The sequence below is a fragment of the Galleria mellonella genome, unplaced genomic scaffold (assembly GCF_026898425.1).
Source record: "Galleria mellonella isolate WM207_F2 unplaced genomic scaffold, CSIRO_AGI_GalMel_v1 utg36, whole genome shotgun sequence".
NCBI classification, from domain to species: Eukaryota; Metazoa; Arthropoda; class Insecta; order Lepidoptera; family Pyralidae; genus Galleria; species Galleria mellonella.
The window spans coordinates 6,207,633-6,325,661 of record NW_026442086.1 but is presented as its reverse complement, the minus strand read 5'-3'; the positions used below and the strand labels follow the sequence as shown (position 1 = coordinate 6,325,661).

The following is a 118,029-nucleotide window of genomic DNA, read 5'->3' as shown; positions in this document are numbered from 1 at the left end:
ATTGATTTATAAAAAATAGTAGGAAAAAATTGCGAATCTCTACGAAAGCAACAGGTGTTAGGAAAATTATATTCAACATCAGGAATTTATGAATTATTTACATCAAACGGTGCGTGTCGACGCACACCTGAGTCCATTTTATAATGTAGTACAAAGAAATATACATTGAAAATAATTAAAGTTCATATTTTATACGTTAATAAGCATGAAATATAAAACGACTTTGTTACTTTGACAATTCTAAGAACTGTACGCGTATTCACTAGGTGCGGTCAGCTGCCGATGTATTTAATGTAATACCTACCGGTTTAAATTACATGTAATTACAAGTAGATTGAAAAAACTCGACTAGTTTCGGAATCAAATCGTGGTTCTTAGACATGAGCAACTGTGACGCGAGCACGAGCCTGACTCCATGCCTCGGCTCGCTGACCGCGGGTTGTAGGCGCTTACGGCATCGTCACAGATAAGAAAGACGGGGTTCGGGACTCTTCGGGTATGAACTCTGTCGAGCTTTTTTGATCTAATAACACGTAAGTTAAATCGGTAGTTATTTTATTAAAATATAACGTGTGCTTACGAAATTTTTAACAATATATGTTTGAATGTTTATCATCCAATGCATGAAAAAAGCTAAAGCTTATTTTTTTTCTCATTCTTCACTGCTAAGAATGTTACATTCCAAATTGAGTGGTACAATTGTAAAAAATAACTATTCAAAAAGCTTATAATTAAGAATTTACTTCAATAAATATTGTCATTATTTTCCAATCCGTTTTTCGCACAAATTCCGTAATGCAATGCACTCTTAGGCGCATTTAATCGCCGGTCGTTCCTTATAAATCGTGCAATGTGTTTCCTTTTTCAGAGATGTAAAATCACTGAACATGTTCAGGAGGTTATCAGTATACAAAGAAATAAATTCAGTTTTGTTATTATACATAATGAAGAGTATGAAATCGGTTACATTGGGATTGTGGCGGTAAGTGAAATAAACATAATCATTACAAATAATTGTTAATTGTTAACCAATTTGAAAGGTTCAGGAAGTTCTCATGCTTAAACGCCACTTAATTTTTTTTTTTAATGGGTGATAATGGAATGGTAACCCCGCCCGCGCTAACGGTATACACCGGCGGGGCACCAGTGAAGGATGATAGGTGAGGATGAAGCAGGTCAGTTAGCCCATTGTGATGAATTCAACAAGAATTGTTCACGATTGTTTCCAGGGGGAACCACGTGGAGGTCGACCTGATAGTGTATTGCTAGCAATGGGTTCATTAGACCCCATTACTAATAATCCCTTTCCCCCATTTAATTAATATTATAATGATATGTGATTGGAGGGACGACATCTGGCAGACGGCCGGTTGTAAAATAAAAAACCAAAACCTTGGGTAATATGGATAAAAATATGTTACGCCGACCCCAAAATTTATATCACCGGAGTAAGAGGAGAATGATGATGATGATGATGATGATACATGATTGTTTAATCATAATAAAAGCATTACATAATATAAATATCCTCAGGCATAAATATTTGTAATTTATACTGGTATAATAAAGTCAAAGAGTTTGTTTAGATGTTTGAACGCAATAATCTTGGGGGGAAAGGCGATTATTAATAATGCTGGCAATACAGGGTGTATTCATATCAGGTCGACCTCCACGCGGTTCCCCCTGGAAACCAACGTGGTTGATTCTAGTGGAATTTGTCACGAAGGGCTAATTGACCTGAGTTCATCCTCACCTATCACCCCTCACTGGTGCCCCGTCAGCGAATACCGATAGCGCAGGCGGGGTTACCATTTCATTATCGCCCATTAAAAAAAAACGCAATAATCTCTGGAACTACTAGTTCAATAAAAAAAAAATGCGTTTGATAGCTCAGGATTTGATAGATAGGGAAGGAAGGGATCTACTCAATATTATGATACTAGCTAGTGTTGGAAAAGGGAGCATAACAAAAGTTTTATACTTATCATGTTAACTTTATTATAATTGTAAAATTTACTCGTATTGTCTGAGATAACGACCACTGAAATGAAGCTGTGTATTCTGAAACTTGATAGAATAACATAAAATGTGTATTCCAGCCAAATTTCGTCTTATTACGAACTACTTAAGACCATGGAAGGTCTCTCCTTGACTATCATGACGGCTGTTCATCTCACCAATGTGGAACCGGATCAATATTCCCTGGCCACCTTCCAGAACTACCACATGTCGATGCTGGAGCATTTACAGACTACACTACAGTACCTTCAATTGGAGAAAATGGTTGAAGATATTCATATTTTGGAACAAATTCTAAATACGTAAGTGACTACACATATCTGTCACGCCTATCTTCTATTGAGGTAGCAAAAAACAATAGATTGCTAACTGATTCTAATTGGGGGGAAAGGGATTGTTAGTAATAGAGACTGAGAATCCCATTGCTAGCAATATACCCAACCAGGTCGACCTCCTCGCGGTTCCTCCTGAAAACTATCATGGTTAATTCCTGATGAATTCATCATGATGGGCTAACTGGCCTGTTTTTATTCTCATCTATTACCCTTCACTGGTGCCCTGCCAGCGTATCCCGTTAGCGCAGGCGGGGTTACCATACCATACCATACCATTTTCACCCATAAAAAAAACTGATTCTAACTGATTGTAATTGTGATTATCTAAATGTATGTTATGAATTTTATATATTCATTCATTCTTAAGTGTATATATATATATATGTTAAAATAGAGCTAAAATTATTCTAGATTTTTTTATACTAATTATAATGGCTAACTAGTTGATGGCCCACCTGATGGAAAGTAGTAACCGTCGCCTATAGACATGAGCAGTACCATGGACATAACAGAGTATACTGTTTCGCCCATGATACCTTATGATATAAATAAATCTTAATATATAATAATTTCGTGTTGTAATCTTTCTTCACGCTTATCTCCGAAACAGCTCAACTGATTTTAGTGACATGAAAATTTGTATTATTTGCTCCGACTTGAAAGACAGAATACTTTTTATCTATGTAGATATGAACAAAATGAAAGCTTTAATTTTTACTATCATTATAAGCAGAGGGAGCTTTGTACAAGTCATTTGCGTGGGCTCTTCTCTTCCGTGTATTTGTTGCAAAGCAGCTGTGTTTTAATAGTTGCATTTCGGTTTGAAGAATGGAATATAGTAGTGCAATTACAGGGTACGGAGACAACATCTTAGCTGTCGCGGATAGTGGCACGTGAGAGGTAATACGAGCATTACAGTTTGTTCAGTGAAGTCCATAGTTACTCAGTTTTCATTGGGCGAACGGTCAGCTTGTTTACCATTTTAAGTTGCATAAAAAATATGGGGCAAATGTCTCATAAATGGAGGATATTAACCTAGTAGGACATTTAACTACCTTACCATTATCAAAGTGTAAACAAGAGTTTTAGGTTATGGCCAAGTGACTTGCTATATATAACTTTATTTCGTGTTTTTCTTATATTTACTAATGTATAGTACGTAATATTATTCCATTCTCCCGTCTCTAGGATATAGGATAGGATAGGGGCGATTCTGAAGTACTATTTCCTAAGCTTAGCTCTAAAATCATAATATTAATTTGATAGTTTAGCAAAACTATAATGGTATGAACCATCAAGTAAGAAAATGATATGAAATGAAATGAATTTATTTCGCTAGAAAGGAGGTAATTTTAGATAATAGAGGCTGAAATTTCTCGTATACAGTCTGCCTCTATGTCGGCGTGCAAATTTACATCAAACAATATATGGAATTTACATATACGTGACATTATATTTTCTATTATTAGTGAATATGTATAATACATACATAAATTTATTACAGCAAACAGAAAATAGTATTAAATGTAAAGCAGTTATGATGCAATTCTACAAATAAATAGTTTATACTGGTCCATAGAATAACGTATTTCCAAAATAAATTTTTGGAAATACGTTAAGTCTAAAAAAGGATGTGTTGTTGATGTAAATTTTTTAGGGTTAACTACCCTAAAAAATTTACTCTTAATAATCACCATTACTCGGATGGGCAGAATATTTGTAAAGCGTTTAATAGTTTCTTTGAGAGCGTTTTCATACCACCAACTGGAACAAGTAGCTCTACATGCTCTGAAGATTTTCAATTATGTCAGGATACATTATCTCACATTAATATAACAGAAGAATCTGTATTAAAGTTACTTCATACGCTTAACAAAAACAAAGGAGCTGGTTCAGATGTTGTTCCTCCAGTTTTTTTAGCTTCGTGTGCTAACAGTCTTTCCCGCCCAATAACTATTTCTATTTATTATTAATAACTATTTCTATTTCTATTTCAAAGATCTCTTAATGAATGTAGTTATCCAACTATTTGGAAACAGGCACAAATAGTTCCTATTCACAAGAAGGGCTCTAAACAATTGATCAACAACTATCGTCCTGTGTCAATCCTTATCGCTGTCAGTAAGTTATTTGAGCAATTAATATATAAACACATGTACCCTCTTATAGCTAGGGGTTTATCACGAAACCAACATGGATTTCTCCAGGGTCGTTCCACTATTTCTAATCTAGCCATCTTTTCTAATTTTGTTCTTTGCGAAATGGAGAATGGTGGGCAAGTAGATGTGATTTACACTGATATAGAAAAGGCCTTCGATCGCGTGGATCATAATATACTTCTTCGTAAGTTAGAATGCTTAGGCATTCATGGCGATCTGTTACGATGGGTTCGGTCTTATCTAACAAATCGTTTGCAGGCGGTTACTAATCTGACTTCATCTCTATTCCTTCTGGAGTACGTACCTCAGGGATCGCACCTTGGTCCTCTCTTTTATAATGCGTATGTATACGATATAGATCAGGTTTTTCTAAATGCAAAATATCTACTATATGCTGATGACAAAAAATCTATATGCGGATACAATCCATCACTGATTGTGAGTTTTTACAAAACGATCTTAATAGGCTATTTGATTATTTTACTGGAAATCGAATTACGGTCAATATTTCAAAATGGCATCATATAAGTTTTACAAGAAAAAAGCACCCATAGATTTTCCTTATAATTTTAATGGTCTACCTATTGTAAAAAATTATACGATACGTAATCTGGTCGTCCCTACACATATTGATATATTTATTAGCAAAGCTTATCGTAACCTTGGCTTTGTACTGAGAACTTGTCAACCTTTCTCTAATCCCAAAAAGTTTGCTAATTGTGTACTGAGTATATGTGCGTAGCTTGCTGGAGTATGCGTTTCAAATATGGTCTCCGTGTTACGCTATTTATATAAATCGCATTGAAGGCATTAAAAAAAAAATTATACATCATCTCAATTATAAATGTAAAAAATCTGATCAAGGGGCCTAATACGATGCGACATGTCGAGCTTAAGGCCTCCTAACACTGGAAGAGCGGCGTAAAGTGCTGGATATGAGTCTTCTATATGACGTGATTCGTGGTCGATTGGACTGCGCAGAATTGGTTGAACTTTTGTCTCTGGTTGCTCCCATGCGTCGTACTGGACATACACCATTATTGCATGTGCCACGCCATATTAACAATTATAGAAAGAATTCTTTATTTGTTAGATTACCGAGTACTTATAACAATATGTTCTCCGATATTGTTCCCTTTATAGGATCGAAATAAAGTTTAAGAATGAGATAAAACGGCATACGGCGGTAATAGGTAATTAACTTTTTTAATTTGTTGTCAAAGATTTCTTTTTTATATAATTTTTCTTTAATATACAGTCAGAAGTCTTAATTTTTCCTATTTTTTTTTATTCTAAATTATTATCAATTTTTTTAATGGTTATACAGGTATTATTCTCAAATAACATGTTGTTCTGGAAAAATGTTTTATTAACTTCTAAGCGTTATTATTGACAATGTTGCTGTAGTTTTCAATAGTATTTGTTTGTTGATTTTTGTTTATATTTGTTTAATTTAGTATTGTCTTATTTTGTGTGTCGTTTACTTGTATTTTATTTTGTGCAAATTCTATTGGCTACCAAATTACTATTTAAGTATATAATTATGTATTATTTGAGCTAGTTTGTTTGCCTTAAATAAATAAATAAATAACAAATAAACATTATTTTTAAAGATAGAGATAGAGAATGGTGCTTCGGAATCGACACCAATGTGTTTATACTTTATCATTATGGGAAAAGCATATTTAATTGTAAATATATATTATTTTTTTAGCTATCAAATATCAAATATCCCCTCGTTGATGGAAAATGGGATGCCGTTTACAAAGGATGAACTGATTCTATATACAAAGAAGTTACACCAGCACATGCATTCACTGAAAAATGTGCAGTTGCGTCTTTGGGCTGCTGTCAAGTAAGATTTACTATACTACTTTCTTATCTTCTTGCTACTTTCTTATATCTATTACGGGAAAGCATTAGAGATTAAATAGAAAGATAGGTTGAGGTTTTAGGAGTACGAAAATTTTCAAATTGTTCTTAATTAACTTTGGTATCATCTCGCCGGATTATAATTATTGATCCGTGTATATTAAATATTTTGCAACATCTGTTCAGTCACGTGTACCCTTCTCTTAATTACTTTTCATAATAAAAAGCAGTTAATTGACGATTTAATTAATGGAATAATATTCCCAGAATTCTTTTTGCTTTTTTGTTTAAATTGTTTTGGTCCTCAAGCTAGAATATTCTGTGTTATTAGAAATACGGCAATGATCATCAGCGTTTGAGCCAGAACATTTAAACTTATCGTGTGGTCCTGGCATAGAATGGGCTACCCCTTCCTTTCCCGTGGTTGTCGTAAGAGGTGGCTAAGAGAAATTAATATTCGAGGGATGGGCAGCAGCGACATCTTTGAACATACCCAAAGTCTAACTGGGGTTGCCAACCTGTCTGCTAAGCGTGGCAATAGCTGGCAAAATTCCTTATTGCAAAGGCAGTCTATGGGGGAGGACTATGTTCACTAGTGGGCAGTTAATACCTGATATGGTATGACCCAAACTTAAGCTAATTCAGAAAAGTTCAATGAACCCGATCAGAAATCGAGCCCGAGACCTAGTTTATACTAAGTACTCGTAATGTGCCTGTTTTACGCTGCAACAGTACTCCAGCAGCGTCCCTCTTAAAACATCACCAAAATCTAACTGCGGTTGTCAATCCACCTGCCTAACGTGGCAACTACTAGCAGAGCTCCCCAAAGGGGAGGCCTATGTTCAACAGTGGACATGATGGTAATGAATGTGCCCACTACGATGTGTTGTTTTAATTGAATGTAATATCTCTTTTTAGAGCTACAGCAAGGCAAGATGTATGGAGTGCGAGACAAACGCTCGCCGTCGGGATCGTCATATTCATCATAGTACTGCTAGCTTCTCCCGTCTTGGTTCTGCTTTTGCGTCATATAGTACAGACTATAGAGGTGAGATTTGTACCATTCCATTAATACTATAAATGCAGGTAGATTATAAGGATGAATGGATGTTTGTTACTTTTTCACACAAAAACTATTGAATGGACTTGAATGAAATTTGGTACACAGATAAATTATATTCAAATTTAGCACATAGAATACTTTATGTACTGATTTACATGGGCAAATTCGCGGGATACAGCTAGTTTAATATAAGGTACTAGAGATTCGTCCGTGCTTTGATAACTCATGTTTTTTGCCACTGTGTGGTCCTGGCATACAATATGCTACCGTTCCTTCTCTGTGGAAAGCGGATAAGGGAGGGCGAGGGATGGGCAGCAGTGTTCTCCTTAAAACATTTCTAAAGCCAAAGACAAAACCTCCAAAGGAGAGACTTATGTTCAGTGGTGGATGGTTGAAGGCTGATATGATGATGATGATGAACTCATGTTTTTTTATAACCAAATATTGCTTTTATTACTCGCTGATAATATAGCTTTCTGTAGAAAAAAAGATTTTTTCAAACGGATTAAATTATTTAACTCTATACATTACAAACAAACAAATTATCTTTCTTCATTATAATATTAGTTTAGATGATTTTAGAGGAAAATAACACATAATTATTTCCAACTCTCTGTTACTAGACCATTACACTGTTGTATAACGATATGGCAGTTAGCTTTTATTTCACTCATGTAATATAAAGCGTGTAAAGCCTAAATATGAATATCATTTACTGTTAATACGCAATTTTTCTCATCTAGAATGTAATATTCTGCGAAATTTATTTGCAATATGGATATAATAATAACAAGTGCCACACATTCACACCAGTTGTGTGGTTTTTAATCCAGGATACCCTGTGCTGTAGAGAGCGAGGTAATGAACGTCTGGGGACATAACCCAGAACATCAGACCCGGGCCAATTAAGAAATATTTGATAAAACAACATTTTTACAATAAAACGGTTTAAAGGATGGGATATGGCGTGAATTTACTGGGTACAGAGGAATAACACCTGAGTCTTCAGGAATGGCAACGCATGGAGGGTATCATGGGCGAAACAGTATACTCTGTTATGTCCATGGTACTGTTCATGTCTATAGGCGACGGTTACCACTTTCCATCAGGTGGACTGTCAGCTTGTTTGCCATTCTAAGTTGTATAAAAAAAAATCATGGCGGTCGTCATACCCTTACTTTTGTATCCTATATAATTTACGAAAATAAATAAAATAAAGATGGTGAACACTGTTGTTAATATGGAAAATGTACTAACCAGTAATCTTCGAAAAGTTCATTACTAAGATTGGTAAAGTCTAAACTAAGAACATTATTTTAAATTCACAAAACGTTCTTCTTCAAACTCTCGCTCGCTCGTGTCCTTAAAATTTACAAAACGTTCCTTTTCAGACTTTCGCTCGCTCGATCGACACAAGCACACAGAAGCTTATGGCAGAGAAACAAAAGAGCGACCTTCTTCTGTCGCGGATGCTACCACTGCCAGTACTTCGGCGACTGCGAGCTCAGAGAACGGTCCCAGCGGAGGCCTTCGACGCGGTCACCATATTCTTCAGCGATATCGTGGGTTTCACAAATATTTCCGCCACCAGCACGCCCATGGAAGTTATCAATATGCTCAACATGTTATATAAGTATGATTGTTTCTATTAAAAATTTGTTTTTTCTCGTGGCGTCAAATACTTGCATTTTGGAATTAAAAATAGACTACTACCAAATGATGTATCAAGACAAAAAGAGTTAAACCTTCAAAAATACAACTGTAGTTTTTGTGTGATACAGGAACAAATTTACAGATGGACAGACAAAAACTATAAAAAAGATTGTTTCTGCTTTTATTGCTATCATGTTGCTGTAACCAGACAATATTATAGAAGCTTTAATAACTTAGAGTTCCTGGTTTAACTACATTGACACAAATTGTCAAAAATTAGGTCTTGAATATTTGAATGGAAAATTAAATTGAATTTATTGTATTACAGGTTATTTGACGAGAAAATAATGCAATACAACGTGTATAAAGTAGAGACGATTGGAGACGCATACATGGTGGTCTCTGGACTGCCACAGAGAAATGGTAAGTGCAAAAAGAAAGCAATTTGTCAAGTTAGAAATTATATCAAATAGGCCTACAGCTTACCTATTACGTAGTGATTTATAGTTATGTTTTATGGGTTTAATTTGGATACTTATATTTTATTGTGAGATATTGAAAATTATTTTTATATATTTTTGGATATTTGTATACACACTCTATTGTCTTTTCTTAGGTTATTATTAATAATATATATTACTCGATTATCCTTTCAATTCCTATTTAGTAATTTGAAACTAGCACTTTTCAGGCAACCGCCATGCTTCTGAAATAGCTGACATGTCATTGTCGCTGATGAGGAGTTTAGAGGGCGCTAAAGTGCCACACAGGCCGCAAGAACTTTTAAGGGTCCGTGCTGGAGTGAACACGGGACCATGCGTGGCTGGAGTCGTTGGGACTACAATGCCCAGATATTGCCTGTTTGGAGATACTATAAATACTGCTAGCAGGATGGAAAGTACTGGAGAACGTACGTGTTTTTTTAATTATTATTTCAGCCGTTAACTGTCCACTGCTGGACATAACCCTTACGCATAAGGGGAGTTTTAGGCGGGTTGGCAACAGCAGTTAGGCCTGTGACGATGTTTTAAGAGGGACTGCTGTTGCTGCCTGACCCTCGCCCTTCCTTAGTCGCCTCTTACGATACCCACGGGAAAGGAAGGGGTGCCCTATTCTATCCCGAGGCACACACAGTGATTTTTATTTAAACTTGAAACAATATAGTAAAATGTGTTTCTTGACTTTCATTTATTAATTATTTTTAATTACTTTGTTTTGAATATAAGGCTTTTTTATAGACTGCTACAAGAAACGATCAATTTGACGCTACCTCATAGTATTACAAGTTCTTTTTATATATTCTATCAAGGCAAGGAATCCTTTCTTACGCCTTAGAACCAGAACGTCCACGTACAGTGCCGTTTTAGAGGAGCTTCTTTCCACAAACACAAAGGTTGTGGAATGATCTTCTTGCCGGTTTTTTAAAAAGGGCATATTAACGTTTCTTAAGGGTCGGCAACGCGCGTGTGATATACTTTGTATTACAGAAGTTCATAGGTTACGGTAATCCCGTTTATCATCATCACTATCTCAGAACTAGCATAGACACGGTCCTTCTGAAATCTTAACTTCCCTTTATAACTGGTCATGGTGTATCAGAGCAAGATTATACAAAAGTCGTCTGCAATGGTACTTCTGTCAAGTATTTATGCTGTAAATCAGCTGCGCTTGTATGGCTGAGTGATTTAAAGGGTAGGATATTACAGTGAAATTACAGGGTACGGAGGTGTAAAATCTTAGTCCCGGGAATGGTAACGCCTGAGTGGTACCATGAGGGATCCGTTCGGGTGACCCAGATGGATTTTGTAACAACCGTATTCTATATCTAATAGTTTAAAAATAGAATGTTTTTTCAACTTTACAGCAATGAAAATTCACATATCGTATACGACGAAGAAGGCATTGGACGAAATTGGCAACTACGAGATTGAACCACGGGGCAAGCTAGACGTGGCTGTAAGTATTTTTTTTTAATGGGTGAAAATGGAACGGGGCACCAGTGAGAGACGATAGGTGAGGATGAAAGCAGGTCAGTTAGCCCATCGTGACAAATTCCACTAGAATTAACAACGATGGTTTTCAGGGGGAACCGCGTGGAGGTCAACCTGAGAGGGTCTATTGCCAGCATTACTAATAATTCCTTTCCCTCCCGGCTGTAAGTATTGTCATGATCGTGTTATATTAGGGTTTTTAAAATTCCTATCGCTGATCGTAATTAGTAGCGAATTTAAAAAAAAAGGGCGAGCATAAAAGATCACAGGTTTCTTATTTGCCTAAAAAAGTCCGTCTCGCAATAATAATAAAATACACTGGGGTTCCCTTAAGTATAAAACAAGTATTTCAGGTATTTACTATTGTACTAAATTTCATTTAAATAATTATAACTGTTAATAAACACTAGTTAAAATTGAATAGAAACATGCAATTATTAATGTCATAAAGTCTGTAATAAAGTCAACTTTTGGCAAATGAGAAATGTGATTATATTTCTGTTTTACCAAATGTTGACTGGGAGAGAATTCTTTTTGTAGTAAACAGTTTTTGTAATTTGGTCAATAAAGAATATATGAATAAAAAGTATCAAACTCAATCACATATCATAAATATAAGATATCTTTTACTATTTTGTGATTTATTCTATATGAAATCAAAATTTTCTGGAGTGTGTATATATATATATATATATATATATATATATATATGCACATGCGTGATAAGTAATGAAAATAGATGATATAAAAGAGTGTGTAACTTCAAAGATCTTTAGCATTTTATATTAGCATTAAGTTTTTTTTATCTGTATTTTATGATCTGGGAAAACGTGTTTCTGAAAAAAAATATGCCTAGGTAAAAAGTAATTTAAAATTATTTTCATGTAAAGAACGTATACATATTTATAAATCGACTTCAAAAAGAAAAATGTTCTCGATTCGGTTGTATTTTTTTTTGTTTGTTTTTTCTTTCATAACTCCATTAATTGTAAATCGAATTTGGAAAATTCTTTATTTATCTGAAAGAATATACTTACAGAATAATCCTATAGAATGAATAAATGAATTAATGAGTATACTTTATTTGCATTTTACAATATAATAGGTAATAAGCAAGACAACATATAACGATATAATTGTATAAGTACAGTAAGGCGGTCTTAATGCTGAGAGCAATGTTTTCAAGACAATAGAATTCTTCAGGTCGGTGCCACTTATATTCTCACTTATATTCTTACTTACATTATTATTACTTACATTCTAAGTTGTATACTTCGGTATACAACTTAGAATGGCAAACAATCTAACGGCCCACCTGATGGAAAGTGATAACCGTCGCCTATAGATATGAGCAGATAGTACTATGGACATAATACCCCCCCATGCGTTGCCATTCCTGAGGATTCAGGTGTTATTCCTCTGTACCCAGTAAATTTACGCCATATCCCATCCTTCAAACCGAAACATAGCCATGCAAACACAACTGTTTTACGGAAGAAACACAAATGGGACAGAGGTACCCAAGCAATCGACTTTTGTACAAAGTCTCCCTCTGGTAAAGTCTCCCACCGACATACGGTGCAGTAGTTTAGTTTTAAAAACAAAATAACTGGTTTTGTCAAAATTTAAGTTGGTTTTTTTTATGGAACACAATCATTATATTTTATATTATTTTAAATTCCAGGGCAAAGGCAGTATGGAGACGTTTTGGTTGGTGGGCAAAGTGGGCGGCATGCAGGACGAGAGCCCGCGTTGTTTGCGTCTACACGACTACGACCAGAACCTTCTTGAGTTAATAATAAAGTCGTGAATCGTTTGACCAAAGTTTTTAGAAATGATACAAGAATTATTGTAATTCCCTCAATTTGTCGTACCTTTGTGTCACGTATCACGGAGGCAACTGATCGAGCAAATTAAGCAGTGATTAGATGTTCAGAACACGATCTCCGACACGATTGTAATGTAAATAACTACATATAAGCGGCATAGTGGAAAAATGCAAATCGGCACAAGAATGAAGTGTTTTGTATTGATTCTGTAACCAAATTTGTAAAAAAATTGTTTAGATTTCGTATAACTCCGGAATTTAACAATATAGGCTTAAGAAAGAGGATTAAGTGTCGCTTATTTTTTTTTACGACTTTAAACCCTTCTTTACATGATTTGTTTAAAAAGTATATAATTACTCCTATACACTTGGTAATAAACATAATTTATTTAATTACAGATAAGTAATTAAAAAATAAAAAAAAATATATATTTAAAGATAAAAAATTTCTTTGAGGTCACTGCCAGCTGGTAGGGTGCCTAGGATACTTGCTGCATTTCCACGCTAAATAGCAATGGAAATGCGTTGACCAAAGTATAGGCCAGTCTTCTGGTCACCAGAGGTTTCCACCAGCTGGCGTGAAATCTCTTTGAAAAGATTCATGGCCTCGGGACCCCACGGACGCAGAGTTTCAACTCCAAACGCCGCAAATATATATCCATTTCCATCTTTGATTTGTTTTATTGGTGAAATAAATCAAGGTTTCAAAATTAAAGGAAAAATGGTCAAAAAAATAAATTTGACAGCTATGTTTTTTTTTTCATTAAAAAGGTATCCAGACACGATCAACTTAAAGTGAACTTGTTCTTTTATATAATTTTTGGGCATTCAATGTTATGATGGAAATTTCCAACATTATGCAAAGAAGGGTTAAAAGATGTGTGAAAGATCAAATTGTTTACGTAGAACGTATACTTATGGGCCCTTGTTGTGAATTAATTAGTGAGGTGTATGATTTATAGAATTAAATGTTTTAAGATTTTAATAGATGTATAAATATCGGGATCAAAGTCAAGGTCTAGTTTAGGTGCATGTAAAATGTAAGCGAATGTGTATTCTACATATATTTTTGATGCAAAATGTCTATTCTATTAATACGTATCTCTATTTGTCGATATCATTATTCTAAACATAAGTACAGATTTATCTATAAATCATGTGAGTTTCACAATAAAAAAATATTTCCAATCAACTATTTATTACATCAGATATATGTATATTAATGCATCTATTGTATAACATTATATATATCGTAACTGGCTTTTAACTACAACAGAATATCAATGTTTTGCTTTGAAGCAATAAACTGTTTTTGACCATTTTGCGTTACTGTGACACATACACACACACTCACACACGAGAGCAAAAATTATGTCACTTATTTTATGTATTTTCCATTTTTTGCGTATATTGTTATTTGTGTGCTGTAAGTAATGCAAATAAATTATCTATTTATGAAGATTTATTAAAACAGTTATTGCCAGTGCAATAACTGTTTTAATAAATAACGATTCAGTAATCGTGTTAGACTAAACAAAAAGGAATCGTTGAATTTGTTGCTAAGTGCCAATCTCGGGAAGAGCAACAATAAAATAAAAAATGCTTTTATTTCTTTTTAAATACTCATTGAAATCCGAGGACGGTACTTATGAATAGAAGAACTGATAAATTATTGGCCGGAAAAAAATTACATTTTTCTTTTTACACTATAGACTGTCAACGGGTCGAGTCAGCTAGTTTTTATAATAGTTATTATACATTGTAGTACTCGCATGATATCTCTAATTCCAAAATATATCTATTTTTATATTATCCTCATAAGGATTTCTATGTTACATTATTCACTTGAGCTGTATCCAGGAATTCAACGAAATAAAACTCTGTATTTTACTATACTTTACTATTGTTATGTATGAGATGTATGGAAACTTGTTAAATAGTTATAAATGTTAGTAGGTACATTAAGTTCATATCACGTTTCTTTTTCTGCAATGCTCAGATGTGTAAATTAATTTAACACGTCTCTACGGATTGTGGATTGTCAATTAAATAATTTTATTGATGTTCTTGATTTATGTTGTTTCATTAATATAGTACCATTTGGTTGCAGCTTCGTCTGCATGGATTTTGGAAGTAGGTAAACACTTGGAATGCGTGTATTTGTTTTTTGGATTTCAATATTTGACCTTCAGAAATACGCTGTGAAAATAACAAACATAGAAATAGACTGACGGACACAAAGTAATAGGAATGTTAGTTCCTATTGTCAGTAATATAACTTGTCAGGTCGACCTCCACGTGGGCCCCCTGGAGGGGGGTATTGTTAGTAATGCACACCACCAGTCTCATTGCTAGCAAATTACCCTGTCAGGTCTCTCTTCAAATGGTCCTCCCTGAAAACCATCGTGTTGAATTCTAGTTGTATTTGTCACGATGGGCTAACTGACTTGCCTTTTCATTTTCACCGGTCATCCCTTACTGGTTCACCGCCTGTGTATACCGTTAGCGCGGGCGAGATTGCCATTCCATTATTATCCATTAAAAAAAAAGCTAAACCCTCAATACTGATAATCTCCTTTTCATTTGGGTTTCAACTGAGAAAAAATATGGGTTTAACAGGATTTTTTTTATACCACTGAGGTGGCAAACAAGCATACGGCCCACCTGATAGTAAGCGGTTACCGTAGCCTATGAACGCCTGCAATATCAGAGGTATTACGCGCGCGTTGCCGACCCTGAAGAAACCTCTTTACCCCCCTTTTGAAGAACGCCATGCTGTAGTCTCTTGGGAAAACCTCGGCAGGGAGCTCATTCCATAACCTGAGTGTTCGTGTCAGTTTTGATAAAATTTATAAATTAACACATATACTGGTGGGACACAAGTTCGAGATACCATTCTATACCCAATTATTAATAATTAAAGAATATGTCCCACAAAAAAAAAAAAAAAAACTACTAAAACGAGTATTTTTATCTAAAAACTAAATAACTGAACCGATTATGGTAACATTTCAATGGCATCAGTCTGTAAGTATATCTTTGCAGATAAAAAAAAATCCCAAATCGGTTTAAACTGACGGAGTTGTAAGGTAACATACATAAAACAAAAAAAAATACAACCGATTTTAGAACCTCTTTTTTTTAAGTCTGTCGAAGAAATAACGGATCACTTATGATTTCTCAGCAGTTGCATTATTTTCGGATTCAAATTGGGATAAAAAAAAATGTAAAACACAACACAACATTCACAAATTTATTTCTAAATCTTTAATTTAATGAACAATTTTATTATAATTAACATTTATTAAATTATTAAAAAAGTCGTCGATCCTTCCACATAATATTCAGTGAAAGTGATCCTTGCACCGGTTTCCATTAATTTTACATCTATTTATGATTATACCTACATATAATTACGTCTACTTCATTAAGAAATCGGGAGTTATAAACGCCGCTATATGCAAATCTTAATACGACTTATTTCGTACTAGTTTTTATTGGCGACTTCGTATGCGTGTCTAGGATTGAAAGTAGGCTATATCCTTCTCCATCCCATATAGTACCTGTAACTTCATAGTGATTTATTAGGCCGTTAAGATTCTAAAAGGTAAACAAAAACAACAAAACTCTAAAAGGTACTTTTACATTTATAATATTTGTACAGATAACCTAGGATCTAAAATAGCCACTTATGTAATTCCCATTAGGATTTATTTCGTATTAATCGTCCGATGGAACTGTATTAGTGTGTTAATACGTAAATACGTCTTCATGGCAACGCGCCTATTTATTTTGGTAGGGTTATACGAAAGAAATTCTAGGAGGATTTGTATATTTTACTACGAGTATTTTAGATCTCCTGCCGAGATTAATAGGCAGACATATTAGCTATATCTCGTGGTTTTGCTTACGTGAATCAGAACATATTCTATGATCTTATTTACGACATAACCAAACATATAAATTCATTCATTGGTTTTTGAATGGGTAACAAACATCCATGCAGGGGGGAAGGAATTATTAATAATAAGAATGTTAGACCCTGGTAGCAATACGCCTTGTCATGTCGACCTCCACACGGTCACCTTCTTGAAACAATTGTAGTTAGTTTGTAGTTAATTTGCTAAGATAGGGTAACTCATCATTTTATTACTCTACTGGTGCTCTGTCATTATATACCGTTAGCAAAGATGGATGTAATATTTCATCTTCATTCATAACAAATATTAATGCATCCATCCTTATAAATATTAATTCTATTAATACATCCCTGGGTAGATAATATAACGAGTTGTGAAAGTGGATGGAGCGATTTACGAAATAACTTGTATTATGATTTGTTTAAAGCGCGTTTCACCCCATAGGCTAGTGCTTGAGGAGAAAGGAAAAGGGGGTGAATAGGATTATTGACTATAAGTCAAGACTATAAGGCAATTAAACATGGCCTTTACTACGTTAAATGTGTGTTTAAAGCAAATCTTTATTTCATTACATTTTTATCATATATAATCTTTGGAATTAATATAGAGAATAGAGTTTGCTCTGTATAACCCGATTTTAATAGGGGTGAAAGGGATTGTTAGTAATGGAGACTGAGAATCCCATTGCTAGCAATATACCCAACCAGGTCGACCTTCTCGCGGTTCTCCCTGGAAACTATCATGGTTAATTCCTGATGAATTCATCATGATGGGCTAACTGGCCTGTTTTCATTCTCATCTATTAACCTTCACTGGTGCTCCGTCAGCGTATTTAGTTAACGCAGGAGGGGTTACCATTCCATTTTCACCCATCAAGAAAAAACCCGATTTTGATAAGCTAGTGATGTTTTTAGTATATAAGGGGCCATTAGACAAAATATACTGAAGCCCATTGGTACTCCTCATTAAATGAAATGAAATGAAATGAAATGAAATGAAATATTTATTTGCTTTAAAAAAAAACAATTTGACATCACATTAAATATGGGTAATATCGTTATCGTTCCAATATCTATATATTGAGCTCCTCTGGATATTGATAGCGGAAAAAAAGGTCATCATTTTCATCACATACTTTTTGATATCGCTCATACCGATCGAATACCTATATATTCATTTCAATCGGGTTCTTTATTCCGATATTATATATTGAATAACAGATATTTGACATATCCATAACAGATATTTGACATATCCATAACAGATATTTGACATATCCATAACAGATATTTGATATTTGCCAGAGGGAGACTTTGTACAAAAGTCGATTGCTTGGGTACCTCTGTCCCATTCGTGTTTCAACCATAAAGCAGTTGTGTTTGCATGGCTGTGTTTCGGTTTGAAGGATGGGATTTGGCGTGAATTTACTGGGTACAGAGGAACAATACCTGAGTCCTCAGGAATGGCAACGCATGGGGGGGGGGGTATCATGGGCGAAACAGTATACTCTGTTATATGTTATATATGTTTATAGTAGTGCTCATGTCTATAGGCGACGGGTACCACTTTCCATCAGGTGGGCCGTCAGCTTGTTTGCCATTCTAAGTTGTATAAAAAAAAAATATCCGTTGAGGCGATATTGAATGAGATATTGGGCTCGAATCTGAGACGCTATTTTCATAAACTTATTTCTTTATAACTTTAGAATAGGCCACCCCATCCTTTTCCGCAAGTGTTGTAAGAGGCGACTAAGGGAGGGCGAGGGATGGGTAGCAACGTTCCGCTTAAAACATCTCCAAAGCCTGACTGCAGTGCAAACTGTCTCAATTGTGGCAACTACTAGCAAAACCTGTTCAAGGGGGAAGCTTATGTTCAGCAGTGGACAGTTAAAGGCTGATATGATAATGACGATGACTGTTTTCTGGACAATCATAAAGTATATTTGTAATAATTTTTAATTTAAATCTATTAGAAATGTAGTTCAATTTGGGTCTAAAAGCATAAATGTTTTGCTGTGATGTCAAATTGTTTTTTTTTTATTTTACAGGTAGTTTTAGAGAAATATCGCTCCAGAATCGATCCCAATGTAACTTAAATATATAGATATTGCTATATATTATATTACCTATATTCTTAATGCGTTCTCATTCCTAAGGACAATACTACAATGTACTATAGTACTATAGTACAATGTTCTTAATGTCCTTACATTAATTTTGTAAAAATATCACATGACTGAAAATGGATTTAAAATATATCGGTGTTTCCATAACAACTATTTTCTATTTTAATTCCGGATGGTGTTGAAGCGTAACTTTTGTGCAGGAATCTTGGCTTTTTTGTATATCAATGGATGAATCCCTTAATGTAAAGGTGCTCGGTTTGTGAGTGTACATTTAACTACATCTATATATATAAAAAATGTCAACGACATATTCTCTTCCATTAGTCTTCTGTGTCTTTGGTTGATTTGATGGTATTCGATTATGATCGAAGCGTTAAGTGGACAAAGGTATTAACTGATAAATGGTTTAATAGTAGTAATGATTTTAACACGTTTTAATACGTATTTGTAATCTGTAAAATTAATTATGGTACTAACAGTATGTGTCAATAGAACTTAATGGACATGTAAACAAATGCATAGTCTGTTGATATCAAATAACAGTATAAATGAATTATTTAAGATAGCGTTCCATAAAAAACCGACTTCAATACTAGCAAAACCAGTTATTTTAATTTAAAAACTAAACTACTAAACCGATTTTGATAAAACGGGGCCAGTCTGTAAATATATTTTATCAGTAAAAAAAAAAGAATTTCCCAAAACGGTTTATACCAGATAGAGTTGAGGTAATAAACATAATAAAACAAAGCACAGTTGAGAACCTTGGTTTTGAAGTCAGTTGAAGATCAATTAAATCATCGAATTTATTGATGTGTTAATAATATTTTCTCAAACATGCTTGGAAATGTAAGCATTATTTTAACAATCTTCTTCGAGATAAATCAAAATTGCCGTACTGGCCAGATACATGCGGGCAGTGGTCGGCAAAAGTTGTATGAAAATCCATATCTGTCGTGTTTTGCGGCCAGATAAATTACTATGTAAACTCATATCTGTCCTGTAATTTAAAAATGGAATGACCTTTTACTTCGAAACATGGCTACCAAGGAGGTAACTAATAAAAGGTTTTATTTAAATTTCGAACTGGTTTGCAAATAGAAAGCTGTTTATTGATAAAAAACAAAGGAACATTATGGCGCGTGGTTTATTGTTCGTTATTCGTCATTGAACTTAAAAAGTAAAATTGTGTTTTCGATTTCCGCGCATTGTTTGAGAAAAATACTATACAAGCCTTGGCCACAACTAGGCATTGATGGACTCACGTATGTGTGCCTCGGCTACGTCTCGGCCCACATTTGCACAATCGTCCATCAATGCCTCAGTTGCTGGCCGCTGCAGTAATGTACTATTAGAGAGCATCATATCAGTATATAGATTTTGTAACTAAAATATATAATATAGATATTGATATATGTATATTACCTAGCTTATACTTTATCGCTTCTTAGGCAATGAATAAATTACAGTTTTCAATATCCTGAGATGATTTATTATTTGCCAAACCATTTGTTTATGCAGCAGGTTTATTTTTTCTAATTTTGCCAGATATAACCTTTGTCCACTTATCCTGACTAGTGATGCTAAACCGAGTCAGGTTAACTCGAATACTGTCTCGAATAAATAATTTGTACTTAGGTACTCGAGTATTCGAATACTTGCGATACTCGAATGCCATTCGCGTATTTATTATATGTTTTAATTCTTTTGTATAATTGAATCATAAATTTTTCATTAATTACCAAAGGAAAAATTATAAAATGATTGAATATTTATTAAAAGTAAGCTTCAGAAATTAATTGAAAAATTACTCGAGTTTGTTGCAGTACTGGAATACTCGGACAAGTACTAAAGTACTGCGAATTACACTGAGATTGTTGAGTCTCTGGCTTTGTCTTTGTAAGTCAATGTATGTATTATTCTATATGTTAAGTTAGGATATAACTTCCCCGTATACCATATTTTCTTTAAATTCGTTTATCCGTTGAAGCGTGACTGTGTAATAAAAATCCATACATCTAAACATCCATCTATATAATACGAATATTCGAGTACTTGTCTGAGTTTTCGGACTCGAGTCAAGATTCGATTATTTTTTTAACGAGTATCAAATTACTCGAATACCATATAAATTCGACTCGGCACATCACTAATCCTGATGCAATGATTAAACGAGTCAGTGAAAGTCTCTCTTGGAATCAGGCTGGTATCTGGGCGAAGCTGATCTTCCTTGTGAGTGTATCCTGGCGAGGAAGCTGGGTGTGTATGAGAGGGTGGACGCTGTTGGTCTAACTGGGGAGGGACCAGTCCTGCCCTCTAGCCAATGTGTTGTCATTTCGCCTTTGCCCTGTAAAATATATCCGGACAGTTTATATGTATATAGTTTTATGGTAGATAACTATAACTATTATATGAATACATGTCTTTATTTTGGCAACTGTGCCCATTTAGTCGATTTTAAACTTTTTAACGCGTGTAAATAGTACCTCATGTAGGTATATTTTGCCGCTTTTGCATCGTTTTGCATAATGTTTTTTTTATGCAAATGAGAATGACAAACAAGCTGATGATCCACCTGATGGAAAGTGGTAACCGTCGCCAATAGACATAAGCAGTACCATGGACCTAACAGAGTATACTGTTTCGAAAACCCAGTTGCCAAATCTGAGGATTCAGGTGTTATTCCTCTGTACCCTGTAAATATGTGATCTTGTTCTTATGTTTTACGACAACTTCTATGGCAGGGAGGGAAGGGATTGTTAGTAATGCGGACTATTAGTCCCATTGCTAGCAATATACCCCATCAGATTGATCTCCACGTGGCCTTACTGGAAACCATCGTGTTGAATTCCAGGTGCACATAGGCCTGCCCCATAGACTGCCATGAGAAATGGTCCTGAGCGACCTGCATCTACTGACTCCCTGTCATTTGAGGTCATCAGTTCATCTTCGTCTTCAAATTCCATAGTTCTAAATTTAAGGATTTCTGAGATATTTATTACCTTAACGTCAACTAATCCTCTTGGAGTCGTCAGGAACTGCCCAGTTTTGTCTAGTGCTTTCTTTACGTCTTCTGAAATCTGGATTTTCATTGCTGCAAATAAATAGTTTTTAATATCAATGGAGAGGTTTATTCATGATATTTGAAGATTCATTTATTTGAAGATTAGAATTAGATTAGAATAAAAACGATAAACAATATAAAAGTTAAAATTTCTCCTAGTAACTTGACAGTTGGACGCTTAAAATTTTTTTGGAACAAAATAAAAATGCGGATACTGAGAAGGTCACTAAATTTAAAATAACATTACAATAAAAAATTAAAAATCCGAAAGTGAGAAAGTATCTCATATGATTTTATTTTCAAATCTAAAAATCTTATTTAGTGCAGATATTGTTCTTGTTTCTTTCTTTCTTAATCTATTTATTCTTTTTTCTTTCTTTTTTATTTACAGTCAAAATAGTTTTCTGCACCACGCTTTAATGCGTTGGCTAAAGGGATTTTTTTTAATTTTTATTTCAGAACAGATTTTAAAGGTAACTTTTGTATAGAAAAATAAATTTTAAGGTTATTTTGTATATTTTTATGGCAACTGGACGATATACTAACGTTCGCCGGTGCTTTCCATCCTGCTGGCGGTATTGATGGTGTCTCCGAACAGACAGTAGCGCGGCATCTTGGTGCCGACGATGCCGGCCACACACGGCCCTGTGTGGATGCCGCTCCTCATACATAACGTCTGGAGAAAGGTCACTTGGAATTATAATAATAACTGCCACATAATCGTCATGGAACGGTTCATGGGAAAGGAAGGAGTGGGCCATTATATGCCGGGGCACACACGGCAATAATCACACCAATTGCAGTGTGTGCCGCGGCCTAGAATGGGCCATCCTTCCTTTCTCGTAGGTGTCGTAAGAGGTGATTAAGGAAGGGAGAGGGATGTGCAACAGCATCCCTTTTAAAACATCTTTAAAAGCCTAACTGTGGTTTCCAACCCGCCTGCAAAGTGTGGCAACTACTGGCAAAACTTCTCTTATGGGAAAGGCTTATGTCCAGAAGTCTTGTATCTTTGAATGGATTATTTGTACTAATTTTTATAAGCCACATCGATTTTGTACAGAAAATAGTGCATATGCATTTATTTTACAACACATTAGCATGTAGATAATGATACAGTTTCTTAGTTGGAAATAATCTGTATGCAATTAGTATAGGCCTTTTTCAGTTTCATTTCTTTTTCATTTTCTTTCATTATACGTTTAATATGTACGACACAAGTTTATAACAACACTAGTTGTATCTCGAAGATTTGCTAAGATGAATTAGTGTAAAAAGTATCCTACTTTATGTATCAATTTAGGGTAGGGTTACATCTGTATATCAAATTCCATTTAAATTCGTTTTAAATATGATTGAATAAACCTAAACATCAAAATCTCTTTACAAATTTTCACATTTATTATTATCATTTGGATTATAAGGGTGTTTCAGAGAAAATGTAGTTTAAAAAACTACGCAGATGATGGGCTATATTTATAATAATCTATAGTTTTCCAATTTTTTTGGGGATACTGCACTATGAATGGGTTCGAAATAAATAATCTTCTTTGTCTATAGACTAAATGCCCTTCATCTGCGCTGGTATAAGGATGGCAGAGAGTGTTACAAATGTGCTAAGCATCATGCGAAGCAGGTAACTGTACAAACTATAACACAGAGACTGTATTACCTAAGTAGGTACCTGATCGGGCCGGTGTGGGAGGCGACACATCGACGTCGCTTCAAGCAGTTCCAAAGCCATATTCGCTATTTCAGTCGCATGTTTGTTGCCTGCGAAATTTTTATTATTGCATTATTGTATTATATGCTAATGCATTATAATAAACTAGCAGATACTTGACATATAAGACAAAGAAAGACAAAGAGTAAAGAAGTACAGCAAGGTGGCTTTAAGTCTATAAACTATTCTTATGTGACAATCAAAAGATTCTTCAATTTCGATATTTTATTGAAACCACATTTATCCATCTTTAACGACCAAAGAATTAATATAATATAGGAATAGGATCAAGAATAGGCCCTTGAGGTACACTCATTCGTTCAAGAGACCAATTAGATGTAATGCAGTTTAGTTAAATCTTATGAACTTTATCTGACAAATAAAATTGAATTAAAAAATAATATTTAATATCATAAAAGCTTCAAATGCATTTAACAACCAAAGACACAGTATCAATATGGGATGCTTAAAATTTTTGTTGTTTGGCTACTATGTTTCTTTGGGATAACGTTTTGTTTCACGGATAGAATGTTTCATTAAAATAATCTTAATGATTTTGATTTTACCTTGCACAAGGTAAGTGAACATTAAAAATAAATTTTTAGCTTCTGAGAGGTTAAATATACAAGTTATATTGAATTAGCTGTATCTCACGACTTCACCCGCGTAAATCAGTATATACTCGTAAAGTAAGTTATGTGTTAAAGTTAGGATATAATCTAGTGATGTAATAAGGGCTCAAGACTAGTAAAACATGAATAAGAAGTATACTCACCATTTCTGACGGGTAGGCCTGAAGCAACCATGTACGAATCACCAATAGTTTCTATCTTGTATACGTCATAGCATTCGATGCGTTCGTCGAACAATTTGTACACTGAGTTGAGGAAACTTATCACCTGAAACAAACAAATGTAGAGTGCATTAATTAAATACGTACATACATACATATCTGTCACGCCTGTCTCCTATTAGGGTAGGCAGAAACAATGGAACGCCAAATGCTTCGATTCAAACAAACCTCTTTCGCTTCTATATAGTATTCGACATAGTATACTCTGTTATATCTATGGTACTGTTCATATCTATAGGCGATGGTTACTATATTCCATCAGTAAGGCGTACAGTATGAAGTGAAAACCAACCTGATAAGGCGTTGATACGGCGGCTATTGCTGTGAACCCAACTATATCGCTGAAGTAAACGGTCACTGATGCGAAGAACTCAGCCGGCACCTGGGCAATAAGTAACATGTATAGTATATTTTTACTAACTTTCATACGTAATGAAAGCGGCCTAGAAACTCTTGACGTCTAAGGACGCTACTCTCTCACGAGTCGTAGTAAAATTTTCTATATTATATATTCATAAGCACTGACTTGATACTTTGTAATTTAACAAATGGACGTGTCTGTAAAAATTCGTTTGTAAAATTTTTCGTAAATCTGGCAGCATAGTTTATAGAAACCACAATTATCAGTCCGGCAAAAGAGTATCATGTTGTAGAAATTGGTTATTAGTAATGGGAACTAGCGTGTTTATTGTCAACAGGCCGACCTCTACGCGATCCTCTCTGAGAACTGGATTAATTTCTGTAATTTTTGGTGAACTAATTGCCAGTTGATCAACCTTCGTCTATTATCTCTGACTGGTAACAAGCCAGCGTAAATCAACAGCGTAAACCAGATTACTATGTCATTTTCATCTATTAAAAAATATGGACTACTTTCTGATAGAAACTAGTTATGTAGAAAATAGCCCTATTATTTGGAGAGATGGTTGTTTTTTGTACAACTAACTACATTATGCACACCTGTTGTGTTTGCTTCAATTGCTTCGCAACGCTTGCAGGAAGCATTTGATAGAGTAGTGAGTCGCTCAACTCTTTCTCATACTCCAGTTCCCGAGCTTTTTCCGATAGATTTCTTGCATAAACCTGAAATAGGAGTGTATTTTATAGTATTTTATGTGTGTCATATATATATATATATATATATATATATATATATATATATATATATATATATATATATATATATATATATATATATATATATATATATAATTGTGCTTACACAGATATTTATTATTGTTATATTATTCTTATTTATTTTTTAATGCGCCAACTACCTATTTATTCATTAATTCTTTTTACCCAAAGGTTGTCTCGAAGATATAGCTTAGCAATAAGACCGCCTTTTGTACTACACTATACTTATCGAAAATTCTTCGACAAATCCTGTAATGTTGGTGTAATAAAGTGTTAAATAAACAAAATAAATATATATTTACTGCATATTTTTTTTTATGAGTTACACTACATGCGCTAAATAGCTACCGTCTTTTTTTCTTTCTCATCTACCCAAGGGTTGTCTGGAAGAGATTACTTTAGCGATAAAACCGCCTTTTGTACTTCATAAGTGTAATATATATTTATCTTTGTATTTATCATTGTATTTTTCATTGAGTGGTGTAATAAAGAGTAAAGGGGGGAAAGGGACTGTTAGTAATGGAGATTGAGAATCCCATTGCTAGCAATACACCCAACCAGGTCGACCTCCTCGCGGTTCCCCCTGGAAACTATCATGGTTAATTCCTGATGAATTCATCATGATGGGCTAACTGACCTGTTTTCATTCTCATCTATCACCCTTTACTGGTGCTCCGCCAGAGTATCCCGTTAGCGCAGGCGGGGTTACCATACCATTTTCACCCATTAAAAAAAATAAAGAGTAAATAAATAAATGATAAATCTAACCTGTATAGTGTTTACAGCGTTGGTGACTAATGCTATAATAATGGGTGACACCACACACACAAGCACGAGTATGGCCGCGCACACCGCTTCACTACGTCTCGCCTCCTGAAGGCTTTTCGTCACACCCTCTCTGCAAATAAATAAATTAATCTAATTACAATTACTTAGATACGCAAGTAGGTAGTTAACGCTTTCAATTTAATGGAGCTATTGATTACGTTCAACAAGTTTTTATCTATTAATCTCTGCATAGTATTAAACAAAGTCGTTTCTCGTCGTCTGTACGCTTAGATCTTATAAATTACGCAACGGATTTTGATGCGGTTTTCATCAATAGATAAAGTGATTTAAGAGGAAAGTTTCTACATGTAGTATATAACCAGAGGGAGACTTTGTACAAAAGTCGATCACTTGGGTACCTCTGTCCCATTCGTGTTTCAACCGTGAAGCAGTTGTGTCTGCATGGCTGTGTTTCGGATTGAAGGGTGGGATATGGCGTGAATTTACTGAGTACAGAGGAATAACATCTGAGTCCTCAGGAATTGCAACGCATGAGGGGTATCATTGGCGAAACAGTATACTCTGTTATGTCCATGGTACTGCTCATGTCTATAGGCGACGGTTACCACTTTCCATCAGATGGGCCGTCAGCTTGTTTGCTATTCTAAGTTGTATAAAAAAAAGATAGGTAAGGATTTAGTCAGGTTATTTGGTCAATTGTGAAGAATTTGCCAGGAGGATGGAGTAGGGACGGGCTGTAGTGTTCCTTTTAAAATATCACCAAACTGCGGTTGCCAACTTGCCTACCAAGCGCAGTAACGAGTTGCAAAACTCCTCAAGGGAAGGTCTACACAGCAGAGGATAGTTAACGCCTGATATGATGATGACTATATGGAGGCCTTTCTGATACAATCTTGTCGATTGCTAGCAATGTGGTTAATAAGTTCCATCATTAATAATTCTATGTCTCTCAAGATGATATGGATAGAAAGGAGTGAATGCTGAAATTACAGCAAATAGAGATGAATAAAAGAGGAAAATAAATTACATCAATTTCAAATAAAGTTACAGTAGAAAATATCTGTACGTAGAAGATATTTAAGAAAAAAAAAACTTTTGGTAAGATTTTTGTCAACCAGACAGATACAGTTTTATATAATAAATAATATTATTGAAATTATTTCTGCTACTTAAAGGCTGTTTTGAAGTTAAACATACCTGCTCAAATTTAATATTTAGTCATTCGTTTCGAACAATTCCGTTTAAGATGAATCGTTGAATCCTAACAGTGTCGAGAAATAATTTTGTCTTATTTCAGAAACATTTCATGGATTGTTTGCTGTAGTAAGTAGGTATCTGTAGGTATCTAACGTAATTTGGATTATAGTAGATACCTACAAGGATAATAATAATAAAATTCACAATTATTTATGCACGGTGCTTTAGACCAAAAATCGACAACTATAAATAACTCATAGAGATTTATTTTAAAATCCTATAAGTATCTATTTACATCTCTTCAATATAAAATTTATTTTATTCATAAAAATACTTCATTTCCCGCCAAAAAATATTACATATAGTTATTACAGAGTAATAATAATTAGTGATTAGGTATAGATTAAGGACCTGTGATTAAAAGTCTACACTGCCTTTATTCTGACGAAATTGAAAAATGAATCTATGCAACCATCCAATCCAAGATGTGGTTATACATAATGGTAACATATGTTGCATATAACATTTTTTTTCTCTAAGTGGCGCGGATACATAGAGGTAAGAAGAAGACATATAGCAAGATTCTAATATATAAATACTTATTAAAAAAAAATGTGACCTTAGATATTATCTTTAATCTACGACGAAAATCGGCATGTTCTTAATTTATAAATAAAGCTTTTTACTCGTTTGGATAGAAGTCTTTACTATATTATAATAAAGACTTCTATCCTTAATTATAGAGTTGCTATAATTACATGTAATTTAATGATTTTTACCTGATATATTCCCTCAGCTGTTTTTGAACTGCTCTCAATTTGTCCAACAGTGTAGCTGTTTGATCGAAATATTCAATAGCATCAGCTACACTTCCATTCTCATGTTTATTATCCACTATTTGTTGATTTCTGTAAATAAAATAATTAAAAATCTTAGATTAATTTAAATTGTGAACACGTAAATTTCAAAGTATAAGAATCTATATAATATAGTTCCTCCTACAATTAAAAAAAAATACAACAATTCTCAACATTCAAACAAATTGACCTATAAAAATATTGAGCACTGATTACAGTGTTTAGGGATGCGTTACGAACGAAGAAAACATTCCTTTTGACCTTGTCCTTGTTGTGTTATTGATCATGAGGTAACAAGAACAGTTTTACGAGGAGTTCGGAATTGGCAGCGGACTTAATGTTGGCTGCATGAAAACAAACACATACTCGTATACTGCACGCACTATAGATGGAAATAAAAATCCTGTATCGATTTTGGAATATATTTACAAGTTTATTTTGGTTCACAGAAAAAGTAGCTACTTGTACAATTGAGAAACACACAATTGTGTTTGTATGATTGTTTTTACATGTGTGCGTTTCTGTGTGTGCGTGAGTATATGCGAGTGAGTGTGTGTACGAGCAAGTGTACGTGTATGTGTGCAAGCGCCTACACTTACACATACAAACATATACACATCGTAGATTAATGTGTTATTTCACAGAAACTTCACATAATTTTTTTTTTTTAATTTAAATAAAATCGGAATAGTCTGTGAATTTTATTTCACAACAAACGTTTCCATTTAAACCTTATTTTTTGTTTTTTTTTTCTACTTTATTACCAATTAATTGTATCTTTTAAGATATAAATTTTTACAAGCTGTTCTTGCAACACATTCCTTGACTTTGTAAAGTAATTTATTTAGGGAGAGGATTATTATATAAATAATAGGAAGTAGTAGCTTCATTATTAGATTACGCTGTTAGGTCAACATCCACGCGCGGTTCCGTGGTCGCTTTGGGAAACATTCTGGTTAATTTCTCATAAATTTTCTGTGAACTGACCCGACTTCACGTTCATTTATCATCCATCAATAACGCAAGCGAGATTACTGTTTTAATATTTGAAATTGTGTACCCGCCTGTTGCCTAACTCTTGTCAGTTGAAGTTTCAAGATTTTTAACTTAGAAATGAACTATCTGTCTTACTAAATCCTATACATTTTTTTGTCTTTTTTTTACTTTAAAATTTTACATATTAATAATAGTGAAAAACAAATGTATAAAGGCGACCTTAATTCTACAAGAGTTTTCTTACAGCAAATCCAAACTGGAAAAAAGCATTAATAACATTAATTTATAAATAATATCCCCATAAATAATATTACCTATCCTAATAATGAAGTACTGCGTTTATGATTCACTGTTCATCCCAAAGGTTGAATGTTAGAGAATGCTACTAGCATTAAGTCCACCTTTTGTACCATATTTTCATTTGGTCCATAAAGTTATTTAAATATATAAATAAATGTCAACGGGTAGTACGGTTCACAATATGTCGATATTTATAACTAAAAAAACTAGATAAAATTAACACTATATCTTTACTTATTTAATCAATAAATTAGATTTGCATACCTACAATATTAAGGCAATTATACAGGTGCCAAAAAGTTTTGTCACAAGGCCCTTATAATGTCAAATGTCTGTTTAAAGCAAATCAATATTTCATTTCATTTCAAATCAGGAATCAGAGAATTTATTTCTAAAATATTTTGTTGTGATAGTTAATTTTAAACTTCCACATTATTTACTCATATTTAAAGGGGTTTTCATTGCGTTAAGTTCTGATTGTGTATTTAAAATATTATGTTTTGAATTCAGTATTTTTTAATCACAGTTAAACTTGATAACATAGTACCTTTAATCACTTATACGTTAAATTTTTTTTTAACTATTAACCTTTTATTAATATTTAGTATTTTGCCATTAGCGTGGGTGGACATTATATTACACAATGTGATTGTTTTTCAGAATATTACAAGAGAACCGCTCGGCTTTGCCAGCATATTTAGAGCGCTGTTACATGTTACGTCTCAATTTCTTGGAACCCAAAAACCTTAATTAATAGATTGTTTACAGCAATTCTGTGTCAATTTTGAAGTGTGTAGATTATTATGTCGATCTATTCAAGAGTATATGGAGAGACATCATAGATTATTTGCTACTGACGTAACTACGTACAGTTTATTTATTAAACTTTAATACATTATAGAAAGTGTAAATTGCGTACTTAACACCCAATGGTGTTATCTGCCAATCGCCGTACAGATAGGAATAACAGAAAATATAATTGATGGTGCAAGGTAATGAACAATATTAAATTAAAACAGTAATTAAAAAATAACATATATATATATATATATATATATATATATATATATATATATATATATATATATATATATATATATATATATATATATATATATATATATATATATATATATAATACTCATATTATATAATATTTTTGATATCTTATATAATTCAATTATTATAAAATTGTACAATCATTTAATTTTAACTTTATAAAATTATGAACTTTGAAATTAATGTATAATAATATTATAAAATAAGAAAGGTTTGACTGTTTCTTATAATGGATGAGCTCGAAAGTTAGTCAACCGATTTATAGAAAGCTACATTATCAGGAAGTAACATTGGTTATATATTATTTTAGAAGATTGTATCTACCCATCCGAAGCTGGGCCAGTTTGCTAGTATATATATATATATATATATAATTTGTGGCAATTTGTGGTTAAATTCAAGATATTCTATATCGTATATAGTATCGTTCTATATCGTAAATTTAAATCTCAAATTACTTTTAAACTTTCAATCTGAAACTTTGTAATTACCGTTCGTGGTTGCCTCCCTGTTTTCATCCTCACCTGTTATTTCTCACTGGTGCGTGACTAGCGAATACTGATGGCCCAGACATAAATGGAATAGTAACCCTTACTATTTCATTTTTACCAGAGGGAGAGTTTGTACAAAAGTTGTTTGCTTGGGAACCTCTGTCCCATTCGTGTTTCAACCGTGAAGCAGTTGTGTTTGCATGACAGTGTTTCGGTTTGAATGGTGGGATATGGCGTGAATTTACTGGGTACAGAGGAATAACACCTGAGTCCTTAACTGCAGTTGCCAACTCGCCTGCAAATGTGGCAACTAATAGCAAAACTCCCCTTCTGGGGAAGGCTTATGTTCAGCAGTGGACAGTTAACGGTCGATATGATGATGGTAAAACATGTAATGTAATGTATTGTTTGTTTGTTTTGTTGCATTAGGTAGCTCGTTAGGAGGTGGATATTCAATATTACGAAACGACTATGGATGAAGTCACGGTATATAGCTAGTATATATTGAATGGTTAAAACCGTGAAGTAGGGCGTTAACGTGGCGGTTGCGAGATATCGGCGGTTATATAATTTTGCTTGCATTAATAATCACGGGTACATTTATAAATTTTATCTGAACATAATATTATAAAGAGAAAAGATTTAATGTTTTATATGTATATTTGTTTCAAATGGATTAGATTATACTTACATTACAATGGTTTTTAAGTTACCTTACTAAAAAAGTTAAATCAACTACTACAAATTTTCGTTCCCTATCATCATCTCCTGTTACGAAAGGTATACCATAGGGATCTATTTTAGGGCCAATATTGTTTATCCTCTTTACAGCTGATATTATTAACTGTATCAAAAATTGCAAATTTCACTTATTTGCTGATGACCTCCAAATGTACCTACCAGTAACCCCTAATAATCCTTTCGCAGAATTAGCAGCAGTAAACGAGGACTTAAATAATAAAGCAGAATGGTCTATTTTTAATGGACTTTCTTTAAATCCAAATAATTTAAAGGTCTTGGTATTCAGAACTAAAAACAAATTTAAACAGATTATGACTTATAAACCTACAGTGACAATAAAGGGAAAACCTTTTATTATTGTTGACCAGGTTTGTAATTTTGGTCTTATTATGGATGGGTACATTTTGAAAATCACGTACACGATATAATACGTAATTGTTATATAATACGTAATAGGCTTGAAGTGCTCTATAAGGTACGCGAGTTTCTGAGTAAGGATTTACGTGTCACGCTATGTGACTTCTTGATTCTATCTAAACTCGATTATGCAGACACTGTTTATGGAGGAGGTCTACTGTCCCGTACTGAAAAAATAATAAAGCGAGTGCAGAAAGCATGTACACGATTTTGTTTTGCCGTACCTTTGCGTGCTCATGTTACTCCATTTATGAATCAATGTAATTGGTTAATAAACGTTTGCTTTATTTTGTGTTGTTGCTTTTTGGAGTAATAAAAAATCATCTTATTTATTCGAAAAATTTTCATGTTCAGTGTATAACCGTAGAGTCTCACATCCCTACTTGATTTGCGTCACATACAAAACTGTAGCACTTCGTTTATACAATTTACCTTCTCAGTAAGGTCAGTTCCATTTTAGTTACGTCTTTTAAATATTGTTTAAAAATATATTTGATACAAGTACAAAGAGTGTCAATTTGTCAGATAAATTATAACTGATGGATTATAATTAAAATACACAATTATTTAGATAACATGTATATCAACATCATTATTCTATTTATCTTCATTACACCTTGTTGTATTGTACATGTTATACAATAAATAATATATTATTATATTTATATATAATACTGATATCATCTAAAAAGCCAAATTAATAGTAGATTATAGATTTAATTTTGTTTCTCGAGTACTACCCGTTACTATTTATTACTTTCTCGAGAGAATGGTGACCCCACTGAAAATCAGCGCTGCAGCAATACGCTGCAGCTTAAGCTGAGCGGGGATTATTTCAGCTGCTAACAGAGAATTATTATTTTAATGTATAAAGTTATCAATAATATTGTTATATTTTATAGTTAAATAAAGGATTTTATTAGTATTATAATGTATAAATTTAGAAACTACTCAGAAAATTTTAAAATTCTTTCATCTTTAGAAAGCTAATGTAGCTTCAACGACAATCAACGAGAAACATTATGCTGTTTTTTATTTACACAAAATTGTGCATAACCGGAGTGAGTCGCTAGTAAATAATCTAAATTAAATACACTTGATTAATTCATTTTTATTCTAATTACTTACTTCTTCTCCAAAACCTGATACTCCGGGCTGTCTTCCTTGATATCCTTGTGCAGTGGTATGAGTGACGGGACCAGGTTCAGTGTGTTGTCCAAGAGGTCCCTACCAAGAACCATGTGAGCTATATACCTTGAAAAACACAGAAAAAATTGTGAAACACATAAATGATAAAATTAAAATCATCACAAAGGTTATCATTAATAATGAATGATGAATAAATTAAGAGTTATGAAAAAAATTGTGTGTGTGATTCCTTACACTGTGTTATGTATATATTCGTATTATGTATTCATGTAAGGATATGTGTGCGTATGTAGTATGGGTGCACGTGCGTGCGTGGGCACGTGCGCGTGCATGCATGTGTGAATTTTGTAACGTTTACTCAATCATTTCCGCCCAACACAATTTTATATAATAATTATGTAGAAAAATAAACTGTTAGTACTAAATTAATATAAGGGAAACAAAATTTAATATATTTTGAAATTTATTTAATATTCTTTATTCCCTAGCCAGTTCATTAACGTAATATACCTATTGATATTTATTAAAAATATGTAAGTTGCTTAGATATAATAAAGAACAAATTTTAATTATTATGAAACTAGCTTTTGCCTGCAATTTTGTACGTTTGGGTTCACTTCTAAATGATGTACCCAGAAAAAAAATAGTATAATATAGCATAACATAACTGCTAACACTGCATTCAGTTTGATACAGTAGTTTTTGCGTGATCCTGGTATAAACATACAGACAGACATAAAATATAATATAGATCGTCTTGATTTCTATTACTCTTATTATTTTTTCTTAAATTACTCCCATACAAAGACATCGTCTAGTTATATTTTTATTATATTAGTAAGATAAGATTACTATTGAATATTAACATATCGAATATCATGTTTAAATAAGTTAACATTTTCTTTGGACTAAAATATTTCTGTTTCATTAGGGAACTATTTATTTGTGAAATAAAAATGATGATTAAATTGGCAGATTCATTTATTAGTTTAAGCATGACAATGCAAAAACGAAGTCAATACAAGATGGCGGATATTCGACCAAAAACAACAGAATTAATAAATTGATAACCAAAACATTAAACGCCCGAGAGGCTCGTAAACTATCATGTGTCACCGATTCGAAGCGTAGACAATTTCAATTCCATCAATAAACAAATGTGGATAAGAATTGTTTACGATTGTATAAAATCCTATTTTCTTTCTTTTAACCTTTATATATTTCAAGTTGACGAGTGGGTGTGGGATCATAATTGGCGGGCTAAAAGACTTCGATTTTGTAACTTGAGATGTTGCCTCTTTGTACTCACTTCACCTTAGATTTTTTATGCAATTTAGAATGGCAAACAACTTGGCGGGCCACTTAACGGAAAGTAGTAATTGTTGCCTATAAACATGAACAGTGCCATTGACATAACAGTGTATGCTGTTTCACCCATGATACCTCCTAATGAACTAACTGATCGGATATTCGTTGTCTTTTTTAAATACATATTAATAATTATTCTTTCTCATAAATTAATTGAACTATTAAGTATATTGCAAAAAATAAAAACAATTCAAGTGAATAGTTTTTTTATAGTAATCCATTCAGTTGTTTAAGCAATGTTATTGTTTCCTCGTTTTATAATTCAGTAATTGAACATAAATAGTCACGTACAGTGCGGTTTCAAAGGAATTTTCTCCCGCGTATGATCAGGCTGTGAAATAGCTCCCTGTCGAGATTTTCCCTAGAGACTATAGTATGAGGTTTTTTAAAAAAATAATATTAATGTTTTTTCAGGGTTGGCAACGCGCATGTGGCACTCGTAGTTTTGATTACAATAATTGTTTACCATTTAGTATTTTTTTTTATTTATACAACTTAGAATGGCAAACAAGCTGACGACCCACCTGATGGAAAATGGTAACCGTCGCCTATAGACACGAGCAGTACCATGGACATAACAGAGTATACTGTTTCGCCCATGATACCCCCCCATGCGTTGCCATTCCTGAGGACACAGGTGTTATTCCCTACTCCTTACCTCCTCCTCTGTACCCTATAAATTCACGCCATATCCCACCCTTCAAACCGAAACACAGTCATGCAAACATAACTGCTTCACGGTAGAAACACGAAAGGGACAGAGGTAACCAAGCAATCGACTTTTGTACAAAAGTCGTAGTAATTGTACCTCTGGTATACGGGCTATATGCTTGTATAAGATGGCAAAATTTCGTTGTATAAAAAAATTGCAGATTCGGGAAACGCTGTTTTGACTGAATAAAACCTATGTACGTCTCTCAAGTTTTATTTAACAATACACATTTGCAAAATTGCATTAAAATCGGGTGATCGGTTTTCGTGTAAATAGCCGTGTGGTCCCAGAATACACTACCCTTTCCTTTTCCGTGGGTGTCTTAAGAGGGACTAAGGGAATTAAATAAGGGATGGATAGTGGTGTCCCTTATAAAAGTCGCTAAAGCCTAACTGCGGTTGCCAAGCGTGGTCACTACTAGCAAAACTCTCCAAGATGGAGGCCTATGTGCAGCCGTGATTACTTAACGATTCATATGATGAGAATAATATAATGAGCGGTTTCTGAGATTAGCGTAAACGAATATAGCGATATGGGGCGTTTATATATTAAGATATTAGACAATTTTACTTATAAGTTATTATTATACATATGTTATATTTATATATTATATTATACATATATAGTTATATATACCTTTCGTGCGACCTCGGTTGCAGCGAACCACGCGCGAAGTAATTAATTCCCAATACAGAAGCGATGCCTTTGCACTCTATACTTCGTAATAAATTCTTGAAACCCATCAAGTATCTGAAACAACCGTTGTTTATAATAATATAATAATAATATAGTTATTTATGTTCTCTCACAAACAACTTAAATTTACACATGAGGTATTTAGGATAAAATAAAATTAAAAAAAATTCGGAACTCTGCTATGAGGAGTTTATATAACTACTAAATTAAAAAATCTATTGTTGACTTATATATGTACAAGGTGATACACAATATATAAAAGTTGCCGTGTGGTTCCGACATAGAATAGGCCTTCCTTTCACGTGGGTGTCGTAAGAGGTGATTAAGGGGACTTAATGGTCGAGGGATGGGCAAAAACATCCTAAAAAGCCAATATGCTTGCCAAGCATAGCAATTATTGGCAAAATCACAAATGAGTGAAAATGGTATGGTAACCCCGCCTGCGCTAACGATATACGCTGGCTGAGTAAAGGGTGATAGATGAGAATGAAAACAGGCCAGTTAGTCCATCATGATGAATTCATCAGGAATTAGCCATGATAGTTTCCAGGGAGAACCGCGAGGAGGTCGACCTGGTTGGGTATATTGCTAGCAATGGGGTTCTCAGTTTCCATTACTAACAATCCCTTTGCCCCCGTATTATTGTATTTGGAACATCGCTGTAACTGAATACTTACAAAACAACACGAAATATCCAATTCCCTATTGGTTCATTCAACTAACTGATTGGATGAAACACGTGTTGCTTCAATACAGACGGTTGCGAAATTAATTGCTGACAGACATAATGTTTCAATAAGAAATACGGATGGTATTTGCACAATTGTTATGTTCAATTCGAGTAAGATATATGACTATAATAAAGTAGGTCTGGGGGGAAGGGATTGTTACTAATGGGGTCTAATGAATCCATTACTTGTAATATATCCTATCAGGTCGACCTCCACGCGGTTCCCCCTGGAAACCATCGTGGTTAATTCTAGTGGAATTCGTCACGATGGGCTAACTGACCTGCTTTCATCCTCATTCGTCTGTCATCACTCACTGGTGCCCCGCCAGCGTACGCCGACAGCGCAGGTGGGGTTACCATTCCATTGTCACCCATTAAAAAACAAAAGTAGGTCTTACCAGCGGCTCGGTTCGCGTGAATTCTCACTAATAATATAAATGTAAAAGTGAATTTTTTTGTTACCTTAAGGGCTTAACCAATCACTATTAAAGGATTGTTAATAACAGTATTTAACAGACCCATTGCTAGTAATATACCCTGACAGGTCGACCTCCACGCGGTTCCTTCTGGAAACCATCGTGATTAATTATTGTCGAATTCATCACGATAGGCTAACTGTTTTTTTTTTTTTACAACAAAGGGGGCAAACGAGCATGCGGCTCACTTGATGGTAAGTGACTACCGCCGCCCGTGATCACCCACAACACCAGCGGCATTGCAGGTGTGCTGCCGGCCTTATAAAAAGGAATATACTCTTTTCTTGAAGGTTATGTTGTCGTATCGGTTCGAAAATACTGCTGCTGGAAGTTGATTTCAAAGAATGATTGTGCGTGGAAGAAAATGCCTTTGACTTCATTCTCACTTATCATCCCTCACTGGTGCCTCGCCAACGTATAGCGCAGGCAAGGTTACCATTCTATTATCATCCATTAAAAAAAAACAATAATTATGAAACTTGGTATATATGTCTATAATGGAATGGAGAAGAATATAGACTACTCTTTATAGCGGTTAGTAAACATATCCTGATTATGCGGATGAAGACGCGGGTAAAAGTTAATTAGTATATAAATATCCTGTGTTGAGTTAGGATATATTTATTTTTTATTTTTTTTAGGATTACCAACGTTAGTTAGTTAATTACAATATAGATATCTTGCAATTATTGCATTAACAATAGCAATTATAGGTAAATACTACATACATGAAAATGTATGTGGTATAGTGTAGTATAGTAGTATAAAAGTATGTAATGGTATATACTAGTCACATAGTTCGAAGAACCGACAACCGATGGGGAAGAAAGGTCCTTGAGTGGTGACCACGTACTGGTAAACGCAGTGTAGGACAACCCCCTACTAGATGAAGTGACGACTTGAAATGCGTTGCAGTGAGTCAGTGGATGCAGGTGGCTCAAGAGGCTCGTTCTTTATGGTAGTCTATGGGGGAGGCTTATGTCTAACAGTGGACGGATAATAGCTGAAATGATAACTACATACATGAAAAATATAAATATTTTTTTTACTAATTTAATAACACTTGAACATACAATAAAGAAAAATGTTTTTAATAATTTGAGATATAAAAATAACATAGCCTATTATCAGTGTATCAAATTTCATTCTAATCTGTTCAGCCGTTGGGTAACAAAAATCTTACTCACTTCCATATTTTTAACATTTAGTAGGACTTACAAAATAACTAGTTCGTGACCGGAATCTATTGAGACGGATTAAGATGTAGTTTATGTCCTTAGATTATATACATAGATAGAGGATCGAATATAAAAACTGTGTCAGCTTTTTGTCGGCTAACACATCAATTCGAAGGGAGGGGTAAGAGATTGTTAGTAATGCGGACTATCAGTCCCATTGCTAGCAATATGTCCCATAAGATCGACCTCCACGTGGGCTCCCCTGGAAACCATTGTGCTGAATTCCTGGTGTATTCATCACGATGGGCTAACTGACTTGCCTTTTCATTCATGCATATCACCCTTCACTGGTGCCCCGCCAGTGTACACCGTTAGCGCAGGTGGGGTAACCATTCCATTATCAGCGTTTAAAAAAAAATACACACACATCTATTTGAAGGACGGCGGGGAAGAGATTGTTAGTAAGCCGGACTTCCAGTACTGTTGCTAGCAATATACTAAAAGACGGCCTACGAGAATTGGTGACGATCCCAAGCTCACAGGCGGTGTCAAGCCCCTTAAGTCTAAGGCGAGACTTTGCCTCCCTTTGTGTGTTCTACCACTTATATAACGGTTTGTGTTCTGAGGAATTGTTTGAAATGATGCCTACATTCACCTTTTATCATCGCACCGCTCGTATATATATATATATATATATATATATATATATATATATATATATATATATATATATATATATATATATATATAATCTAAGCCTCCTGTCCATATAGTATGTATATAAAATTTCATAACTTGTGTTCAGTCGTAAGGGCACCAAGAGGTGATAAAAAAACTCACTTGTAAATTTATATTATTATTAAGCATAATCTACAAATGATATACGTAATGAAATTTAAATACTCAATTCATAGGTATTTATAAACAGAATAATACCTACATGTTGTTTGTTTCAAAGCCACTGCGTTTGGAGCACGGAACTGCACAACGTGCTCGTGTATGAATACTGCAATGACCTGTTTCTTTCTATCGATTTCTGGAATATTCCATACTCCTGGTACATTATCTTACAGTTTCAAGTAAACAAATGAGTAGCTACATATTTACAGACACGAATCATAATTGTCGTTTATATCATCTGTTGTTACCAGCGAAAGTTCTATATTTGAATTAAGGCGGGAATATATTTTTTTTTATATATATAAATAATTTTTAGCGTAGAATAACTTTTTTTTTCTTTAATGGCAATCGGTCGTTATTTTTACGTTCATTTATGCCAGTATTATGGGTAGAATAATTTATATTTTTCTTTATTTTTGATGACGTACAAAGAAAAATAAAAGGAAAGATGTTAATAGAGAAGTAATTTACAAAACGTATTTATCTTTAAAAGGAAATTTCTTCCAGCAAACCTTCAATTTACATAAGAGATACTGTTACATACTGTTTCATTGAAAATATAGTGAATTAGACATATTTATTTTGTTTGTTCGTAAAAGACAATATTTTAGTTGTCAAATTTGGAAGGAGAATTGGCTGTAACAAAAAGAAAATAAATAAACTACAGCTATAATATATTGACATAACACAAATATTTACATAAATGTAATAAAAGCTATGGATTAGTTATTTGCCAATATTGATTCAATCTAGTGAGTACCTATTATTGTATACATATTTTTTTTTCTTTACCGATTTCCTAAAGGACTATAATATTATCTACTAGTTTATTTAACTTTTTCATTTAGCTACGATGATATTTTTTTATAGAAATTGTTGGATATTATATAATGTACATATTAAACTAGCTGTGCCTGCGACATCGTTTATGCGACAGCGACAAAATCTTTATTCAAAATATCAAAATTCGTGTGCAAAATTACATAACGTCTGGTTGATTGAAGGGGATAAGGGGCCGCTAAGAGAGAAAAAATAGCGGGAGGGCTTTAGTGAAATCCTACTGAATCTTATTTATAGTGCGGAAAGTCGATAAAAATCACATGTGAACTAAATATTTTTACTTTTTTATTTTTACCTTTTATTTTACGGGGTAAAACGATATTTCGTTTTTGCCTGTAGATTTTTTTTTATACAACTTAGAATGGCAAACAAGCTGACAGCCCACCTGATGAGATGTGGTAACCGTCGCCTATAGACATGAGCAGTATCATGGACATAACAGGGTATACTGTTTAGCCCATGATACCCCCCATGTGTTGCCATTCCCGAGGACTCAGGTGTTATTCCTCTGTACCCAGTAAATTCACGCTATATCCCACCTTTCAAACCGAAATACAGCCATGCAAACACAACTGCTTCACGGTTGAAACACGAATGGGACACAGATACCCAAGCAATCGACTTTTGTACTTATTACGTATTATCATAATATTTGTTGTTTTATTATCGTAATCATAGAGAACTAAATTACATCATTATTTAAAGTCGCACTAAGAGAAGCGAGGGAGTGGTCAATTAAAAAAAAAAAACTACTTCACCTAATTAACGGATGTTCCCTAACGATATTGCGTATTCACTGTTCATTATTAAAGATCAATATTGGATCATTTAAAACAACATTAGTATCTTGATGTCACTCCATGGACGCCTGTTATGGCGGCCCACTTCCCAGTTGATTGCATTTGATGATATCACCGCGTTAATAAGTAAGAACATTGAAAAAGATAAGGAGTAATTGTGGAATAATTGCTTTACTATAGGTATACATACATACATACATATCTGACACGCCTGTCTTCCATTAGGGTAGGCAGAAACAATGGAACGCCAAATGCGTATATCAAACTATAGGTATTTTTTCCCTATTCTATTCTATTATTAACCCATGGTGTTCCACTATTTTGCAAAGGTTTCCTCCGTCTCTTTCCAAAAATTCCAATCAAATCACTTTTTTAAATATCATTTATTCAATTATACTTCGATGTTTTTTTTGTAATGCATGATAATGGAATGGTAACCTCGCCTGCGCTAACGGTATACGCTGGCAGGGTACCAGTGAGAGATGATAGGCAAGGATAAAAAGGCAGGTCAGTTAGCCCATCTTGATGAATACGCCTGGTATCCAGTTCGATGGTTGCCAGAGGGAAAACGCGGAGGTCGACCTGACAGGGTATATTGCTAGCAATTGGGATGATTGCTAGCAATTTTTGGTAATACGGATCGTATTACTAATAATCCCTTCCCTTCATTAACACAACTATGCATTCTCGTCCTTCCAAATGTCAGCGTTATTAAAATTATGTCTACTTTAGTAAATTATTAAGTGCATATAGTCATTAAATATTATTGACATTTCTATTATTAATTAACGTAAATTTATTATGGGTGATTTATCATCATCATCATCATCATCATCATCATATCAGCCGTTAACTGTTCACTGCTGAACATAGGCCTCTTCCATAAGAAGAAGTTTTGCTAGTAGTTGTAACGCTTGGCGGGCGAGTAACTGCATTTAGGCTTTAGTGGTGTTTTAAGAGGGACGCTGCTGTCCATCTCTCGATCATTAAATTTCTTTAGTCGCCTCTTGCGACATCCCCAGAAAAGGAAGGGGTAGCTCATTCTATGCAAAGACCATACGACTCGGATTTATTATAACCAGACTCAAATATATGCCGAGGTTTGCCTCTCAACTGATTTTGCACTGGACTTAAAATGATGATTAGGGAAGCCAAACATAAAGGCATATTTTGTATGCGAATAAAATGTCCTTCATATGTATAAGCCATAACATTTTTTTTTATTGGATGAAAATGGAATGGTAACCCCGCTTACGCTAACGGGATACGCTGGCGGGGCACCAGTGACGGGTGATCGATGAGAATGAAAACAGGTCAGTTAGCCCATCATGATGAATTCATCTGGAATTAATCATGATAGTTTCCAGGGGGAACCACGAGGATGTCCCCGCTATGGGATTCTCAATCTCCATTACTAACAATCCCTTTCCCCCCAGCCATAACAATTTATTTATTATTAGATTGGCGATCAGCTCCGGCTTTGTATGTTTTTTTAAGCAAAATACAACCCATGTTATTGGATTATGGAGCTTTATATAGGTGAAATAATGTTTAAAATCGATTAAGTATTTTTAGATTACTATATGAATGGAATTGAGTGAGCTAACGTGACGTCATCGAAAAATTCGTGTTATGTTTTGCAAATTTTTTTCAATAGGCATGGATGAAAATGGTACACGAGGGTTATCAATAACTGAAAAAAATACGAGTATGTACTGTCATTACAGTGGGATATTGAGAACATTTGTCATAATATTCGAACAAAGGCCTTCGAACATTTATAGCATTTTAACAGTTCATTTTTAATGGAGTGCTTATGTTATTGAAACATGACAGGTAAAATTTGTTTCGTGAAAAATGGCGATTTTAATTAGACAAAAATTAATATTTACTAGTAACATTGGTGCCGTGTAATTCTGGCATAGAATAGACGACCCCTTTCTTTTACGTGGGTTTTTTTTTATAAGATATGGGGTAAATGAGTATGCGGCGGCTCATTAGCGCCTGCAAGACCACAGGCATTGCAGGTGTGCTACTTGCCTTTTAAAAAGGAATGTGCTTTAATAATAAACAAAGAAATATGAATGTAATATAAACCGACTACTTCCGCCCTGTGGTCCCGGCATAGAATAGTCCACTCCTTCCTTTCCCGTGGGTGTCGTAAGAGGCTATTTAGGAAGGACGAGGGATGGGCAGCAGCGTCCCTCTTAATCTCTCTCCAAAGCCTTCGATTGCTAATCCGCTCGCCAAGCGTGGTAACTACTGGCAAAACCTCTCATTGGGAGGTTTATGTTCAGCAGTGAACAGTTAAAGGCTCATATAATAATGATGGTGATAAGGTGACTAAAGGAACTTAACAGTCGAGGGATGGGCAGTAGCGGCCCCTTTTAAAACATCAAAGGTTATGTTACATTATCAGCGATCAACATAGGCTACATATTTCGGAAAATTCTATCTACCCGCGCGAAGCCGGGCTGGATCGCTAGTGTTATTAATAAATTAGAACACTATCTCATTTTCTTTATGGAGCATAAATGTGATCATAAATTCATCGCTACAGATGCAACGGTGGGGGACATTCTTAATAAAACGAAGTCATAAAATATTTGTTTACTCAGTACGTACATACTAGCTTTTTGCCTGCTATTTCGTACTTGTGGATTTTAGAAGTAAATTTTTTTTATACAATTTAGAATGGCAAATAAGCTGACGGCCCACCTGATGGAAAGTGGTAACCGTCGCCTATAAACATGAGCAGTACCATGGATATAACAGAGTATACAGTTTCGCCCATGATACCCCCCATGCATTGCCATTCCTGAGGACTCGAGTGTTATTCCTCTGTACCTTGTAAATTTACGCCATACCCCATCCTTCAAACCGAAACACAGCCATGCAAACACAACTGCTTCACGGTTAAAACACGAGTGGGACAGAGGTACTCAAGCAAATGACTTTTGTACAAAGTCTCTCCCTCTGGTAATTCAAACACATTCAACAACTTGTGAAGCCCTATTTTTTGTTTGTTTGAAAAGAACAAATATCGAATGCCTCGACTCAATTAAGATACCGAATTAGGCGGTTGAATCACAAAAAATTACCGTTTAAAAATGCTTCATAACTTTATTTGAATAAAGTTTATTTTTAATTTTTCCTTCTGGCCACAAGTTTTTTTTTTTACTGTACAATAATTAGTGGAGGTGAGGCTCAATGACGAGCTTCTGTAAAAGTACAAACGAAAAAACAAAGCACTCCTTTCCACTAAGGGTTTGCTGGAAGAGAACTCTTACAGAGTTAAGCTCGCCTGTTGTACATCTTCATTTAATATAGACTTTAACTATGTAATTTTTGTGTACAATAAAGTATAAATAAATAAATAGATGAATCTATTGAGAGAAATGCTAATCGCTATCTCATTCTATCTAATGAACTTGGAATTAGATAATAATAATAATAATAAATAGATTTATTTTCTCTTCACAATTCATCGCAGTGAAATACAATGAGACATGCTTATATTAAAGTAATCAAATTATAAATATAGATTTTTTACAACACAGGGGGTAAACGAGCATGCGGCTCACTTGATGGTAAGTGATTACCGCCGCCCATGATCACCCACAACACCAGCGGCATTGCAGGTGTGCTGCCGACCTTTTAAATAGGAATATACTCTTTTCTTGAAGGTTATGTTGTCGTATCGGTTCGGAAACACTGCTGCTGGAAGTTGATTCCAAAGAATGTTTATGCGTGGAAGAAAGTGCCTTGAAAAATACACAGTGGAAGATGAGATGGCTTCTTTCTTACGTGAGCGTTGGCCGATTTGATTCTATAGATACCTTCATTTGTATCTTATCTAGGTAGGCATCCTATCCTAGACAAAGTATTATTTTTTAATGAAATAGTGACTCCGCCTATGCTATCGCTATACACTCGCGGGGCATCATTAAGAGATGATAGGTGATGATAGAGCAGGTCAGTATTATTTTTAATGGGTGATAATAGTATGGTAACCCCGTCTGCGCTATCGGTATACACTGACGGGGCACCAGTGATAGATGACTGATGAGGATGAAAGCAAGTCAGTTAGTCCATCCTGACGAATTCAACTACAATTAGCCACGATGGTTTCCAGGAGGAACCGCGTAGAGGCCGATCTGACAGGGTATATTGCTAGTAATGGGGCTGTTTGACCGCATTACTAACACTCCCTTTCCCCCCAGAGGAGGTCACTTGGCGTATTGTGTTGAACTACAATTATTAACCACGCTGATTTCTCAGGAGAACCTAGAGTTCGACTTGATAGGGTAAATTGCTAGAAATGGGCATGTTATACCCCATTACTAGAGGGAGACTTTGTACAAAAGTCGATTACTTGGGTACCTCTGTCCCATTCGTGTTTCAACCGTGAAGCAGTTGTGTTTGCATGGCTGTGTTTCGGTTTGAAGGGTGGAATATGGCGTGAGTTTACTGGGTACAGAGAAATAACACCTGAGTCCTCAGGAATGGCAACGCATGGGGGGTATCATAGGCGAAATAGTATACTCTGTTATGTCCCTGGTACTGCTCATGTCTATAGGCTACGGTTACCACTTTCCATCAGGTGGATCGTCAGCTTGTTTGCCATTGTAAGTTGTATAAAAAAAATCCCTTTCCCACTAGAGGGATTGGTTTATTGGGATGATGTTTTTTAATTATTCATGTTCTTACCTCCATATTGTGCTACTATCGGTGTCTTTGATCTCTTTTGTGAGGTGACTGAGAAATGCCGCGTTTGCGTTCGTGTACCACTCGACCGCCTCCGTCATCGACGTGCCATCATTGATGCTTGCTCTGGAACAACATATAAATGACCTTAATTCATTCATACTGATATTATAAATGTGAAAGTAATTACGTCTGTCCGTTACCTTTTTTAAGCTAAACTATTTAACGAGCCAATATTGATAAATTTTGGTGCAAAGATAGGTTAGACCTTGATGAAGGACTCAGGCTATTCTTTGTCGTGAAAATAAAGCTTGAAGTGGGCGAAGGATGAAATTTTGTATATCAATCATTTCTGAATTAAGAGATACGCAATTCTATACAGACGAAGTCGCGGCATCAGCTAGTACTATAATAAAATTGAAATCGTCCAAAAGGTTGTATACCGAGTTTTTTTTTTAAATAAGCTGAGGAGGCCTTCTTTAATGGGTGAAAATGGAATGGTAACCCCATCTGTGCTATCGGTATACGCTGGCGGGGCACCAGTGAGGGGTGATAGGAGACGATGAAATAAGGGTAGTTAGCCCAAGAATTAACCACGATCGTTCCCAGAGGTGACCGTGTGGAGGTCGACCTGATGAAGTATACTAGCAATGGATTCGTTGATGATCGCAGTTATCAACACAGATTTCATTAAAGCCGAGTACCGATTGGCGTGCAATAACACAGCTGTTTGTCTTGTAAATATTTACCCCGGGCTCTAATACTAACAGATCAGGGGTGTAGTTCTAAATAAACAAAACGCATTTGAAATTTGGATTGAGCCACCTTCTATTTGTGGTTTTGTTGCTAAATACATATATAGGAATAGGACCACCAATAAAAGGTATGTATTTAAGGTATATATGTATGTAAAAGTAACTCTAATTATCATAATATATATATTTTAATATTTTTTAATTGAATTCACCTATAATCCTATTTACTGATATTGCTCACAACTTAGGTTACATGTATATTTCTATAACATTCTTTCTTCTATAATATTTAATTCATTATAATTGTTACTTCATTTTCTCGCACTGTATAATTATGTTAAAGTAAATGCTGTGAATACCTATAATAGGCATGTGCATTAATATTGTATTATATTTAATGTTTGCAATATACAATATGCTGTTGGTGTTCCTTTAAATAAATAAATATTAGTTTTAATCCACGGCTTAGTTCGCGTGACAGAATTATATTAAAGTTTTGGGGTAAAAATCCATGTATTGTATTGTATTGTAATAATATTTTACTATGTTGTAAGTTGTACATATTCGTACTTTAGATTGGATACATGAATAATGAAATATTGTGTTCCACAATAAACAAATTTCAATTGTGACAAAACCAGTCATTATGATGTAAAAATTAAACTACTAGACCGATATTGATAAAATTTCTATGGGACCAATCTGTAAGTTCAGTTTAAATCTCTTAGATAAAAAAGAATTTTCCAAATGGGTTTACAACTGACGGAGTTATGAGGTAATAGACATAAAAAATACAACCAAATTGAAAAATCTCCTTTCTTTGAAGTCGGTTGAAAAGATTTAATATAGAATGGCGGACTTATTCCATAGAGGGATCTCTTACAGTTGAACTTTGAGAAGCTGAAAGAAAACTGTAGAATGTCCTTCTCCATTCAAAATACAATATAGATAACAAATTTCATAATGTTTAAGCCGTTACGATTTCAAGAGACAACAAACCAATAAACAAACAAGTTCTTTTTTTTTATACAACTTAGAATGGCAAACAAGCTGACGGCCCACCTGATGGAAAGTGGTAACCGTCGCCTATAGACATGAACAGTACCATGGACATAACAGAGTATACAGTTTCGCCCATGATACCCCCTATGTGTTGCCATTCCTGAGGACTCAGGTGTTATTCCTCTGTACCCAGTAAATTCACGTCATATCCCACCCTTTAAACCGAAACACAGCCATGCACACACAACTGCTTCACGGTTGAAACACGAATGGGACAGAGGTATCCAAGCAATCGACTTTTGTACAAAGTCTCCCTCTGGTAGTTCACTCTTATGTTTACAATATTACGATAATAGGTTTTTTTTTCTTCCTTAAGCCTGGATATTAATTACCAGGTTTGCTAGACAATATACGTTCATACACAATACACACTGACAACGGTATGTAAGCTTAGGTGGGAATATATATATAGGGAATACATTTTGCTGATTTACTTTTTGTTTGTCTGTCTGTCTGCCTTTACTATTTTGATTGTTTATTCGTTTATGCACTTATGTATTAGCTTATCTTTAACATTATTATTACCTAATTCTAATTATATTTATTACTATTTTATTACTAATACATTATATATTGCCTATGTATACTTAATATACAGATTTAATATATCTTATTTGCTATTTTCCTTATTGGCTATTTTTACTATTTTCTCGCTATATTCTAGGAATAATAGAAAATAGCATTAGTTTAGGATTTACGTGGGCTATTAATATGGGGTATTAATGATCACATAAAAAGATAAGAGGTCACCTTTCTTCTTTTATTAGTGGGAGCGACGAACAAATTGATAGCTGATAGTGGTAATGGACGCCCGTAATATATATGGCATCCTATTAATGTATTGCAGGCGTTCATAGCCTACGGTAACCGCTTGCCATCAGGCGAGTCGTATGCTTGTTTGTCATCTCAGTGGTATAAAAAAAATATGAAAGTTTGTATGGATGAATGGGTAGACGTATGGATGGATGGATATTTGTTACTCTCTCACGCAAAAACTACTGAACGGATTTGAATAAAATTTTGGTACATGTATAGATTAATTTTAATTTAGCACATAGAATACTTTATATATGGCCGTGAGGTCCCGGCATAGAATAGACCACGCCTTCTTTTCCCGTGGATGTCGTAGGGGATTAAGGAAGGGCAAGGGATGGGCAGCAGCGTCCCTCTTAAAACATCTCTAAAGTCTGACTGCGGTTGCTAATCCGTCTGCTGTGCATGGATGGAAGCATACAATACAATACAATTGTCCGCGATATTGATTAATTGATTATAATTGAGTCCAAATATATCAGGTCAAAGGTCAGAGGGAGACTTTGTAGAAAAGTCGTTTGCTTGGATGCCTCCGTCTCGTTCGTGTTTCAACTGTGATGCAGTTGAGTTGTTTTTGCATGATTGTGTTTCGGTTTGAAGGGTGGGATATGGTAGTGAATTTACAGGGTACAGAGGACTAACATCCAAATCCTCAGGAATGGCCACGCATGGGGGTATCATGGGCGAAACAGTATACTCTGTTATGTCCATAGTACTGCTCATGTTTATAGGCGACGGTTTTCACTTTCCATCAGATGGGCCGTTAGCTTGTTTGCCAATCTAAGTTGCATAAAAAAAAGATTAGCTTGATGAGCGATATTTTTTTGATCTACACCTTATCTAATTATTCCGTCAATTATAAACCGGTTTAGTCATAATTATCGGTTGCTCAACGGCGGAATAGACAATCCTGCAACTTTTAGCCGTTGTTCTTTGTACGCACCCCAACGCTGCATGCGATTGCGTGCTTGTCGACTACTATCGGTACCGCCGGTTCGCACCTGTACTGCTCAGTTTGCTCCCACTTATCAGGCTATTTCTTTGCTCAATTCTCTGATTGCTCAGCAGCCAGATATTGATATATTTAATGACAATTTTTAAAATGTTGTACAAAATTTGTAAGTTTGTAAAATAAACCTATGGCTCACTACACGTTTTGGGAGACTGTAAGTGTGGTGAGTAATTTTCAAATAAATAAATAAATAATAACGATAACTGGACTCGTCATAATTGAAGTGAAATAATGGAACATTAAATTGACGTAATTAAAAGATAAGGCCGTTTATGTTTCATTTATATTGCATATTTTGACAGTTACAAAGGGAATCAAAACCTATAGGGTACTTCCCGTTGACTTAGAATCATGAAATTTGGCAAGAAGCAGTCTCATGTAGCACAAGTGAAGGAAAAAATCCGAAAACCGTAAATTTGCAGTTGTTTCACAAAAAAAAAAACTTGATTTTGTACGGAATCCTCATTGCGTGAGACCGACTCGCATATGACCAGCTTTTTTTTGTGGAACACCAATTAATTTAAATTATCATCTATTAAAAAATAACTACTAACCAAAGACAAAAAGGGTTACCTTCATAATTTCGTCGCTTTGTGTCTATCGCGCTATATATCGAAACAACTTTGAATGTAGTTTAAATAGTCAATTTAGATCGTTAAAATGAATTCAAATGTAATTTTCTTTGAGTTCAACTCTCTTCATCCTATGCAAACATCGTTAGGCAATATTTATTCTGTAACTATGAACAATTTATTATGTACATTTACTACATTATATATTCAAAGGGCTGTCATTAAAAATGGCGTGGACAAATAAACGTTTATTTTTCCAACGACTCATCCACGGTGCGACGAACTTTGCAATCTATGAATATGGATGGCGATCGATTGATTGGATGCGATGGAATCGTCCAACAAATTTGTTCTACTAGGTGTAACTGAAAGGATGTTGCCACAGACGTGCATGTAAATAGATGTAGTAATACTTATGCATTTTGCATGTACATTTTTAAACAATTTGCGGCAAGGAGATATATTACTATTTATACACCGTCTTCAATGCGAAACACAGTCATTCAAGTTCAGCAACTTCACGGGACATTAATATGACAGAAGTAACAAATAAATTCTTTTGAAAATTCATAACTGAGGATGACTGAGAGATAATTCATAGAAATTTATTCTTTTTTTTTATACAACTTAGAATGGAAAATAAGCTGACGGCCCACCTGATGGAAAGTGGTAACCGTCGCCTATAGACATGAGCAGTACCATGGACATAACAGAGTATACTGTTTCGCCCATGATACCCCCCATGCGTTGCCATTCCTGATGACTCGAGTATTATTCCTCTGTATCCAGTAAATTCAAAATCGGTTTAGTATTTCTCTTGCTATATTTCTTTCAAAAATCATGTAACACCTGCTGATGCAAGCGCAATTCACGGTGAAATCGCCAAAGAAAAAAAATAAAACTATCTAGATCATGTTGAATAAATAAAATAGTAATTGATTGTGATCCTAAGTGAAGGGCATATCTTGTCTTAATAATATAGTAAAATTCTAGCTAGAATGTACGTGGAAAATAGTTGAAAAAATTTATACATGAGTTCTTAATAAGATAAATAGATGCCCAAACCATAATTTTTAGAAATTTTGTCTACACATTTGTCCTAGTATCACGTAAAAACTACAGCACCAAATTGGATGCGGTTTTCGTAGTTGTGTTTCTTCAAGTCAAAGTTAAAATCTGGTGTATGTTTTATTTTGATACGCCATCAAAAAATGATTAATTTCAATGGCTTTTTGCTTCTAAAATAGATGCATTCGAAGTAGCAATTAAAAAGCTAGTATGAAATATCAATATTAGCTTGAAGAAGATTTCAAACCAGCATCAAATCAGTGTCCTTAGGAGTTCAACACACAATGTTATCATCGAGGTACCTTTTCTTTAAATCTACATTATATTTTAGAGAATTGTAGGCGAAAAATAATTTCAATGAACATTCTTAAGTTTAATAACTGAAAACAAATCACATCTAAAAATAAGTAACGCCCTTTATACCTGCGCCGTACTGTTTTTATGGTTTTGGCAATAAATTCTCAATAAAATGTATGATGACTCTTTTATGAGGAAGGTACGATGTCCTCGATAAAATGGCTGAAGGACTCCTGCGGGGCTCGTGGGAGGCATCAAGAGGCAAGTTTTAAACTTACATCGTTTATGTTAGAAAACATTTAAAACACTGTTTATTTAGATAGAGATAAACAAATTCGGGCTAAGTGATTAAATGTTGTTTTGTCAGTGTAATAATGTTTATTTATAACTAGTTGTATCCCGTGGGTTTACCTATGTGAATCATATCTAGAAGTACTAAGTTGGGATATTATTTATTTACATTTTAATGTACAATTACATAAGTACATAAGTATACACATGGCGGACTTAACACCTAATGGCGTTCTCTACCATTTAACCATGAGTCAAGCTGAAAATGCAAATGCTGCAGTTCATTTATATATATATATATATATATATATATATATATATATATATATATATATATATATATATATATATATATTCCTTTATATTTATATATGTATTATTTATTTTGTATAGGTATACATTATTAGTTTTTATTTTCTTTACTTATTCCAATAATTAAGTATCGCGTTTATGATTCACTCTTCATCCTAAAGGTTGACTGGTGGATTCTACTAGCATTAAGTCTGTCTTTTGTATCTTATTTGGGTCAAAAAAGTTATTTAAATAAATAAATAAATAGTGTTACTCTACACTAGTTTAAAAACAAAATACTATTATTTTTTTACTCTATTGTTGACAAAAGAAGGGTATTTTTATACAAGGGAGAGATAATTGTTAGTAGGGGGTGTCAACCGACTTCTTGTTAGCAATATATCCAGGTCACCTCTCAGCGGTACGCTGTGGAAACCATTATGGTTATTTCTTGGTACGAATACGTCTCGATGGGCGAATTGTATGCGCTATCCTCACCTACCATTATTCTTTGGTACCCCATAAGAGTAAACTGATACCGTAGATGAAGTTACCATTCTGTTTTCATCCAAATAAAAAGTTTTATGTAAATAGTTATTTAAATATCTCTGTAGAAACTTATAAAATATATGACTGGGTTAAAAATATTGCCTACCCGAAACTCTAACAAAAGCTAACAAACAAAAAACACGTTTTTATATTAATTATTAGTACTGTTCCTAGAATCAATTGATAGTTTTTAACCAATTTCAATAAAGAGGACTCAAACTCAAAATGATTTGGCAAAAAAATATTTTTATCCGAAAGGATACTTTTAGTCGCATAGAAATATTTATTTTTTATCAAAATCGGTTTAGTACATTACTCATTAAAACAAAGTAAGTGGTTTTGTCACCGTTGAAGTTGGTATTTTTTTAATGGAACAAAATCTGAAATTAATATACAAAATCAAAATAATATCAAGAATCATTAATAATAAAATAATTGTTTGTTCCGTAAATTGATATATAAATTGTATTTTTAAAAAAGTGATCATATATTTCAGACATATGTTTATTCAATTACTCAGTCCAACTCATCAGGAAAAATAGATAATAATTCATAGAACATTGTTATAGTTGCCATTGAGCAAAGTGGCTGCGTAACCCCATAACGAGCCTCGCAAACACCATTTGCTTGTCGGGTGTGGCGGATTATACCCATTATGGGTTATTAGGAAAATTCCATTAAGTTATTCATAGAAACTGTCGGTGGAAGCACTCGTGTTTCATTATCCAGTCACCCTTTGATCGTGGGAATCGAATTTGCGAATAAAAATTTACATGCATACATATTTGCGTCCGCAACAACGGAAGTAGGTAAACAAGTGGACGGGAAAGTCGCAAATAAACTGACCGTTAAATTTCTAAATTCAAATTGGGTTTTTGATAATTTAAAGCCGCCATGTTCATTTTACCATGTATTGCATGTATTACAACAAGTATATTACGCTCTACACAAAAAAGTGACCAATAAATGACGATTAGTATATACAAATAGTAAAAATATTTGAATATGTATATACATGAAATCGAAATTCATCTTTATAAGTACTTATATTATCTCTGCCTGCGTTAACGGTATACCGTTGGCGCACTGACTGGTGGCGCTGGCGGGGCACCAGTGAGGGATGATAGGTGAGAATAAAAAGCCAGGTCAGTTAGCGCATCGTGATAAAAACACCGGAAAATACGATTGTTTCCAGAGGGATTGCGTGAAGGTCGACTTGACAGGATATATTGTTAGCAACGGAACTGGTGGTCCGCATTACAATAATCCCTTCTCCTCCTTTCTATATATAGCCTAGGATCCCGCCGCTGAATTCTATAGGTATTTTCTTTTTTTTCTGCCTTGCCTATTCCCATTGCTTGGTCGGTCAGCTTTCCTAATTACGTCGCGGCATGTATTCCTAATGCGTGAATTCATATTTTTATATGAATTCCGCAGGTATAAAACTTTTTAATGAAAAATCAATGGAAATATAGTACAATAGAGTAAGGTTGCTTGTGAAAGTTTGATACATTTGATGATTTATGCTCTTTAATAAAATTTATACAAAATGAGAGTTTATAATTTTTTATATATACCATACATATTTAAATATATATGGTTGTCTGTAAAAATGATTGCAATTAAGGGATGCCAGCCAAGTTTTGTTCTAGATGATGATGATGATGATAAATATTATAGAAAATAGCTTCCTTTTAATAAAACCTACACTGAGTGGAATTTACTATAGCATGAACAAGGATATATGTTTTATGGTTAAAAGTTTATTTTTTATTATTAAGGGTCCCTAATTGTCCCGAAACTAGTCAATTAAATTACATATAAATTAAATAGGTAGTTATTACATTAAAATAGGATATAGGTTATTTTTAACCCGATCAGTGAACATATTCTGGTAATGCGGACGAAGACGGGGGTAAAATTTATATACTTAATTACAACAGAAAACATTATTCTCATTTTATCGATAGTTGGGTAAAAATGGGGTCAAAATTGAATTCATATTGAATATTACGGTTATAGGCAATTTGTGACTGTTACCATTCTGCTAAATGTAATACCGTTTGTACTCAATGGGCAATGTTGGCCCATTGTAGGCAATTAACATTGTGTACAAGGGTTAAATATGCACGAATATTGGCGGGCAATTGTCGGTATTGTTTTCTATTTATTTATTTTCTTTTGTCTTCATAAACGAGATCGAATGAGGAGTACCATGGGGTATATTGCTAGCAATATACCCCATCAGGACGATCTCCACGTGGTCCCCCTGGAAACCATCGTGCTGAATTCCAGGTGCGGTTTCATCACGGTGCGCTAACTGACCTGCCCTTTCATCTTACCTATCATCTCTCACTGGTTTCCTGCCGTCACCGTTACTCGCGCAAGCGGGGTTACCATTCCATTATCATCAATTGAAAAAAAAATACGGACAAATAGATGGGCAACAGCGTCACTCTTAAAATATCACCAAAAGCCTAGCTGTAGTTGCCAACACGCTCGCTTAGCGTGGCAACTATTAGCAAAACCCGTCTTAAAGGTAGCCCACCGTTCAGCAGTGGACAGTCAACGGCTAACATGATGATGATAATATAGAAATAATTGTTATAAAAGGGCGGTTATCTCTTTGAAAACTATGGTGACCTTATGGGGTCTTAGATATTTACCTATCTTACTTAAACAACTAATCAGTAGTGTTTGATTTATTTGCATGTCACATGTAAGTATATGCGAATAAATCAAAATAAATAAAAATTCGAAATTCATAACAAGAGACTAAAAATATGTATTAAGATTGTGTTAAAAAAAAACCAACTACATATGTGGGATAACCAGTTACTTTGATTTCAAAACGATTTAACTATTGAATCGATTTTCCAAATCGATTTTCAACTGATCGAGTTTTTGGGTAACAAACAAAAAAAACCGAGAAAACCTTCTTTTTTGAAATCGCTTGAAAATCCGAGTCCGAGTCAAATAAGAGATTAAAAATATGTTTTCTTTTTTATACCACTGAGGTGGCAAACAAGCATACGGCCCACTTGATGGTAATTGGTAAGTATGTAATTTTAAATCACACGGGCAAAATCGCCGGCTGTACTAGTTAAGGAATATCCCAGAACTATAAAGGATTAATCATAATTGAAACTGTGGAGACTGTAAATTCGGCAACGCCTGGTGCCCCATAATACCCGTTGTAAATTAGCTATTTAGATTACGATAACTGAATATTGCTTCGATTAATGAGCTTAAAGCTTGTAAATCTCTCGGAACACTCTCCCCCTCGAGATTGAACTAGAATTTCATAGAGAATAATTAATTTGTTTACATCCGAATTTGTGGAAAGGACAGCCGTCACGTCATTGATTTTACTTATGTTTTCAATAAATTTGAACATAGGTTCAAAAGTTATTTGCTTATGAATTATGAACAGGGCGTTTTACTTCAATTTTTTTATGTACAAATATCTAAAAAATATAATCTACCTATTATATACACACCTTTTTTTATAATAATGTATAATACCTTTTTTTTATAATAATATAATAATGGAATGGTAACCCCGCCTGTGCTATCGGTATACACTGGCGGGGCACCAGTGAGAGATGATAGGCAGGTCGGTTATCCCATCGTGACGAATTCAACGATAAATTAGTCACGATAGTTTCCAGGGAGAACCGCATGGAGGTCGACATGATGGGGTATATTGATAGCAATAGGGGCTAACCTCCCCTTTACTAACAATCCCCCACCCTATATACACATCTTACATCTATCTACTAAACATATCAGAATTAAGACCTTAAAAAAATACTTAAATATAAAAAAAAAAATTGAAATTACGACCAACTGGTACTTCTAAGAGACTTGCTGTATTTCCACAGTCCATTTTTCATTTTTTATAGGTAATTAGTTATTTTATAAAGGCTCAATTCAAAATATGTTAAATTCTTTACTCCATTGAAGAGTTTTGTATGTACCTACACCTACGAGACATGGCGAACATGTTAGAAAACCTCTGCGTAAGTTTCATTGTGACATTAATTATTATATATGTATATATATATACATACATATATATATATATATATATATATATATATATATATATATATATATATATATATATATATATATATATATATATATATATATATATATATATATATATATATATATATATATATATATACATACACAACATTAAATACAACATATAAATATCAAATAAAAGAGAACACAAATATTTATGTAAGGATTCTAACTATACTCGACATATTTAAATCTGTTCAGGCATTTTGAATTGATGAAGAAAAAAAAAAACTAGCATACCTACATACATACAAACACCACACTTATTTTTTTGAGCATTTATGTAAAAATAGGGAAAATGAACAAAAATTCAGTTCGTCAGATCGACAAATTGTGAAAGCCTACAAGTCAGATGCGAAATACTATACTGTATAGGTAATCACGATATCGTAAATATTGACTCGTATAAAGTGTCTGTATATAATGGGAATTTGGTAAAGAGGTGTTATAACTTGTTGAGTGCTTGTGCACCCATGAAGAAATCATTAAGAATTTTGTGTATTGCCACAGGCATGGGCACTGTTTACTTCTATAGAATATAACCGTAACCCTCGGTTGCGTATGCGTAATGCGCATGCGTAATTAAAAATAATCGGCGTGTGGATCGCGGTATAGAATAGGCGACCGCTAATAACCAATATAAAAATAAACAATAAAAACATTAACAAATAAAAGATATTTATGTAATAATATAAAACTTATAAGTATATATAGTAAGACTATACTATATATACTTAGTAGTCTATATATATATATATATATATATATATATATATATATATATATATATATATATATATATATATATATATATATATATATATATATATATATATATATATATATATATATATACACCACTAATACTATATGTTACTATATATTATTGGCAAAACCCCCTTATTGGGGAGGCCAATGTTCAGCACTGGATAATTACTTGCTTGTAAGATGATAATGATGTAATAATATATTACAATCATTACAAAAACCTGTTCAATTTAGATATTAATTTATTTAATATATTTATTCACATATAAAAATACAGACTAATAACTATCTTATTGTATAGAAAAAAAAAACAGGTGGACTTCAAAAAAAATCTCTCACAGATTCACAAATTCCACGTAAAATAAAATGGCGCCCGTAAATTCTATATAAGTCCGTATACGATTACAAGAACATAACACTACAATTTTGTTCTTGAAATTGTATACGAAGAACATTGTGAGGAGGCTAATAATAAGTGAATTTCATGTCCCTTTGTCTGTACAAAGGTCAGCTTCGTCTGTACGAGTCTGACAACGCTCTACGTTAATGACTTGTTATATAAAATACAATATGATACCTACCATAATCCTATTAAGGTAGTTGACCACTGAACAAAATCATAGAAGAAATACTAGATGGCGGTAGAATCGAGAATTGTGGTTTTTGTTGATTATCTTGTAATTAAAGATAATTTGAAGTAAGATTTCTAAATTGGCGAGTGGTATTATTTATTTTTTACCGATATAGCAATAACTTATCATAATTTTTATTTTTATTCTCTTGTATTGTACAATTTTGTAAATAACACATATTAGCAAAAATATTATGATTTTGTAAGTTATAATTCTTTCAAAAAAGAAATCGTGTATAATCTGTCACTTCACATTTATACATAATAATAAATGAATCACTCGCCAATTTAGAAATTTTACTTTAAATTAACTTTCATTACAAAATAATCAACAAAAACCACATGTGTCAATTCTAGCACCGTCTGGTATTACTTGTTCAATTTTGTTTAGTTATCAACCACATTATATTATATTAATGTGGTTGGTCACTAAACAAAATCATACAAGAAATACTAGATGGCGTTAGAATCGAGAATTGTGGTTTATGTAAGAGATATTATTTTTATTTTTTTTTCATTTTTATTATACGACTTAGAATGGCAAACAAGCTGACGGCCCACCTGGTGGAAAGTGGTAACCGTCGCCTATAGACATGAGCAGTAGCATGGACATAACAGTACACACACATACTGTTTCGCCCACGATACTCCCCATGCGATGCCATTCCTGAGGACTCAGGTGTTATTCCTCTGTACCCTGAAAATTCACGCATCTTATAATTGTGTACGCTATTAACAGTAGGTAAAGTGCTCGATACTGATGACTTAATACTGAGATGGGGACTCTTTAGTATTTTTTTTCTCTTTTGTATTTGTGGTTATATACTTCTTATAAAATTATTGTATGGCCAATAAATATTTTCATTAATTTCTATTTATTATAGCCTAAGATTCTGCCGCAAAACTTTTCATGTATAAAACGTTGTAACGTGTTTTGGTTTAAATGAAAAATGAGTTAGCTGCAATCACGTATCCAGGAAGAAACCCTTATTTGTGGTTACTTTTGTAAAAGCAATCCTATGTTTTTGCATAGTGAAAAAGAATAATTTCCGTTGAGTGTAGGTTTTATCAAAAACAACTAATTCCCTGTAATTACATTACACGTTATTACATCATCTAGAGTCATTGTCATGGGCAGCAGCGTCTCTTTTAAAACATCTCTAAAAGCCTAACTGTGGTTGCCAACTCGCCTGTCAAGCGTGGCAACTACTGGCAAAAACCCACGAGGGGAAGGCAGTAGTAATAACAGTATATATATATATATATATATATATATATATATATATATATACTGTGCCGCTCATGACATTCTTCATGAGTTGCCATTTCTAAACAATTATTATTCCACTGGCCTGTCACCGTTTAGTTACTAAGTGAAATAAATAATATTACATGTATATAGGATAGTACATTGATTATATTAAATAATCATTATCCCCCTGCCCGACCTATATCCAAGAACTCGATTGCAATCTGCATAATTCGATGCATGCCCTTCACCTGTTTTATGCAACATATATAAGTGGGTGGAAGAGACTGTTACTGATGGGCTCTGATAGATCCATCGCTAATGTGTAGTGTCGTAGTAGTGATAAAAATCGAAAAAGGAATGTTGCGTTGGTTTGTCATTTGGAGAGTGTGGATGAAAGAAGAATTACGAAAGAGATTTATGGAGCAAGAATAAATGGAGATGTCGGTAGGGGCCGCCCTAGACGGACGTATGTTGACCAAATAGGCGACGTGCTGAAGAAGGGCCAAATTAAAAGTACCCGTAAACGGCGAGCGTGTATGAAAAGATTGATGAATGTGGAAGAAGCGAAAAAGGTTTGTTTGAATCGAAACATTTGGCGTTCCATTGTTTCTGCCTACCCTAATGAAAGACAGGCACGACAGATATGTATGTATGTATGTATAGTTGACGGTGCAACGTGATGGGCAAATAAAAAGAAAAACTACGTACTAAATAGAAGAACTAGATATTTCCTGCGGAGTTGCCTGCATAAATCTCTATATCTCTATCTATTTATTTTTTTGGTATGGTATTTATTATTATGTTAATTTATAATACTATAGGCACATTTACTTTTATGTAATATATACTTGTCACTAGTGCACTTTGCAATTCACCAATTATTACACCATTTGTACAAATTTTATTGTGTTATAAACAATAAATAAATAAAGTATCCTATGCTTTAGGATATAACCTATTCGAGTACCAAATTGCATGCAAATCCATTCAGTTATTTAAGCGTGATGGAATAATAAACATTCAAGCACTAAACATACAAACTTTTAGAATAACTTCAAGTCTCTCGTTTATAAATGATGAAGAAATTTCTTCGGGGCAAATTTTCAGTTAAGTTTTTTTTTTATATAAGTGTATGTTATTATATTAATAGATTGAGTAGCGTGGTAATAGTAAGTGAAGATAATGCCTGGCGGTATAAAGCGTAAATTTTATTGTTCTTAATAGGGCCGTAATTAATAATTGCCACTTACGTAATCAACAGTTTTCTATGGAAATTTGCAAAATGGGTTGCTTTTATAGGAATAAATTAAACAAAGAATTTCTTCTACAAATCCACTGAAAACGTTCGATTTAGTTAAACTAGATATATCCTGCAGCTTCAACCGTAGTCGTATCGTGGTATTGAATAGCCTATAATTTCTTCAAACAATCAGCTATCAAATGCAAAAATATTTTTTCAAATTAAAAATAGTTTCAGTGATTTTGTTCGTTAAATGAAACAAACAAATTCCTTTATTATTTATTAAGTTTTTGTCTTTTTTGATATGTAAGTAATTAATTCCATGTTCAAGAAAGTCATATTATTTCGCGGATAAAGAATAAAATTGTACGTATCTATAGTAACAATTGTAGTAACAATCCAGGCGTAGAATAGACCGCCTCTTTCTTTCCTGTAAGTCTTGTAACTTAGGCGTCTAAGGGAATTTATGTTGTAAATAGCAGGATGCGGTAATAAAACATATATGTATTTGAGATATAAAATAATAAGTTTAGTGAAAAAAATACGAGACATGTCTTATAAAAATCTGACATAGAACAAACTTAAAAATAATACATTGTTCTAAAAAACCTCAGTGTCAACAGTCAGTATTACAACTTCAACAACTTAACGGTCTAGGAATTGGCATCAGCCTCTCTTTTAAAACATTAAACCAACTGCGATTGCTTACCCGACTGCTGAGCGTTGCTACTATGGGCAGAACTATTCAATTGAGGGAGGCCTATGTTCAGCAATGGACAGTTAACAGCCGATATGATGATGATGAAGATAGTAACAAAGTTAACCAGTCGGGATCATTAAAGTTAACCATCGCAGCTTCTTATAATTTAGGGACGCGAACTGCTCCCAAAAGTAATCGAGCTTTCTCGATCTCATTACAAGTAAGTTAAACCGGTAGCTATTATATTAAAATAGTACCAAGTTCTCTACGGATACTCCAAAATAACACTAACACGGTGATTGATCGCGCACAGAGAGTTTGGTCAATTATACTATATCTATCTAATAACCTAAAAGGTTTTTGGTGCTGGTAATCTTTCACGTATTTGGTCATTAGCGCGAAATCTTTCCGATATACATAGATAGAGGATCAAATTAAAGTAAGTACCATAATTGATTTCTAGTCCATGATTAATTTTACAATTTTTTTTATACAACTTAGAATGGCAAACAAGCTGACGGTCCACCTGATGGAAAGTGGTAACCGTCGCCTATACACATGAGCAGTACCATGGACATAACAGAATATACTGTCTCGCCCATGATACTCCCCATGCGTTGTCATTCCTGAGGACTCGGGTGTTATTCCTCTGTACCCAGTAAATTCACGCCGTATCCCACCCTTCAAACCGAAACACAGTCATGCAAACACAACTGTTTCACGGTTGAAACACGAATGGAACAGAGGACAAATAAATGGTAAAACCGAGAAAACGCTCTCATTTGTCAAATAATAGGTAGTTTATTCGTTTAATTAATAAATAATAATAATTAAATATTGATAGTGCAGTTCTGGTATAAAATGGGCCACCCGTTTTTTCCCGTGGGTGTCGTAAGAGGCGAATAAGGAGGCCGAGGGATGGGCAGCAGTGTTCTTCTTAAAACGTCTCTAAAGCCTAACTGCAGTTGCCAACCCGCTTGCCAAACATGGTAGCTATTGGCAAAAACCCCTAATAAGGAGAGGCCTATATTTTAGTAGTGGACAGTTAAGGGTTGGTATGATATATGACGACACTTTTAAATATAAATGCTTGTATTATGCGGACATCGAACTCGCTACCATCAGGAAGTAAGCCTACTAAGGTGTAGATAAACATATATCTTTATAATTTTTAACATTTGTCGAACATATTATGAGATATAGCTTCATCATCATTATTTCAGTCATTATTCGTCCACTGCTGCACATAAGCTTCCCCCAAAGACTGCCATAAAGAACGGCCCTGAGTCATTTGCATCCACTGACTCCCTGCAATGCATTTCAGGTCGTCACTCCATCTAGCGGGGGGTCGTCCCACACTGCGTTTACCCGTACGCGGTCGCCATTCAAGAACCTTTCTTCCCCATCGGTTGTCGGTTCTTCGAGCTATGTGACCAGCCCATTGCCACTTCTGTTTGCTTATCTTTATATATATAATTATATATATTGTATGTATAGAGATATAGCTTAATGCTCTAGAATCCCCTATTGTATCAAGTTACATAGGGCGTAGGTATTTGCTAATTGGATAGTCATGTTTATATAAAAGTCTCCAAGTTGGTGTTAGTTTGTTTAAGGGTTTTAGTTATAACGAACATAATATATTTTTAACCGATTTCAAAAAAGGAGGAGATCCTTTGTTCTGCTGTGTTTTTTTTTATAATTATTACAATCATTACGTCATTACATACATTTATCGTCTAATGATGAATAACTTTTGAATCAACTTTAAAACGGAAGTGGTTTTTATGTAATTTAGTTGTATTTATTTTATAATGTTTGTTACCTCATAACACCTAAATCAATTTCAAAAATTCTCTTTTTCTAACATTGATTTAATAGTTTAATTTTTAAATCCAAATGACTAGATTTGCCACAAATAAATAATTTTTTTTTTGTAGAACGCAATCTTAAATTAATGTTTTATTATAGTTTATCTTAAGAGAGGGCTAAAATTTTAAATTTTCGCGTTGTTTACACATATCTTAGATACACAACTGGGACTTAAATAAAGAAACAAGTATCTAGGTACTATTTACCTGTAAAGACTTTTACATCGTGTTAAGTCCTAATTGTGTATTTAAAATAGAGCTAAAAACATTCTAGTTTTTTTTTTATACAATTTAGAATGGCAAACAAGCTGACAGTCCACCTGATAACCATCGCCTATAGACATGAACAGTACCATGGACATAAAGTATACTGTTTCGCCCATGATACCCCCCATGCGTTGCCATTCCTGAGGACTCAGATATTATTCTTCTGTACCCAGTAAATTCACGCCATATCCCACCCTTTAAACCGAAACACAACCATGCAAACACAACTGCTTCACGGTAGAAACACGAATGGGACATGTATTATACTCAATATTATCTGCGAACTACTACTAATTTTATGTGTTATTTCTACGCTAATATTTAGTTTAAATCTGCCTGGTTCTATCTGCTTTTGTTCTCTTTTTTATCCTGTTGATTTTGTTTGCAGTTCTTAATTTAAATTACCTTTAATTACATTGTGCATAAAACACTTTATCACGATTACACTGCGACACGTGAATGATTAAAAAAAAAACGCTTAGAATGCACCGTCCATTGAGTGGATTCCATTAAAGTTTAATAAGGTGCAAACAAACAGTGCCTGGTGAGGCAATTAATCTTAGTTTGTCGTTATTGGAAACAGGGAGCATCTAATTTGAACATGCTCATTTCCGTTGTTTTACCTGTCGATCCGTGATTTATAACTGTAATTACAGATTAGTTTCCCGATTATTAGATTTGGGGAAAAAATGGTTGAACGAATTGTTTAGTTTTCCATGCATTGTATTGTATTATATATATATATATATATATATATATATATATATATATATATATATATATATATATATATATATATATATATATATATACAAATAATATTATACTTAACATACATAAAAAAATAAAATTTTTTCGAACTGATCGAAGTTAAATCAAACTGTACTGTACTGAACTTTCTGAAGTCTGTCGATTAGTAGTAGTTCGCAGACGATATTGAGCAGATGTACCATTTAGTACTCTCCTTAGGAAAAACTAAATAAAAATCAGTAGAATTAGGGTATGAACTTCCTTAAATTCAAGTGAAATACGATAGTATAAAGTATAGATTAAAATACAAACATAAAGATTCAAAAGGCGGTCTTATCGCTATGGCAATCTCAAACACAGACAAACTTTGATTAAAGGAGAACTGATCGAAGTGGCTAGGTGGCGCAAGAGTGAATTAGTAATTTTTACGTGCATAAAATACAAAAATTTATATTGCACAAAAATATGAAATACACACATACATACACATTCATACATAATCAAACATACGTATATAGCACACACAAGGAAATATGACGAAACTGGCAAAATATTACAGAAGTAAAGACAAGTAAGTACAACGAAAGCAAATGCGATTTTACCTGTCCTTTAAAATCCTATTCCTTCCCTTCCGAAAGTGTGTAGAGATCTTTGGTGTTTGTATTATAATCTATGGTTAGTTCTATTATGGAAGCGAAGTGCCAAGGACCTTTATTCTTGGAAACATATCTTACTTCATCCACTTTCGTAACTCGCAGTATACACGGTTTCGGAAACCACACACGCTTTCGGGGAATCACTAACTTGTCTTGTAAATAGTACAGTCAACAATTAAGTTTCGATTTGCATTATTTGTTTTAAGCACTTAATGGACATTCGAAAGTCTTAAAAAGCTTTTTTTTATATCTATTAACTTCGAATGGCAAACAAGCTGACGGCCCACCTGATGGAAAGTGGTAACCGTCGCCTATAGACATGAGCAGTACCATAGACATAACAGAGTATACTGTTTCGCCTATGATACCCCTCACGATACCCGAACTGAGTTTATATATATTATCTCACCTGAGCTCTTTTAGCTCTGTCATGAAGGTCTTCTCATCAACTGGCTTGGCACGATTCTTGAAAGATAGCAGTGGAAGCTCCCCCATCTGCTCTATAGCTCTATCAGTTTCGGAGAACCGTTGCCATAAGTTTGACCTGGCAACAAATTAAAAAACAATTTATAACAAGTTGCTAAATAACATAAAAATAGAAAATAAGTATAACAAATTAATTAGTATATTAAAACAGCTTCCAATTAATAAAACCTATTAATCTATTGACGAGTACTTAAGTCGAGTTACAACTAAAGAAGTTTTTGTTTTTTTATGCAACTTAGAATGGCAAACAAGCTGACGGCTTACCTGGTGAAAAGTGGTAATCGTCGCCTATAGATATGAGTAGTACCATGAACATACAGAGTATATTATTTGGCCCATGATACCCCTTATGCGTTGCCATTCTTGAGGACTCGTGTGTTATTCTTCTGTACCCTATAAATTCACGCCATATTCCACCCTTCAACCCGAAATACAACCACACAAACACAACTGCTGGTGGTCAAGCAGACGACTTTTGCACAAAGTTACTCTCTGGCACAGATAATATAATACTATACTGTGGTAAGACCAAAAGTTATGAGGTAACGAATAAAAAATATATTTGTCGTGTAGTCCCGGCATCAATTCGGCAGAATCCCGACATGGAATCAATCCCTTGAATGATGGCAAACAGTCACCGTAAACCGTGAAAATCTAAACCTCTACCTAACTACTAACACGGGCATCACGTACGCATTGCCGACCCAGAAGAAATTTTATTATACCCTTTTAAAGAACCCAACGCTATAAGTTCCTAGAATAACCTCAACCAGTAAATGTTGTCAGGATTGGTCTTTGGAAGTGGTAAATGTTTTTGTCCATTCCTAAATTCGTTCTTTTCCATTATTATCAGAAACTGTAAACAAGTTGTGAGCTTAATTAAAGATAATAAAATTTTATATAATACACTAAGATTGCAACCTACCCAACCCGGGGGGAAAGAGATTGTTAGTAATGGAGACTGAGAATCCTATTGCTAGCAATATACCCAACCAGGTCGACCTCCTCGCGGTTCTCCCTGGAATTTATCATGGTTAATTCCTGATGAATTCATCATGATGGGCTAACTGGCCTGTTTTCATTCTCATCTATCACCCTTCACTGTTGCTCCGCAAGCGTATCCTGTTAGCGCAGGCGGGGTTACCATTTCATTTTCACCCATTAAAAAAAGAAACCTTGGGTAGGTTTTTTTATGGAGTAGATTAAAAATTTAAAAATTTTCCCTGCAGCAGATTAAAAAAAAATGATGATTTAAAAATGCTTGTAAACAAGTCTATTCAAATAAAGATATTTTGAATTTGTAAATTTAATTAACTAGTTATTAGTAATATAAACCAACTTAATAGACGGTGTCTGTATATGAAACATATTTAAGAAAAATAAATAATAATAATGAGCTTAACCTTTAATTATGATCGGGCATTGTGTTCTGGAAATTAATTATGTGAAAGGCGAACAGGTATGTGCAAAAAGCAGCCAGCTTTCTAGCATACTGATAACTGAATAACTGCTATATAAAATAATAATAAATAAATAAAATAAATAAATATAATAAAGTGAAACTGAATTAAGCTAAGTTTGATCACTTAAATCGAAGTTGGTATAGTTAGACTAAGTTTATTTCAACTTGGTCAAGTTTGGTCAAGTTGGGCCAAGATTAGTTCAGTTCGATTAATTAAATCGAATTTTATATACTTTAGTCCAATGTAGTCAAGTTCGACCAAGTATGGCCAAGTTTGGTAAATTCTCTGCAATAGAAGGAGACTAAAACCAAATTATCTAAGTTTAGTTTTAATCTTATCTTATTGAAGTTAATTGAAAATAAATATGGTAATTACTTGACAAAGTTAAGCCAAACTTGCATAAAATTATTATTCAAAAATTTTATTTCTCAAAATCAATACCTTAATTTTTTAGATCAGCAAAACCGGATTTAAACAAAAACGTTACTCAGAATACAATGTAAAAACATTATTTATTCAATGTAATATAAAAAGGAACTAAATTCAAAGATTCAAAAATGTCTAAAATAATAAATTAGTTAAATAATAAAATTCAAAAGTAGAAAGGCATGCGTTAACCTTTACCGAACCTCAGGTACCGAACGAATGTATGGCGGTTAGGTACATCCCATCCCCATCACCCTTCAAAAGGTACCCTATATAGACTTCTTTGTCAAAACTACTGTATAAAGAAATAATTCTTTATACTGTGATAGTAATTAATTCTCATAATATTTATGTTAATTAGGATCGGCAAAACGCACGTTTTTTTTTATACAACTTAGAATGGCAAACAAGCCGACGGTTCACCTGATGGAAAGTGGTAACCGTCGCCTATAGACATGAGCAGTATCATGGACATAACAGAGGATACTGTTTCGCCCATGATATCCCCCCATGTGTTGCCATTCCTGAGGACTCAGGTGTTATTCCTCTGTACCCAGTAAATTCACGCCATATCCCACCCTTCAAACCGAAACACAGCCATGCAAACACAACTGCTTCACGGTTGAAACACGAGTGGGACAGAGGTACCCAAGCAATGGACTTTTGTACAAAGTCTCCCTCTGGTGACATCCCTAGTGTTGCAGGCGTCCATAGGTTACAGTAACCGTTTACAGATCATTATCAAACCGTTTATCAGAACCGTTGTCTGCTTTTGCCACCTTCGTGGTATAAAAAAAATGTGTATATATTTATTTTAAACTGTCCAATTTAAATTGCACTTATTTTAATAGCAAATGTACTGCTTACATATTCTCTGCCCAATGATCAAGTAGATCGACTATTGCAAGTGTGCTGCCAGCCTTTTAAACAGGAATATGCCCTTTTCCTGAAGGTTATGAATTTAATACGAATAAGATACGACAACAATTGTTTCCGTATTATATATTTCATCTATTATATTTTATATAATTTACTAACATAGAATACCTGTATGGACCGATTTGTTTAAGATTCTTTATAATTTGTATTTGTAATAATTTGTGGTTTTTTTTTAATCGAATTTTTATAATTTGCAAAATTCAATTTTTGTTTGATAAAAGCGATAGCCGAGTTCCTTGTCCATTCTTCTCGGCCGAAATTGGATTTCCGAATGGGCGGTAGAATAATAAAAAATGTCAATTTGAAAATGCTTATTATTAAGAGACATTATTTCAGCTGTTAATTGTCCATCGCTGAACATGGGTCTCAGCCATAAGGAGCTTTCGCCAGACGTTGTCACACTTGGCAGGCGTGTTGGTCGTTTTGGTGATGTTTTAAAAGGGACGTTGCTGCCCATTCCTCGACCATTATGTACCCTTAGTTGCCTCTTATGATACCCACGGGAAAGGAAGAAGTGGCTCATTCTATGCGGGGATCATACGGCGCATAAAGATTACACTGTTATACATTTGTTTTTACAAAGATGTACAACAGGCTAGTTTAACTCTGTAAGAGTACTTTTCCAGAAAACAATTAATTGATGTAAAAAATTTAATTTGGAATACGATTTAATTATTTATATACCTATATTTATTAGTATTAAAACTTAGCAAAATATAAATAAATCTAATGACTTTTCAATCGACATCAAAAAGAAATGGTTCTAAAATCGGTTGTATTTTTTCATGTTTTTTATTTCATAATTTCGTCATTTCTAAACCGATTTGGAAAAATCTTTTTTATATGGAAGAATAGATTGGTCCCATAGAAATTTTAATGTATAATATACTAGCGATCTGCCCCAGCTTCGCACGGGTGCACATTAAATCACACCACATTAGAAACATCTAAAATTATCAGTGTTTCTCTACTATATTATGCATGTTTTATACATATAAACCTTCCTCTTGAATCACTCTATCTATTTAAACCGTATCAAAATCCGTTGCGTAGGTTTTAAAGATCTAAACACACATAGGGATAGACAGACGGGAAGCGATTTGTTTTATACTATGTAGTGATAAGCAATACAGCTGCGTAATCGGCGTATGATGCCAAGGTGCCAGTGAGTGAGGATATGTGATGATAAAATTCAGTCAATTGGCGTATCCTACCCGCCTGCCAAGCGCAGTAACTATTGGCAAAGTACCCTTTTTTGTTTTTTTTTGGGTGAAGATGAAATAGTAGCCCCGCCTACGCTATTGGTATACGCTGGCAGGGTGCCAGTGAAGGGTGACAGGTGAGGATGAAGGTAAATCAGTTGGCCCATAGTGATCAATTGAACAAGAATTAACCACTATGATTTCCAGGGGGAACCGCGTGGAGGTTACCTGATACCCTATCAGGTATTGCTAGCAATGGGGTTGTTAAATCTCATTATTACCAATCCCTTATGGGAGGCTTATGTTTAGCAGTGGACAGTTGATGGTTGATGGAGCAATAATTTTCATGAGAGGGAGAGAGGCGTGGAGGTCTAATTGACGGACAAGTAATATTGCTAGCCTCTTTATACCCAATCTACATATACTATTATCAACCGGCATAAAAAAAGGAGGTTCTCACTTTATTTTATTTAATCTTTATTGACCACATTACAAAAAAATGTCTGGTACAAAAGGCGGACTTAATACTATATAGCACTTTGGTTGTTTTATTTTATTTTTGTGATCTCATAGTTCCGTTATTTATAAACTGATTTAGAAAATACTTTTTTTATTTGAAATGATATACTTTTAGATTACTCTTATAGAAATTTTATTAAAATCGGTTCAATATTTTAGTTTGTAAATCAAAGCCACTGGATTTGCCACAATTGAAGTCGTTTTTTTTGTGAAATACAATCTTATATTATGTCAAGTGACTATTTGTCCATTTATATTAGTTAGTTTTCAACCGACATTTGTTTTAGTTACTCGTTTGACAATTGACAGGTAATACGTTAATACAAACTTCGTACAGAACTTTAATAGAACGACTTCTCAACTTTAATGTTTTGTTTTCACACGAATCGAGTCATAGGTTTGTTTGTTACTATTTACACTACACTTCGGGTATAGACTTAGTATATTATTAATAATACTGAGAGACGGGATTTTTCAGACAGAAAAATTTGTGACACTGCGACCTTTCTATGATCTTTTGTGCTCGCCTTTTTTTTAAAGCTCGTTTTTTTACAACACAGGGAGCAAACGAGCATGCGGCTCACCTGATGGTAAGTGACTACCGCCGCCCATGATCACCCATAACACCAGCGGCATTGCAGGTGTGCTGCCGGCCTTTTAAAAAGGAATATACCCTTTTCTTGAAGGTTATGTTGTCGTATCGGTTCGGAAATACTGCTGCTGGAAGTTGATTCCAAAGAATGGTTGTGCGTGGAAGAAAGTGTCGTGAAAAACGCACGGTGGAAGACCGCCACTCGTCCAGATGATTGGGATGAAGCTCGCTGCTAATTCCTATCAGTTATAAGAATTTTAAGGTGTTTTTTGTAGCGATTTTTTTATATCCTTAGTATATAAAGTGTATTTTCCAAAAGAGATATATCGTTTATGTATTATTGGGCTATAGCCACAAATTAAGTGCTGCGATTTTTCTTCCATATTGTGACAAAATCTGCAAACACTTTTTGGCCATAAGCCTAGTTGAACCATATGCTTGTTGAGTTTGAAGTGTCCAGTGAGACCCTTTGTTAATACGTACCTATTATTTTAACTTAAAAGAGTTAATTTCTTAGAGTAATTTTCTAAAAACCCCTTAATCAGGGCTTTCGAGTAATTTAATTTTGGCAACAAGATTTGCTGTTTTTAAAATTTCGAGTTTGAGCTTTAGGCTTTGGGGCATGTCACAATAAGGTTCTAGTCCTATTTGGGCATTCTTTGCCCCTTTTTTTGCTAATTGGCTACTTTGAATTTCCATGAATGTTTCAGTGACCAGGAATCTATCTCAAGATGATGTTATTTTTGCTGCCCAAGTCCTTTAATAACATTATGTAGTTATTTATAAGTTATGATAAGACTTAGTATAACGAGATATAAACCTGCATTATAATACAAATAAAAAATCAGTGCTATTTGTTTATAAGTACATTATTTGATGAATGGACATTTCGAAACGTCGGTATAAAAAAATTAGGTATCAAAGCACTTTTTACCTGTAATTGCGTCGAGTTTAGCCTCTTTCGTGAATTTAAAATATAAATTAATTTAGTCGATTTAAATAAACAAATATGCTATATTTACAACTATAATTTCTCGTCGGTAGATAGATAGATAGACAGAGAATTTATTTATATTACTTACAGCACACAAATTACAATAAAAAAAAAACATAAATAAAAAAAAACAAAATATATAAACTAACAATCTCCTTTCTTTCCCTTCCTTCATGCGTGTGCTACAGTCACAACTCAGTTTATTGCTTTGCCCTTAAAAGAGTCATACTTATTTATAGTTATTTGTCTTTAAATATTTCTAATAGACTAATTAAGGTTTTATAGAAAAAAAAAATATTTGCTCAGAACAATGTCTATCAGAAGAAGTACTGATAATCTGTATCTTTATTATTTATTTATTAAATAAAGATTTATTTATTAATTTATTTTATTAATGTAAATTAAATTACCTTAACGTGCTGCCATTGGTGAAGATAAAAAATGCCACTTCTGACCTCTCCTGTTGCAGTCTGGTTACAAGTTTTCCTAATTCTGTAGCTCTGCTGACCTATGAACAAAATTGGTTATTAAAAAAATAAGATTAAAAAAAAAAAAAAAAACTGACTTCAGTTTTTATAAAACGAATATAATAAGATCAACATGCGAGTAAACACTTTCGATTAAATAAAAATGCTAGAAGTATCAACACAATAAACTAAATAAATAATCATAATATTGAACTGTTATTTATAATATGCCTCTTATCAAAATATAGACTTAGCTTAAAATAAAAGACATTATTATATGCTGTTTTATAGTTATTTGTCTTTTTATAGTTAGTATTTTATAGTTATATCATTATTATATGCGAGTTACATAGATTTTATACAAATGTTTTTTGATCGAAGTGAGGAGGTTTGTTTGTTGTATCTGCGCTTTCACTTTTTTTTTTTTTCGAATTTTTGATATATATGACATCGTGTTCTAAATTCAAACATTTTAAATCCAATATAGGTATCTGTGAACCATCTTCTTGACGATTTTTATACGTTTGAAAATAAGGACATTGAGATTACCAAATCATTATTATTGTTCTATAAAATATACCTATTCGTTAAAATTTTTATAGTTTTTAATTTTCACTTTAACCTTATAATAAAAATTTCTCTCACATACTTAGTATTAACTATACATACTGGTAACTCAATTTACGCAAACATGCATAAAAAAATTTATTTATTTTTGACGAAGCATTTTAATTGCGATACAGTCTATCTATATAATCAAATTACAACTACTTAGTATATACTACATGTAGTATTTGTTACACTATATAATAATATAAACTTGTTATATTTATATTGTTTATGTTATAATATATTATATAGGGGGAGGGGGGAAAGGGATTAATTGAGTAATGGGGTCTAATTGACCCATTGCTAGCAATACACCCTATCAGGTCGACCTCTACGTGGTTCCCCCTGGAAACTGTCGTGGTTATTTCTGGTGGAATTCGTCACGATGGGCTAACTGACCTGCTTTCATTCTCACCTGTTATCATTCACTGGTGCCCCGCCAGCGTATTCCGATAGCGTAGGCGGAGTTATCATTCCATTATCACCCAGTAAAATATATATATATATATATATATATATATATATATATATATATATATATATATATATATATATATATATAAACTTGTTACACACACACACACACGCACACACGAACATCTTTTCACATGTTTATATTTATATTATATTCAATAGTCTTCCTTATTTTTTGTTCAAATATGTTATTTTTATTTCATGTTCATAATAGTACGCTGTTGTTTTTTTGTTATTACGTATATCTTGGAAGTGTTCTGAACTTTAGGTAACCACATTCTTAGTTCCAAGATACAGGTCTGACCTAGTTTGGGGATTAATGGTAAAGCAGAGTTTTCATAATGTAACTTGATATAAGTTCTGATATAACATAAGTGATATTCTTGTTCTGTTCTAAGTCTGTTTTATTTCTATTTGGTAATAAATGCATTTAATTTAATTTAAGATGACATAAAAACATATGGAAGGGGATGTCTATAGGAAAACATTGCAGTTAATTAAATAGCAAAAGCTTATGTAAAGTAATTATTTATTGAAATTTCAATAGGCATCCAAAAAACTCGGTGTGCTCAATAGAGCGAAGCATTACTTCACGCCGGATCAGCGATTAATGATTTACAAATCGCAAATCCGGCCCCATATGGAGTATTGCTGTCACTTATGGGCGGGAGCACCTAGATACCAGCTTGAACCCTTCGACTCAGTGCAACGACGAGCTATGAGAATTGTCGATGATCCCATGCTTGCAAGTGGTATTGAACCCTTAAGTCTTAGGAGAGATTTTGCCTCACTCTGCGTGTTCTACCGTTTATACAACGAATTGTGCTCAGAGGAATTATTCAATATGATGCCTACGGCCACTTTCTATCATCGTACGGCTCGCCATCGACAGGGAGTTCACCCTCATACCTTACAGCCTAAATGGTCGCGTACAACGCGGTTTCAGAGATGCTTTCTCCCACGAACACTCAGGTTATGGAATGAGCTCCCTGCCGAGGTTTTCCCGAGAGACTAAAGCATGGGGTTCTTCAAAAGGGGGTAAAGAGGTTTCTTCAGGGTCGGCAACGCGCGCGTAATACCTCTGGTATTGCAGGCGTTCATAGGCTACGGTAACCGCTTACCATCAGGTGGGCCGTATGCTTGTTTGCCACCTCAGTGGTATAAAAAAAAAAACTAAACATATGTTAATGGCTACAAGTATTTTATTGTTTATTTGTTAACTAGCATGCTATGTTTTTTTTTCTTGATGGGTGAAAATGGTATGGTAACCCCGCCTGCGCTAACGGGATACGCTGGCGGAGCACCAGTGAAGGCTGATAGATTAGAATGAAAACAGGCCAGTTAGCCCATCATGATGAATTTATCAGGAATTAACCATGATAGTTTCAAGGGGGAACCGCGAGGAGGTTGACCTGGTTGGGTATATTGCTAGCAATAGGATTCTGAGTCTCCATTATTAACAATCCCTTTCCCCCGAGCATGCTATGTTTCCCTTAAAATGATTGCAGACTATATGTAAATAGATGTAAACTTGATATTAAATGGTATATATCAGTGTAACAATTACTGGGAGACCATACATAAATACATACATATCTCCCATTAGGGAGACAGGCGTGACAGATATGTATGCAGATATATATGCATGCATGCATTATATATAATACTACTAATACTAATACTTTATTATATTATTTGTTTATTTATTATTCATGCATTTACTAGGAGACCAAATGAAGATAAAAAATGTCTTTGATATTTCGAACTATTCTACTTGGCGAATGATATGCAAGTTTTCAGACAAATTCAACAAGAAGGTTTCATAGAATTTTTATCAAAATCGGTTTAGTATTTTAGTTTTTAGATAATTTTTTTTATGGGACACTGTCTTTAATTGTATGAAATAGTATTTACAGATTTTCGTCCTGTTTCGTAGTTAGATTGTGAAGACTTGGCGCGCTTCCACGAATGGATTTATTATACTTGGAACTTGGATAGTTGTTACAAGTACTTAGGTATATTATTCATAGACAACTACAAGCTTATGTAATATTTCCCGACCACAGAGTAAAACATAATATGTACACGTGCTGATAAAATGTTTTAAACCGACTTTAAAAAAAGAAGGTTCTCAATTCGATTATATTTTTGTATGTTTGGTAACCTCAAAACTTGTTCAGTTATAAATACATACATACATACATACATATCTGTCACGCCTGTCTCCCATAAAGGTAGGCAGAAACAATGGAACGCCAAATGCTTCGATTCAAACAAACCTCTTTCTGTTCTTCCACATTTATCAATCTTTACATACACGCTTCTTCTTTTATTTATTTATTATTTTCAAGGGAAGCTTACAGCTGTAATAACTTAACAACCAACTATACATGACAACAATAAGCTTAATTAAAAGCTACAACATATAACTGACGAAAATTAAATTACTTACAGTCTAGATAAATTAATAAGTGTGAAAACGCAGGCTTTACGTCGTTTAAATTAATTAATGAATAATTTTCCTGTTTTAATTATACTGTTTTTTTTTATTATATAATAATAATTTTACTAGAGGGAGACTTTGTACAAAAGTCGATTGCTTGGGTACCTCTGTCCCAATCGTGTTTCTACCGTGTAGCAGTTGTGTTTGCATGGCTGTATTTCGATTTAAAGGGTGAGACATGGCAGTGAATTTATAGGGTACAGAGGAATAACACCTGAGTCCTCGGGAATGGCAACGCATGGAGGATATCATGGGTGAAACAGTATACTCTGTTATGTCCATGGTATTGCTCATGTCTATAGGCGACGGTTACCACTTTCCATCAGGTGGGCCATCAGTTTGTTTGCTATTCTAAGTTACGAGTACATAAAAAAAAATTGTGATAGTTTTTCTTATATAGCTACTGCTATTATTAAATATATCTATTTCATTTTATCTGAAAGGAGATACTTTCAGGTTGGTCTCATAGTGTGCATTGACGCTTATTCGTGAGAGCTGTAAACACCTTCAATTGATGTGCTCATATGGCCTTAAGCTTGGTAGTGAGGAGTGAGATGTTTTTGTTCAAGTAAACTTAGATTTAAGCATTTTTGAATAGTAGTTTTTAAATAGATAGATAATTTATTTACAGCACACAAATTACAAAAAAGAAAACATACACAAAATACACAGTAAAAGAGATATAAGAATGAATATAAAAAAGCACAAAACAAAAAAAAAAAAACAAAATATATAAACTAACAATTTCCTTTCTTTCCTTTCCTTCATACGTGTGCTGCTATAGTAACACAAAATGGCCACAACTAAGCTTATTGCTTTGCCCTTAAAAGAGCAAAACACTGATATTCTGTTTTTCTCTTTCACTTACTTATAACATTGTATTTTGTCTGCTTAATTGTTGCGAGCATATTGTTGGTGTGTCTTTTATAAATAAATAAATAGAAATTTATTCAAAAGCAATTTAGTAGTTTAATTATTGTATCAAAATAACTGATTTTGTCATTGAATTAAATTCCTTTTTTTGAAGTCGGTTCTTTTGTACGTCCATCTAACGGTTTAAATGTATTATACCCAATTATTCTTTGTTGCAGGTGAAAAACGTCAGGCCGTTATTACCCCATCTCACTTTTCATGTAATCCGTCCAATATATTTCAATCCTTTTGCCTTATACAATTTTTAAATATTACAAGCAATCCGCACCGGCTTTGCATGCGCGCGTTATATTTCAAAACATTGAATTTATATATTTTTTTTATACCACTGAGGTGGCAACAAGCATACGTCCCACATGATGGTAAGCAGTTACTGGTAGCCTACGAACATTTGCAATACCAGGGACATTTCGCGTCTGCCGACCCTAAGGGTAATTTTTTATCTCCTTTTTGAAGAACCCCATGCATATTTGCATAAACATATCTACAAGACTCCTTTGATTGAAACTGACTAAAAAAAGACGAATAATGTATTTATTACAAGAAAAACGGTATATGAAATTGACGTTAAAAATATATCAAACAAATTGTATATAGAAAAAAAGAATATTATAAAAATACAAAATAAAAAAAAGGTTGACGCAGCTGTCTGCAACACAATCAAACTTTCAGTAAAACATATCTAAATTACCGTGAAGCAGTTGTGTTTGCATGGCTGTGTTTCGGTTTGAAGGGTGGGATATGGCGTGAATTTACAGGGTACAGAGGAATAACACCCGAGTCCTCAGGAATGGCAACGCATGGGGGGTATCATGGGCGAAACAGTATACTCTGTTATGTCCATGGTACTGCTCATGTCTATACGACGGTTACCACTTTCCATCAGATGGGCCGTCAGCTTGTTTGCCATTCTAAGTTGTATAAAAAAATAACAGTTACAGAAACCCGTATCAAAATCAGTAGCGTGGTTGAGAAGTAAGTGCAGAGACAGACAGTTTTAAATTTATTAAAAGGCAGATTCAAAATATTCTCCAGAATCTTATTATAACATTTAATGCTCATTCCCATAAAAGACTCTTCCTAAATGATACTTCGAAACGGCAAGTTTTAATTTGTATCTATGGTTTTTTTTTGTAATGGATGATAGTGGAATGGTAAATCCGCCCGCGCTGACGGTATACGCTGGCAGGGCATCAGTGAGGAATAATAGGTGAGAATGAAAAAACAGGTTAGTTAGCCCATCGTGATGAATAATCTGAAATTTAACACGATGGTTTCCAGGGGGTACTACGTGGAGGTCCGCCTAACAGGATATATTGCTAGCAATGGGACTGGTAACTAGCATTATTGACAATCCCTTCCCCCCTGTATCTATGGTAAAGATTTCTGATATCATTGTTTGTCTACTAAATCTCTTATCTCTCTACGTCATAGAATTACTTAATTTTAATTACGCTTTTCCAGAGTGTTCTATGTTTGTTCAGCTTATTTACCTTTTTACTGCGATCAATGGTGAACAAGATATATACAAAATATATCTTACAAAATACATCACAGAATGTCCAGATATAAATATTGATAACGGGTTTGCACAAAAGTTATCTGATGCTGTCCATATGCGTAGGCGACGGTTATCATTTTTGATCAGGTATGCAGTCAGTTTGTTGGCATAAAAACAAGTCTATTTAAACACATTTTTGTAAAAAAAAAAGCTTTTATATTATAATCCGCCATGTTGTGATTGCGGCCATTTTAAAATGTCATTTATTTTATCATTAGGTTTCTATTTTCTTTTTATTTTTCTATATTAAGCATAATAACAGCCTTAAACTTACTATTATATTAGCTGTTAATTGTCCACTGTTGCAAAAAAGGCCTTCACCATAAGAGGAGTTTCGTCAGTAGCTGCCATGCTTGGCAGGCGGTTTGGCAATCGCAGTTAGGCCTTTTGTGATGTTTAAAGAGGGATGCTGTTGCCCTTCAATTCAGCATTAAGATCTCTTAGTCGTCTCTTATAACTCTCACGAGAAAGACAGGGGGGACCGAACGGCGAACTTTATAAATTACAAGAAACTTAATGAATTACATTGTATAAACTTAAATATTCTAGGCCAGTAACAGTTATCCATGTACATATTACAAATGGTTACTAGAATTGTTCACACCGACAATTTACAGAGCGAGGTGTTGTTATAAAAGAAGAGAACTCAAAACATACAACTCACTTGTAAGTGGGTTGTTTTATTAGTTTATTTACTTACCAGACTTATCAGAGGTTTTGTACGAAAGTACAAAACCTTGGGCACTTCTGTCACATTCGTGTTTCTGTCGTGAAGCAGTTGTGTATGCATGGTTGTGTTTTAGTTTGAAGGGTGGGATGAAGTAATGAAATTACAATGTACAGAGGTATAACTCCTTATGGGATGCATGAACTACTCAGGAATGCATGAGAAGTATTTTGAGCGATACAGTATATCTATAGTCATTCTAAATAATATAAAAAGCTTTCTAAATTCACATAAACGAAGTCTCGTGCAAAAGCAGGTCAGTAATATTCTAGAAGATTCTAAATATATTCTCTTGTTGATTTTCTCTCACCTGTTCCTCAACATCAGCTACTTCCCTTCCATTTGTGAGGCTGCTCCTCAAGGATAAAGTAGTCTGGACGATTAGCGCCAGGATCGGTATGAACGGGAGAAGCAGCAGCCGCCACAGTTGGCAACGACGACTCTTGCACCACCTCCGGAACCTGCCGCACCCGTCACTCTTGGTCTCTTTTGGTGAAGCTGCAAGAATAACTCTTATGAGTTTGTTTACCCAAAAAGTTGTAATCCTACTGATATTATAAACTAGCTATTACCCACGACTTTCCACGCTTGAATCAGTATACAAAATATTTTATATGGTAAGTTATGATCTCAGATTATATAGATAGAGTGTCTCCATATAAATGCTTCAAGAGAAACGGGTCAACTTTTTCATACAATTTTGTGTGATAAATAGTTATAAGAGATTCCTTTATAACTTCTATATTTATTTTATTTTACAATATATGCATCTTTTAAATGCGTAAACACCGCAAACAAAACAGGTTAGGTAAATTTATAACTAACAAAATAGGCCTTATGTTGTCTGAATAAATAAATATGATTATTATTATTAAAACTTTTACCTATTTTTTTTAATATCTCCTTTATACAGATATCGACCAATTATCATTTTTCTTATACTAGTAACATAGTACTAGTTTGTTCAATGTCACATATCTACGAGTAGTTATTTGAAATGATCCTCACGGGACTTAAGGTAATATTTACTCGGTTTTAAAACATTTCTCTCGAAGTAGTACCTATTACTATTACTAGTATGACTGTGACTCCCTCTGGTGATATAAATTTCTATATCACCTTTTTTTTTATACAAATTAGAATGGCAAACAAGCTGACTGCCCACCTGATAGAAAGTGGTAACTGTCGCCTATAGACATAAGCAGTACCATGGACATAACAGAGTATACTGTTTCGCCCATGATACCCCCCCATGCGTTGCCATTCTTGAGGACTCGCGTGTTATTCCTCTGTACCCTGTAAATTCACGCCATATCCCACCATTCAATCCGAAATATAATTAAATATAATTCTTACTATCCTTACTTCCTTATTTATATTAAAAATGTGAAAGTGAGTTTGTTTGTTGTCTTATAGCGCTTGTGGCTTAACCAATTACTATGAAATTTGGTACACATATATTATATGGGATGGAGAAGGATTATAGGTTACTTTTGTCTCGGTCAATAAACATATTTCGGTCATATGGACGAAATCGCAGGTACATAATATTCTTAGTATTTGAAAATTATCATTTACTGTGATTAATAATAAAAAAAAAAAAGAAAGACGTAGGGGTAAGTTTTTTTTAATGGATGATAATGAAACCATTCAAACCTCGCCTGCGCTATCGGCATATATGGGTGGGATACCAGTGAGAACTGATAAGTGAAGATGAAGCAGGTCAGTTAGCCTATTGTGACAAATTCACTAATGAATCAATCACGATGGTTTTTTTTTGATGGGTGAAAATGGTATGGTAACCTGGTCTGCGCTAACGGGATATGCTGGCGGAGCACCAGTGAAAGGTGATAGATGAGAATGAAAACAAGCCAGTTAGCCCATCCTGATGAATTCATCAGGAATTAACCATGATAGTTTCCAGGGGGAACCGCGAGAAGGTCGACCTGGTTGGGTATATTACTAGCAATGGGATTGTCAGTCTTCATAACTGACAATCCCTTCTCCCCAATCACGATGGTTTTCAGGGGGATCCGCGAGGAGGTCGACCTGATTGGGTTTATTGCTAGTATTGTATTGTATTGTAAAAATCTTTATTGTACATAACTCAGATTAAATACTAGTAAATGATTTAGTATACAATGGCGGACTATTATTATTATTATTAATGGCGGCTAGTATTAGGGTTACTAATTGTAGGGGTAAGTTAGGTATAATATAAATATAAAATAATATAAAAATATAAAATTGAAGGGTGAAAATTTTTTTACTCTAGTGTCATTATGCATGGAAAAAATTGAGGAATATATATATGTACATACATATGTATAAGGAAAACGCTACCCGCGTTTCCTCGAAGTGATTTCTGAACGAAGGTAATTCTCAGTTCATTTGATTTTTTTGTTATTTCCCCAATTGTCATTGCAATTGTTGGGTTCGTATGTAGCGAATGTTGTTTCTACATACTTTCTATGGAGAAATAAATTGTTTGTTGAAATACAATATTTTTGATATATCTACTAAGTATATTTCATAGGCTACGGTAACCGCTTACCATCAGGTGGGCCGTATGCTTGTTTGCTACCTCAGTAGTATAAAAAAAAAGCATCTTACAGTCTGTCATTATCATTAACGATTGTATTTTTTTTTCAAATTTTTCTCAACATTTGTCACTTTTATAAAGTCAAATTTATTAACTAAGTTAATTTGTGTCACATGTTTTATTTCGTAAGTAAATATTGTATATTGTAAATATTAAATTGTTTTTACAGAAAAATCTGACTTCAAATGTGACAAAACCAATTATTTCAATGTAAAAACTAAACGACTGATCCGATTTTGATAAAATTTCTATGGCACCAATCTGTGAGTATATCAATATATCCTTTCAGACAAAGAAAGAATTTTTCAAATAGGTTTATAATTCACGGAGTTATGAGGTAACGAATATAAATAAATAATTTAATTTTGTCTAGTTTGTTTAAAAATTGTTACAATATTGTACACTGCTGTATCCGCTGATATTGATGCTCCTTTCCACTTTGGGTTTGCTGGAAGAAAACTCTATCAGGGCTAAGTTCGCCTTTGTACATTTGATTACCTCTGTCATATTCTTATAACTGGTGTGTATAATAAAGAAAAAAAAAAATACAAACGAATTAAGAATCTACTTATTTTTATAGCCTGTTGAAGAGAAAACGAGAAATGCGATTAAGTTGGGCAACATGATAGTTACATTAGATAACAACAAAATGTTAACAACCTAGTAGTACAAACGGGGTCGTTACACTGAACGAAATAATAACATAGTCAGATACTACATTTAAAAGTAAGGAGTAGTAATATAACTAAAGATAGTATGACTACAAAAACAAACCGATTTCAAATATGATAAAACTAGTTATTTCAATCTACAAACTAAAGTCTAATCCGATTTTGATAAAATTTCTATGAGAACAACTTGTAAGTTCTTTTCCTTTAAAACCTTTTTTTATCGAATGGATAATACGATAAAAAAAAAGGATTTTGAAAGATGACAATTATAAAAAAAAATATATTACATCGTTACACTAAACAAGGTAATAACATAGTCAGATACTATATTAAAAAGTAAAGAGAAGTAACTAAAGACTGTGTTCCACAAAAAAAAAAACTGACTCCACATGTGATAAAACCAGTCATTTCAATTTACAAACTAAACTACTAATCCGATTTTGATAAAATTTGTATGAAAGATGACAATTATAAATAAAAAATATATATAAACGAGTAATAAAAACGGGGTCGTTACACTAAACGAGACAAGAACATAGTCAAATATTATATTTAAAAGTAAAGAGTAAGTTTAATTAAACTTAGTAATAAAAGTCTGAATATGATGGATCAGTTTCAATGATAGATTGTCTTAACATTAGATATTAAGCAAAAAATCTGATTAAGGCAAGAAATTAGAAATAAAAAAAAAAATCTTTGACGTTTAATTACTTTGAAAGCATAGTAACGTAATTTTCGTTTGAAAAAATGTCAACATAAATTATTAAACTTTTGTCGTTTTTAGATTTTTTGATTAATGAAAATAATAAAAATCATTTGCAGAATGTATGTAAATGCATCATACTACTTCATAACGGTAGCACTTATTTGACTAATTCTTCTGTGTTATTAAATGAATGATAGTGGTATGGTAACCCCGCCTGCGCTATCAGTATACGTTGGCGGGGCACCGATGAGTGCGGAGTTGAAAGCAGCGGGTCTACCATGAAATGAAATTCTGAAATTTTGGACTCAATTTCGTGTTTTCGTTTATACCAAAATCGGACCAATAAATGGAGTTTAACATTTCATTCGTCATACATCTTATCATAAAAGTCAAAAGAAACAATATTTTAACATTTTTAATATTTCCAAACGGCATGTATTATGTAATTTTAACATCAAATTTCTGTTTCGTTTGGCTCCGAAATTTCGGAAAACATTTCATGGTTGGCTCTCAGGTCAGTTAGCCCATCGTGATGAATTCAATATAATATAATTAAATTTAACACGATGGTTTCCAGGGGGAACCATATGGAGGTTGATCTGATAGAGAATATTGCTAGAAATGAGGTTGTCAGACCTCAGTACTGACAATTCCCTTTCCCCCAATTATTTTGCGTTGTGTTTGTAATTGTCAAGACAAGGTTTGTATAAAAGAAAATGTTTGATAAATCTCTAATATAAGATATAAGGTAGTACAAAGATCTTCAAAAATATTGACAGAATTGAAAGGTTTGGTGACTTTTTCTTCATTAGTACCTACAACCGCACGAAGCCGGGGCGTGTAGCTAGTATGTAATACGAGTAAAATTGTATCAAAGTAAAAAATGTAGGTATACGTAATATATTAAAAATGGTTATAATTATGGTTATATTTATATGCATGATGTAGCCATGTAGGTTCAGGCATAGAATAGTTTTCTAATTCCTTCCTTTCCCGTAGGTGTCGTAAGAGACAACCAAGGGAGCTTATGGTGGAGGGATGAACAGCAGAGTGCCTCTTAAAATATCACCAAAAGTCAAACTGCGCTTGCCAATCCGCTTGCCAAGAGGAACAACTACTGGCAAAACCCCTCTTATGGGGGTGGCTATGTTCAGCAGTGGACAGTTATATAGCTGATACTACAATGTGTGTGTAACACTGAACAGAAAATGGTGGTTTTTGAAATATTTATGTTTGTGTGTTTTTTTTATACAACTTAGAATGGCAAACAAGCTGACGACTCACCTGATGGAAAGTGATAATCGTCGCCTATAGACATGAGCAGTAACATGGATATAACAGAGTATACTGTTTCACCCATGATACCCTCCGTGGGTTGCCATTCCTGAGGACTCAGGTGTTATTCCTTCGTACCCAGTAAATTCATGCCATATCCCACCCTTCAAACCGAAACACAGCCATGCACATACCAGTGTTTTACGGTTGAAATACGAATGGGACAGAGGTACCCAAGCAATCGATAAGTGTTTATCAGTTTAGTTATTTATGTTAGGGCTTATGATGGAAAGCTAAATGTGATCATACGAATATAACATTGTAAACGAAGAAAGTAAACAAATATTATAGATATAATAAAATTGTAACTAAATGTCTGTACTAAATAATATTTAAAAAAAAAAAAATAATACAAGGGGTCAACAATACAATAACTTTTAGAAAATTTATTTGTCCGTATTTTTCAAGGCACTTTCTTCCACGCACAACCATTCTTTGAATCAACTTCCAGCAACAGTATTGCCGAACCGATACGACAACATAACCTTCAAGAAAAGAGTATATTCCTTTTTAAAAGGCCGGCAGCACACCTGCAATGCCGTTGGTGTTGTGGGTGATCATGGACGGCGGTAGTCACTTACCATCAGGTGAGCCGCATGCTCGTTTGCCCCCTGTGTTGTAAAAAAATCTGTATATTTGTTCCAGTATCACGCAAATAATATTACTTTAAATTGGATCCAATTTACATAGTTATGCTCCTGTTTTTATAGCAGTGTTTCATCTTCATAAATCTTTTGGAAATGATTTATTTTATTAGTTTACTTCTGAAATCTACGCGTACGAAGTGTGCGGGCAAAAAGTTAGTAAGAAATAAAAAAAATAAAAAGACCGGATCTTCAATACGCGACCGACAAATTTGCCACTAACTGTATATATTGAATTTATCCTGCATACCAACTAGTTCCCTCGGGTTCCTTATAAATATTCCGTAAACTAGCTTTTTACCCGTTACTTTGTATGCAGAGATTTTAGAAGCAGGAAAGTCGATGAAATAGTCCTTTTCTAAAAGACGTAACAAAATTAAATATACTTTAGTTTTTTTTTAAGATCTTAAGGAATGCTATTATGAAAACCGTATCAAAAAAGATGCAGTAATTTTTGAGAAATGCCGGAACAAGTATACAGACTAATTAAAAAAATATTAGGTTAATTTCTATTACTTAACTCATTTATTAAAACTCTTCATATAATTTTTTTTTAATATCTCCAATGTATCCAATTGTAACAAGACATCATCTAGTCACAATTTTTTTTAATATATATTATATTTAATTTACAGAATTTCTTACCTATGGTCCCCATATAGGTCGAGCCTGTATCTGAGGAACCTTTTAAATTATGTACGCTTTTATAAATTTTAAATTTCCGCATTGTTAACGTACGAGTATATTTTAAATACACTATTGAAACCGTAACACGACGCGATTTCAGGAAAACCTACGTATCAACTCACAAAAAAAAACCAACTTCAACTGGATAAAACCAGTTATTTTGATTTAAAAACTAAACTATTGAAGAGATTTGGATAAAACTTTTATGAAACTAATTCGTAAGTAAAGTCTTTCAGATAAAAAAAAAAAGATTTTCCAAATCGGTTTATAACTGACGGAGTTTTGAAGTAATGAACATAAAAAATGAGAACCTCTTTTTTGAAGTAGGTTAAAAATAACCTTACCACACCTTCTACGCTATATCAGAGTTATCTTTACCAAATGGATTTTTTTTATAATATTTTAAACGATAATGGACAGACACAAGTACCAAGCAACTTAATTATTTAAAGTCAACGTTAAGTCTACAACATTTTCCAATTTATAATTTCCGTATAGTTCAAACAATCTCGCCGAAGTTTGTTTTAGTTACAAAATATATTTTGTTCGTAGGTTCAACGAACTGCTTCAAAGACGCCGATGGGATACTAATTATTTGCCGCGGTTTCACTCTTTTGGAGCCCGTTGTTTCTTGTTACAGTGTTAATTTCGCGAAACCTTTTGTTAGTGAATGTTTTAATTTCATAAAATTTTAATTAAAAATTGTCTAAAAAAAGCTCTTGTAGTTTCTTTTATATGTATATGTATATATAATACAAGGTTTTACGAGTATTTGGACTTCGTCCTTGTGACTGGGATTTATTTTCTGATTGTATTAAAAATATATACATGCTTTTCTACCTTACATAGTACGTATATATCAAATTTTATAGTGAATTAAGCTATAAGGTAACAAATAAACTCACTTTCACATTTACGAGTAGGTGTTATATTAGTAATATCTGTAAGTAAATATGTATATTTACCAACACTGTTAAAATAAGTGTTTATATTTTTGGTTTTACTTAAAAATTGTTTGTTGAAATCTTGATAATTTATTTACATAGTTTGTAGTATGTTCTTGATTTATTTAGATTTTTTTTTACAAAATTATGATATAAATACTAAACTTTTTTTGTACTCACGGCCACTCGAACTCAGGGTCCCCTACGGCCAGGGGCCTGTGGCATTTTATTCGCTCAAAAACGACGACCCATCTAATAGTAAACGGCAACCATCGTCTATAGACATGAACAGCACCGTGCATTTTCCTATGTTATGCCTCATTTCCCCTGTAATTCCACTGCCATATTCATATCCTTCAAACCGGAACACAGCCACGCGATATACAGCTTGACAACTCATACACGACATGGATAAATGTCAGCAATATATATGACATATCTAGCGAGGCGTAAGCAGAGGGGTTACAGAGGAGGAGGAAGGGAGGCAGTCTTCCAGCAATAACCGATGGGATTGGAACCCATATCTGTTTTTTTGGGTTAAATATACTCCTACTTGCACTGTAGAAGGGATATTAAAAATTAGTAAATATTTTAACAACTTTAATATTTACGTTTAAAAAAAAAATGTTGAAAGAATTTCTAGATCACTGAGAACAGAACAGAAATAAATAGAAATTGTCTCTATTCAAATAGACTTGTTTACAAGCTCTTTTAAATCGTAATTTTTTATGACTCTACTGCTGGGTTCGGAATGTTGTTATTTGTTGAGAAGAATTCGTCAGAAATTCAACAATTAATCTTTTAATATGTTTATGTACAAGATAATTTTATATTTGTATTAAAAATGTAGGTACAAGGCTTCTGATCAATTACTATATACACAAGGCTTACATAACGGGAAATTATGTCTGCGGACAACCATTTCACCGTTTGCGAAGGCCTTTATTATTATATAAGTACAAAATTACTAGCCGTAAATTGTTAAAACGGCGAACAATAAAATAAAAGTATTTGTAACATAACAAAACTGGCGAATGGCCAGTACAATTACATAATATTACGTTCCCAACCACTATATAACTAATAATTTCCAATTAACTTAGTAAATCCACAAACTCTCACATGTAAAATTATAATTAAGGCATGTAATATTCGTTGTGCATTGAATGTTTTATTATTTATCAATAGATAGATTGGGGCTATAAATAATTCATTTTGTAATAAATCTATATACACACGCACACGTACACGCACACGGACACGCACACGCACACGCACACGCACACGCACACGCACACGCACACGCACACGCACATGCAAATGTTGCACACGTACACGCACATGCACACGTACACGAACACGCACACGGATACACACACACGCACACACACACACACACACACACACACGCACGCGCACATTTTCTACTTTCTTTATATCATATATATTTTTTTATCTGACATGATATACTTACAAATAGGTTTTATAGAAATTTTATCAAATTTGGTTCAGTAATTTAGTATTTAAATGAGAATAACTGATTTTGCAACAAATAATGTCGGTTCTTTTTGTGGAACAAATCTTAGAGCTGTAATAACTTAACCAATCGTTACAAAATTTAGTATACACATACACATATGGGGTGGAGAAGGATATAGATTATCTTTATCCCGGTCAGTAAACATATCCCGGTCACGCGGACGAAGTTGCGGGTAAAAGCCATAATACGGGCTTTTATATATGAGCATAACGTGTATTAAGAGGTTAATTTCACCCCCTTTAGTGGAGACGGAAGCTCTTTGAGCCGTGAATAAAAATTGTGAGTTTAGTTGAGAAGAAATATATTATTTCTGGTTTAATACACGGAAAGCTGTATACAGGCTTTCACTCACGCGGAATTAAGTTTTAAAAAGGCTTTAGAAAGTTGGAAAATCTCAATTTGCTTGTATTTCTTTATGTTGGTATGTTACCCAGGATCCTTGTTAATTTTGAATTGATTTTGATAACTGTTTTAAAAATCGTATAATTAGTAATGATTTAAGTTATTTTTGAAGTAATACCGTAACTACAAAAAATATTTAGAGCACTGTCTATCTAAACAATATTTAACAAAACTCTGTTTAAGTGATAAATATGGTTTAATTGTTGTTATAAAATTTATTTGTAATTTGATTTACCACAATCTGTAGATTATTGTAATAAATCTCATTACTTTAAACATATTTATTTTTGAAAACGTCTGTCTTTTGTTTAAGCATAAACAGACTAATGTGTGTCTGAGACAGTTTTGTAGTAAGTCATCTAAACAAGAATTGAACTCCGGTTTATCACAAGTTTATTTTTTTGTGGTAAGACGGCTATAGCTTATATTTAACGCTTTAAGGAACAGCTCGTTTATGGGTGCATTATATTGTTTTCAATCAATTAATTTTAAGATAATAAACCACTCAATGTTAATTTTGTCACGTTTTAAGGGGTTGTTGTTTTTGGAAACTCCAACAAAATTTACTTTTCAACCGACTTTATGAAGAAGAAAGTTCTCAATTCGGTTGATTTTTTTTTATGTTTGTTACCTCATAACTACGTTAGTTCTAAACCAATTTGGAATATTATTTTTTATCTGAAAGGATATACTTATAGATTAGTACCATAAATTTTTTATTAAAATCGGTTTAGCAGTTGTTTTTATATCATAATAACTGTTTTTATCACAATTGAAGTCGTTTTTTTTATGGGACACAATTTTTTTATTATTTCATTAAGGTTATAAAAATATCACGCTTTTTTTTTTAGTATAATTAACAATTATTATATATTAATGTAATTTATGGAGAACGAATCAAATTATGTGGTGTCTGTAACATTGGCCATGAATTCATGCATGGAAGTTGAGTTGAATACAAAATTTGGTCCTTTGAGCTGGACTTGTACGTATTCCTGAGTATCTTCCATGTCTTCATGAGTAAAATTTGTTTGTTAGTCAAACATCCTATTGAGTGGTGGGAGACTGGCGTCTAGAGTGGGCAGCGAGCTGCCTCTGCCTTAGATCAATAATAAATAAACATCAATAATATAACACTAACTGCCAATATGATAAAGAATAAAATAAAATACATTAATATGGTTACCTGGCAGAGAATGCCATATGACATTAAGCTCGCCATTCGTACAAAGTTTTATTGTGCAATAAAGAATAAATAAATAAAATATGAAAACATTAAAATTATAAAATTAATTTTTTTATATATAATTAATTAAATTATTTTTATAATGCGAATCTTTTTTTAGTTTTGCAATTATTTGTTTAATTAGTTTCAAAATTTCCTAGATCGGGTCGATTTTTTTTATTTATCTCAGGCTATATACAAAGTTAAAGCTACGCTTCTGTAATCGATGTATACACGGTCGCAGTCAGGCGTACAGATGTAGATTTATCATGCGCTGGAACGCTTGAATCGGTATAATCTCAAGCAAGTATAAACAGTGCACGCGAGCACCACGCGGGGATAAACGAGATGTGTCGAGAGTACGAGTCGCTGGGGACGATTTTATGCGTATGTCACGCTATATCTTTAAAATGGAAGTCGGCTTTTTCGTGAAACAAATTTTTTTATATTTAAAAACATGGGATTAATTATAGATTTTTTTAATTGGTAGAGAGTCAATAGTGCAGAGGGATCACTTGAAGAATAGCGGCTACTGTCACCCAAGAACACCTGGAACATGAGAAGAGTTGCTTGTGCGTTGTTGGCTTTTTAATTATTATTTTTTTAATTGTTAAGGGCTTTAACTTTCTTCAAGTATAATAGCCCTATCATACTCTAAACTAATTTCTCAGGTAAGATTTTATTTACTTTTTTCACGAAAAGAGAAATAAATAGGTATCAATAATTTACAGAGATGTACAAAAACTAATGATTTGGGTTCAGCTAATATAGATTGAATAAGATCAATATTTAATTTACGAATACTTGAAAATGGCGCATGAATTCCTCTCTTTTCATAAATTGACAGTGGGGTGACCAACACTTTGCCATCATATATGATTTTTTTTAATGAATAATGCTAGATTGGAGCCGAACTAATTTAATAATGTTAACGATTTTCTGACACGTTTTTTGAAAAGCTTCATATTACATTGTAAGTGGAAAACTGAAAAAGGGAGCTCATTCCACAGCCCAAATGTAAGAGGTAAAAATGAACGAGATGCACGGACAGTGGTAATTCTACCACTTGGTATAATTATCAATAATAAAATTATTAATAATAATAATTGGTATATTAATCAATAATTTCTTGGGTGCGTGGTATTCACCCAAGAAATTATTAGCAAGAAATTATTTCAAATCTAGCTTCTGTCTGCAACTTCGTACACGTCGATTTTGGAAGTAGATAAACATTTATAGATAACGTATTAAAATAAAAAAAGTACCATATTTAAAGTTAGACTTTCAAAAATACAACGCATTCAATTTAATGTAGAAGTTTTACATTACCAGAGGGAGACTTTGTACAAAAGTCGATTGCTTTAGTACCTTTGTCCCATTCGTGTTGCAACCGTAAAGCAGTTGTATTTGCATGGCTGTTTCGGTTTGAATGGTGGGATATGGCGTGAATTTACTGGGTACGGAGAAATAATACCAGAGTCCTCAGGAATGGCAACGCATGGGGGGGGGGGTATCATGGGCGAAACAGTATACTCTGTTATGTCCATGGTACTGCTCAAGTCTATAGGCGACGGTTACCACTTTCCATCAGGTGGGCCGTAGCATGTTTGCTATTTTAAGTTGTACAAAAAAAAAATGTCCGACATAATATATAATATACATTTATGAAGCCTAACTGCGGTTATCAATCCGCCTGCAAAGCATGGCAACTACTAGCTAAACCTCCCAAGGGGAAGGTTTATGTTCGGCAGTGGACATTTGAAGGCTGATATAATAATGGTATGAAATAAATAAATAAATATTCTGTAAAATGTCTATTGGCCTCTGAAATAAAATCCCTATAGACCTACGCAGAGCACCATAAGCATATTTTTAAAAGAAGACTTTTTAATTACTTGTTGAGTCAACAAAACCAGCTCTAGTTACAGGTTATTCAATACTTACTATATCTCATAATGTTTATGTATGTATGTATCTATATATACACATATATATTTCATATATATTAGTATAACTATATATATTATAAGTAGTATTTATGTATTATATGTGTATTTCTTGTGTATTATTATGTATAATTATTTCAGTATGTTGCTATAATTGTCACATATTTTACACCACATCTACCTTTCATACGCTTTCTGTTTTTACCTAACGGTTAGCTGGTAGAGAATGTCATATGGCATTAAGCTCGCCATTTGTACAAAGTTTTATTGTGCAATAAAGAATAAATAAATAAAAATAAAATGTCGTATTAATTTCACAACTCTCTTTAATTTCGCTTACGCTTCACCTAAATTTTTACATCATCTATAATATCGTCGTCAGCGATCTTATTTGTTTACAGAAAACCGAATGCAAATATATATTAGCGAATCTGCTAGTGAAATTTTAGTTTGATTTATAGGTTTCAAAATTTTCAACCATGTTTTTTTCAAATATTATTATGCTTGACGAAGATAAAATAAGGGATATTATATTTAAACTAGCTTTTACTTGTGATTTCGTCCGTGCTACCGGGATATGTTTACGTATTGGTGTAAAAAGTAACCTATATCCTTCTCCATATTCCATATAGTACGTGTATATCAAATTTTATAGTGATTGGTTAAGCTGAAAGCGCTATAAGGTAACAAACAACCAAAAAAAAAACTCACTTTACATTTATAATATTAGTAAGTATTATAAGTTTCAGTAAATGCATAAAATGGATATATTTTTTTCATAGAAAACATCATAATTATATGATATTTTTATATGATATATGATATTTTTAGCATCAATTTTAACAGTTATTTTTCTAATGGATATACGCTTTTTTAATCCTATATTAATTTTATTTTCATTGAAATCAGTATTTTTCGCAGTACAAAATATTATGACTAATTTTTTATTTATTGGGACGAATTTTATAATTTAGTAAAAATTTTACTGAATAATATATGTGAAAGTTTCACGCTTAAATGGCTGAATTGATTTTAATAAAATTTTGTACATGAGTAAGTTACATCCTTACATAAAACATAGGATACTTTATGTATCATGTTATGCAGGAAACCCCCCGGGAAATAACTTACTAATTCTAATAATATGATAAATATGAAATTTTGTAAGGATACATGGATAGATGTTTTGTCATTCTTTCATACAATACAATTTGGTACATGGGCAGATTATATCCTAACTTAAAACATAGGATATTTTTAGTATATATATGTATATATATATATATATATATATATATATATATATATATATATATATATATATATATATATATATATATATATATATATATATATATATATATATATATTTTTCACTAAGTTTGAAAACAAATCGGATAAATAACAGAGGACTTACAACAAAATATACAACGAACTTATGGGTTTACATTTGGACGTTTGCCATGGAACCACACCAAAAGTCATCTTATAAAGAGCTTCTACTTTTCCTTATTGTAATAAAAAAATATTTTATAACGGCTTGGCAACAAAATGGTCTTATGTTAGTAATAAATTTATCTATTGTCTGCAACTGAAAGGGTCCAACTATTTCCTGAATGAATTGTGTTCATTGATTCTTTACATATAAATTAAACTGTTGGTGTAATAAATAATTATAAACAGACTTCCACATAATCGTCATATTAAATAACATAATCTAGTCCCAGAGCTGCCACTTTCATGGTATAAAAAAAAAACTGAACGGAACTTAAACTATGGTAATTTTTTTTTATCAATGAATATGGATTCAGTAGAGGTTCGAAAAATGAGGACGAAGTCAAGTCAGTAAGCCTAACGTGGCGAATTCAAAAGAACCACAACACTTTTCATAGAAGACCGCGTAAAGGTCGGTCTGATGAGGTGTAATCTCTTGCTCTCAACTATAGGTGGTAAATACTTTTTTTTTATTATATTATAGTGCTCCATACCCTATAATTTCACTGTTATACAATCTACTTTCAAATCGAAACAAGTAGTCAAATTGCTGCTTTACGATGGAGACATGGGTGAGATATAGGTGTTTATGTAGATTAATTTGGAAGAGATATTTTTTTTACAACACGGGGCAAACGAGCATGCGGCTCACCTGATGGTAAGTGACTACCGCCGCCCATAAACACTCACAACACCAACGGCATTGCAGGTGTGTTGCCGCCCTTTTAAAAAGGAATATACTCTTTTTTTGAAGGTTATGTTGTCGTATCGGTTCGGAAATATTGCTGCTGGAAGTTGATTCCAAAGAGTGGTTGTGCGTGGGAGAAAGTGCCTTGAAAAACGCACGGTGGAGGACCGCCACTCGTCCATATGGTTGGGATGAAATTTTAGTTTGTGGCGGGTTGTACGATGGTGAATATCAGCAGCAGGTATCAATCCGAACAATCTCTCTGGTATTGTGTATACACATAGACACACATACATACAAAAATACAGTCGAATAGGGAACTTCCTTTCGTTGGTCGGTTAATCATTATAACTTAAGAGCGTTCGTAACTTTTGCTTGTTGAAGTGTGGCAACAGCGCAACTATTTGTCAATTTACACAAACAATTTATTATTTTTCGAAGTTTCCGACTAATCATTTAAAAAGTGCTGTGCCAGCGAATTAAATCGTTAATTATAGAATACGTTGCATATAAATTTACCACTAAAACATTTGCACCCATCTTATGTTGTTATGGAACTTTTCAAGTACATTTTTGTCATCAAAATTCAATTTTTCGATGGTAGTTCAATAAGAATAGATAGTGCGTGATTAACGTTTCAGTTCGGTAGTAGAGCATTTTTTAAATAATCAATCAGAAACATTGAAAAATGTTTTTTTATGCCACTTAAAATGGCAAATACCCCCCATACGTTGCCATTCCTGAGGACTTAGGTGTTATTCCTCTGTACCCTGTAAATTTACGCCATATTCCACCCTTCAAACTGAAACACAGCCATGCAAATACAACTGCTTCACGGTTGAAACACGAATGGGACAGAGGTACTCAAGCAAACGACTTTTGAATAAAGTCTCCCTCTTGTATAATTCATATTTAATTATTTTGGAATATTGACGGATAAATGCGACGTTGACACGCTTCGGTAGGTTCAAGTATGAACGCTCTTAACGTTTTAAACTCATGGAAATGGGAAATCTCCGTCCTAAATTTGTTTAGGCCATCGGCCGCTAAGTTTACAGAGCGTCACTCCCAGATGGCTTACTTTGCATGTTAAATTGTAACAAAGGGTGAACTTATGTGTTATTATTATACAATATGTGTGTAGGATGTGAACTTGGTATGAGTGTCTTCTATGTATTAGAGAATCACAAATAAAAAATCAAATACAGAGTTTTTAAACAAAATAGCTTGCGTCAGAAAATGTTTTTTTTAGGTTGTTATATCGTTAATAACTATTGTATAAAGTCTGATAGTATACTAAACTGACTATTTACTAATGGTACAAACAGGGGTAGGAGGAAAGACTATTAATAATGGAGACTAAAGGCTCCATTGCTAGCAATATACCCTGTCAGGTCGACCGCCTAGTGGTCCCTTCTGGAAACCAGCATGCTGAATTCCAGGTGTATTTATCACGATGGGTTAATTGACTTGCTTTCATTCTCACCTATCATCCTTCATTGGTGCCAGCGTATAGCCGTTAGCGCGGGCGGAGTTACCATTCCATTGTCATCCATTAAATGTGAAAGTGAGTTTTTTTTATTAATTTCTTGCGCCTGGACAGTTTAACTTATCATTATGAAATTTGATATACTACATGTAGTGTGTGGGATGGAAAAGAGCAGGCTACATTTTATCCCTTTCAGTAAACATATCCCGGTCACGTGAGCAAAGTCGCGGTTAAAAGATGCCTTTATATATGTACACAAAAAGCTATACCGTAATATCTAAATAAAGTATAAAGTGTTGCTGAGGTTTTTACATATTGTATAAATGTATGAAAGTATAATATTAATAATATAATACAGAGAACTTATTCTGATAAGTACTTACTCGTAAACAGTAATTTCGATATCTGATAATGTATATTGATACATTTATTCTGAGAAGGCTTGAATAGAAATTGAATGAAATAAATTATGTTTTCTATTGATAATTGGAATAAAATATTATATTAAACTAGCTATATACTGTGACCCGGGTTCGATCCCCGGCCAGGTCATGATGGAAAACGATCTTTTCCTGATTGGCCTGGGTCCTGGATGTTTATCTATATATGTATCTATTATAAATATAGTATCGTTGAGTTAGTATCCCATAACACAAGTCTCGAACTTACTTTGGGGCTAGCTCAATCTGTGCGATTTGTCCGTATATATTTATTTATTTATTTTATTTATTACTTTTCCCACGTGAATCGGTACATAAGACATCCTGTGTATTAAGTATGTATCCTGAATGCAAACTGTGTGTACTAAATTCCATTCAATATTAGAATTAACCAACCACAGTTGGCAAATGTAAGGATTTTATGAAAGAAAATAATTTTATGATCATAATTTCAGCAAAACCAAACCTAACCTAACTTTCTGATTACTGGGGGAGAAGGGATTGTTAGTAATGAGGATTAGTAGCTCCATTGCTAGCAATATACCTTGTCAGGTCGACCTCTTCGTGGTTCCCCCTGGAAACCATCGTGACTGATTTATTGTTAGATTCGTCACGGTGGGCGCACTGACCTGTTTCATCCTCATCTATCACCCTTCACTGGTGCCTCGCCAGTGTATACTGATAGCGCAGGCGGGGTTACCATTCTCATTATCATCCATTAAAAAAAGAAACTTTCTGATTACGAACACCGCGCACCAAATGTGTCCAAATATCATGTCTGTTACTGAAAAACTTGTAGTAAATTAAAAAAAAAAATATATTTAAAAAAAAATAAATGTAAAAAATGTAAATGTAAAAAAAAAATAGACATACTTTTAATTTTATTAATATTAAGAAATTTTTGTAACAAAACATATGTATAAAATCACCAACTCATATTAGTAAATCCTAAGATTTACTAAACTTATATTTAAAGTTAAACTTAATATTTATCAATGTTCAAACTTTTACAGTAACATATACATTAGTTCTTACTTTGTAATTTTCACATCATATCCCGTCGATTTGCCGATGACATAGTAATCATGGCGGAATCTGGTGGACTTAAATACTATGCTCAATGACCTCAATAATGGTTTTCAACAGGTAGTTTAGTTTTTCTGATGGTAAACGATTAAAGCAGCCTATGAAAGTCTGCAATACTAGGGGTACCAGGGGAAGGGATTGTTAGTAATGAGGTCTAATAGCCCCAGTGCTAGCAATATACTCTTAGGTCGACCTCCACGCGGTTCTCCCTGGAAACTATCATGGTTAATTTTTGTCGAATTCATTATGGTGGGCCGAATGACCTATATATATATATATATATCATTCTCACCTATCATCTTCTACTGGCGCCCGTATACCGATAGCACGTGCGGGGTTACCATTCCATAATCATCCATTAATACTAGGGGTGTACCGTGCGCGTTTTCGATCTTGAAGAAACCTCATTTTTGAGGAAATTTATGTTATAATTTAAAAATAAAATGCAGATAAACAGTAGAAGCATTCCATTTTTAACTACTTATGGGGATCAAGAATTATAATAAATACTGGCTTAACTGAAATGAGTTGCCAGTTACATAATTGTTATTATAATTGCTAAAACTCAATTTACTGGAACGGCATTAAAGGGGCTTTGCAGTAAGGCACAATTTAGCGCATCGCGAGAATTTAAATTATTTTTAACATAATGGCAACTTTGAATGAATTTATGAACATTTATACTTTATTTGCGTTATACAATATAGAGAATACGCAAGACAACTAATAAATGTAACGATACAGTTGTATAAGTACAGTAAGGCGGCTTTATTGCTGAAAGAATTTTTTTTAAGACAACCGTGTACCCGTGTGTTCCGGGCATAGAATAGGCCATCCTTTCCTTTCCCGTGGGTGTCGTAAGAGGCGACTAAGGTGGGCGAAGTATAGACAACGGCGTCCTCTTAAAACATAAAAAGCCTGAGTACGATTGCCAATTCGCCTGCCAAGCGTGGCAACTGCTGGCAATGGGAGGAGGCTTATGCTCAACATTGGACAGTTAGAAGCTGATGTGATGATGACATGTAATTTTAGTATGTATGTGTATTAATAATTACTAGTATCGCATTCGTGTATTCTGACTCTTCTCTATGGTTGGCTGGGAGAGAATGCTTTTAGCATTAAGTCCACCATGTACACATATATGTACTAACGAATAAAAAAAGAAATATTTTGAATTTTATACAACGACAACATTTGAATGTCTTCATTTCAGTTCAACTCGATAGATATTTTATTTTCTATGCCCGCTCGAGCGTGTATCGGTTGAAATAAAAAGCGAGTGAACGACTTAAAACACAAGTAAAGTCAAAATAAATAATAAAATATTTTAACTATCTTTTGCTGTGTGGTCCCAGCGTAGAATAGGCTACCCCTTCTTTTCCCGTGGGTATCGTAAGAGACGACTAAAGGAGCTGAGAGCCGAGGGACGGGCAACAGCGTCCCTCTTAAAACATCATTAAAACTTCACTGCGGTTGTCAATCCGCCTGCAAACGTGGCAACTACTGGCAAGGCTTTTCTTAATGGGGTAGATATGATGATGCCGATGATGGATAGGTGAAAGGCTTTTAAAAATCGATTATATATTGAAGACAGTGAATTTTCAGGGTACAGAGGAATAACACCCGAGTCCTCAGGAATGGCAACACATGGGGGGTATCATGGGCGAAACAGTTATACTCTGTTATGTCCATGGTACTGCTCATGTCTATAGGAGACGGTTACCACTTTCGATCAGGTAGGTCGTCAGCTTTGCCATTGTAAGTAGCATAATTTTTTTTATAGTTCTTTTTTTTTTTACAACACAGGGGGCAAACGAGCATGCGGTTCACCTGATGGTAAGTGACTACCGCCGCCCAAGATCAAACATAAAATCAAATGTTACTTAAGATATAAAATTCTAATAAAAAATGTTTAACATATTATTATTCCTACCCGTAAAGTCAACAAAAGATGTTAATTACAGTTAGAAATAAATGGATAGAAAGGAAGGAAATAAAGGAAAATGGCCGCGGGGTGAATTCATAAGATGGTGGGACTTGCAAAAAAGCTGTTATGAAGTTAGATCGAATAACAAAAAAACCAGAACTAATGTGAGTACAATTCACGACTTTTGTAGAGATTCTGTATCAATAAAAGTTAATTTCAATATAACTGTTTGTATTAGTCTGGATATTTTCTACGTGTAATATGTATGTATTTACGAAAAAAAAAGTGTTTTATTAGGAGTGGGGTAATATATAGCAATACCTATATATTTTAGCTGCAATATCTATATACTAATAACGAATATGTTAAAAGTCTGTCATTCAAAGAATAATATTGAATAACAGACTTAATCGGGTAGGTAAAATATAATTAAAATATAATGAGTAATTTGGAATTTTTTAACAATAAAATCATTAGAAAAGTCTTCATAAACACCAGAGTGAGACTTTGTACAAAAGTCGATTGCTTGGGTACCTAGATAGATAGATAGATAGATAGATCGTTTATTTGTTTGTTACTAATCACACACAACATGTACATAAGAATAGATAATACATAAAACAACATAAGATTTATAATTGTGTTATTATGTGTGATCTGATACAAAAAGGTCGAACATGTTCAAGATGATGATTTTCCTTTTTTACCAAAATAAAAAGAGTAATATTTTTGGTGATTGTCTCAGTGTGTGTATAATAAAAATAATGTAAATAGTTCAAGAGTATAATTTGATATAATTTTAACTGACGAAAAAAAAAGAAAATATTAATAAGAGAAACATGGAAAAAAAAATATTAAAAATCATTACATGACTAAAAATTTCTGGTCCCGAATTTGTAGTCCCTAAATGGTGGCGGGATGTTGTTCCAATAGTAGCGGAAGCTGCCAGTAAATGCCACAGTTCTGTGTGCTTGAAATGATAATTTCGAACAAATGAATTGTATCCATACATACGTGAAGAGAAATTTAGCTAAAGAGATAAACAGTAAAGTTAATCTTCGGATTCCATATTCAAAATTGAAGCATTGTTTAAATAGGTAAAATATAATTAAAATATAATGAGTAATTTGGATTTTTTTAACAATAAAATCATTAAAAAAGTCTTCAAAAACACCAGAGTGAGACTTTGTACAAAAGTCGATTATATTTTGTTTTGTTGGGATTAATAACCAATGCATTTTCTTGTGACCAGGCAGCAATTTTCTCCAAGTCCTTATTAAGTTTATGAGCAGCGTCAGTAATCGCAGCGGGGGCTCCAGAGATATAAATTTGTATATCATCAGCGTAACAATGAAAATTACAATAGTTTATTGCATTTTCAATGTCAGCACAATAAATAATAAAAAGAAGTGGCCCGAGTATCGAACCCTGAGGTACTCCACGATCTACCAGCTTAGGCCTCTGTCCCATTCGTGTTTCAACCGTGAAGCAGTTGTGTTTGCATGGCTGTGTTTCGGTTTGAAAGGTGGGATATAGCGTGAATTTACTGGGTATAAAGGAATAGCACCTGAGTCCTCAGGAATAGCAACGCATGGGGGATATCATGGGCGAAACAGTATACTCTGTTATGTCCATGGTACTGCTCATATCTATAGGCGACGGTTACCATTTTCCATCAGGTGGGCCGTCAGCTTGTTTGCCATTCTAAGTTGTATAAAAAAAACTTAGTTATTCGGTCGAGATTTTAACCAAAATTGTGGTGTGAAATTACGAATTAAAATTCGATAATAATAACTATTCGGTGTTTGTTTTGTACAAAATATACAATAAGGGTCATTTTATCTTATATTTATGTACAGAATCCTAAGCGAGTGAGTTAAATTCATACATTCATTCATTGATGAGTTTTATTTAAAAGTATCGTGCTGCTGTTTCTTGAGACAACCTTTGGCAAAGAGTCATGTCAGAAGCTGAACATTCATGGAAGAAAATGTTCTTTACTGTAGATGTGCTATAAATATAAAGATAACTAAAGATTATGCCCCATAAAACCAACTTCAAATATGACAAATTCAGTTTTCTTATTTAAAAACTAAACCACTGAATCCATTTCAAAAAAAATTCAATGACATTAAACTATACGTATATGGTTTCAGATAAAACAAGAATTTTTCAAAGCGGTGTAAAACTAATGGAGATATGAGGTAACAAACATAAAAAATACAATCGAATTGAGAACCTTTTATCTTTTGAAGTCGGTTGAGAAGAAATCATAAGTTTTTATATGTTTTTTTTTAATGGGTGAAAATGGAATGGTAACCCCGCCTGCGCTATTGGTATACGCTTGCGAGGCACCAGCGATAGATAATAGATGAGGATGAAGGCAGGTCAGTCGGCCCAGCGTGCAGAATTCGACAAGAATTAACTACAATGGTTTCCAGGGGAACCACGTGGAGGTCGACCTGATAGGGTGTATTGCTACCAATGGGGCTGTTATTATCCATTACTAACAATCCCTTTCCCCCATGCTATATTTTTAGATTAGCATGGAAATACATGTTCAATGCTGTTTGTAGGGCAATAACTTTTTATTGAATCGAGTTAGTAACTTGAAACAACCAGGACAGTGTCGGAAGGTTCCAGAGAATATTTGTTAGGTTATTGGGATATATTTATAGATATCAGATCTTTATACATTTACCCGTGATTTCGTTGGTATGACCGATATGTTAACTAACCGGGATAGAAATAATATTTAAAAATTATATATATATATATATATATATATATATATATATATATATATATATATATATATTTGTACCTTTGTTACTCATTCGCTCTTGTACTAAATTTCCAATCAATTTAAATGGAAATTTAGTAGTGTAGGCTATATCCTAACTTAAAACATATACTGTGGACGAAGCTTCGGGAAGCACTACTTTATAATAAATCTAGTTATACCCTAAATTATTTATCTGTGTATTTCTATATGTATGTAGTCTGATCACAATTTACAATATTCTGTTACAGAATTACGCAAACAGGGACAATGTAAGGAAATATTATTCATGATTATCACAAAATTTTACATGAATTCAATTATACTTTTAAATGTAAACAAATAAGGCAATTTATTTAGTGATAGTCATATAAATTGACTAAGTTACATAGCTTGAAGAAGCGACAACGAACAGGGAAGAAAAGTTCTTGAGTGGCGATCCCGTACAAGGTATACGCAGTGTAGGACGACCCCTCACTAGATGGAGTGATGACCTTAAATGCATTGCAGGGAGTCAGTGGATGCAGATGGCTTAGGACCGTTCCCTATGTGAGGGAAATATATGTCCAGCAGTGGACAGATAATGGCTGAAATGATGACTAAATGAACTAATTAAATGCATGGGTATTTAGTTAATTCATATCGTCATCATTATTATGGTATTTGGATGAGGGAGAATGGAATGGTCAGCCCGCTTGCGCTATCAGTATACGCTGGTGGGGAATCAGTGAGAGATGACAGGTGAGAATGAAAGCAGGTCAGTTAGTCCATCGTGACGAATTTAACAAGAATTAACTTGGTTGGATCTCTGGGGAGAAACGTGTGGAGGGTTCTCTCCTCTCTCTCTCTTCATTCTAGCAATAGGCTAGAATGGGGCTGTTAGATCCCATTATTTAGAATCCTCTCATCATTGTTATGATATTAGGTAATTCGTATGATCATGTCATGCATATCAATGAAAGTCATGTTTTAAGAAAGGTGCATCATATGAAAGTCCCTCTCGTCTGTCGTACACTCTTGACAGAGTGATCGTGGTTTTTATTGGTGGTTGGAGGCCCTCCTTCGCGATTGAGTTGCTCACAATGCGTCTCCGTCTGCTTCTGCTGACAGCCGAGCGAGAGCATTCCACAATAGACTACAGTGTGGCTATTTTGCTGAGGTCAAAGCATCGTATTGGCGATCTACTCCGAGAACGTTTGCTTGTACCGACTCTTGGACAATTAGACGTTCCATACAATTTTCATTCCGGATGATAAGAAATGAAATATGAAAGTGGATGCATATAAAGGAAGGGAGCTACCGGAGAAAAGGTGGATGGACTGTGTGAAAGATGATATAAAAGCAAGCATAAAAGAAGAGCGAGTCCAGAAATGAAAGAATGATTTGTGAACGAAGAAGAAAGACATTCTTTATTCTTTATTGTATACAAACGGTTATTAAAATGTAATAACAAACATAATAGTGCACAAAGGCGAGCTTATCTCCAATAGAGATTTCTTCCAGCAAACCCAATGCTGCTGGTGATGGATCACGATAAAAAAAGATAAGAGCAGAAAGTGTATTATAATTATTAATTATAATATATTTTTATATACGAACATAGTAAGAGCTAATGGGTGTTTACATTAGATATTACGCTATATTACGAGTACATACTCTGTGTGCATAGAATAGGCCACCCGTTTCTTTCCCGTGGGTGTCGTAAGAGGCGACTGAGGAGGGCGAGGGATAGTCAGCAGCGTCCCTCTTAAAACATCTCTAAAGCCTAACTGCGGTTCACAACCGTGGCAACTACTAGCAAAACCACCCTAGAGAGAGGATTACTAGGACATACTACACTTAGTTACAAATCGAGTAATTCTATTAAATATTCGATTTTATATTATTACTGTTATTGGATATCAGCAGACGGTATTATAGTCGAGTCATTTATTTGTTTGTTTAGATTTTCATTAAATTCTATTGAAACGAGCTATATAACAGGGTCGCCTTTTGTCGCTGCTTTATCTGCTTCTTATAATGTTGATTTTTTCCTTATGTACATATTTAATTAATCCTTCTTTGAAAAGAATATTAAAGAGTTTCCATTCATTCAACACTGTTATTTTGACTGATTCTCGCTGCCAAATATTTAGTCTTATACTTGTCTTTACTTAGGCAAGTTTAAAATTACGGGAGGCAATCTTGTATTATTAATATGCTTTTAAGATTTTACAGTGGGAGGCGTTATTATAATACAATAACAATTTTTTATTTTTTTATTTTTTCGTTGAATATAAATTATAAAAATTGTAAATTGTACCTTAATATTTGAAATAAATGAGTTTAAAATAGGAGTTTTTAATTTCATCTCTATTATTCATATCTGTTCTAATTTTGAACTGATTTGATAATATATTTTGCAGTTTTCTACCAGAGGGAGACTTTGTACAAAAGTCGATTGCTTGAGTACCTCTGTCCCATTCGTGTTTCAACCGTAAAGCAGTTGTGTTTGCATAGCTGTGTTTCGGTTTGAAGGGTGGGATATGGCGTGAATTTACAGGGTACAGAGGTATAACACCTGAGTCCTCAGGAATGGCAACGCTTGGGGGGTATTATGGGCGAGACAGTAAACTCTGTTATGTTCATGGTACTGCTCATGTCTATAGGTGACGGTTACCACTTTCCATCAGGTGGGCCGTCAGCTTGTTTACCATTCTCAGTAGTATATAGAAAAAAAAGTTGCCAGGGCTTATTCTTGTTTTGAAAAGATATCAACTTTGTCTTTAATATTATATATTTGTCTATAATATTATATTTTTATATAAAAAATTCATCAGTTATATACTTTGTAAGTAAGCTACAATTTCCGAATAGAAATAACAAGAAATAATTTGAAATATTTACCTTTGGATCGAGCAAATTGCGTATCGGTCACTTTTCATTCATCATCAATTATCCATCATAATTCGTTCATCTCTGTATGAACAATATACTAATGCAATTAGAACTCACCCATAATAATATCTTTAATAATTACCAAAACTATATTTCTTCATAAATATAAAATAATGTATAATATAAATATAGTTCAATTATTAAATTTTGAAAATAGAACATGTATATTTTTCTTCGCGCGATATATTTTCACTCCGTATATTTTGTTTAGGGGATGCGAGCATCCCCTACAGAGTCAATCTCGCTACTGAAGAATAAACCGAAAGCTAAGGCTCATTTCACACTGACTGGCCTGCGCATTGAATTCGTGATAATCGCTCCACATCTAAATAGTAAATAGTAGTTTTATTGTGGACTTTGGTGTTTTATTTGTTTCAAAAATTATAACCTGCCAGTACGTCGGTACTTGATATTTGTATAACATTGCTTGTATATACATAAATACTTATATAGTATGTTTTAGTAACTGTTCGAGGAAATAGTACATGTCAGCGAGATGTAGTAGGTATTAAATTTTGTATCTAAACTAGGTCAAGCTTACATCATATAGTTATAACATTAGGGAACGCTTTCGTATTGTATAGCATAGAATTATATTGTACATTTTCCCATTATGTTATAGATAATGGGTGAGCAAAATGTATGCAATTCTATGGGAATGCTAATGACGTTCATGCACGTACACGAAACGAGTACAGCCGCGAAAAATTTGTCCCTCTTCAAAAACTGCTCTCACAGCAAAATAAATATTAATCATAGAAAGTTTTATATAAATATTATCCAAGAAACATTTTGCACTACTTCATATTTTGCTTTTGAAGTCTTCAAATGAATATTTGCTTTTTAAATTTAAATTTTCAGTGTTAGCTTAATAAAAATGTTTTTGCATGTTAGAAATTTTAATTTGCTATCAGAGAATTGTTTAAATAATCACTTGAAAACGGTTGTTTTGTTCTTTGAGAACTCCAATACACTTTAATACGAACGCAAATAAGAAATCCTTTAAGTAAAACGAAATGGCTACTTATAAAAAGTATCAAGCTATTGAGATCAATTGAGATCAAAACAGAAATAAACCCCATCGATTGAAAAAAGTATTGTGAATTAAAAATTCAGATCAATTCAGAACTTTCGCCTTTTAGAAGTTGCTTAAAATCATTAATTTTGTTTTCGACAGTTGGGTAAAAAATTTAAACGTCAGTTAGATCTGAGACAGCCCTAATATTTAAGTGGGGTTGTCACTTTGAGTTTGTTTCGTTATAAAGAAATAGGCGCGATGTTAAAAAATAAGAAAAAATAATTCTGCATTCCGTTGCTAGTAACTTCATTTATGTCAATTTTATCGTATAATGGTCTTATCCCAAAATCGCAGAAGACGGGTGGAATAAACGATTTCTTGGAAGGTTGAATCTAAAATAGCCTTATGCCGTATTTACTAGAGGGAGACTTTGTACAAAAGTCGATTGCTTGAGTACCTCTGTCCCATTCGTGTTTCTACCGTGAAGCAGTTGTGTTTGCATGACTGTGTTTCGGTTTGAAGTGTGGGATATGGCGTGAATTTACAGGGTACAGAGGAATAACACCTGAGTCCTCAGGAATGGCAACGCATGGGGGGTATCATGGGCGAAACAGTATACTCTGTTATGTCCATGGTACTAAGTAGTATAAAAAAAAATTGATGGGGAAGAACGGTTTTTGAGTGGCGACCCAGTATCGGAAAACGTAGCGTAGGACGACCCCGACATGCAAGAACTACTGCTTCACTGCAGAAACACAATACAAGCACATTTTGTTGCTTCATCATCATCATCATCACCGTCATATGAGCTGTTATTTACTTACTGCTGAATATAAGCCTCCTCTATAGCATTCTTTATAATAGTAGTAAGTTTATCATTTAGTAATAAGGAACGATCCTGAGCCACTTGCATTCACGGACTCCCTGCAATACATTTGACGTCGCCACTCCAGGTAGTGGGGGGTCGTCCTACACTGCGTTTGTCTGTATGGTGTCGCCACTAAAGAAACTTTTCCCCATCGGTTGTCGGTTCTCCGAAAAACATAACTTTTCAATCTATATTGTAAAATAATTGATATATTGATACATCATACAACTAAGCTTTCGATAAAAAAATGTAAAGTTAAAATCGGTTACAAACAGCAAGGAATGAAATTGCGTAACACAATGTTTGAAAAAAGGAGAAAAAAAATTTTTTTTTCTGAAGTCGGCATTCAAGCAATTAGTATCTAAATTTTAGTAAAACAAAGAAAAAAGTAAAATAAAAAAGCAAACTATATATTCCAGATAATAAAATGTACTAATAAGAAAACAAGTCGATACAATTAAAACTCTATGTTGGACGGCAGATAGTCGCTTTTCTATTTGCAATTTGTCTACCGTGCTTGTAATTGGGCTTATTCTGATTAAATTGCCTATTCATGGAATTATTATGACCTGGTTTCAATAATCCTTTTTAAATTAGAATAGAAATACCTGTATCCCGTGGCTTCGTCCACGTGAATTAATATATAATAAGATATACTACGAAAACTTTTGCGTGAAAGACTAACAATTCTCAATTTGGTTGTGTTTTTTTTATGTTCGTTACTTTATAATGCCATAGGTTGTAAAGTGATTTGGAAAATTTGAAAAAATTTTATCTGAACAGATGTTTTCACAGATTAATCCTATAGAAATGTTATTATAATCGATTCATTAGTTTAGTTTTTTAATCAAAATAAATGGTAATTATAACAACTGGTTTTACCACAATTGAAGTAGTTTTTTTTGGTGAGGTATATCGTGTATGTTTGCTAAATGCAAAAACTTAGTATGCTAATCATTATATTGGTGAAATGTTTTTTCTTTATAATAAAAAGCGCCATTTTTGACTACGTGGCAAAGGACAAATGTAATTCATAAAGATCGTACGCACTGTTCTTAATCTGTGAATTTATAATAATAAATTTAGTTCCTAAATTGCTCAATAGAGGCAGCACCACTGTTTGTGAACACAAAACATGCTAAAAATGAAGATAATAAATATTACACATCTTTCGGTTATGGCAAATTGCCAGTTATGTAACTAAGGGACCGGATGCACAAACTTTGGTCAAAGATCTTTATATTCAATTACTGTCTCAATTACCATCTGGACAATATATTATGTATATCAATTCACAACTGACCTAATTGGGTCATGCGATTCGAAGTAAACATGTTTTATATATATTGATAACGATTTGAATTCAACAGAGGAAGTTTACAAGGCAGAGTTCAAGAAATACTGGTCTATTACTATTTCTCATTTAACAGCGTTCATAACTTTTGTCTACCGAGGTGTAGCAACATTGCAATTATCTGTCAATTAAAAAAAAAAAGCAATTTTAAACCTTTCTCATTTTATCATTCAACATCAAATAATAACTATAAGGTATAATAATCTAGCATAAGTTATGTTAGTTTGCATCTCACACTTGTATTCATGCGTGGAATAGCGAAAGCGAAACTCCGAAAATGTAACATAACACTTTTATCCAATTATATCTTCAATTATTAGATATTTTCTAAATAGTTTACCGTCATTCTGCTAAATTCGACAAGGTCACAAATGGATGTGTCCAAGTTACGTGCAATTTTTATTTTATATTTATTTTTTTATACAACTTAGAATGGCAAACAAGCTGACGGCCCACCTGATGCTTATCATTACAGTTCATTATTGGAGTATTTTAAATATATAAATTTATATAATATTGTATTATAAATTGTATTTTTTTTTAAATTAATAGATAATCCCGACGTTGCTACACTTCGGTAAGCAAAAGTTACATTTTCGGTATGAACGCTCTTAAAAGCTGGTGCGTCCAGAACTTTCCCTTTACACGAGCTCGCGGATAAAGTTGCTTTTGATTTTCAAATAAATGATTTTGCAGCACGTAGCTACCAGATATCCACGTGCAGAACGGTATAGGGTTGGCAACGTATTCGCATTAGCATTCACTAGCAATTTTAATTTCATTTTTTTATTTATTTTTTATTCTTAAAATATTTATTTTAGTCTTATTTATAATGAATGTTTTCAATCAACAATACTAATTGGATGTTTGTCTAAGTACTAAATACCGTTGTTCGAATACTTCGCAGAATAATAAAAAAGCTATAAAACAAACAAGGCAAGAATAATAAAAATAGCCCGATATCCATTAGCTTTGGGTCAAATTTATAATATATTTTTAAACTAGTAAATAGTATATTAATAATAATATTAAAATATTATTAATTATATATATATATTAGAAATTGTTTAGTTACGGAATTATATATATATATATATATATATATATATATATATATATATATATATATATATATATATATATTATAATATATTATTATCTGGCTCGGTAAACGATGTTCTGCCATAAATTTTTTTTCTGGATCTGGGTACCTTAATCAGCTAGTGGTATGAAATATATTTTACAATCTATACCTCGTACCTAAAAATATAATTGAGATTTAAAAAGATAATTGAATTAAGATTCATCATCATCATTTCAGCCATTATCTGTCCACTGCTGGACATAAGCCTCCCCCATGTACTACCATAAAGAACGGTCCTGAGCCACCTGCATCCACTGACGCTCTGCAATGCATTTCAGGTCGTCACTCCATCTAGTGGGGGGGTCGTCCTACACTGCGTTTACCCTTATGTGGTCGACACTCAAGAACCTTTCTTCTCTATCAGTTGTCCGATTTATATATAATTTATAATATTAGTAAGGAAAGTTATAATTAAGTCTAAATTAAAAAAAATACACTTATCAATTAATTTTAAGGCGAAGGATGTTCTCATTTCGTTTTTTTTTATCTCAGCTTATTTATTTTTCAATCAAATTAGTTAATCCTTACCTTCCTTACTAATATTATAAATGTGAAAATGAGTTTGTTTGTTATATTACGGCGCGTTAACGGTTTAACCAGTCACTATGAAATTTGCTATACACATTCTATATGGGATGGAAAAAGAAACTATAAGGTGACTTTATCCCAGTCAACAAACATATCTCGGTCACGTGAACGAAGTCGCGAGTAAAGGCTAGTATTACCATACCATTACAGCTGTTTTTTATTAATGGGTGATAATGGAATGGTTACCCCACCCGCGCTATCGGTATACACTGGCGGGGCACCAGTGATAGATGATAGATGAGAATGAAAGCAAATCATTTAGCCCATCCTGACGAATTCAACTAGAATTAACCACGATGGTTTCCAGGGGAAACCACGTGGAGGTCAACCTGACAGGGTATATTGCTAGTAATGGGGCTATTCGACTCCATTACTAACAAGGGAAAGGGGATCCCTACTGTTACAGCTGTTACTTATTCACTGCTGGACATAGGTCTCTTCCTGGGGGGTAGCTAAAAGCTAGAATTGGTAAAAAATACATTGGCTAACCTAGGTTTATTATAAATTCTTAGTAATTTAATAAAACCATAATTTTTGGAATTGTTGCAACCCTATAGACATGTCCATTACAGAGATATATACCATTTTATATAGTTAGTTCAGACATTATGAATCACAATTTCCATGGAGTAGAAATTGGGGTTGCAATTAGCTAAAGTGCTTTTGAAGCGTTTTTACAATAAAATTCTTATAAATAGAAATTCCGTTTATATATAAAAAGACACTTTATTCGATATTACTGAACATGATTTTACATTTTTTCTTATTTCTTTTTTTTTTTACGCAGCTTAGATTGGCAAACAAGCTGACGGCCCACCTGATGGAAAGTAGTGTAGTACCAGCGCCTATAGACATGAAAAGTACCGCGGGTATAACAGAGTATACTGTTTCGCCCATGATACCCCTCATGCGTTGCCATCTCTGTGTACTCAAGTATTATTCCTCTGTAGGTATTCTAAATTTACTGCCACATCTTAACTTGTTTTACAATTTTATGACATGACGATTTTATAAAGAGCATACTAAAAGGAAAAATAGAGGACAAAAAAGGAAGGCAAAGACCGAGAAATAACTATATGGGAAAGATAAAGGAAACACTAAGTGTCATGTCGTATAGGGAGGTCAAAGGTATGGACAAGAATAGAGATAGCTGGAAGAGAATACACGAAATAGTTGCGCCGATAGAGGAAACTGTTAAACAAGAAGAGTTTTATTACATACTAGCTATATCCGCGGCTTCATCTCTGGTTATGACCAGATAATGATATGTCATTATCTTGAATTGCCATCCAATGTAAAAAGAATTTTTGTAATTTGACTGTTAGTTCCAGAGATTAGCGTGTTCAAAGTTTCTTTGGAACCGATCCTTTCAAATAAAAAAAGAATTTTTCAAATCGGTTTACAACTGACGGAGTTATGAACTAAATCGAGAGCCTTCTTTTTTTGAAGTTGGTTTGAAAATAGCTACAGAATGTTGAATTGTTTATAATCGTTCTTCATGTTCTTGACAACCAGTCTAGACTTGTCTCGTTTTATTCTAGTATTCTGAAACAGATACTTCACTACATTTCTATTGAAAATGTCTTTTTTCATTTTTTTTTCATTATTCAACGCTATTCAACGATTGCGAGGTTTCGACCAATTTCAATTTTTTTTTAATTTTTAATTTCCAAATTTAAATTGATTTGGAGCATTCTTTTTTTGAAACGATGAAATTTATTCTGTAGTTCAATTCCTTAAAATCGAGAAATAAAGAATAGTTATGTATTATATAAGCCAACAGAAAAAATATAGCAAAATTCATAATTTCAACCGACTTCGAAAAGGAGGTTCTCAATTGATGTATTTTTTTATGTTTATTACCTCAAAACTCCATCAGTTTGGAAAATCTTTTTTTTCATCTGAAAGAATATAGATAGATAGATAGATACTCTTTCTATTGTTTCCTTCAAAAGATTACAACAGTAAACTTTATCTAGATATAAACAATTACAAGAAATAATCACAATGAGAAAACAATGGGCGACCTTATCGTTCAAAGCGATCTCTTCCAGGCAACCTTTGGATGGAGAGGAGTAATTATAAACTGTTTGATTGGAGGCACGCAGATATATGTGTATTTTGAATGTAAGTATATAATCTAGTTTGTATTTAGATAACCATATTTATTATTTATTAATAGAAACAACTATACTGTTTCTCTACTGTTTCTGGTAACCATATTCTTTTTAATGTACGCACACTGTGTGCTGGTACGTGTGTAGTACGTCTATACTAGGTGTAACTAAAGCCCCTTTTCACTCAGGGTTTGCTGGAAGAGAAATCTTTCAGAGTTAAGCTCGCCTGTTGTACATCTTCATTTAATTTAAATTATAAATATGTAATTTTTGTATACAATAAAGTATAAATTAATTAATAAATTTCATTTAAATCCGTTTAGGAGTTTTTGTGTGAAAGAGTAAGAAACATCCACACATAAATAATGTAGGTACTTTATGATAATTCTTATATATATATATATATATATATATATATATATATATATATATATATATATATATATATATATATATATATATATATATATATATATATATATATATATAGATTATATAAGTAAATAAGTTCATAATTAATTTGACTATGTATTAATTTTAATCAGTTTGTAATTAAAATATATTCTTACTAATAATATAAATGTGAAAGTGTGTTTGTTATCTTATAGGGCATTAACGGCTTAACCGATCACTATGAAATTTCGTTTTTACCCACTATATGAGATAGGGAAGGATATAGACTGCTATTCATTCCGGTCACGCGGGCGTAGTCTCGGGAGAAAGACATTATGTCGTAATATTTTAAGCCAGTATTCTTCTATCAAAATTAAACATTTTTCACAAAGAACATGGATTTAAAAATAATAAAAAATATTGTTCTTTCAATAACAAGGCAACATATGGATGCATCGTGGATTATATTGCTTTTGACTTTTTTTTAAGAAATTGTTTAATTTAAGTGATAGATTACTTTTTTATACCACTAAGGTGGCAAACAAGCATACGGCCTAACTGATGGTAAGCGGTTACCGTAGCGTATGAATGCCATTGGGATAAGGGCAGGAAGACGATAATGATTGTATACTGGAAAAAGATAGAGCAATATATATTATTTTTAAAATTTATATTCAGATTTTATCCGATATACATATATAACGGAAACGACAAAAACACAGCGAGTTCATTAATTTCCCTTTATATACATATGTACATCAATCAATACATATAATAAAATCGTAACTGGTCGCTGTCTGTACATGGAAGATATATAAGAAAAACTATTATAGGGAGGCTTTATGAACGCAGTAGAACCCAAAACAATGATTTTTAGATTTTTTGTTTGTTTGTATGTTTGTGCACGCTAATCTCAGAAACAGTTTCACCGATTTAAATGTTCCACTTAACATTTAGTGTTTGTTTTATTTCAATTGGTTCATAAATAAAAAAGTTATGTCAATCTAAAAATGCCCACTCGTGCGAAGCCGGCTTGCTAGTTAGTAATATATCTATTACTAAGTATATAAATAACGAAGAAGTGATCGCAAAAAAGGGGAAAAACCCTTATTGTAACTACCTTTGTCTACAAATCTAGAGTAGGAAACGTCAAACTAGGCCAATGAGGTCAGCTAGCTCTCATCCTGTTTGGACATTCCACAAATTTTCCCACCAAATTGTTATTTGACTTTGCTATACAAATGCAAACCTTATACGTTTACGTTTTAAGTTAAAAATTGGTTGATAACGAACCACTTGTATTGTTATCGAAGTCTATTCTTATATGAAAATCATCGGCAAATATGAACCGAAGTAAACTTAACAAAACAAACTTAATAGATCCATAGACTTCGTCTTTGCATCTTTCAAGTTAAATTAATTACTTTATTTGTATTAAATAGATTAACACTAATTGGTATAGATAAGGAAACCCTTGAAATACTTTGTCGTAAAAAGCCTTATTTAACTGACTTCAAAAAACGAGGAGACTCTCAATTCGGTTGTATTTTTATTATGTTTCTTATCTTAGAATTTCGTTATAAACCAATTTGGAAAATTCTTTATTTTTATTTCAAAGAAAATACTTTCAGATTAGTTTTATAGATATTTCATTGAAATCCGTTCAGTACTTTGACTTTTAAATCAAAATATTTTTTTTTTGTAGATAAAAATTACGTGTTAAAACTAGATGGTAGTAGGTAGTATAAATCATGTAAGAGTATACTTATATGATTTATACTACCTATTTACTACTACCAGCCAATTCTAAAAAGTTTAATATGCATTCGTCGATACATTAGTAAGTTATTAAAAAAAATATAACCTTAAATGGTTTGTAAGTATTGAATCTAAAATAATGAATAGCTCAGTCGAACAAAGCTTGTTAGTTCTGAGATGGCATTCCAGTCGAAATTTTCGAATATTTCAAATTAATGTTTGGATTATTTAAAAAAAAATTACTTGCAGGAATGGCAACGCATGGGGGCTATCATGGGCGAAACAGTATACTCTGTTATGTCCATGGTATTGCTCATGTCTATACGACGGTTACCACTTTCCATCAGGTGGGCGGTCAGCTTATTTGCCATTCTAAATTGTATAAAAAAAAAACTTGCTTCATGCTACGGGGAATGTGTTAGAGATTTTTTTTTATACCACTGAGGTGGCAAACAAACATACGGCCCACCTGATGGTAAGTGGTTACCGTAGCCTATGAACACCTGCAATACTAGAGGTATTACGCGTGCGTTGTCGATCCTGAAGAAACCTTTTTACCCCCCTTTTGAAGAACCCCATGTTGTAGTCTCTTGGGAAAACCTCGGCAGGGAGCTCATTTCACAACCTGAGTGTTCATGGGAGGAAACATCTCTGAAACCGCGCAGTACGCGACCATTGAGGCTGTAGGACATGAGGATGAACTCCCTGTCGATGGCGAGCCGTACGATGGTAGAAAGTGGCTGTGGGCATCATATTGAACAATTATTTTATAATTTTTAATATTACTGAATTAGATGTTATTTTGCAGAAGTTCAAACACTATTTAGTTAAGTAGCAAACTATTAATTTGCTTGAAGATACTCCGTTTAAAGGTGAAACACGTGTCACAAATCGTGCGTGGGCTGAATGGCGGTCGGAGATTGATGGCTAGTATATATATATATATATATATATATATATATATATATATAAGGTTAGGTTAGAACTTCTAGTAATAATAATAGCAATCAAACTTAGAATGTTAGCAGTCACAAGCATACTTTTGTTAACAGAATTAAGTAAAACAATTCTAATTTACTAACTAGTTATTGTGACAGAAAACATTTCCTTCTACGAACCTCTATTATTTTAGTTACCTAGTTTTTTTTTGATGGGTGAAAATGGTATGGTAACCGGGCCTGCACTAACGGGTCACGCTGGCGGAGCACCAGTGAAGAGTAATAGATGAAAATGAAAACAGGCCAGTTAGCCCATCAAGATGAATTTATCAGGAATTAACCATGATAGTTTCTAGGGAGAACCGCGAGGAAGTCGACCTGGTTGGGTATATTGCTAGCAATGGGATTCTCAGTCTCCATTACTAACAATCCCTTTCCCCCTTTAGTTACCTAGTTAATTAACCAAAATTATTAATTCATCGTTTAATCCAACATGACACGGCAGATTATCAACATGCCTGTTTAAGGTGAATGAGCTTAAACTATTTTAGAGGAGCATATCTTGTAATTAATTGTAGCACTTTGTTTCGAGGATCTTGTTTGTGTAGTGAATGTTGTCTTATTTATTTACTTTCACAGATAATTTAGAACTTCGTCTTATGGTTTTACCCGCGTTGATTTTTTTTAATGGATGACAATGGAATGGTAACCCTGCCTGCGCTATTTGGTATACACCGACGGGGCACCAATGAGGGATGATAAGTGAAAATGACGAGCAGGTCAGTTAGCCCATTGTGATAAATGCACCTGGTCGACCTGACGGGGTATATTGCTAGCAATGGGATTAGTAATCCGCATTACTAACAACCCCTCCCCCCTACTTGCGTTGATTAGGAAAAAGTGTCTAAATGAATATCTATGTTAGGTGGATTTGTAATAGATTACAAATGCGTTTATTTAAGTCGTTGGACACTGAGTGACCGACATATATAGGTTTACATCTTAACAGATTCGTATTTTTTACCACGAAGGTGGTAAACAAGTATACATTCCTTGTAATGGTAAATGGTCACTATAGAATACAGATGATGATAGATGAAGTACATTAAATGACATGAAATTGTAATTGACATATTGTTTTTTTATAAGAATTGTTAATTTAATATTTAAGTATTTAAAATTTTGCATGACTAACTGTGGCGAAATATGTGGACTTAGTATTATTTTATCTATCTGTATATTTACCATATTTCTTGCAAATAAATATTCATTCATTCATTCATTCATACAGACGTCTGCAACACCAAGGATGTTACTTGCGCATTGTTGACTCTAAACAAATTAAGGTTTGTTTACTTTTTTGAAGAACTTCATACTGTAGTCTTTAGGGAAAACTACGACAGGCTCATTCTACAGCCTGAGCGTTTGCGGAAGGATGTCCTTTATAGTGTAGTGACGTCTATGGCGAGCAGTGTAGTGATAAAAGGTGACTGTGGGCATCAATTCAAACATTGTTTATTTTTTATAATTTATAGTTTTTTTTTTATAATATTTTATAATATAACAATTTATAATATAAGTTAAATTTATAATGTTCGAAGTTTTGACTGGTGTGTGAGGTTACATTCGTACTTTGATCACGTGACCAGGATTGTATATATATATATATATATATATATATATATATATATTATTCTATAAACAAGTAGTATTTATATGCCAAATTTCATGAAAATTAGTTGAGCTGTTAATCCTGTAATCGGTAATAAATGACGTCATTTTCAGACATCAGCGAATAACATAGGTTATATATTTTCGAAAAGCCTATCTGTGTGAAGCCAGGTCGGATCGTTAATTTACAATATTAATAAAGACTAGTTATAATTTGGAAGCTTTTTCCATTAAAACTTTCATATTTATAATGTTTGTTGGATAGTAGGGATAATAACTAATGTAGTTATTAGTTCAACAGTTTCTAATTAACTTTTTGGATAAAGTTATTATGGATATTTTCTATAAGACATTGCCATGTGGTCCCGGCATAGATAGGCCACGCCTTCCTAAGCCGTGGGTGTCGAAAAAGATGACCAAGGGAGGGCGAGAGATGGGCAGCAGCATCCCTCTTAAAACATCTCTGTTATGTCCATGGTACTGCTCATGTCTATAGGCGACGGTTACCACTTTCCATCAGGTGGGCTGTCATCTTGTTTGCAATTCTAAGTTGTATAAAACAAAAAATCTCCAAAGCCTAACTGGGGTTGCACATCCTTTTACCAAGTGTGGCAACTACTGGCATACCCCCCTAAGGGGGAGGCTTATGTTCAGCAGTGGACAGATAAAGGCTGATTAAATTGCTGCCGTTTTAAAAAGCATATATCCTTATCTATGCCAAGCCAGTATGTGTATCAGTTTTATCGATTATATAGATACGTATAAATATGTGAGTGTGTGTGTACTGCGTCCGTGGTATAAATAACTTTTCTAAATTTATTTCCTTGTTTACTTGATGAAACACAAACAACAACATTGTTTTACTTTTTTTTATATATATAATTTTCTTTTTGATGTTTCTCTATGATTGGAATAGTATGGTCTCGGATTTTTGTGACTTTAAATAAGTTAAGTATTTTTTTTTTTAATTATGTTATTTACTTTAATTGGAACAAAACACATTCACTGATGATCGACCAGACGTTTCGTAGACACATTAGAATGAATGTATTTCAAATTTAAATTTAGAACACGGTATCGTGTTCTGGGATAACGTATCTAATGAAGCAATTCAGATTAGTAAACCAATTACTGTTAGAATTGTCATGATCAACAAAATTGTTAATTGTCCACTGCTAAACATAGGCCTTCCCTATAAGAGGTGTTTTGCCAGTAGTTGCCATGCTTGGCATGCGGGTTGGCAAACGCAGTTTGGCGATATTTTAAGAGGGGCGTTGCTGCCCATTCCTCAACTATTAAGTTTCCTTCGTCGTCTCTTACGATACCCACGGAAAAGGAAGGGAAAACCCGTTCTATACCGAGATCACATGGCAATTTACCATCAGAACTGTACCTTATTAGAATGACCTGCATGCTATTTCCCATCAAAACCACCATGGTTAATTCCTTGTTAATTCGTTTAAATAAATGCATTTCATTCTCACATGTGCCGTAACGTAATCCGCCAGCGTACACTGCTACCGTTACATTTATATATTCATCGATTTAAAAAAGCAAATTTATAGAAGAAACTGTCCTTATAGGCTTTATTCTAATAAAGCTACTAGCTTTTACCCGCAACTTCGTCCGCGTGTCAGAAGTATGAATATTGACCAGGTTAA

The 118,029-nt window shown here is 33.6% G+C and overlaps 2 protein-coding genes across 2 annotated transcripts; one reads left to right on the top strand and one right to left on the bottom strand.

Annotated features, from left to right (window-relative positions):
* The first annotated feature begins 870 nt into the window (after nt 1-870).
* Nucleotides 871-14,841, top strand: LOC113522202 (atrial natriuretic peptide receptor 2-like). Its single transcript, XM_052897388.1, has 9 exons — nt 871-982; nt 2,100-2,321; nt 6,228-6,368; nt 7,304-7,433; nt 8,840-9,081; nt 9,430-9,524; nt 9,793-10,011; nt 10,966-11,057; nt 12,777-14,841. Exons 1-9 carry the CDS (start codon nt 888-890, stop codon nt 12,900-12,902), a joined length of 1,362 nt encoding a protein of 453 aa, XP_052753348.1. The 5' UTR covers nt 871-887; the 3' UTR covers nt 12,903-14,841.
* Nucleotides 14,842-14,978: 137 nt separating this feature from the next.
* Nucleotides 14,979-104,754, bottom strand: LOC113514693 (receptor-type guanylate cyclase gcy-1). Its single transcript, XM_052897464.1, has 16 exons — nt 104,577-104,754; nt 79,285-79,472; nt 72,111-72,208; nt 65,489-65,623; nt 46,146-46,268; nt 36,452-36,565; nt 33,715-33,840; nt 28,505-28,633; nt 26,508-26,637; nt 25,563-25,685; nt 24,895-24,984; nt 24,525-24,648; nt 23,711-23,799; nt 22,576-22,705; nt 21,968-22,059; nt 14,979-21,312 (listed from the first exon to the last, which is right to left on the bottom strand). The coding sequence occupies exons 1-16, from the start codon at nt 104,578-104,580 to the stop codon at nt 21,142-21,144; spliced, it is 1,866 nt and encodes a 621-aa protein (XP_052753424.1). The 5' UTR covers nt 104,581-104,754; the 3' UTR covers nt 14,979-21,141.
* Nucleotides 104,755-118,029: the final 13,275 nt, after the last annotated feature.

What these genes read in the sequence shown, in the direction of transcription:
- LOC113522202 (XM_052897388.1), top strand. Translation starts at nt 888, where the DNA reads ATGTTCAGGAGGTTATCAGTATACAAAGAAATAAATTCAGTTTTGTTA. An exon ending in ATGCTCAACATGTTATATAA is followed by an intron (nt 9,082 to 9,429) that starts GTATGATTGTTT and finishes ATTGTATTACAG; the next exon opens with GTTATTTGACGAGAAAATAA. An exon ending in TGGACTGCCACAGAGAAATG is followed by an intron (nt 9,525 to 9,792) that starts GTAAGTGCAAAA and finishes AGCACTTTTCAG; the next exon opens with GCAACCGCCATGCTTCTGAA.
- LOC113514693 (XM_052897464.1), bottom strand. An exon ending in TAGCTGATGTTGAGGAACAG is followed by an intron (nt 72,209 to 79,284) that starts GTGAGAGAAAAT and finishes TTTTGTTCATAG; the next exon opens with GTCAGCAGAGCTACAGAATT. An exon ending in ACGCTGTAAACACTATACAG is followed by an intron (nt 25,686 to 26,507) that starts GTTAGATTTATC and finishes CTCCTATTTCAG; the next exon opens with GTTTATGCAAGAAATCTATC.